Raw genomic sequence first — 127985 nt, 5'->3', positions numbered from 1 at the left:
ATCTCACACAATACAATATACACCATAATTTAACAATATTTGATTTTACAGTGACTGAAAAGGTACAGACTGAAGCATAATGCTTATATATGCCGGTCCTATATTCTTAACAAAAATTACAAAAATTAAGACTCCAAAACAGTATTCTAAAAGAAAACAGCAAAAAAAACAGTATTATTCACCCTTGTAGTTTTCAAAAATAGCTTTACAAACCATTTTCTTAAAAACCAAAAGCGAATTACTCATTCTTAACTGTATATCAGCATTGTTCCACAAGTTCTGTATCGTACAGCTCCGCTCGGCGTCACTACTGCACTGTACCTCGCTCGTGCACGCGCACTGAATAAAAAATTCCACAATGCACTAGGGCTGGGCGATATGACGATATTATATAAATATCGGGTACAGTTCATTAACGATACACTTTTTAAACGTATCGTGGATATCGTGATGTTTTGCCCAAGAGGATTGTGTCGCGTCAATCTGGTCCACACGTTCAAACTTTTGAACAACGCCGCCCCCACACACACACTACTGCATCAAAGTTACTACTTATGATTAACAAATGCATTCGTTTTGTGGCATTAACGTTATATAGTTACACGTTCAATAACATCAGCGTATTTACCCGAACATATTAGCAACGGCCGAGGTCGACCTAGATACAGTAGATAGCAAGCATTACTCGTTCATATCTCAGCCCGTGCGCCGCTGAGTTGTGCCCATTCTGCGGTCTGTTAATTAAGTTTTCAATCAGACAGATGTATGGAAAGGCTTTTATTATAACATTTGTTGCAGTAAAATCATTATGCCTCGTTTAGTCATCCTGCGGAGCTAAAAGCTAAACGTCGACCGCAGGGACGTTGTTGTTGTCGTTGAGCTCTCGTCAAAATCAATGGCGGATATAGCGGAAGTAAAAAATGCATACGCGCTTGCCGATTGGTGTTAAGAACAGCAGGGCGGGTGCAAGCGGTGTAACGTAATTGGCAGACTCGACTGTCAATCAAAATTATTCTGTTTGCCGTCTGAATGAATGAAAACTTTATTAACAGATTGCAGATTGGGTACAATACAGTACAGCTCAATACAATAACAGTGGACTGGAGGATGAAGACCAGAAAAAGACTTAGGCTTTTTTACATAAGGGTCCTCCATTTTCAATTCATCAAAACATTTAGAGACATACAAATATACAGTAGTTTCATAAAAATGCTAAAATGCTATTGATTGATTGATTGATTGATTTAAAACTTTATTAACATATTGCAGAATGGGTACAGTACAGCTCAATACATACAATTGTTAAGGGGATGCAGACCAGAGAAAGACTTTCGTCTTGTTTACATCAGGGTCCCCCATTTTCAATTCATCATATTTTATATCTAAATCATATAATATCTCATTGCTAAATATATGCAATATATAATCTAATAATCTAAATCTAATATATAATATAAAAATGCTAAATGCATGGGTATTTTATTTTGTCTTTAATGTTAGCTTGCAAACTCAAATACTGTCTTGGTAAGCCTCATAATGAATTGTTTGGGGGAAAAAAGAAAAACATTGTGATGTGTATCGTGTATCGCCGAAAGGTCAGAAAATATCGTGATATCATATTTAGGCCATATCGCCCAGCCCTACAATGCACCTTTACATCCCAACATCCGTCTGGCCACACCCCCATCAGCTTACCTACATAAGCAGGGGTGGGGCCACACACTCGCCTCCTTCTTCGCTTTCACCACAAGGAAGTGCCTTCGGTAGATCCCCACTTGACGAGGTTGCTAGTTGAAGAAAGTTGGAAAACAAGAGATACGTTGACATCATATCTTTATTTTCTCTCTCACTATTTTTCGAGAAAATACGGCGATATTGTCTTCGTTACTGGAGTGTCTGGGAGATGATGATCATTCTACACCTCCACCGGTTTTTTCGTATTAGGAGTTCACGCCGCTGACATGCCTCCCAACTACAATCCTCCTTGCTGCGGCTGGATGGGGTAAGACCCTCCAGCAACACAGCTGGACTGTAGGACGCACCGACTGTTGTGAGAAGCGGTGGGTTCCAGGTTTGGTGAGTAATGTTTGCTTGCGAGCACCACTTGTCTGTTAGTGCTATGGGGGCTAGCTGACAATGTTTACGAAAACCGGCCCCAGATTAGGGTCCTTCTGTTCAGCCTTTTAGGCGACGGCGGAGGATCTTGGTTTGAAGCCCATTATAGTCAACTAGTGGGCCACGACCAGTAACTGGTGATCCCAGGATTCTCTGGACGAGTGGATGCTTCTCTGTCACCGTGTAGGCCCCATCTTTCATATACAAATGAGAGTATACCCTCACAAGGAAATGTGGGCATGGATGTTCGTTATCGGGAGATCCATGTTCAAGTCGGCTACAGCCCAGATGGGACTTGTGCTGGCTCCGCCGGATGTCTGGTAAAATCACCGTTGTAAACTGTGTTGACATCTCTTTTTCTCTTCTCTCTTAAAAGGTGAGGAGGGTTTCAGAACGGCGGCCTGTCTGAAGTGTGGCTTGTTATATCGTTTGTGTACAAGTTCGGGTGGTAGCTGCTTAGCAGATAGCTGCTTAGCTTGCGTGCTAGTTGTGGCCTACTGTGTTAGCCAGTCAGCTGTTAGCTGCGTAGCTGTTAGCTGCGGTGTTAGCTCGCTGTGTTTACCAGGCTAGTACACGTTAGCTTGCTGCTATCAGCCGAACGGCTGTTAGCTTAATGCTACACTGTTGAACGTTTTCTGTGACTATAACATGCCTTAAACACTCTGACTACGACGTCATCTTTGACAGAGGATGTTAGTCGAACCTACCCGGAGCCGGCCGGCGAGGACTGCGTCAACAAGGAGAACCGTAGCGGTGGGATGGAGCAGCGACGCTGCCCGTGTCGTCAAACACAGGATGCTGTGTTTACTATCGGTGCCCTGTTAGAGACTGCAGTTCGCTTGATCTGCGCTCTCGGTAGGAAGGTCCTGACCAGACCTTAAAACGCGTCTTCTTCCTTCCCTTCTAAATGTTTTGTAAATAACGATGTTTTCCAAAACGAGTGTTGCTGCACTACATTTAGGATACAACGCGAGTTGTGTGTGAATTGTCTCGTCACTGGTATTAGCTTCTCCATGCAAATCGGGTTGTTTGTTACGGATGTAAAAATTATCTGGTTTGTTGTGTTGAGAAACATCATGTGTGTTCATGTACCATGTACTCACAACTAAGGGGGTTAAACTAACCTATAAAGCTATGCTTAGTGACATATGAGTGAAGAATGAATTCTTTTCTCAGCCTGTAATGACAATGAACAGTGTGTTCACATATTAACAGGTTTACCTGTTCAACTGGCCGTATTAAGGGTAAGGTAGGAGGGGCGTTCCCCCCGGTTCCCTGGGGACTTCCTCACCCTCCTCTCAGACATGTTGTTTACAATATATTGTGTCACTGTGTGGTGGGATACGATGTAACCCTTGGCTTGATTGCTGGGGTTGTGCTAAAACTGCTTGAGGAACTGTATTTTCCTAAAAGAAAAGATTGTTTGGTCACTTTTCGTGTGTGCTTAGCAAGGCCTGTGGCCGATACTAATCGAGAATTGTGTATTCTCTCATTATGAAAAACGGCGTTCCTCTGTAGAGTGTATTGCCATTTTTTGTGGTGGTAAAGGGTTGTGTGTATCTTGTGATCTACAACTGGGTTGGGTTGGCCACAGAAGCACATGTGTAAGTCTGGTACCAGGGCTCTTAAGGGGGCCCTCTCTATTCTGTGTTTTTTCCTTAGTAAAAATCAGATAGCAGGTTGGCACATGAGCTGTGTGAAGCTGTTAGACGCTTCATGTAGCTGACTATGACTGTGTCATACTCTTTTTTGTCGTTACATCGTATCATGGGTGTGGGGTCGTAAAGGGGTGAACTGGTAATCCTTTCCTCCCCTTCTTTGATGGGCAGGGGTTAAGACCTTCCTGTCCTTCAAGGTTCCTGTCACGTTGCTGTTCGGCACGTTACAGGGTAAGGGGGGGGGGGGGGGGGAGTTTCCTGGTCCCACGCCCTGGAATATTGGGCGTGTGCACCGCAGAAATTCCCCCGCCACAGAGTACGTCACTGTGCGCGTCTCTGTTGGTAAGACTTCCGTGAGCTGTTCAGGTCCATATGATGGATCTGTTTCAGGGAGGGGTCAGGGCTCCTCCTCACGAAGCTCATACTCGGGCCTTCTGTGAGTTAGGACTCTCCTTCCATGTGAGGGAGCCTCCTCAGAGTGCAGAGCCTCCTCCTCAGATTGTCAAGGTGAATAGAACTCCAAAAAGGAGTCCTGCTCTATTGTGTGTGTATTCGATTCAATTCGATTATTGAGTGTGTATGGGTTCAGTGCCTCCTCTTCTGAGAGCCCTAAAACCAACATTTTACATGGCTCAATGTTGCAATATATTCTTTTCAATCTATACAGCTCGCGTGGGAAGTCTCTCTGGGGATTTCCGCCTCCTCCCTATGGGAGGGTGGTGGGATGTAAAAATGTAAACAATTCTTACCCTCAGCCTAGGGCTGGGCGATATGGAAAAAAATCATATCGCGATAACGATATGATAATTTTATTTTATTTCTCGATATCGATAATTATCGAATTGTTATAAGTATAAAAAAAATTAAATTTTTTTTTTTTTTTTTAGCAGCAGATGTATGTTTATTTTGCAGCAATTCTTTGTCATTGCCGCCATCTTTAGTGTTACATCCCCTCACACTCCAGTTCTCAGGCTGCAGCTGGTTTAAAAGCTAAAGTAAACCGGCTTCTCTGCTGGCTGTGGCTCCAGAGGAGTTGAACAGTTCTGGCTCTGCTAGTTTATTTTCGATCTTTTGGCGCTTTTTTGGTGGACAAACCACCGCACATGTGCACTGTGACTCGTGACTGGAGTCTAGTTCTGCTAGCACACATAGCCTACTGTGTACAGACGGTTTCAAAATGTATTTTAAATTAGAAAGCAAACAAAATAAATGGACAAGAGAAAAATAAATCAGAATTTGGTCAGTATTGTCATTTGGACAAGCAAAGCCATTACTTTAAGTTGCAGGCAAGAAAGACAAGTCTGTCCACTGTCTCTGGTTTTAAAACTGCCCTGTTGCAGGTAAAAAAATAAAAATAAAAAAAAAATAAAAAAAAACGATTTTTCGATTTTTTTTTAATTTCGATATTCGATATCGATTATTAAAATATATCGCGATATTTATCGTTATCGTTATATCGCCCAGCCCTACCTCAGCCTGCGTCACGAGGGATTCATGTCAGTCTGTGTTCTTTCTTTTTTGAATAAAAAGAGGAAGGTACATGAAGCACGACGGCTCCGTGTCGTTCTCCCAGGCGACTTGGAGGAACAATGTTTGGTGTCTTGCTAGATCACACAGGGGCTAAGTGCGCCTTGGTTGCTTGTTAAAACAGCGTTTTTATAGGGCAACTGGGATGGGGTTTTGTCTCTTCCGAGCGCCAGTTTACTAGGTTGTCTCGATGAATTCTCGTTCATATCTGGGGGATGTTAACGGAATAGATTTGAACATAGGTAGAGGGGTCTCACGCCCTTGGGGTGGGCCACTGAGCACGGTCTAAATGAGGACCGTCTGGGTAGCGCCCTCTTTTCATGTTTTAGATCGACATGCATACCTACCCCCTCTCCTGGAGTGGGCATGTCGGCGTGGTTAGGACACAGGACTAGGGGTGGGAATCACCAGTTTCATCATGATACGATACGATATCGATTCTTTGGACAACGATACGATATTTGCCGATATCACAAAGTCTCTCACGATACAATACGATACGATTAGATTCAGGTGCCTGCGATCGATATGAGATGATATCATATGCCCATTTAACACAATCAGTAACATTTAGATCAACAAAAAAAAGGTAATGAAAATATCATTTGACATTTGTATTTTTGAGCTCTTCCAGACATTTAAAGGAAAATCAATCTATTGTTTTTAATACAAATAGACCTCCTGTTCACTGTAAAGTGCCACGTTTTTATATATTGAGCTTTAAACTTTAAGCTACATTTTTTGGAACTCAAAACTCACAACCTCCCTCTCCCAAACCGTTCCTACAACAATTTGTTGATGTTGCATGATCATGTATAGGCCTACATTTATTATGTATTATATTGTTTATGTTTAAATAACAGTTAAACATCAAACTCCTCTGACCTCATCTGGTCTTTCCAAAGACGCGCGCACACACACACACAGAAAGGGAGAATGCTATGCTGTAACGTCTACACACACGGAGCTACTGCTGTTGTTCTTGGGCGGATATGAGACTCGCCACAGGATTTTCAAAATAGTACCAGAATGTATCGATATGAATCGATCTTATTACATCGCATCGATCCGATTCGATTGTTGATAATTACATCGATGTATCGATCTGGATCGATGTATCGTCCCACCCCTACACAGGACTGGTCTGGTCACGCTGGTCCAGGTCAGTTAACCCATTGTCCGCCGGGGATGCAGATCTGCTGTTCTGGTACCCCGAGGGACTTGTGCTTTTTTCGGGGGGAAAGATGCCAGGTCGGTCCGGGTGTCACAGGGTTAGGCGCTATGGAGACCCTTGTTGGGTACATATTGTACTCTGCACTGTCGTAATGGCCTACGGCCATGCCAACCTGTACACGCCCGATCTCGTCCGATCTCGGCCGCTACGCAGGTTTGGTCCTGGTTAGTACTTGGTTGGGAGACCGCCTGGGAATACCAAGTGCGGTGTGCTTGGGGCTGGCTCCATTCTTTTCGCTCCTCTCTCACGCGTGGCGAAGAAGGGGCTGTTGGGGTGGTCTTGGACCTTCTCTGGCAACCCTGTGCTTCCCGTGCCGCCGGGCCCGGTCCGAAGTAATGTTTTGTCGACCCGTAGGCCTGGAATAACCCTTTTTTGAAAACTGAAACACTTGTACTGCGGTATAGCCAGTTATGCCCGCAGGTGTGTTTTGGAGTTTTTTCTTGAGGGGTTATAGGAACAACCACCGCATAGGGTAACGACAAGGTGGTTGATTCCCTGGTGTGTTGGAGCAGTGTCAACTCCCGGGTTACCCGGTTGAGTGTGCCCCTGCACGTTCATGACATCTGCCAATCATGTCGGCCTTCTCTGCCTCAACCCCTCTGGGTGGTTTCTTTTTAATGGAGGCTTGGTCATGCAACAACGCCAGCATACGCCCCTTCCGCCGGGGGGGCTGTTCTCAGCTAAACTCCTTTGGCGCCTGTCTCGTCCGCAGTGCTCCAGGCTCAGGTTACAGCCTGTTGCCTGGTTTCCCCGGTGCGCTGCCTGCTTCCGTTGGTTAACCTTTTTGTGTGCTTACGGCCATGCTGACTGCCTGTTCTGCAGGGTCAGTGTACCAGGCGGTGTGCTATTGGGGGGAAAGGGCCCGCTCTTGGAGGGGCCTTATCCGAATACGCTGGCGATGTGGGGGGCGGTGTCACTAAGTGACCGCCTGGTGGGGTCTTGATGCCTGGCGTCATTGACCTCTCCGGGCCCCCGTTTTCCAGGGGATCCAGTCCCTTCAGTGGGTCTGGGTCTTCCTTCGCGCTCCGCTGCTACGGCCTTGCCACGGGGTTGGGTTTGTTCTTGACCCTGTGATTCTGGGGGCAGTAACGAGGTTGTTCCTTCCGTTCGTTCCCGGGTGGCATGCGGGTTGTGCGTGTGTGTAGTCGTGGGGTCAGGCCACGGTCTGCTCACCCTGTGCGTTGAGTTGCTTGAGTGCCTCTTCGCACGGTCGGATCCGTCGCCCTCCCGTGATCCTCCAATAGGGGGGGTGCCCTCCATTAGGGGGGGTCGGGGGGGCTCGGTCCTCCCTGATCTGATGGTTGTGGGGGGCCTCAGCGGGGTACATTTGTCGGCCGATGGCTCTCGCTCGGCCTCCCTTGTGCAGTAGTGACGACGAGCGGAGCCATACGATACATAACGTTAGGTTATGGCTATAACCAAGTTCTGTGAGTATTGGTGACGCTCGGCGTCAGACGCCACTGCGGCCCTTGATCTCGCCTTGTGGTGAAAGCTTGAGAAGGAGGCGAGTGTGTGGCCCCACCCCTGCTTATGTAGGTAAGCTGATGGGGGTGTGGCCAGACGGATGTTGGGATGTAAAGGTGCATTGTGGAATTTTTTATTCAGTGCGCGTGCACGAGCGAGGTACAGTGCAGTAGTGACGCCGAGCGTCACCAATACTCACAGAACTTGGTTATAGCCATAACCTAACGTTAACCCCAATAATAGAAATACACCTCCTTTTAATCCCTTTCTTAGCTTTTTGAACAGTACATTTACAAATATCTCTCAAATCATATTTTCTTTCATGTATTGAAAAAAACCTTTGCACCCCGTCTGGGAGTAAAGTAGTGTTCAATTAATTTATCTATTCTAAAAACAACTGAAATTCTGAACCCACAAGGCAGCTTGATAAGTACAGTTTCACGCCCTGAGTATACCTCTGAGATGATCCATTGACATATCTTTGCCTTTTTTAAGGGGGGGGGGGGTCTAGGGGGACATAGCAGGTCAACAGTAGATGCCACATAGAAGTGGTATTCATAATCTGAAAACTGAGAACCTAAAGATTAATTTGAGATGCAGCTCAGTACTGTGTGTCAGTAGTGTGCCAGAATAGTCGTTTTCTAGTAATACATTTCTAATAAATGTAGTTTTTTGGTTAGGCGCCCATTAAAATGTTGAAGGTTTAGAGTGTATAAGGGCTGATTGTCCAGGTTGATTGTCTTGAGGTTGAGTGTGACACCGTGATTTGGTATAAAAAACGTTTGACATTTGAAGATTTTAATAGAATTTTTCAGCAATTGGATGACAAGTACTACTGTTCTGGAAATAGTTTGGAACCCCCTCGTATTGTCAATATAGTAATATACCCAAGGAAGCCATAGATCATCTGAATAGATCTCTAGTCTGTGGTTGTGACATTTCATGAGGTTGTGATTATCCTAGAAGTCACAATACATCATTTTATACAGTCCAGTAAAAAAAATAATAAAAAATCTCACTTCACTATGGGGACTAACATCACACATTAATACAATTGGGCTCTTTGGAGCCACAATAGCTTTCCAGCCAAACTCAAAACTTTTTAGGGACTATGCAGAAATAGTCAAATACACCATTTTTAGTTTTTATTTGTCACGTATAAGGTACATGTAAATTACAGTGAAATGCTTGGTTCTGTATGAGCCCCTGAGAATGTGCTTCATACAGTAAAAAAAAAGTAAGTAAAAAAAGAAAATGGGCAAAACACATTTGTACTGCATGCAAAACCAAAACTGCATGGGATTAGCATAATGTGGGAATGTCTGTAGACTATTACACTTTACTAATACATTTGCACTCTGGTTGGATGCCAAACAAATTTCCATTGTACTGTACTTGTGCTGTATAATGACAATACATTTGAATCTAATCTATTCTAATAACCTGTTTTCATTCAGATATCTTGAGGTGAGGGGTCCAGGGACTCCTTTGAAAATGGCCATTCCAGTTTTTCCCTCACCAAACCGTTACTAACTTTGGAGCATTATTTAGCCCAGACAAACTAGCATGACATGATTGGTACTTTTATTTTATTTTATCAAATGTTTTATTTTCTCTTTTTTTACAAGACAAACAATACAGTAACAGTAATAATCAACAATAACTCACAGGACAATAACAGAAATAATAATAACAATAATGACAGTCCGGTAATTAAATCAGAATGAAAATAGACTAAAAGACCCCAACGTGGGCTATACATCCACTACTTCATTCAACACCAGAAAACTACAAATTTATATGCGTTCCTTTATCTTATCCACCACAGCCATCCAGACTGCGATGCTGGCTTCATTAACACCTAAGACCCGCGCAGTAGATATCTCTAGATAAATCACATCGAGATAGGTGAGAATCCATACCTTCGGGCACATTTTATCCGGTTGAATCCAGCGTGACGCTATCAACTTTTTGGCAACTGTAGAACCCGCCAAAATTAGTCTCTTTACATGTACAGAGGTTGATAACTGAGAAACATCATTCAACAACAGTACAGAAGGCAGTGTCGGTATGGTCAGAGATAAAATCTCTGATAATTGAGTGGTAACATTTTCCCAGAAGGTCTCAACAGGAGGGCATTCCCAATACATATGCATATATGTACCAATAGCACCGTTTGAACACAAGGAGCATCGAGAGTCAGGTCTGAGACCCATTAGGTTCAATCGTCTAGGGCAGGGGTTCCCAAACTTTTCAGGCCGGGACCCAGAAAATAAGGCGTCAGAGAGCTGCGGCCCAATGCACATCGTCAGGCTTTTTTTTTTTTTTTTTGGCCAGGCGACTGATTTTTTAAGCCAAATATCACTTAAATCCTATTAAGTTAGTTATTCATTTATATGTGCTATTTATGAGAGGGCTAACTTGTTGCAAAATAATAATGATAATAATAACGACAACGGCACGACAACGCCTCTACTTCCTCAGGCGCCTAAGGAAGTTCCAAGTCAGCCAGAAGATCCTTAAGAACTTCTACTCATGTACAATAGAGAGCATCTTGACCGGCAACATCACCTCCTGGTTTGGGAATAGCACTGCAAAAGACAGAAGCAGACTACAAAGAGTGACACGTTCAGCCGAACGCACAATTGGAGGGGGGCTCCCCACCCTCCAGAACATTTACTACAAGCGTTGCAAGGGCAAGGCTAAGAGAATCATTAAAGACTCCAGTCACCCGAACAACTGCCTCTTTGAACTGCTGCGGTCAGGCAAGCGATACCGGAGTCTCAAGGCGAGCACAGAAAGACTCAGAAGTAGCTTCTATCCCCAGGCCATCAGGCTGCTAAACGAACAATGAATGAACACTACACAACAACAACCACCAAACGCACATAGCACACACATCCACACGCACACACTCACTTTAAACAAACACACTGTAGCACCCACTCCACACACTTTATAGCACACACCCACTTTAAACAAACACACTGTAGCACCCACTCCCCACACTTTATATTTATGGATGAAGGATTGCACTACAACTCGTACACCTTACTGTAAATTGTACCTAAAATTGTACCTCATCCCATTTCTGCTTTGCACTAGATAGTACTGTACATTAGTACACTGCATAGTATTGTGTATTGTATATTATATGGTAACTCAGAACATTGTACATATGTCTATACCGAACACTGTGACCTCATTTTCTTCTTCTAAATTCATGCTATATTATGTTATTATGTTATTTGATACTATCTTGTCTAGCACAGTCTCTGGAGCGTAACAGTAAGAAGCATTTTGTATGAAAGTATTCTGTACTTCTGTATGACAACTATTAAAGAACTTGAACTTGAATAGCCTCATTAAAATACTATTGTTGCTTCGGTTGTTTTCAGCGTTTTATGTGCATAGTCTGTTATTTAGTTTGAAATGTTCGTTGAAATAAGTAGATTTTTCGTTTTTGTTTATTTATTAATATAAAACCATATAGTCACATTTTAGAATACAATAGAATAGAATTTTAGAATACAACTAGAAACACTGTCCTGGCCTACTTTTTCTCTCGCGGCCCTCCCGTGGCTGCTCGCGGCCCACCTTTGGGTCACGACCCCGAATTTGGGAACCACTGGTCTAGGGGTCAGGTAAGTCCTATGAACAAAGTTAAGTTTAATCTGTTGGTGATCTGGGTTGCGTGATGATAGTCGAACATTTTACCAGACTGCATCCCAATCAAAATCTACCTCCAGCTCTGGGAAATACTTCCTCCAAACCGTGTCTAGGGGAAGGACCTTATATGAGGACATAAGTAAGTGGCGATAAAAGTCAGAGACGAAGCCTCTCGACGTCTCCTTGTCATAAAATAATGTGTGAAACCTGTGGTGCTCAAGTGGAGCATCCCATGGGACGCCGTGAGCCTTCAGAGCTGCTCTTATTTGTAAATAGAAGAAAAAGGATGATTTGGGGAGGTCAAATTTGTTGGATATATCTTGAAAACAGCGGAGACCAGAGTCATCGAAGATATCCCCCAATGTGTGTATGCCTTTCTTTTCCCAACCAGGGTGTCTGATAGGTTGTTGTCCAATAAGGAGTAAATTGTTATTAAATAGGAGAGAATGCATGTGCCATTTATGGTGATTAGTACACGTTTTCTGTGTGTCACGCCAAATCCGGATCACATGTGTAATAAGAGGGCCAAATCTTAAGTTGCATTGCTTAATTGATATGTTGGTGTATACTATATCCTGCAGTCTATGTGGGGCCACTATCTTCTCCTCCAATGGTCTCCAGGATACCGCTGCTTGAGAATCAAACCAGGTGATCAGTGGTCTTAAAGAGAACGCTTGAAAGTAATATTTGAAGTCTGGAAAGGCTAAACCCCCGTCGGATTTATTTCTCTGTGCAGTGGATCTTTTTAATCGTGGGCGTTTGTTGTTCCAAATGAATTTATATGCAGCAGAGTGCAGTTTTTGCCAGTAACCAGCAGGGGGGGGGGGGGGGGGTAACGGCAACATGGAGCTGATGAAGTTAATTCTGGGCAAAACATTCATCTTAACTATCGACGCTCGGGCCTGTAATGAGTTCTTTTAATTTTGACCACCTGCTGAAGTCATCTGTGATCCTGTCTCGCAAGCCGGAGTAATTATACTCCACCGTCTGGCCTATAGTGGGGAATATTTCAACTCCAAGACATTTAAAGTGTTCTACCATGAGTATATTACATGATTGGTACCTATGGATTCCCTAGGTTGTCTAGTTTGCTATACCAGTATCTTCTAGCTTTAAAACTGTTCCTGCTACAGCCTCTGAAAGACAGTCCCACTGGTGGGGGTCTCTGAGGGTTTTGTTCAGTGACAAACCTGAGATATGTGGGGACAAAGCTACAAGAGTAGAATTGAGGTTATCCTAATTTGCAACAAATCTGGACTGTTGAGTATGTGGCGTAATCCCCCGGCTCATAGTGTGAGGGTATAATCACAATCAAGGCACCAGCAGCTTTGTGTCAACTGAACTTTAAAGAACTGATTTTACAGGGACAATATGAATGAATGAATGAATAAATGAAAGATATAAAGTATATCAAGTATAAAAACAAAAATATATCTGTTCATTTGACATACAAAATACAACAAAAAGAGAAACAGATAAACAAATCATAGTTTACCCTGTTCGAAAAAGGAGTAGACTGGTGGTCAGACTACTACTTGACCTTACTCCTAGAACCCGCCTCACCCCTGCCCACTTTGACAACCTAGGATGGCTTAGAGTAGACGACAGAGGACAGCAACTTGCAATGGGCCTGGTCTACAAGATACACTACACCACTAAGGTACCCATGTACATGTCAAAATACTTCCCAAAGGTCAGTGAATACCTCCAATTTACAGTGTCGCACCCACCTACCAACCCCCCCACCACACCTACCCAACCTCCTCCAATGTACAGTTTCTTCCCCCTCAAATGTATACTCTCTTTCTAGACTCCTTTTGTACATGTCACCAGACCCCCATGGGAAGCATCCAGATCTAGGGTTAAAGTGTGCAAACGCACGGATACACTTCCCAAAGGGCTCAGCTGACCTACCACACATGAATTTCCCCAAGACCACAAACAGACACGGGAGAATGCTTAAGAAACAATAAGAAATACTTTATTACAGGAAATATATATATATAGCATACAAGTTTCAAGTTTCTTTATTAGTTGTCATACAGAAGTACAGAATACTTTTATACAAAATGCTTCTTTCTGTTACGCTCCAGAGACTGTGCTAGGCAAAATAGATAAGTATAAAATAAGTATAGCAAGTATAAAATAGAAGTCAAGTACGTAGACAAAAATGTTCAGTATATACATATATACAATGCTCAATGTAGAGTAGAAGTAACTGAGTTACCATACAATATACTATACAGTGCAAAGGATGAGGTACAATTTAGGTACAATTTACAGTAAGGTGTAATGAGGTATGGGTTGTAGTGCAAATTCTTTACCAATAAATATAAAGTGTGCTTAGGTGTTCTAAAGTGGTTAAAGTGGGTGCTGCAGTGAGTTGTATGTTTAAAGTGAGTGTGTGCGTGTGGATGTGTGTGCTGTGAGTGCATTTGATGGTTGTTACATATTGTTATTGTTCGTTGAGCATCCTGATGGCCTGGGGATAGAAGCTTCTTCTGAGTCTCTCTGTGCTTGCCATGAGACTCCGGTATCGCTTGCCTGACCGCAGCAGTTCAAAGAGGCAGTTGTTTGGGTGGCTTGAGTCTTTGATAATTCTCTTAGCCTTGCCCATGCACCGCTTGTTGTAAATGCCCTGGAGAGTGGGAAGCCCCCCTCCAATTGTGCGTTCGGCTGAACGGGCCGCGTCTATGCTTTTACCAAACGGTTCGTGTTTCCGCGTTCCCGCTTTGCGCTCTGATTGGCCACGCACGTTTCTGGTCATGTGACATGTGAGCCCAATCGCGCGACAAGCAGTGTCTTAGCCCATTTCCGTGTCGAACAGCCTGCAAAGACCTAACGCCTAGTTTATCACTGGTTAAGCTTAGGCGACTCCTTCGCAGTTGGTTAAGGTTAGAGTTTGGAATCAGGGCTGGCGTTCTATCGCCATGCTCTAAGACAAACTCTAACCTTAACCAACTTCGAAAGAGCGCCTAAGCTTAACCGTCAAAGAACTTGCCATCACACGATTGGGCGCACATGTCACATGACCAGAAACGTGCGTGGCCAATCAGAGCGCAAAGCGGGAACGCGAACAGTTTGGTAAAAGCAATCAGGCGAACGGCATACTCTCTGTAGTCTGCTACAGTCTTGTGCGGTCCTATTCCCAAACCAGGAGGTGATATTGCCAGTCAGGATGCTCTCTATTGTGCATGAGTAGAAGTTCTTAAGGATCTTCTGACTGACTTGGAACTTCCTTACGCGCTATACAAGTTCATAAACCTAGATAAATTACTACTAACTAACCTAATCTAAAAGACCAGTGCCCGTAGGCCTAGGGTGAATAAAAGAGGAAGCGCTTCTCTGCACTGTAGGCCAACCCCAAGCTGCTACTCCCACCCCCACTATCGGTTCTGCCCCTGAAGCACTGCACACGTGGGAAATGGTGCCGATACTGCACCCAGGTCTGAAAATGGTCACAAACTAATCCAGAATCACACTGCAGTGCACACTACACTACAAACATAGCCTGAGAATATAAATACCACACATCTGGTCTCAGGGAGTCACAGCACATAATCAAGTACTATTAGGAACAATACACACTGGTGGCACACAGCAAAGATAAGGGGGCATGTCTAGGGTAGTGGGTATGGGGTGCTATGAGGTTTAGGTCTGGGGCCAGAATGTTCCTCCCACATCCTAGCCTAGGTTGGGGCAGTGAAAAGCGCTGGTCATAGTTGGTAGACAATACGACAAAAAGGATATAACGCGGCCCGGAGGCACGTGGGCGGGGAGGGTCTCTCCCCCCCTCCCTCTCTCTCCCACGGCCCGGGCTGAAAAGTGTTCCGACTGGGACCGGGGAATAGGGTACTTCTTAGTAGAGAGCAGACCAGGGTAATGCGGTAGTGTCCTCCTGGCGGCAAGGAAATAGCACAGTTAATTACACACGTCGAGCTCCTACGTTCATTTGTTAGTCAAATGGCCGCCCCGTTGTACTGCTCTCCAACGAACGGGCCCATGTTAATAGTAGCAGCGTTTCAGCATGCGGTGCTCTCAATTCTGTTCAAATGTAATGTCAGTTTGTATTATCCAAAGTTCCTTATAGCACAGTTCATATATTCCTTTTACTGATAGCTCGGGAAACAGTACATTCATCCGGCGCAGATATACCGATACTTTGTGTTTACTCACGGCGTGTAGCGTGGCTACAATGTCTCTCTCTTGGTTTCGGCTCCACTCGTTCCCCAGAGAGAAAGTGAACACAGCAGGCTTGGAGCAGTAAGTGTCTTCCGTGGAACAAGGCACTAGAGAAGGGTAGCGTAACTCCGCAGTTCCGCGTTCCTGGTGTCGTCCGTGCGACTCTGTTCTGCCTACTGCCAAACACGAATCCTCCTTTCAACAGCGCCCCGTCCTTCCGGGCACCGCCCCTCCACGCCAGCCAATCCATCTCCTGCTCCCTCCAGCGGCACACATGTGTAGACTGTACGACTGCAAATAGGTTATCCCCCCCTGGTGGCCACGCACTCGCCTGCTGTCACTGGCCTCTGCACATATCACCATCCCCACAGGACGGCTCCCCACGCTCCCACCGGGGCTCCATGGACCTCATCTAAGAGGGAAGAAGGGACAGCATGGCGCAGTACTGCGATAGGAGAGTCTAATACACAACACAGTCTCAGGGTCCTGTAGGTACATCAACACACATACAGACACACACATACCCCCACCCACGACATACACATAAACAGTACTGTATATTTGTAGATCTGGTATGTCATAAATGTCTAGATGCAACAGTTAGTACTGTCTACCTATATGTCATATATGTTATGATGAATTGAAAATGGGGGACCCTGATGTAAACAAGACGAAAGTATTTCTCTGGTCTGCATCCCCTTAAAAACACTTTCAGCTTACCCCGAAAATCCGATCGTTAGAAAACGCTTGGTTTATGTCCGGTAAAGTAAGCCACTTTGATCGTTACAGAAACATGTTTCAGGTTCGGTAAAATAGACATAGGGGGTCCTTACCTTAGCCGGGAGGTACTCCAAAAAGAATAATTCCAATGATCCCATCGGCGATCGTGATTACTCGTTTATATGTAATTACATGTAGGAATGCGGTAATGATAGCGAAGACGGAGTCGTGTTCCGATGCAAAAACACTATTTTATTACGCACTCTACTGGCGCACAAACAACACTTCCATTCATCTTTCACTCATCTCTCTTTAACTACGTCATCCCCCGCTAAGGGTCACGGGAGATGTAGTAAACACCACAATAGGCTAGAATGCCGTGAATTATGTCCCAGTAGCCACTACACACGTCCCCCCAGAATTCACAAGAACTGGCCCCAAAAAACGTCCAGGGGCTCTGACGACCCGCCCAAAACGACTCCGGTACCCCTGGGCAGGCACAGGAGGCCGAGGCAGTGGTAAAGCAGTAGGCTGACACTTAACAGGCCTCGGACGGCAGGTCCGGGGATCCGCCGGAGCTAGAGTAGGCGTCGGGACTGCCCTACCAGGGGGGTGACCGCGGCGGGGCGGTTGGGCCAACTCAATGGGGCGGTCCAAATCCAGGTGAGCAGGCTTCAGGCGATCCACCGAGATCCGTTCTTCACTCCCCCCCCATGTCAATGACAAAGGTCTTATCGCCTGCCTTCACAACCCGGTAAGGACCATCGTAGGGTGGCTGTAGGGGGCCTCGATGGGCGTCGCAGCGGATAAACACGTACCCCGCTGCTTGCAGATCAGGCGGGACATGCACCTTCGGAACGCCGTGGCATGAGGTAGGGATGGGCAAGAAAAACTTGGCCTTGTCCAGCAGAGCATCCCGCTGTTCCAGTGCTGACCAGGAGGCCGTAACACAGGGAAGAAAATCCCCTGGGACACGGAGGGGTTGGCCGTATACCAGCTCAGCCGAAGATGAAAGAAGGTCCTCCTTAGGTGCAGTACGGAGTCCCAGCATCACCCAAGGAAGTCTGTCGACCCAGCTGTCACCCCGGAGATTGGCCTTAAGAGCAACTTTCATCGACTGGTGAAAGCATGGATGATAGGCCGTAGTGCGGTGGAGGGAGACACCCAACTGCTGGGTAATGGAAGTCCATAACGCCGAAGTGAATTGGGCCCCTCGGTCAGAGGAAAGATCAGAGGGAACACCGAACCGGGCGACCCAGGTACTGATGAATGCGCGGGCCACATCAGCTGTAGTAGTCACAGTGAGTGGGACAGCCAACGGGTGGCGCTGTCTACCATCGTCAGAAGGTGAGTGTACCCCCTGGAGGGAGGAAGGGGTCCCACCAGATCCATGTTGATGTGGTCAAAACGCTTCTCAGGGACATTGAACCGCTCCAACGGGGCCTTAACATGCCGATGGACCTTCGCGTGTTGGCATGCAATGCAGGTCTTGACCCAACCCCCAATGTCAACCTTCATCCTGGGCCAGATGAATTTCGCTGCCATTAGGCGCTGTGATGGTTTTCTGCCCGGGTGCGAAAACTTGTCGTCTCCATGCATGTGGAACCACTGGCCTTGGCTGCGCCATAGATATATCACATAGCAGCGTCGTGCCATCATCAATGAAGGGGACGGCCGCCAACCGGAGGCCAGTAACCGCCGTCCAGCATTCCTGGATGTCTGGGTCTGAAACCTGATCCATAGCCATACGGGCGTAATCAATGCCCAGGTGGACAGCACCGATGGCGGCACGAGAGAGGCAGTCAGCCACTTGTCCTTCCCAGCCACATGCCGGATGTCAGTGGTGAACTCAGAGATAAAAGCCAGATGGCATTGTTGCCTGGCAGACCACGGTTCTGACACCTTCGCCATAGCAAAAATCAATGGTTTGTGGTCTACAAAAACAGTGAAAGGGCGAGCCTCCAGCAGGAAACGGAAATGTCTGACTGCCAAGTACAGGGCGAGGAGCTCACGGTCAAAGGTGCTGTACTTCTGTTCGCTGGAACGGAGTTGTCGGCTGAAGAACGCCAGGGGTTGCCAAATGCCATTGACCAACTGCTCGTAAACGGCTCCAACGGCATAATCCGAAGCATCAGTTGTCAACGCCACGGGAGCCTCAGGCACGGGGTGCGTCAGCATGGTTGCGCTCGCAAGGGCCTCCTTGGTATCCGAGAACGCCTTTGACATGTCGTCGGACCAGGCAATGGCATGCTTGGGAGTCTTGCCCTTGAAAGCCCCATATAGGGGGCGCATTAGGTGGGCAGCCTGAGGGATGAACCGATGACCGCTGCAGCACCGCTTCCACCTTTACTGGCAATGGGACCGCCCCAGCAGTAGTGATGTGGTGGCCAAGGAAGTCCATGGCAGGCAGTCCAAACTGACACTTTGCTGGGTTGATGATTAATCCATGCTCTCTGAGGCGACTGAAGAGGAGACGGAGGTGTGTTAGGTGTTCTGCCTTGGATGTGCTGGCTACCAGGATATCGTCTAGGTAGACGAACACGATAGACAGGTTGCGCAGCATGGCGTCCATTAACCTCTGAAAGGTCTGAGCAGCATTTTTTAGGCCAAAAGGCATCGTCAGAAATTCAAAGAGTTGGGCGGCTAGGTGGCGCAGTGGGCAAGGCGCTCGCCACCAATGCAGGATATGCTGGGTTCGAGCCCAGCTCTCGGCGTTGCTACCAGCTTGGCTGGTCGTTCATACTAATACAATTGGCAGTATTAGGGGGTGGGAAGCTGGTCGGTGGGGATTGGACGTTGTGGACAGCGACTCCTACAGGTCGTTTGGTGCGCCTGCGCAGTAGAATCAGGAAGCGACGAGGGCGGCGTGTCCCTCCCACGCAGACCCTCGCCGCTGAGAGATCGCGCTGTGCAGGTGAAAAGATGCGACGGCTGCCTCCTTGAGTACCGGAGGGGACACGTGATGCAAGGCTTCGTCCACATTGCAGCCAGCTTGTGGGAGGCATGGCCTAACAACGTTCGAGACAGGGGAGGGTAGAATTGGACAATACGAAATTGGGGACGGGAGAAAAATAGAAAAATGGGGAGAAAAGGTAGATTAAAAAAAAAAATCAAAGAGTCGGAATGGGGTTATAACTGCCGTCTTGGGGATGTCCTGAGGGCTAACCGGCACCTGGTAGGGATGGGAATCGAGAATCGGAATCGATTGGGAACGGTTCCTAATTGTCAGATTCTTGGAATCGCATGCCTCCGTGACTATCGATTCCTCTTATCGATGCCATGTTTTTCTGACAGTTGCGCATTTAAAAACAATAACGTTAGCGCCACGCATGTTGCTAACGAATTCGCTTTTGCAATAACGACCTGTTGAATGCAACTGCAGTTCAATAGATTAAATTAGTTCTCAAATACATTATTTTATTTAAGTATATAGTTAATTTATTTTGTACAGTTTTTGTATTTTTCTGACTTGGGGGCTCAACAATAAATGATAAATGACAATCAGAAATGTCAAGTTGCATGTTGTTATTCTAACCAGCTTAGTTCTGTTGCATTTCCAATTTATTTCTTTAAATTATAAATGTAGCAGGAATCGATAAGGGAATCGATAAAGAATCGGACCGATAAGCAGAATCGATAATGGAATCGTATCGATAAAATCTGATCAATTCCCATCCCTAGCACCTGGTGGTATCCTCTCACCAGATCCACCTTCGAAAAAACAGACGCGCCAGCTAGGTGGGCTGAAAAATCTTGTATGTGTGGAACCGGGTAACGATCAAGTGTAGTGGCGTCATTAAGGCGCCGGTAGTCGCCACACGGACGCCAGCCGCCGTTAGCCTTTGGAATGAGATGGAGTGGCGAGGCCCAAGGACTGTCAGAACGACGAATGATGCCCAGTGCCTCCATGGAGGCAAACTCATTCTTAGCGATGGTGAGCTTGTGTGGGTCGAGCCGACGAGCCCTAGCATGTACTGGTGGGCCTTCCGTGGAGATGTAATGAACAACTCCATGCTTAGTGGCAGCGGACGAGAAGGTGGGTGTTGTGATGTCCGAGAACGCCAACAGGAGGCGGGAGAAATCATCAGCGGGCGCGACGGCGCTGGACAGTGTCATTGTGGCCGTGTCACTGCGCTCACATGCCAAGGAGCCGAACGTCTCAGCATTGACGAGCCGGCGATTCCCCATGTCTACCAAGAGACTGTTGGTGCAGAGAAAGTCAGCGCCTAGGAGGGGAGTGGACACCTTGGCCAAAACGAAATCCCAGGTGAAACGCTGGTCAGCAAAACATAATGCCACGGTGCGCTTGCCAAATGTAGGGATCGCACTGCCATTGGCAGCTTCAAGGGCGGGGCCCCGTCTCGCTGAGTGGAAGTCCTGAGTGGACGCCGGCAACACGCTCACCTGGGCACCCGTGTCACATAAAAAACGGCGGCCGGAGAGTGAGTCGGTGACGTACAGCAAGCCTGCAGGATGGCCAACACTCACGGCTGCTAATGAGTGGCAGCCAGTGCGTTTCCCGACCCACTGTAGTTACATGGTGGCAGACACTTCTTAGCTTTGTTCACAAACTTTGTGTGGTAAAAACACAACCCCGACGGGCATAGCCGCGGCAGAGATAGAGAGTGGTTGGAACCCCTGCTCATCAATGGTGTAGGCCGATGCTGACAAACCCCTCTTCCCAGCTGAGAAAAATACATCCGCTTCTCTAGCTAGCTGGCGAAAGTCAGTTTTGATGGAATTAGCCATAAGTAAACGAACATAGTCTGGCAGCTGTTGCAGGAAAAGTTCTTTAAATAGAAAACATGGCCCATGGTCACCCAGCAGAGCTAACATGTGGTCCATCAGTTCAGAGGGCTTTGAGTCACCCAGTCCAGGTAGAGAGAGAAGCTGGTGAGCACGGTCAGATTCAGACAGACCGAAAGCCTCTTTAAGGTGTGTTTTTATAGCAACATATTTGTCATGTGTAGGTGGGTTTTCCAGCAACTCACCACTCTCGCTGCAGTTGAGTTCGTGAGGGCTGCTACTAGGGATGCACGATAATTATCGGGCCGATATCAGCAATTATGACGTCATCCCGATAAACCCGATAACGTTATTAATAGCTCCGATAATATAATATATTTTTTGGTAAAAAAAAATGCGGTGTGGGTGAATTGGAATGAAGTGCGTTTGTTTCGACTGTAGGCTCCTCCCGTTGTGTCAGTACTGTGGTACGACTGACAGCGTGTGATTTAGGAACAGGGCGTTTTACACAAATCCAGCGCTCCCTTTCTTGGCTGTGACGTAGCCACGCAAGTTTCTGGAAGCAGCGCGGACGTTTTAACAACAAATATGGCCGCGTCGGTACTCGGATTTTCAGAGGAAAAAGTTTGCTTGCTATTTGTAATAAATGCAATGCAGAAGTTCCACAAGGAGGGAAAAGGGCAACAACTTGCAATACATCCAGCCTGACGGGTCATCTGCGGCATCACCACCACCACGACGGTGTGTTATTGTGTTAACTTAGAAGCCCACAACGACGCGAGGAGCTAAGCAAAGCTAGCCCCTTTCGTGGCTGTGATGCAACCCTTGGTTGAATACGCAGTCACTTATTGCTCCGTAGTAGCCAGGTTAATTTGCACCACCAAGGACTGCTTAAAAGCTAGCGGCTTGAGCCCTTGGGTCATTTCTGTCAAACTTCTTTAATTTAGCAAACGACTCGCCAATAGGTACAAGCGTGCTCGCGCCGTCGTCGCGGGCTCCCAACACCGTGGCGGTGGTGATGCCGCAGGTGACCCGTTGTTGTGGTGGTGATGTGAGGTGGTGATGTGTCCACTCAAAGCCTCTTTTTCAAGGCTCCGCTTTGAAAAAAGAAGAACAAAAAGCTTCGAGCGTCTTAGGTTGGATGCACCCACAAGCTGTTGACGGATTGTGAATTTTCATTTGGAAAAATAAATATGGTCACTTTATCAGTCAAAACTGTTGGCTTTTGTTTCTGTTGTCTGGTTAGGTCACATTTAAGTTGGTGTTAAGTTATTGTCCTGGGAAGTCTTTTTATGTATTATTATTGTATTGTGATATGTTTTGTTTCATGTTGAAAAAAAATGTTTTGATCAAAAAAAATATATACATAAAAATGTTTTTATAATACAATAAATATCGGATATCGGCTTGAGGAGCATAAAGTTATCGGTATCGGTGTCAAAAAAGCAATATCGTGCATCCCTAGCTGCTACCAGATAGTAGTACTTGGTGGCATCCGCGGTAATATCCTTGAGCTAATTGGGCTTCGGCTTGCGCAAACCAAGTGTTGGCACTCTGCTCCCAAAACTCGGGCAGCTTGAGTGAAACTGCGTGCAAAGATCTGCGATCTGCGTTCTGTTGTTCAGTTGACATGTTCGATATAATCTCCGAAATACGTCCAAGAGAAAATCAGGGTCACCAATGTAGGAATGCGGTAATGATAGCGAAGACGGAGTCGTGTTCCGATGCAAAAACACTATTTTATTACGCACTCTACTGTCGCACAAACAACACTTCCATTCATCTTTCACTCATCTCTCTTTAACTACGTCATCCCCCGCTAAGGGTCATGGGAGATCTAGTAAACACCACAATAGGCTAGGGGTGGGCGATATATCGAGTATACTCGATGTATCGCGGATTGTTCTACCCGAGATGTAGTACTGTACTATATCGCGAACATCGAGTATTTAGTTTATATGGCGCCGCCCGCGGCCGAGACACTCGCAGTGCTTTCCTCGAGAAGGGACGGCGGAGCTATAGGCTAACGTTAGTGTAGTCAGGGCTGTACAGTGCGATATAATGTTGCGGTTGTAATTTCATTAGACAGACCAGCGCGGACCTTTAATAACATGTAATTTAATTGACACGAGCAATGAACTAACGGTAGCTGCTAACCAAGGTATCCATTAGGATTATGCTAAGCTAACTAGCGATAGCTGCTAACCCTGGTAAACGGTCAAAGCGGACTCCACAAGACTAGTTCCATTCGTGAGGAAAGGAGGTGGGTTATATTGACAACGCTTGACAACAGCAGTTTAAACATAACTTCATATTTATTAGTTATTCATTTCTGTATATCATTCAATTTCCATCTCTGTGTGTCTCCATCTCCATCGCTTCCTGTTTACATTAGAGTGTGACGTCATCACCTACGGCAGCTTAGACGATCAAAACGCGAACCTAGAACAAACCCCGAGGGGGGGGGGGGCTGGCTCTCTTGTTCATTCTCGCCCCCTCTCTCTCTCTCTCTCTCTCTCTCTCTCTCTCTCTCTCTCTCTCTCTCTCTCTCTCGCTCTCTCTCTACATTCAATGATTTAAAGTAGCCAAACGTTACAGACAGTATAAATACTAACTGGATAGTTGATATAAACATTTAATTTCATTATCTGAAATATTCTAAAATCATTAAGTCTGCTATAAGCCATTATACCTTTGTGTGTGATTATTATTTTCTCACAGTAGGGTGTGTATATATATATATATTACATATATATGTGTGTGTGTGTTTGGCTAAAGTGGATAGAAAACACAGTACTGTGTAAAAGTCTTAGGCACCCAAGAGTTTTTATATAAATTGTCTTAGATGTAAATCATTTTTTTTATTAGTGTGTCAGTAGACTACTCTTAGCACATTTTCATTAAATTATTTTTTAAAGCATCTTCATGGTTTAATAATGCAAACATATGTTGCAGGGACTTATTATAATCATCATATTGGCGTGACTGTATGCATCAAAGGGTTAAATCAAGCATTTTTAAGTGATTTAGAGGAAATGTAAAAATATCGCGATATATATCGTGTATCGCGATCAGTGATGCCACAGATTACTTGTAAAAGTAATCCGATTACTGATTACTGATTACTCCTTTAAAAAGTAATCCAAGTTACTTTACTGATTACTTGATTATCAGAGTAACTTAGTTACTTTGAAAGTAACTAGGTTACGAAGTCGTCGTTGTTCCCCCAACAGGTTTTTTTAAACGCTTTATTGAAAGTGCATAAATTGTTTTTAACTTGTTTCTCTGCACATAACGTAAATTGTTAAACTAGTGCTTCAGCTTCTGTACCATCAAGTATGGTAAAGCAACAGTCTATGATGCTCACAGCATTAGAGCAGCCAGCCAGTGGTTTTACAAAACCAGTGTATCACATCTAACAAATGCAGGCTGAACTATTCAATTATATCAACTGTAACTATTAAATTGTTTTTATAAATGTCTCTCTATAAACATACAATCAGTCTCTCTTTAACATGTAAATTAACTGTAAATCTGGCAAATAAGAGCTTTTCTCTCTCTCTCTCTCTCTCTCTCTCTCACCCCTCTCTCTCTCTCTCTCTCTCTCTCTCACCCCCTCCCCATGCCTCTTTCTCTCCAACCCCACCCAGACAGCCTACATCTCTAATATAATAATAATAATAATAATAATAATAATAATAATAATAATAATAATAATAATAATAATAATTATTATTATTATTATTATAATATAATCCCTTCTCTCCCTCTCTCTGTGTGTGTGTGTGCGCGCGTGTGCGTGTGTGCGTGTGCTTGTGCTTGTGTGTGTGTGTGTGTGTGTGTGTGTGTGTGTGTGTGTGTATGTGTATGTGTGTATGTGTCTCTCTCCCCTCTCTCTGTCACTCGTGTTCTCCCACCTGGAGAACTGTGGGAGAGCATTAGAGCAGCCAGCCAGTGGTTTTACAAAACCAGTGTATCCATTCACATCTAACAAATGCAGGCTGAACTATTCAATTATATCAACTGTAACTATTAAATTGTTTTTATAAATGTCTCTCTAGTCTTCTTGCGGTTTCACTTAGTTTAGACAAGCGTTTTGGGGTGGAATTCTCAGACGAATGCAACGGAGCCCTGCTGTCACACGATTGGCGCATATGTCACATGACGTGCTGTGAAGACCCGCCCTACTCTGCCTCTGATTCGCAGACTGTGGATGGGGAATGTGATTGGGCCAAAGCAGAGTCACTCACAGACAGAGAGTCCAGTCACGCCGCGGGAGTCGGGACACATTCTTGTGTAACCCTTTCACTGCCACACCACGTCACTCCCAAATAAGAAAAACAGCTCAAAAATGTATTTTTGACTGTCGAAAACGAAATAAAATACTGCATTCCGCCTGCATTATGAATTTATGATGAGATAGTAACGAAATAGTAATGCACAGCCACTTGGACAAGTAACTGCAATCAGATTACTGGCTTTTAAAGATTAACGCGTTAGATTACTATTTTCGGGGGAAAGTAATCAGATTACAATAACGCGTTACTTAGTAACGCGTTACCGGCATCACTGATCGCGATATAGCCAAAATATATCGCGATATCATTTTTGGCCATATCGCCCAGCCCTACAATAGGCTAGAATGCCGTGAATTATGTCCCAGTAGCCACTACATACGTGTTTACGGGACACTATAGGTTTCAGGCATTTTGATTCAGAGTCTGACGGATTTCCCGTCAATTAGCTACCTGGTATAATATGATTTGTAGATGCATACAGATTGAAACTAAATTGAGCCAATCGGAGGCGTCAAATATCATGAAAAAGGCAATTTTTTTTCCTACCGCGGCTGCGCCAAGCAGAGTCATGGCGAGCAATAATGGCAGGACGCACGCAGCGACTCGAGATAAATGTATAATAATCGCAAGATACATTCAGACTGTTGGATCTAAATAAATGGATTTATGGACACATTTATGCCCGGACCACAAAGCTTATTGAAGGGTTAGCGGAGGTGCGACGGCTCTACCGGAGTCCGTCAGCCTGTTATATGAAAATGTAATAATACTTAATAGTAGAAACGCATGTCAGAAAACACGAGTCTTACAACAGTCGCCTTTTTTTCAGCCCTCGCGTGTCAATTCTCTCCTTGTTTACCGACGTCACATCCACCACCTGCTTGCACTAACGTTACGCACGCCTGCTATACCGATTAGCTAACGTTAGCATAATAACGTTAATGGAAGGAGTAAGACGGTCACTAAAAAGAAAACCCACCACGGTGTTCTCAGACGAAAAGGATGAGCGGCACCACCCAACAAAAGAAAGTTTCGAGAGGAATGGAAGTTTGAAGATAGCAGTGTTTCAAGAGACTGGCTAGGCTACAGTATGATGCGGGGGCTGTAGACAGTGGTGAGTTGTTAACTTGTTCCGTGTTCCGCAACTATGTCAAAAAGAAAAACAGAAACAACACATTTGTCATTGTCGTGTTACTTCACAGTACAAATACGTGAGTCCTCTGCTGTGGTTGTGACGAGTATCCTTTATTAGCTTAACTCCGTAGCAACATCACACAGGTGTATCTGTAGACAGTCACCTCCCCACCATATATTATCTCCCCACCGTATGTATCTTTTTTCTCCCACCCCCCCTAATGTACAGTCTCGTCCCCATCATAATGTATATAATCTCTGTTAGTAACAGTACTGTATATTTGCATATCGTATATGTCACAAATGTAACATTACTATATACCTGTAGTATGTCATGTATGTCCCTATACCATAAATGTTGTGTATGTCATAAATGTCACTATGAATTGAAAATGGGGGACCCTGATGTAAACAAGACAAACGTCTTTCTCTGGTCTGCATCCCCTTAACAATTGTGTGTATTGAGCCGTACTGTATTGTACCCATTCTGCAATCTGTTAAATATTGATTGATTGATTGTTATTAACAGATTGCAGAATGGGTACAATACAGTACAGCTCAATACACACAATTTTTAAGGGGATGCAGACCAGAGAAAGACTTTCCTCTTGTTTACATCAGGGTCCCCCATTTTCAATTCATCATAACATAAATATGACATACAGATAGACAATACTGCTACATCTATACATTTATGAGATTTACAAATACAGTATTGTTTGTGATACAATAAGAGTCTAAAAAAGAGAGTATAGGCGGTCGGGTGGCGTAGCGGAGATTGCGCTCATCACCAATGCAAGAGGCTGCAGTCTCGACTCCCGGAGTCAGCATTGCCCCACGGCTTGGGCCGGTCGTCATACTAACTCGTTTGGCTGAGTTAGGGGGAGGGAAGTCGTGGGTGGTAATCTGGCGTTGTGGACAGCGACGCCTACAGGTCAGGTCTGGGCGCCTGCTCGGCGAAAGGCAGGAAATGGTGAAGGCAGCGTGACTTCCCACGCGTTACGCTTCACCAATGAGAGTCCTCGCTGCCAGGTGAAAAAAGAGCCACTGGCTGTCTCCACATGTGTCGGAGGAAGCATGTGGTGGACTTCAGGGTTCCCTTGTACCGACCAGTAGGAGGAACATGCGCACAACAACCAGGTAGGGGAGGGGGGGAATTGGCATAACGACTAAATTGGGATGGGGAGAAAAATAGAAAAAATCTGGCGGGGAAAAAGAGGATTAAAAAAGAAAGAGAGTATATACATTTGATGAAGAAACTGTACATTGGAGGAGGTTGGGTGGAGGGGGGGCTGTACATTGGAGGTGGTTGGGTGGGTGGGGGACTGTACATTGGATTATAGACAAAACCGAAACAAGTAGGCTCCCTTAAAACGCTATTAAAAAAAAAATACAGTGGAGGTTAAAATAAGAATATGACTTGGCCTGAAAAAAAGTTCAGTCAGGAGATTTGTTTTGCTTTAATCCCTGAGGTTGAGGCGAGCAGATCTGCTAGCGATTGCTTTGCAGTAGCTCCTCCCCCTCAGAGCGAGTCTCGATAGTCTATTTCATTCATTGCCTCTCCTGTTCCCTTTCTATCAGAGTTCAAAAGGTAGGCGATACTGCCACCTGGTGATATTCGATCGTCATTGCAATTCCAACGTAGGTAGATGAATCATAGACACCTAGATGGCTCCGGCTGACCGTATAGAATGGGGATCAAAGGAAAATATCAAAGGATTCTGGCGCTCAACCGTTAGTGAGATAACCCGACTATAATCGGGTATGGCTGTGAAAGAGTTAAGAACGATTTTTTGTACATCTTTTTAAACTAATTTATGTTTGTACTCAGTTTTAGCTCTAACTCCACTCCACACTGTTCCACAAGTCCACCCCACAGATTGACATGCACATACTTTTCATTTTGGTTCTGACACTTGAGTATAAAAAAAGAAAATATGAAGTTTAGCTCTCCTCTCAGATTATAGTCACCTTCGCTTTCCCTGAACATCTTTTGTATATTTTTTGGCAACAGGTTATTTCTGGCTTTGTACATGATTTGTGTTGTTTTAAATGTGACCAGATCCATACATTTCAAGGTGTTTGATTTAAGAAACAGTGGGGTTGTGTGTTCTATATATCCTACCTTGTTTATTGTCCTTATTGCTCTTTTCTGTAATATGCATATTGGCTGTAGGGTGCACTTGTAGTTATTTCCCCAGACAGACAGTAAGACAGATACGGTAAAAACAGTGAACAGTATAAAGTGTGTAATGATTTATGATCAAATATGTGTTTAGTTTTCCCTAGAATTCCAGTGCATTTAGCCAGTTTAGCTTGGACATGGCTTACACAGGGTTTCCATCTTATTTTGTAGTCTATGATCACTCCAAGTGTATTCTCATAAACTCTTTCTATGTTTATTGTTTATCATCAGGTTTACCTGTACATTTGTGTTATGTTTTCCAAACAGCATGATCTTTGTTTTCTCCAGATTTAGTGATTTGTTTTTGTCGAACCACAATTTTAATTTATTCACTTCTGTAGTGATCATCCCCAAAATCTCCTGCTAATTTCCCCCAGAACAAAAGATATTTGTATCGTCTGCAAACAAGACCAATTTCTGTATTTTTGATACATTACATATATCGTTTATGTATAATATAAACCGTTTGGGACCTAATACTGACCCTTGTGGTACCCCACAAGTAATATCCATATAGTTTGATTTATGTTAAACTATTTGCACAAATTGTTTCCCGTTTATTAGATAGCCCCTCATCCAGCTCAACCCAATCCCCCTAATACCATACTTTTCTAATTTATTGAATAATATATCATGATCAATGGTGTCGAAAGCTTTTTTAAAGTACTGTAGGTACAATACTGACCTGGTCTGGATGCCTCTCCTACTGAATATAATAACAATAATAAAACAACTGTATTTATAGAGCGCTTTTCAAAACACATTTACAAAGTGATTATTTAGCATTTTCTAACATATTAACATGGGGGGATATCTGTAAAAGTATTCGGTCCACAAATCAGTGCCAGAGTGCAGAATTTGACCACCGCATGAAGCACCCTGCTGCTCAGCAGAGGAATCAGATGAAGCCAGTTGTCATATGGGAGGGGAGTGTTAATTATTACTTCTCCCACATAGATTTTTCCAGCCAAACCAGGGATATGAATCTGCAACATCTTGGAATACCGTATTTAGGCTCCCACCTCATGCACTCTAGAATCTGTGTTTTTTCTGTATATCACTCTGACCTCAGATTTATCACTAATGATAGATACGACACTCATCACTGTGTCCTTTATGAAGTTGGTTGGTCCTTGCTGATGGAGAGGTGAAACAAACACTAGCATTTGTTCATTTTTAAGGCCATTATTGGTAAGCTATCTCCTTATACTACATCATTATTGGAATGGAACTTTGGTACCTATGGAACCCGTTCTAGTGACTGGCGGGTCCTTAAGGTCCCTCAAGTTTGCTCGGAACAGGGTAAATCAGAATTTTGCTATGATGCCCCTAGCTCATGGAATGAACTCCAACAGTCCTTAACTCATTGACGGCCAAAAACGTAATATCTCGTGTTTTCGCCGCCAACGCTTGACGTCCAAAGATTTAATATCTCCTTTTTAAATCCTTTGATCTTCTTCCTTTGATCCCTGTTCTATACAGTCAGCCGGAGCCCTCTAGGTGTCCCTGGCTCATCTGCCTACGTTGGAATTGCAATAACGATCAAATCTCACCAGGTGGCAGTATCGCCTACCTTTTGAACTGGAATGGCTTGGTGTGGATACACCTATTCTCTTTTTTTTTTGCAAGGGCTCCTCCTCCTCTGAGACAGACACAGCGATCGCCTCAAGATTTTTTTGCCTGAAGCCTATTTCTCGTATAGATGAGTATAGACATATACACAGGTAATCGCGATGGCGATGCGATCACTGGGAATTATTCTTTTTGGAATACCTTCTGGCTAAGGTAAGGTATTCTATGTCTATTTTACCGAACCTGAAACATGTTTTTGTAACGATCACAGTGTCGTGCTCGACAAACACGATGGCAGTTTCTAGTTGAAACGACCCCCCCCCCTTGATGATTTTGTGAAGGCACATATGTACATGGTATATACCTTTGATTTGGGAGTAGTTGGGGTTTCAGGCGATCAACCAGAACGATTTGGGCTTATAGAGAGGTGTAGTGGTTACGTCATTTTCGTTTTTTCCTGTTCCACCCTCTGTGGAATGCAATATATTTCCCCATTGACCATTTCTAAATCGGCTAGTTTTAGATAAATAAAGCATTAACGTTGGCATGGTGTACCTTTCTGTGCCTATTTATCCACAATCTATAGCTCAACATGAAAATATTCGCAATTAATCGTAAAGGTAGCAAAATAACATTTGTTTTCGTTCGCTGGGAAACTACACTGCTATTTTGGCGCTGCTGACTGATGTCACCACAGTGTAGCCTCCTGCCTGTAGTCAGTCACAGACCTAGGATCAGATTTTCCTTACATTCCATAAGCTTAACAATTCGTACAATGGGAAAATAACTGACCATGAATCTGTGGCTAGTATCTGTATCACCCAACACTGGTGCTCCGTGATCATAGCCATTTATCTCTAAAGCTAACCACTATTTGTAAAAGCCACAACCACGTTACCATATTTGTATTTATAATTTAAATCATATAACGTTATTTCGCTGCATATTAAATCACTGTAAATACTAATGTAAATCATTGTGTCATTGTACATATTGTGTATAGTTTATAACGTTAGTAGCTAGCTAGCTTGCTAGTCGGCATTCCCAAAACTCCTAATATGCCCCGATTTAAAATGGTTCTCTCCTCTTTGTATACCTTTGTCCTCACAAACAAAGTATTCTGCCAGGGAACTTATGGACACGACAGTAGTAGTAGTTATAAGGTGTTTGAGCTTGTAACGTTAACGTTAGTTAGCTATCGTGGTAGCCCCTTTCGTGACCGAGTGCATCACAGTCACGAAAGGGGCTACTATCGTGCTATCAACATGCCGTGACGTGTAGCTAGCTAGCTTGCTAGCCGGCATGATGCGTGCAGTGCTTTGCCCCACAGGTCTGAGAAGAGGACCTGCACATTTTACTTGTTCCCAAAACTCCTCTACATGCCCCGATTTAAAATGGTTCACGACAGTAGACATGCTACGTAATAGCATTTAGCGGGGTAACGTTAACGTTAGCTAGCTAGCTTGGTACTATGACCCGTGATGGGGATAAGGCGACAGCCTAACAGACCAATAGCGCTGTGTACTGAACAGGCTGCCTAGTGGTAATTGTAGTTCTTTTTTTACGACAAATTAAAAACCTTATAACTACCTTTGTTTCAACCAAAAATGCTTAAACAATCATGTTAGTGGTAGAAGGGAACTCATTTTGTGCAAAAATGGAAAGCTTGCCAATGTTCATGCGGCAGAATTGTTACAATAGCCGATAATCACTCCTACAGTTCGGTCGGGGCGCCTGCTAAGCGCGGATAGGATCTAAGTGGGATAGTGTGATCCTTCCACACGCTACGCCCTCTCAGTGAGAATCCGCGCTGCCAGGTGAAAAGAAGCGGTTGATTGGCTGGACGTGTGTCGGAGGAAGCACGTGGTAGCCTCCACTCTCCCAGACCGACTGTGGGGGGTAAGTGCGCAGCGACCAGGAAGGGGATTGGGAATTGGCATAACGACTAACATTGGGATGGGAGAAAATCGGAGGAAAAAGGAGGGGGAAAAAGATAAAAAAAAAAAAAAAAAAAACAATAGCCGATAATCCATTTTCCCAATGATAAATCCCTATACGGGTGGAACAACCAGTGACGTCAGACTACACCTCCCTAATAGCGCGTCATATCTTGCGATCTATGGAAAAAGACTGGATTATTTTGGAAATGGGCGATGTTTAGCGTGTAATAAACTACAAACTACAGTGTGTAGAAATTAACTGATTAGTCAGTAATGGACTATGAACAATGTCAAATGAGCCATACTATTGTCTCCATAGCTATAATACAGAACACACGATGGGTCTGCAAACATCGCTAAAATGGTCAATAACGCTGGTGCCATTGAGTACAGATGGGGAAAGGACGTGGCCACCAAAGAGTTAAAGCTTGAGATTCTCCCCTCCGTTTCAGTTTAAAACCTTGATCTCCAACCATTGCCAATCAAGTTGTTTTAATTGATTGTAATCCTTACTCGTCTTATTGTTGTGATTTTATATGCCTTTACATTTTTTGCTTAATTCTGTATGTACACTAAACGTGACTGTAAATGAGGGAAACCTGTTGCCTTTCGAGTTTAAATAAATGTTTGAAATGAAATTAGGTGCGAGTGTAACGGAGGTACCGCATGTCTATCCACAGTCACGAGGGACTTGTATAGTGAAGTGACTGTGGACGTTAAGCGGTACTGTAAGTAAACTCACTCCCCAGAGGCATCCAGACCCAGTACTTAGAAGTGAATTCACCTCTTGGTACAGTGGTCTGTGATGCCGCCCGCGGCGTGGGAGACCGGGGTTCAACTCCCACTCAGGGCGATCCCTTAACACATTCCCTGCCACGCTTCTATCCATCAATGTATGATCACTGCCACCAGTCTAAGCCTATGGAGATGTTCACCTTCTTTGCAGGGCTATAACCTTTTAAATTGTATTGCTAAATTGACATTACTATGGCCCATTCAACATCGATTATCTATCATTCAGGATGTAGGAACGTTATACTTTTTCATTCATAGATTCATACGAAAATACCGTCTAGAATATAAATGTTATCGTTTTCTGCAGTAATTCCTAGAACGTGAGTTATAGGCATAAACGCATATATAGATTATCAACTGCCGTTTGTTGCCGATACACGTTATATTAAAAATTTCAACTGTACATGATCCTAAACGTTATGACTGATCATGCACGGATGAACGGGGGGGGGGGGGGGGGGTGTTGCTTATAATTCCGTGAGTCAGTAAATGCTTTATGTAGTATGGGTGACATATTGATCAGAGCAGTTTGCATTATTAATAAATAAACACTCACGCTGAAAATGACGTCAGCGTCCTCTTACCGTTCGCCGATGAGACTGGAGGAAAATGATCCCAATTATTTGACGGTGATCTACTCAATCCATTTCCGGTTTGTATAATAATAATAAACGCCCAAATCATATCGATTATTGAGTTATGGCAGCGATCCATATACACGACGTGGCACTCACATATTGTCCCGCAACAATATGTGAGTGCCGGACGCATTTGCCCGGTGCACCGAGATCACCAGAGATCCATTTCCGGTTGTAACTCGCCGATCATCCACCAGGCGGCAGTATTGAAGCGTTGCAGAGTTGTGCAGGCTCCCACTGCATCAGACCAGGCTCCGTGAGGGCATTCTGAATACCATGGCGAAAAAATGAAATATGATCTCAATAACGTCGTACGCCGTGGAATGGCAGAATTAGCATGACCTTGAAACACGTTGTATGACGTTTATGGCGCAGGATGTGTTAACAGGGGTCGAATCGAAACAAACACAATGCAGAGCGAGATCACACCGGCTACATGAGCATAACCGACCTGGATTCTAACCTGGGTCCCTGCAAAGGAAACCAAGCCAAGGAAGATATTAGGCTACTAGGCTTCAGGCCATGGGAGATATTACTTATATGCTTCAGGCCAAGGGAGCTATTAGGCTTATAGGCTTCAGGCCGAGATATATTAGGTTTACAAGGCTTCAGGCCAAGGGAGACATTGCACTTACTAGGCTTGCTTCAGGCAGAGGGAGATATTAGGCTCACTAGGCTTCAGGCCAAGGGACACACAGTATTATTAGGCTTACTAGGCTTCAGGCAGAGGGAGATATTAGGCTACTAGGCTTCAGGCCAAGGGACATACAGTATTAGGCAGAGGGCAGAGGGAGATATTAGGCTACTAGGCTTCAGGCAGGGCTACTCTGCTACACAAACATTTTTTTTTGATCAACTTTTTCTCCCATTTTCTATATTTTTCTCCCATCCCAATTTCGTAACATCCAATTCAACCCTCCCCTGTCACGAACACTGTTTCTTGCCTCCCACAAGCCGGCTGCAATGTGGACTAAGTCATACATAGCACAAGTCCCCTCCGGTACTTGAGGTAACAGCAGTCGCATCTTTTCACCTGCGCAGCTCGATCTCTCAGTGGCGAGGAGTAACGCGTGGGAGGCTCACGCTGCCCCCGACACTTCCTGATTCTACTGCGCAGGCGCACCAACCGACCTGTAGGAGTCGCTGTCGACAACGCCCAATCCCCACCCATCAGTTTCCCACCCCCTAATACGGCCAATGTGTATTAGTACGGACGACCAGCTAAACTGAAAGCAAATGTGGAGTGCTGGGCTCGAACAGGCAAGCCCAGCGTCTCCAGATTTCGTGGCGAGCGCCTTGCCCACTACGCCACGTAGCCGCCCTCTGCTACACAAACATAACATGTCGGTGTCTAATACAACACAGGGTCGTCCTAGAGGCCCACCAAGCTAAGACACATACAGGGGTGTAAAAAGTACCCAGAAATGGGGGCGCTCCAGTAGCACACCATATAGCGCGCTAAGTCGCAAAGCGGTCATCCCGGGTTCGCTTCCCACACCCGGTGACCATTTGCCGCATGTCTTCCCTACTTCTCCTACCGTTCTCCCTCTCTCGGTCCTGCGTGGCCAGAAAAATTTAAATAATCGTAATTTTTTTTAAAAAAAGTACCCCGAAATTATATGGGTACCGTCTCAAAATCTTACTCAAGTAAAAGTCAGAGTATCCAGCTAAAAACACACTTGAGTAAAAGTAAAAAAGTTTCTACTTTTAAATGTACTTAAGTACTAAAAAGTTAAAACAAAAACTTTTTTTTTATTCCGGGGCAATGAAATGTTCCGTTTCATCCTCTTCATCACTCATACTATCATTTGTGGCCATCTTCTGTAGCTCGTCACTCTGACTGTCTATTCTTCTGATAGCAGGTGTTTAATCAAAGATCCCCACTTTCTAGTCTTGCACAAGGACCAATCAGCATGGGTATGGGCGGGTTAATTTTCCATTGATGGGGATTTGATTGGCTGTTTGTAAATAAAGTGCGGACGCAGGATTAATAAAGTTAACGTTAGTTCGGCCAGAGAAACAAATATACTAATTAAAATTGTTGGACTTGCGAGATTTGTACTTCCAAAACAGTACTTAAGTATACAATTACTCAAGTACTTTACACCCCTGGACACATACCATCCTAGAGGCCCACCAAGCTAAGACACATGCCATCCTAGAGGCCCACCAAGCTAAGACACATGCCATCCTAGAGGCCCACCAAGCTAAGACACATACCATCCTAGAGGCCCACCAAGCTAAGACACATGCCAGTAGTCAGTTATCTGCCTGGTAAAGTAGAAATACCTTAAAATATGTGTATTTTACAAAAAACAACAACAAATGCAATTAGTATAAATACTAGATTCTTTATTTAAATATTTTACATCTTTCAAAACATATTTACAGAAATCAGACCTGCATTTGGTACACACAGTACACACTAGTGTATCTCTCAAACACACAAACAGTTTGCTGGAAGTAAGACAATCATACCTTGTATTGACAGCAGAAGCACCTTTTGAAAAATGACCTCAGAGGAAGAGGACAAGGAGAACGTGATGTTTCCATACATGGATTTATTTGTGGCAGCCCACCACAATATCAGACAGGCCCACCGCAAATAAGATCCCCAAACTCGCACATCAACATTGACAGTACAGTCTTTAAAAAAAATGTCACTGCTGAATGCATGTCTTACACACTGCAGATAACCAGTAGGAAACACTGGAGCGATAGGGATAAATATCAACATTAAACACCGAGCGACAGGACCGAGACGATACAAGCAAGAGGTGCCAGGGAAGACCTCTGGCTCCGACAGGTCTGAGCCCCACACCATGCCTCCACATCACAGGTCTACTCCCCCACAATTTAAATCCTTTGAGGTGCTCCATCAAACCCATGGGATTAGAATTATGAGAACTCTACATGATTCTAATGATGACGGAACAGTGGCTGCTGGTCACCGAAACGAGTTCTAGAAATTCCAAAATAGAATGCTGTGGAAATGTTTGTAAAAAGCCTCACACCTCAAAAGGGATATCCTGGCTCGCCAGTGATCTATTCTCTCAATAGTAAATGGGACACCAACACCTTTTTAAGTTTTGTTGGTTGTTTCTTTACCAGACAGGAAACATGTTTGTAGAATCTATCCCACATTTCCCCTAAAATGACTTGTTAGCATTGTAAGCAGTGAACTAAGAGGTGCCACTAGCCACTACCAAGGGTTGGATATGGAATACCAACAAGCAATTGTATGGAACTGAAGGATAAAAGTATAATCTCCCACCCTACAATATTACAAGTAACTACCAAGGGTTGGATGTGGAATGCCAACAAGCAATTTTATGGAACTGAAGGATATAAAAGTATAATCTCCCACCCTACAATATTACAAGTATCAGGTGAAGATGAATATCTAAATAAACTTAAAAGTCCTAAGTATCCCTTTAATCCTCGTCTACACATGAAATTAGTTTATCCTCTATGCACCAAACATTCCTTCTTACTCAGGGAGAAAACATTTGCATATAAGAGTCACCATTGTATTTTTGAGCATTTGCCTTTCAGCGACCATATAAATAGCTATTAGGGGTTCCTCAATGAGGAATTCTAAGACAGGACATGTTATGTGTCTGGTGAAGAAGAAAAACGTTGCTTATAAAATGACATTTTCATACAGAAGTGCAGTGTGGTTGAGCAGACGGTGATCTAGTGGAGGCTGTGGCTGGTGACAACTCAGAATGAACACACATCTGCTAACAGCTGAACACATTGTGCATACAGTAGGCCAGATAGCATCCAGGAAACGGTCTCAATGAACAACACAAGGAATAAACCATTACAATTACTTCATGTACAGAGGTACTAGGAGCCGTTGTAGAACTCCCAACACTATATTTACTGCCGTGTTGCTCCAGCCCCCGGATGGAGAGGAATGATTTGAAAGACCCTGCAGGAGAGGTGCCGGGTGAGGAGTGGTTGGAATTCAACGACTGCTACCCGCTGTGCGATTTCAGTATCTTAACATTTTAACCATAGATATAGAATGTATTCATATATGTAATAATTATATATCTAAAATATTCAATTTCTATGGTTTTGAAAAAATATATATTTTTGAAGATCAAACTACAGTGACAGTATTGGTCTCCAACGACACCCGACAATACTGGCAGGACAACAGCAGTGCCCTAGCGACATGGCCTGTGTGCACAGGGCAGGAAATTAACCTCACCATCCATCAGACACAGTGGACAGTCATGGTGCCTTCCAGTGTACATGGTATTCTGGTCAATTACAAGTACAGTAAATTGCACCCACATGACCGACCTACCAGTTTACCAACTGTAAAGTAAGTGTTACCCTCAACTTCCTTCATGTTAGAATGGCAAAACAAGCTAAACCACCTCAGATTATCTTCTTCACTGTGACTAGAAAGGATCATGAAGCAGCTATTCATCTCATTGGTGTACAAATTATGACATCACCTAGTACAAAAGAAGTTGGGTCACGTAATAACTTAACCAATCATTACGTTTACCAAAATCACCCAAATGTACTATCAATTCCAAAAATCACCAGGAACTTCCAATAATTTACGAGCTGAACTACTTTTTAGAATAGAAACAAAAGACCAAATTATGGTTGTTCACCTGCCAAAGAGAGTAGATAAACTTAGCAGCCACAGCTGGAATTTACCAGCATTTAGATGGTTAGTGTTAATTTCCCCACCCTGGACATATGGCTTTCCATCTTTGGTTTTCTAAACCTGCCTTGCAGCTTCTCACAGATAAGTCACAACCATCAAACAACCACTGTTCTAAGAACTTTAGGCACACAAGAGACATCTTCATGAGTCTCTGAGCAAGTGCGCCCCCTATAGACCACCTCAGTCACTACATGGCTGAAAATTAATGGCGTTCGTCTTTCCCAGTTATAAAGGCCTGCATTTGTTCAGCATTTACAACTGAATTAAACAGGAATAGACAGGGATCCACATCCAACCACCATGACTTCAGAATACTATAGAGGAAACACTGCTCTGAAGGTCGGGACAGAAACAGCTTAGAAAGTATATGTATGACACATGGTATATGTATGAACATACCGAACGTAGGACAGTTTTGCTTGGGGGCACAATAATGATCTTGTACCTCGCAACTAATGAGGAACAATATGTTGACCCTGGAATAACCATCAGCTGCTCAAGTCTCAGACCTGATGTCTCAGGGGGATCCTTCCAGAACGGCTCCTACTTCACTTCCAACGACACCTTCAATAAACTATCCATCTGACTCTCAAATCGCCATGTTCTACCTGATTACCTCTAAAAGTGAACTACCAGTTAAATAATATTTGTTCCTATGCTTCATTAACATGCAGTATAGTTCCTCAATAGTTCTTAGGTACTTATTATTATTTGTGCTTACAATATTGCTGATTGTTACCAGGATTCGGGTAAATTCATCCTCACTTCAAATCAGGAATTACAGTTCAGGAAACAGACTTTATTCAAATTTCACAAACATTTTAAATCTCGTGGCATGAGAAGGTTGTCCTAACCAGCGAATGTAAGGCCCAATCCGGAATCCAGAAGTAAACAAATAGGTAGCCCCACCACCAAAAACAGGAATGGATACTCTATTTCTCTTGATATAAGAGGTAATACTAAGCTCCAGATACTTTTTATTTAATTGTATTTTGCAGGTGAAAAAGGTTTGTTTAACAACATTGTTTGTAACCACTGGAGTAAAACAGACCTATATTTGGATTTAATAAAGTTCCAAAAAGCTTATTTTCCATCTACAAATCAAGCTAATCAAGAATATACAGTTATGAATACCCCCCCCCCAAAGGAAATCCTGATTGGGGCTTTAAATAATCTAGAATGAATGATCCGTTGTTAGCAAATAAGGTCCGACTTCCATTTACAGTTTGACCTAGTTGAATTGAACATGAACTGACCCCAATCCTGGTTCTAACAGAGAAAGATAACAGACCTAAAAGTTGAGTGTCATCTTTGGTGCGCGTTCTTTGTAACTAAAGTAAAGTAGTGGTATCGGTATGATCAGGACAGACGGAGCGGGACTCTAACAGCACCAGGGCAGAACCGTCCGGGTCTTTGATCGATGTGAATGAATACAAATCCAGCAACACACATTTAAATACACACATTTACAATCGTGATAACCGAGGTGACATAACATACACAAGTTTGAATTACAAAACAGAAGCAGCGAGTAAAAATGGAGGGAGAGAGAACTGAAAAACATCAACACGAGATCACACACTCCGATCACACACGCAGATACTATAAATCTGGGGGGAGGGGTCTTAAACAAGCACAATGTCTCAGTTAAAACTAAAAGTGTTCATATTACAGCCTCTCAAGTGTCATTCATAATCACAGAACATCAACTGGTATGGCTGAGAGAAATCCATAACAACCAAAGTCCCAAGTTTAATTTGAGGAATTCTTCAGAACATCAAGAATGACCATATTTCACTATGACGCTGCTCTGTAAACAGACCCGCCTGGTGGAGGATGAGAAGTTACTGGTCATAATGAATTATTTATGTTTGGTAAATTACGAGACAAGGCTTAGATGTGATGTCTATCAGGTGGTTTCACAACAACGACTACAACTGAAAATGAAGAGGATTTTTTATAATGTGTCAATAAAGTCATTTCACTACAGTTCCAGTTACTATGGCTTGTTTACATAGTAATATCATAGTGAAATAGGGCAATTCCATTACACCTGGCTGGGACACAGAATGGTGCATGGGAAAACAGCCTAGGCTGGATCCCATTCAGGCATTCTTTGTGCCTAGCCAGTGCACTACAGTACACCCTCAACCCCCGAGGGAGCAGGTAGTGATAAAATCCTTTCACTTCATACCCAAATATGTCCCACAATGTAATGCACTGTGTTGCCTTTTGTTGTTATTTTTTTTTAAGACTGAGGCAACAATGGAACATACTTACTAAACAAAATTAAACACATTGAGAAAATAACGTGATAATCGAAATGTGCTTTTATGTTGAGTAAACGTACAATGCACTGCAGCCTGAGGTGTAAATGTGAGTTTTAAATTCATGGCGATCTCTCACAAGGACTCTTTCAAATAAATGCTTATTACACGTAATTCGCACGGCAGTTTGTCGCAGCAGCCTCTGCTCCGTCGCACAAAGTGACCCTCGTAACGATCCGAGGGTTTGAATGAGAAGCGAACGAGATCCAGCCCTATTCCGTTTCAGGATGACCCCCCCCCCCCCCCCCCCCGACTGTCTAGTTTGTCCTGAAACTCAGACGCAAGAAGACACTTCAAACCTTAACTCTTCTAAAACAAAAATGACAAGTTATAAAAATAAATCTTCTTTACACTTCATACCTGACCTATCATAGCGGTTGTAAGCATTCCCAGACGCTAGCCTTTAGCTTTGCGAGATAGATAACACGTATCAATGTTAAATATGACATGCATTCAAACAACAGCTTGCTCTTTCACACACTCAACACACACTTCTCTAAACGTGTGACGGTCTGATTCGTGGTTCAAACTGAAGTCAAGGGTTGGAGACACCGTTTGTTTTCTCACTATTTCATGGTTGGGTGAATTTGACAGCAGTCTACAAGATGTGTGAATAGGGGACTGTATTAAGTATGGCTGCCCCATTAAAGATGTCACTCGGTCCTCCTAATGCAAAATATTTAGCACATCCTCTTTTCCTGTTGGCTAGCATTAGCGCTACCATTAGCTACCAAAGACCATCTAGCGTTAGCTGTATATATTTGGTAGCACAGCAGCTCTAATGTTTGGTAGAAAATGTTATCTCTAACAGCCAAAGAGGATGCTAGACGCTTTGCATTGTGGGATAGATGGACAATTTTGAATGGCTTCAAACATTGGCAGTCGGAGCAGGTGGAGCTCCAGAATAGAATGAGCTGATTGAACGTGCTGTAGATGGTAAATTCCTCTACAGTACTCGCATGGATGCGAATGGTAAGTGTCCAATGACCCATCGTCCAAAACAATGGCTGCTGGGAGGATGATCATTAAAGTAAAAAATATATATATATAAAAAAAAAAAAGCTTTGAGCAGTTTTAATACAACTACTCACAAATACACCATGTGACCAGAAAGCTGTAGTAGACATTCTTTGCCCCCAAATATCCCCTCTTTTTGAGCCATGAACCAGACAGAACACACACCCAAGGACCTTCTGCGGACATGATGCACAACTACCATACTACTGAATATACACACGGCAAGCCTCTACCTCCTCCGAGCCAGTGGAAGAACATCCACTCAGCAAACCTCTACCTTCTCTGAGCCAGTGGAAGAACATCCACTCAGCAAACCTCTACCTTCTCTGAGCCAGTGGAAGAACATGCACTCAGCAAGCCTATACCTTCTCTGAACCAGTGGAAGAGAGGGATTGATAAAGCTTGCTTTAAGATTCAGTAAAGTATTCTGTGTGCATTGTCCACAATAGCAACATAATGAAACTTCTACATTAACAACCTCAGCAAAGACCATGTGAAGGCCACTACATACCCCCTGAAATCACAAGGAACAATATTTACAACTTAAGAGGACGTGTGCACTGAGTGACCATTGCTTTACCCTCAGCCGTGTGACTCAACATTAAACCCGAGCTTCACAGACACTTTATTCAGAGGCTGAATTAGGGGATTGATTAGGATTCGTTTTTTTAAGAGCACTTCTATCACCAAACACTCAATGTAATTAGGAATTAATTTCTTGGCATATCGATATCTAGAGCCATGATCGAAATCAAATCAACTCCTAACTCACTCAGTCATCAGTAACTCACTCATGGTTAGCCACTCTGCCCCTAATGGCAGCTCACTCTGTGCCCAAATTTCTTAACCTCGTTTTATTTTCTTTATTTAAAATTTGTATTATTATCATTATGTTAGATCTCCCTTTCGGAGAAAAGTGGACAATGTCTGTCATTTATCTCCAATGACCACGATCTGAGCCTATCTAGTTTATAAAAGTAATGGATCAAATTGGTACCCAGTACAGAATTTCGTTGTCTCTGGCGGCCATTCGGTGTCCCTCCTATTCCCTTCAGTTAAATTTGAGACCCAAAATGGTGCCTGTGATAACAACCTATTGGAATTTGGCAGTGAAGCAGTGGCATCGGTGCCTCGCTACTAGACGGCTGCAACCAAAGATTTCCTTCAGGTTAGTTGGTAAACGGCAGCGAGCACTTCCAACATTCCCAGGCCCAGACACTGAGCCCCCTCTTCCTCACCCAGCCCAGTAAGCCCACCACCACCACCAACAACTTAACATCCATACCTCCATTTTCACACAACTGGTTATAGACATAAAACAGGTAAGCCAACAGCTAACACACTTAACAACACAAACACTACCTCTACCCTCCAGAAACCCAGAATAACCTATAGAATACCAGTCTTTCTTAACAGGACTGCACAGTTAGCCCTCAGCAGTCAGTCACAGTATCTTCCGGGTACATTTGACAATTAAGGATGAAGCCATCCTGGCGCTGGTGCTATAAGGCTCATACCAACCTAAAGAAGGGAATATATTGGTATAAGAGACTTTCCCACTAAAACCTGATACTAAGAGCTGTGATTATCAGCAATCAAAGCAAAAGTAACGAGGATGTGACTCTAGTAGATCAATAATAGTGGATAGTGCATCTCTGGCAGACGTCATGCAGTGGAATATAAGAGTCTGAAGGATTTGTGACGACTGACCATGATTGACTTGACACAAACATAAAATCAAAACAAGGGAAATATAGCCAGCACTCTCAAAACAAGAAAATGTGAATGAACTGTGTCTTTAGTGAGCAGACAACATGAAAATGCTATTGGCTGCTGAATAAAGAGACTAGGGCTGTCCCCTCATAGTCCACTGGTCGGTGGCTTTGGTCTTACTTGACCATAACTTTGTTAGTCGATGCTTAAGCTTTCTTCCATGCTGAATAAGTTATTTCATGAAAAATGATAAGTACAAGTCTGGTAAGCTCTAGATTTTAAAGGGTCCTTCTGCATTATTGCATAATTTTACAGATTTGTCAATTAATCAACAAATTCTATGACTATTAGTCGACTAATAATAATGTATTTAGTGCTGGGTATTTCCCCGGTTTTTGCAGGTTCTTCTCATCTGTATAGTGAGTTGAGCAGCACCAGCCTGTACAACATAACAGCATCCCCTCAACATGCCTGCTCTCAGGAACAATATGGAGGAAGGTAAGCGGGACTTGTCTGGCAGAGGAGTGTATGTCGTTGGGGGGCGGGGGCGGGAGCGACGCTGCCTCGGTCAGCTGGCAAGAAGCAGGAAGTCTGAGAGCAATGAGGGTGGAAGACTGAAGGGAAGGACGGGAGCTGGAAACACGCAGGCACACACACATACATACACACACACTCATACGTACATACATACATACACTCATACACACATTTAGTCTGTGTATTCAGCCACTATGGACAGCAGTACAGTGATGTCATCAGGCTTCCCTCCTGTAAAAAACAGAGAGAATAGAAGAGTCAGCTGGTTGAGTCCAGAGGTTCCCCAGTCAGCCTACTGAGTCCAGAGGTTCCCCTGCTGTGCCCAGAGGTTCCCCAGTCAGCCTACGGAGTCCAGAGGTTCCCCTGCTGTGCCCAGAGGTTCCCCAGTCAGCCTACTGAGTCCAGAGGTTCCCCAGTCAGCCTACTGAGTCCAGAGGTTCCCCAGTCAGCCTACTGAGTCCAGAGGTTCCCCCGTCAGCCTACTGAGTCCAGAGGTTCCCCAGTCAGCCTACTGAGTCCAGAGGTTCCCCAGTCAGCCTACTGAGTCCAGAGGTTCCCCAGTCAGCCTACTGAGTCCAGAGGTTCCCTTGCTGTGCCCAGAGGTTCCCCAGTCAGCCTACTGAGTCCAGAGGCTCCCCTGCTGTGCCCAGAGGTTCCCCAGTCAGCCTACTGAGTCCAGAGGTTCCCCTGCTGTGCCCAGAGGTTCCCCAGTCAGCCTACTGAGTCCAGAGGTTCCCCTGCTGACCCCAAAGGTTCCCCTGTGGACTCGCTAGCATGGAGCAAGGGATGCATTGAATCATATCCTGGGTGTTGGTAGGTGCAGCTCAAGGACACTGCTGAAGGTGCAACCTACCTGGACATCTTACAAATATATTAGCACCGTTTTCCCACAATAGATGGCTATTGGTGGTGGAGGAGACAAGCTACCCTCTACATTGTAAAGATCTAATATATGAAACTGTTGCTGCCATCTTGACCAGCAATGCCTGGAAGCGATATTGTATCTAAAAAGGGAATAAGGATAAATGAATCAGCATCCTTACCTCTTACATTCAGGCCATTGGCACAGGCGAACTGTGCGAAAGGAGACATGTAATTGGGGTCATAGGCAAGATCATGAGCCTGCTTGGCAATGCTCTGAGCCGTCTGCTGGATGCTGTCATAGTTGGCACTCTGGAAGACAAAACAACAGTCATTCCAACATAAGAGAGGTAACAGGTGAGTTTAGGTTTCTAAAGATCCACACACCTTCCTTAAAGGCTAGATGAAAGAGTGAAGGTCTGTATGAATGGATGATTTGATTACAGATCCCCATTAGCTGGTGCCATAGCAACCAGCTAGTTTTCCTGGGGTCCACAAAAAAAATAAAAATACAAAAAAATACAAAAACAATTATTATTGCAAAACAAAATTATTAAAAGTCAGTACTCAACACACAATACATAATGAAACTAACAATTAAGATGGCTAAAATTACATGCAAGCAAAGAAACAGAAAACAAACAAAAAACATACTTTACAGTGTTATACAATTTATGATTATATTTTTTAAAGTGAATCTACTGTAAATGCAGCAGAGGTTTTGAGGCCGGTTATTCCAAAGAGTTAATGCTCTAAAAATAAAAGATCTCCTTAAAGCGTTGGTTTTTGGACCTGGCAATTCAAGCTGCCCACTACTGGAACCTCTAGTGTAATGATCATGCACAGTATTACTATACACAATCTGTATAAAAACAGGAGTTTTACTGCTCATGACCAACTTGAACAGCACAAGTCAGCTGCGCCGCTGCCAGTGAATTCCCCTACCAAAGAGCCCTGGGCCCTCATTTATCAATGGTGCGTACGCACAGATATGTGCGTAACACGTGCGTACGATCATTTCTAAGCAAAGTGTAGGACTTATCAATTTGAACGTGTGCTTGACTTTGCGCGTATATATACGCACAGGTCAGACCGTGCGTACCTGGCACCCAGCGGTAGAATAGGAAGACTGCAGGGTCTGCAGCACGGAAATAAGCTTTCGTGCATTACACTGGCGTGTTCGGTATGACCCGTAATTCATTATAGTTAATTGTAAAATATGACAGTAGCGTAATTATTGTCAAACCCTATAAATAGCATTTGGAATAAGTCTTTCTTTCCGAATGAAGCAGCATGGTTTATATATAGCGTTATCGGAATACTACGGAGTGCACTGACTGCGCTCTGCGGAGAACTGTTTTCAGAGATAGGGCAGTCTATTTGCAGAGAGAACATAATATTATAGAGTCCGCTATACCCGAGACACATTCTCCTTGATTTGTAGAGCAATTTGGGACACAACTTAAGTGTGGAACAAAAGGCACATGCCATCCCCATGCACACATTCAAGTCCTCTCCACCCTCGGGTCTTTGGCCACCGGCACAGTCGATCGTGATATATTGGAGATGGCTCGAGCAATGGACTGTTACTGTACCACCCATAGCTGTCAAAGCTCCATCACAAATTATGTGAATAGACAGGGATTCCACTCAGTCAATGTTGCGATGTGCATTTGGCTGATACATGTCGTTGCTGGTGACCGGGAGGAGGCACGCATTGTATTGAATTAAATTGTAATACTGGGGTATCTGTAATTAAAATATCAATGATCGGGGTTATCCACTGAAGCCATAGTTAATGACTGACCAACCCAACGAACGACCCAACAGGAGTGCAATTAGAACGGGCTCACGCGCGAACAAGAGCCCTTTAGAGTGCAGTTGGCCTGCTTGTTTGGTACAGGGGGGCAGACGCAGAACACCCACCTCCAAACACGTTTAAATATTGTTTAACACTATGGTCGCCAAAAACGCCTTACCACGTCATTCCCCGCCATGCTCATTCTGCCAAAGACGCCGTACCACGTCTTTGATATCAATATTTCAAAAATCTGTGATCGCAATCATATTTCTCCCCCGGAGACTTGAGATCTACTGTTGATCCCCTCTCAACTCTCCAACGGTTCAAGAGCGCCATCTGGTGGCCGATCGGCGGATCGCCCAAACCGGAAACAGGAAACGGAAGCTGGTGCTCATTCCAATTCGGTCCGATCACTCGCTAATAGTCCCAGGACTCAAGCTAGACACAATGGATAGCAATCCGTTACCAATAACTCGATAAACAACATGATTTGGACATATATACTATTATACAACCTGGAGATGGATCGCATATTTCTACATCCCATAATAGGAATATTTCTGCTCCACGCTCATCGCCCAACGCTACGAGGAAGCTACGGTAAGTTTCAGCGTTATTTTTTAACGTGTTCGATACAAACTGCTCTAATGATCATATCACCCACACTAGATGAATCATCTAACGTTGGCCACGGAATTATAAACGACCCCCCCCCCCATCCGGTCAACATCAGATGATAAGTAGTAACTTCTAGAAGCACGTCCATTTGAAATTTTGTATTACGTTCTGGAGAATGCTGCAGAAAACGATAAAAACATACTTAGACTTTAGACCGTATTTTAGTATGAATATGTGAATGAAAAAGTATAACGTTGCTACACCCTGAACAATAGATACTTGACGTTGAATGGGCCATAGTAATGTCAATTTAGCAATACAATTTAAAAAGTTATAGCCCTGCAAAGAAGGGGAACTTCTCCATAGACAAATAGAGCTGGCGTGGGATGGTTTATTGTGAATATAAGCCTGGCGACCAAAGTGTTAAAATGAAAAGCGAAATACTATTATTTTGTGTGTCATGTTTCCAAATAAGATTGGTCACAACGAAATGCTTTCTACTTCAATTTGTTGGTTAGAATAGATGACCTCCGTTGAAACTTCCCTGAGACTAACAGTCTATTTGTGCACAGACGTGATGGAATTCAAGTTCGCGTTTTTATTGATCACATAGGCAGGCTACACATGGCGTATATGCAGGCTATACATGGCAGTGAGATTCATTGTTATTGTATGCTCTCGTATTATTGTTATAGTATATGCTATTGTCAAGAAAGGAAGTACATTATTTTCAATCGTGGCTTTAATTCGTATAGCCGAGAAGCAGTCTCCTATCAGCTTCATTAATCCCGACCCGTCTCAGCCACATGCATAACTGAGACCGGCTATGGAAACAAATCATAAATAGACTACTGTAAATAAAATAGCCTATAATATTATAAAGGATAGGCTATATAGCAGGGGTAGAGGGGTTCCCAACCTTTCTTCCCCAGAGCCCCACGATTCCTTGGAGACATAGGAATATGATATAAGGTATACTGGTCGTCAGCGAGATAGCCCACAGCGGATAACCATTAAATGCCATTTGAGAATATAGGCTATTAAGGCTAAATGAAATGCCATTTGAGAATATAGGCTATTAAGGCAAAACGACGGCCTATAGCCTATACATATTATTTAATGTTTTCATAAGCGTAAAGATACAAGGACAACAGTTATATTAACGATCAAGTTAGTTTACTGTATGCAGGCTTCGCAGGGCTGTGCCATGCGTTATATATGCGCAAGTTACTGTTGCTTATTATATGGTGTTTTTAACATTCGCCAAAATGCTTGATTGTGATTGGTCAATAGTGCTCGGTTGCCCCTAACAGCGGTAAATTATTTCTCGATAATTCACCGCTGTCAGGGGCAACGCGCAATAATGACCGCTGTTAGGGGCAACAGAGCGCTATTGACCAATTACAATCAAGCATTTTGATCGCAGTCACGAAAGCTAAGCTCTACCATATGCACAGCTGCACTATATCAGGTGCAATCAGACCACACACCTGCCGGCGATGACAGAGGAGCAAAAGAACAACTGCGTCTAATTTATATAGGCTACCTAATACCGACAACAAAATAGATTGTATGCCTCTACAAATCATATTATACCCGGTCGCCAATCGAACAAAACGAATAAAGGCATTCATAATCCAGCATGGTTATAATGGCACACCAACGCCAAACAGTGGTTAACGGTCTTTATTACATGGCGTTTTAACATTCGCCAAAATGCTTGATTGCGATTGGTCAATAGCGCTCTGTTACCCCTAGCAGCGGTCAATTATTTCTTGATAATTGACCGCTGCTATGGGTAACGTGCAATAATGGCCGCTGTTAGGGGCAACAGAGCGCTATTGACCAATCACAATCAAGCATTTTGATTGCAGTCACGAAAGCTATAACCTCGTTCCCAGCTTTATCTCGCACAGCTGCACTACATCAGGTGCAATCACGTCCACACCTGCCGGCGATGACAGAGGAGCCACAGAACAACTGCGTCTGCATTTGATCTCGTCTCGTCGATGGTGTAAAATGAATTAGGTATATTGTTAGTAAGTTAGCCATGTAATAAGCGGGATAATGTATAGCTATACTCTGTCATTGTCGCAAAATAATTGACCTTCACTGCGTTTAGGACACCTCGGCTGCGCCTCGGTGTTCCAGAACGCAGTGTCGGTCAATTATTTTGCGACAATGACCTCGTAGCTATACATTATTCCTCACTTATTAGTATTTTGAGCTGTCCAGGCAGAATTGCAGCAATGGTCTTAGGGAGTCGTTGATATCCGACATCACCGTGTACAAGTCCGCCAGCCTGTCGCGTATTTATCCCATAACACGCGTTGTGTCTTCTTGGTTCGACAGCGTGTTAAATTAGTTGCTTAGACCTCTGTGAACAATCTCGCTCGTGAAGTTTCTCAGAGTTCGCTCGGGTTAGTCCATTATTTCACATCCCATGGGGGTGTTTCATTACCATATATGGATAATTATGCACGAGCATTGACGGTAAGAACAAATGGTATTTATCAACACGGAGTGTGTGTACGACCCGTGTACGCACGTGTGATAAATCCCGATTTTTCTGTACGTACACACATTCTAAATTCTGTGCTTAAGAACGAAAATAGAACACGTTCTAAGAATTGTTGATAAATGAGGGCCCTGGAGCTTTTCTTTCAAAAGCCCATGAAAATGAAATGCTCTAAGGCAGAATGTAGCCTATGTCACTGAGACTTCTTAGGTGTAAATTGCTGTTGTTGTAGTGTCATGATTTGTGTATGTTAGACAGTTAGTATGTTAGTATTTATATTATCTATTAAATCATCTATATCTATGTTCAATACAAATAGTGTACAAGTGTTGAGGCATGTCATTAATCTTGACATTTACTTTAATAATAATAATAATACATCTATTTTATATAGCGCTTTTCCAGGTGCTCAAAGACGCTTTACATGGGCAGGAGAGACAAACTATGGCAAAACAAAAAACAGAAAACAGAACAAAAATAATACATGACAAAAATAAAATAAAATAACACCGACAGAATTAGAGGTCAAAAGCAAGATTGAAAAGGTGAGTTTTGAGGGCTGATTTAAAAGATGTCAGGGTGTTTGCATCACGGATATGGCTGGGGAGGGCATTCCAGAGGGAGGGGGCAGCAGCAGCGAAAATTTTTTATCTTATCAAGTGAACATATCTTGTATTTGGTACAATAAGTCTATATCGAGTAGAATTATCTTGAATTATCTTATCCCACTGGCAGATAATTTAGCTTTTTTCTGATTTTGGTCAATTTAATCTTGTTTTAAACAAGATTAAAAAAAAATTAAAACAAGATTAAATTGACCAAAATCAAGAACAAAATAAGCAAAATTATCTGTGGAATAAGATAATTCAACTCAATATTAGACTTATTGTACCAAAAAATACAAGATATTTTCACTTGATAAGATTTCTTTTTATGCAGTGTACAAATATGCAGCTACCTGGGCCTCCAGAGCACTTCTAGTGTCAGTGGACTGGACACACCAAAAACATCCTAGCAAATTCACACGCACATGACTCCATGAACATGAACATGAATAACCTATCTCGAACAATTCTAAGGTAGTTATTTCTCCGGCAGCGTGCGCTAATATGAATTCCGGCGGCACGTGCGCACGCACAAATATGGATTCCGGCAGAGTGTGCGCAGCACAGCACAGCTGTTGATTTTTTTTTCAGTTGAAACACTTAAGACAATCTATTTTCAACGTTAAGCCAAGAGAGGGTCTGTATGAATAGATGAGGCTCACCTTGAGTTTCTTCAGAATGGATGAATGGATGAGACTCACCTTGAGTTTCTTCAGCTCCTGCAGGATCATGTAGTCTGGCATGTTGTCAAACAGACCATCTGTCGCTGTTAGGATGATGTCACCAAGCTGGACATCAAACGACGAGCTGTCAGCCGCCTCAGGACTAGAGACAGAGGGAGAAAGAGGGACAGACAGCAAGGTCAGACAACAGTCACACAGGACCAATCACTTAGTAGCAGTGGGGTAGGTGTAGGCGGAGGGGTAATAGAGGGGGGGTGGGGGGTTACCACCATCACTTTCAGAGTGTCAGATTCCTGGTCTGTGAGAGGCTTCTGACCTGCACAGGGAGAGCCAGCCAGATTGTATAACAGCAAGGCTTCAAATGACCACTAACCATCTGCCAGATGCTGTGGCCTCTAGTCCGTTTTCTCTCTGTTCATGTCAGTTTTGTTTAATGTTTTTCTTTCTTTTCTACTTACTTACAGCTACTTTGGAAGGTAACCAACATGTCTTTTCTACTCTACAAACTACATTGTCTGCTAAAAACTTTAATTGGCGCATGAGATCCTGCCCCTGTGGCTGGTTGACGGGTTAGTTTCATGCCCCGGGGAGTGACCTCCAAAAAGGCCCAAAAGATCACAGGTTCGTGTGGTTATCAAACTAATGATGTGCAAGGATATCCGGTTAGTCAGTTAACCAGTCCTTTTAAATGGTTTAAATGGTTAATAAAAAAAAATTGTACAAATCTTAAATACAGTGTCTCTTATACTTAGACATCTTCAATTTAGAGCAAAGTAAAATTATTTCTGCCCCAGAAAAGATTTCCATCTACAAGACCTTTCACTACACTGTGGCCTGCGTGTGCCTCTGTTGAGTAGTTGAGTTGTAAGCCCCACAGCTAGTGGGCATAGTGGGCATCTCGTTATTGCTGCTACCATGCGCTTTAAGATGCGTTCTAAAAATGTATTTCCCTAAACAATTACTTGAGTACTACTGGAGTAATTCATGCAAGTACTCAATCTGGGAAAACATTACTCATGCCATCCCTAATCAGAATATTGACATGTCAGAATACTGACATGTCAGAATACTGACCAGTCAAATTACTGACTGACCTGTCAAACTAATGACCAGTCAAGCCACTGACTGACCAATGAAACCACTCACTGACCAATGAAACCACTGACTGACCAGTCAAACTACTGACCTACAAACAGTAATTTACATTGTAGGCATTCAGCATAAAGAAGAACGCAACGTGCCATCAGTCCAACAGTAGAATGAAACAAAGATAATTTCCATGACAACATCATCATCACAATTCTACAGCAGTCATCTTACAGTAGGTGTACTAAAGGAAATCACCATTGTACACTAGGGAGTGTCCTTTCGATCAACCATCATTAACACTTTGAATGCCATCCACAAGTTCTCGTGTTTACCCCGCGCAGGTTGAATGCCCACTCACGAGCATATTCGTTTTATTCGTTTTTTTTTTAAATTAGCGATCTGAAATCATATTTCATCAAGCGAGTCTACCGTTGGAGATCCAGTCACCCCAGGCGCTCAGATGTGAAAAAAGCGCCCCCTATCGTCTCCCAGATGGTAAATCACCCTTTTGGATTGGACTCAATGAAAATGAAGGGGAAAAAAACCCTGCACTCCACATTTTACTTCTCACTCATGTAACCGGGGTCTAACAGAGTTCACTCTGGAGTCTCGGAGCCACGGGGAATATGTGTTTTACTGTATACACGATGGATCAATCAAATTAGCAATTTTTTCGAATGGCGATCAGGAATTGGAATAAACCATTTGGATACAATCTGATCTCAGGTAAGTTATCTATGTTATCAGTATTAGGATAATCAGACTCGTTTTCACAGAGATATAAGCTTTTATGTGATTGTGTGTTATCGCTGTTTGACTGTGCGCGCCGTCAGGAAATAGGAGACTCGATTTTCGACTCGCCGCAAGAGCGTGCGTGCGTACACATATACTATCGATAATCTAGCATTTATTTGAAAACGATTCATGACATGGCCGAACAATGACAACGTTCTAGAATATTCCAGTAAAAGGCGATTATCATGGAATGTGTTGTTTTTTCCGTGAAATAGAGTGATTTTCAAAATGCTAGAAAACGGAAATGAAGCGATAAAAAAACAATCTGCCATGACAATGTTGACTGGAAAATGAGTCTTTGATAAGCGACGGGCAGATTAGACACATAATTTAAAACATAGATTAGGCGATATTAACGTTAACATTGGAGTGGATGTGGACTGGGCATTCAAGGGACTAATAAGAAATTACACTTGGGCAGTCAAAGTAGGGCTGGGCGATATGACCAAAAACGTTATCGCGATAAAATTATAAAATTATTTTCATATAATTCGATATCGATAATTATCGTCGATATAATGTCTGTCAAGTTTAATTAACTTCTTATGCTGCTGCGAATGTCTCGAGTCGAGTTGATGTCGTCATCAGTCCGCGCACGTTAGCAGTTAGCCGACAAGCGGAGTATCTCATGAGACAATGTAATAAATATGACACTAAAATACTCTCTTCCGCCACAATATATTGAAACGACGTCCACTGTATACCCCACACTACTATAAACGTGGCCTCAGAATTCACGCCACACATACTCGGCACGTAAATATATAAAACAGCGCCGTGCAAGCTAATTAGCCTAGCAAGCCTGGTTGTTGAGTGAGTCCTACCTCTGGGTCTCCTTCCGGGTCTCCTTCGCTCTCGGCCATCTCCTTCACTGATTGGTTGTTAGTGCGTGCTCATATCCAAGCTTGGAAAATCGATATATCGAAACTTTGCGACCACGTTTCATGTTTATTTCAAGGAAATAATTTATCGCGATAGTTATCGTTATCGTTTTATCGCCCAGCCCTAAGTCAAAGTGTTAATACAAGTATGAATAAAAAACATTCCTGTGATAAAGGTAATATGTATGAACCATCAACACAGCGGGTAAACAGTAACTATGGATAGAAACAGCCGTGCACAAGTATATTTTATTATCCAGGCAGCCTGCCTGCTGGGCCTGAGGAGCTGTAGAAAGGTCCCGTTTAAATATAGACTCACATCAACAGATCACCTGACCTCTTCACAGTCTACTGAAGGCAAAGTAGAGTATAGAATGCCTTTTACTCAGTGTGTATTTATTTGTGCGTGTGTGTGTGTGTGTGTGTGTGTGTGTGTGTGTGTGTGTGCTGATTATCAGGTTAAGCTTAAGGTCAGAGTAAGGGGCTAGGGAATGAACATAAGTCATTACAATGTCCCCACAAGTATAGTAAAACTGTGCATGTGTATATTGGTCTATATGTTTAGTATGTGTGCGAGTGTGTATGCATGCATGTATGGGGGGGGCGACAGGTAGTTAATCCGGAGGTTCCTGGTTCGATTCCCACTCCTCCCGGGCAGCGTGTAGAAGTGTCCTTAACCCCTAATTGCTCCTGGTGAGCACGTTGGCACCTTGCATGGTTGCCTCCGCCGTCGGTGTGTGAGTGAATGGGTAAGATGTGAGGAACAAATTGTAAAGTGCTTTGGATAAAAGCGCGATATAAATGCAGCCATATGTGCGCATGTGTGGTAAAAAAGAACATACATGTTTATCTATACTAATGAGGACTGTCCGTTGTCGTGTGTGTTCAATGGAAAAATCTTCCACCATCCAGGAGCCGCCCTGAGTGTCCCAGCCAGTGTTCCTAGAGCCCCATGAACACAGATATGTTGGCAGGGAGACCAGACCCCTACTGTGCCTCTGTGGCATGCAGCACCGTCTTGTGGTCACATGGTGGTCTTCTCTCCCTGGATGGGGGTCAGCAGGTCGGCAGGGAAAGAAGATCCCAAGTTATTTTTGTGAGGACCAGTCAAAAGGTCCTCACAACCTAACATTTTCCTCAAAAGAATGGTGGGCTGTCAAGGGTTGGTTCTCACAAGTATAGAAAAACCAACGCATAAATGTGTTTATGTATATGTTGCACCACGTGCTGCTGGCCTGGCAGGTGCAGTGAGGGAATGTCGTCAGATGATGGGGTCAGTCACATTAAGTCACCAACACTCACGACATAATAAGCACACACACAAACTGTTAAGAGTGCAGGCTTAGACGAGGTGTTTGAGATATTTAGGCCACAGTCACACTCTACTGATAATAATAACTAGCAAGGTGCACTCAGTAGAGCACAGCATTGGTCGTGCCGGACCAGAAGAGCTCATATGGGGAATCTCACTGTTTCAGGATCACCGTTTCAGCATCACTGTTTCAGGATCACCGTTTCAGGATCAAGAAATAATAATAATAATAATAATAATAATAATAATAATAATAATAATAAATAATAATAATAATAATAATAATAATAATAATAATAATAATAATAATAATAATAATAATAATAATAATAATAATAATAATAAGACATTTTAGCAGCTTGTCACTCTGACACACCCAAACCCAGACCATTTTAACATTAGCCTGAATTGACCAGATGAAAAAGTTCCATAGTGCAGAATACTGACCTGTCACTGAGCACTACGCCTTCAGCCCCCGGGGGGGCGATGGAGAGCTGGAAGGGGGTGTTGAAGTAGTGCTGCTGCTCGTCTGAGCGGTGAACCACCTCGCCCCCCCGCACCACCAGGAAGCCAGAGTCACCAAGGTTACAGGTGTGGAGCTGGTGACTCAGCCTGTCCAGAATCACGATACAGGCCGTACTGCTACCTGAGAGAGTGAGAGTGAGAGTGAGTGTGAGAGTGAGAGAGAACATTTTATTGTTATGACCAAGCTATGCATTATTTACTCTGATGCCCTGTTCCACTATTGTCTCATGTCCCAGCTGTGTGCTTTATCCTCCTCCTTGTTGCAGGGTTGATGGAGACAAAGGAGAGTCAGGTATCATCATATCAGCGCCTCACAAATCAAACAGGGCTTCAGAATAACTCACCCACCAGAACCTCCCTCACTGGAAGCTAGAGAGAGAGAACTTCTTACTTTAGACCAGTCTCTGCTCTGGTTGTGTAGACTGACAGTCCAGACTAGTCTCTGGTTGTGTAGGCTGACAGACTAGTCTCTGGTTGTGTAGGCTGACAGACTAGTCTCTGGTTGTGTAGGCTGACAGACTAGTCTCTGGTTGTGTAGGCTGACAAGACTAGTCTCTGGTTGTGTAGGCTGACACATAAACACAAAAAAGGCCAGGGGCTGTGTCCTTTTCCTGTTCCTGGAGGTCCGACCAACAGGCCCTGTCACCTTGAGCAGGGGGCACACACACACACACAAAACCCTGCTTCCTAAAATACAAGCAGACCTTCTGACAGACCAGCACGTTCACATGAGCAGTAGTGTTCAGTGTCAGCACTGGCCCCGTCCCAGAGAGACATGGGGTCTAAGTCATTTGCGTTCCATGAAGGGTATTGCATTTGAGCAAGTTAATGATGCTCAGCCTTTGGGTGTCATCCTAGATGAACGTCTAGCCTGGACAAATCCTATAAATAAGATTGTAGCTCAAATTGGTAGAGCTCTGTCTGTTACCAGGAGATGTTCCTACTTCCTGAATGATCACTCTATCAAACACATACAATCACTAGTTTCGTCTGATCTTGACTATTGCTCGGTAGTTTGGTCAAGTGCTACTAAAGAAATATCTGTACAAACTGAAAATTGTGCAGAACAGCGCTGCACGTCTGACTCTTTCACGGTCCATCCAGGGCAAGCGTTGATGGCATCAGACTCTGTCACGGCTAAAAGTCCATGACAGATTACTAAGTAATCTCCTGGGCCCTCATTCATCAACGTGACGTAGAAAATGTTCTATTTCCATACTTAAGCACAGAATTTAGAATACGTGCACGCACAAAAAAAACGGGATTTATCACACGTGCGTACACAGGTCCTACGCACACCGGTCTTGATAAATATGACTTTGATCCTACGTTTGAGCTTGTGCACTGTTTTAAGTATTTGCATACCAGAACCGCCCCGATTAACCATATACGGTAATGGCACACCCCCATGGAATGTGGAAAAATGGACTAAGCCGAGGGAAGCGTGTTATGTGACAGGCTGACAGACGTGTACACGTACGGTGATGTCGGATACGATATCTATTAACCATTGCTGCCTGGGCAGCGCAAACACTAATAAAGACCGTGCTGGAATATGACTGCCTTTTCCCGTTTCGTTTGATTAATACCCAGGGATTAAAGTTCTCCTCAATTTTATTCCAGATCGTGACGGATTTTTCGTCAATTTTCTACCTGCTGCATATGATTTCTAGAGGCATACAATCTATTTTGATGTCAGTATTGGGTAGCCTATATAAACAATAATACGAGAGCATATACAAGAACAATGAATCTCACTGCCATGTATGATGTAGCAGATACGCCATGTGTAGCCTGCCTATATGTGAAAAATACAAACTTGAACTTGAATTCCATCATGTCTGTGTGCGGGTCACTGCGGGAACTCACAAGGCTGTTGTCACAATGTAAATAAGATAAGAACGTGCACTGAAAAGTTACAGTATGTAGTTGGTTGATTATTTGTATGACAGTCAGTAAACCCTTGCAAAAAGTATCCGTTTTATTTAATGAATTGAAAACATGCAGCATGCCTTTCCTCCCGGCATGCAGCAACAACATGTATCAGGCAAATGCGCATCGCAACATTGACTGAGTGGAATCCCTTTCTATTCACATAACTGCATTTGTGATGGAGCTTTGACAGCTACAGTAACAGTCTATTGCTCGATCCATCTCCAATATCACGATGGACCGTGCCGGTGGCAAAGACCCGAGGGTGGAGAGGACTTGAATGAATTCCATCATCATATTTATATGTTGTGTCTGTCCACTATGTTTGTTACTTTGTTATCCCCCCCCCCTATCTATGTAAAGCGACCTTGGGTCTCTTGAAAGGCGCTATATAAAATGAAGCTATTATCATTATTATTATTATTGTTGTGAAGGATCAGATTAAACCGAATATGTATATTTATTTATATATATATATTTAATTGTATTTGTATATCGTTTGATATCCCCTGTATATTCCTTGTACAATATGCATTGAATATCCCCGTTTCTACTAAACAGCCCATAATAGTTTCATTCTACCATTGGACTAGAACCTGGCGCCAGGTTGCCATACCCCTAGGTTCAAGTTCAATCGTGCCGCCTAACATGTCGAGGCAGCCCCCGGTTCCGCGCAGTAATATGCCGGGCGAAATACGTGTGGTACTATTTGTTCATAGCGCATATATATATGACGCTCGTAAAGTAGAACTTTCTTTTAGTCCAGTTCTTTACCCTCCAACAGAGTGACAGACGCAAAAGCCTCCCCACGAAGCACGTGCGGTGTAGTAGGGCCTACTTGGCCCAGAATAGGCATTGAGATATCGTGTAGATTAATAGTTGAATGGTCATAGTTTGGCACCATACCGTCGAGTTGGACGTATTCTATTAAGCTAATAATAGTCTATTTATGTATTGTTGGGGAAAATGTGTATGAGGTGGACTAGTTTAATATAGGTCAACTAGCAGTGCTGAAAGACGTCTGGCTGACGTTCTTAAAACAACTTGGACAGAGGGACATTTCAGTACGGCACATTGTGTGCTGGTAATCTTATCTTGTTCTTTTCTCTCTTTCATACATACACAGCACACACACACAGACACAGGCACAGCACACACACACAGACACACGGACACGCACATACACAATACACACATACAATACACATACGTCTGTACGCAGACACACACACACATACACACACACACACACACATCTCACTCTCTACATCATATCGTGTGTGGATATCATATCTTGCTTATCTCTCTTCATGTTCTCTCTCTCCGATGTTAAATCTACGTATCATCTTAATGTACGTCATGTCAGATCTGACATGATGTGATACGTCATCATATCTGTCATGGGGGGGCAGGACTGAGAGGGGATTTAGGGACAGGCAAAGGGATCCAGGGGAGAGTGTTTTTTGTTCAAGCCGTGGTGATCCTCTTTGACCCATAGCTCTTGCTGTTAAAGAACTTCTTTTCTTCTCCTTCAATTCATTCACAGCCATCTCTCTCTCTCTCTCTCTCTCTCTCTCTCTCTCTCTCTCTCTCTCTCTCTCTCTCTCTCTCTCTCTCTCTCTCTCTCTCTCTCTCTCTCTCTCTCTCTCTCTCTCTCTCTCTCTCTCTCTCTCTCTCTCTCTCTCTCTCTCTCTCTCTCTCTCTCTCTCTCTCTCTCTCTCTCTCTCTCTCTCTCTCTCTCTCTCTCTCTCTCTCTCTCTCTCTCTCTCTCTCTCTCTCTCTCTCTCTCTCTCTCTCTCTCTCTCTCTCTCTCTCTCTCTCTCTCTCTCTCTCTCTCTCTCTCTCTCTCTCTCTCTCTCTCTCTCTCTCTCTCTCTCTCTCTCTCTCTCTCTCTCTCTCTCTCTCTCTCTCTCACACACAGTCACACACACAATCACACACACAATCACACACACAATCACACACACACACACACACACACACACACACACACACACACACACACACACACACACACACACACACACACACACACACACACACACACACACACACACACACACACACACACACACACACACACACACACACACACACACACACACACACACACACAGACACACACACACACAAACACACACACACACCGACACCGACACAGACACACACACATACAATACACACACACACACACACACACAAACACACACACACACCGACACACACAGTCACACACATACACACACACCGAGTTGTAGTAGCGTTGTAGTAGTAGAGAGAGTAGTAGTTGTAGATCTAGGTTAACTGTTGTTCCTGGAGTGGTAGTTGTAGAGAGAGTAGTAGTTGTAGATCTAAGTTAACTGTTGTTCCTGGAGTGGTAGTTGTAGAGAGTAGTTGTAGAGAGATCTAGGTTAACTGTTGTTCCTGGAGTGGTAGTTGTAGAGTAGGAGAGTAGTAGTTGTAGATCTAGGTTAACTGTTGTTCCTGGAGTGGTAGTTGTAGAGAGAGTAGTGGTAGAGTAGGAGAGTAGTAGTTGTAGATCTAGGTTAACTGTTGTTCCTGGAGTGGTAGTTGTAAAGAGTAGATCTAGGTTAACTGTTGTTCCTGGAGTGGTAGTTGTAGAGTAGTAGGTAGTTGTAGAGTAGTAGTAGCTGAAGTACAACCACACACACACAACACAATAAACACATATACACACTAAACAACGATGCATACAGCAGAGGACATACTGTTGGACACCAACCCGTTGATAAAGAACCTAATTCTCAAGGTTGGTGTCCGTTGGCAGAGGCGTACAAAGGCCGGGGACACAAAATGGCCTTCCGGAGGTACTTTTGATCTCGACATATGCGAAGAGATGAATGTAATGATTCGTAACCATAAGCCAGGCGACAGCAGCAAAAAGAGGTTGAAAAAGAGGACAGAAGAGTTGGGGGTAATGAAGCTCTACGCCCAGAAGGGGAGAGCATACAGGCAGGAAGCTTTAGCGCTAAATCAGAGAGAGACGGATATAGGGAAACCAACATCCCCACCTTATGTCACGCAATTGCCGGTGAACATGTGCTATGTGAACAAAATACTGAAGGAGTGGAGAGGTGAGCTAGGACACAACCCAGAAATTGACCCGTTGCAGAGAGCGATGTTTAGAGAAAGTGTGATGAGAGGGCTTCCAGAGGTGGTTAAGAATAGACTGGAAGACGTGGTGGGGTTAATGGACATGACTTATCCTTTGTTCTGTGCACATGTAACACATAGTGTGGAGAAGCAAAGGGCTCAGGAGCAGAAACTCAGGGATCAGGATAGAAATGACTCAAGGAAGTTAACTCAGCAACAACTGCAGCCCCAAAGGAGGTTGCAGGCAGTAATGGTGTCATCTGCGACCTCTCCACCCATGCAGGACCAGGGACCCCCGCCTGCACCTCAGGTAGTGAGAAGCTATGGCTATAGTTCACAGAACCAGGCGTTCAGGCGGCAGGCAGGGAATGGGCAATCAGGCCCACGGTTTACACAGGGACCGGGGAACGAACAACAGTTTCCCCGTTTCCACTGTTGGAACTGCGGCATGCAGGGACACAGGGAAATGAGATGTAGGCAACCATACCGTCCCGGCTCGGAGTATGGAAGACCCGTGCGCCAGGGGGAGTCACAAGGGCCCCACGACCAGGGGGAGACAGGAGGGCCCCGAAACCAGGGGGGTAATCACTAGGGGTGCCCAGAGAATGCGACGGGGGGAAATCAAATGATTGTGGTTTCCAAGGGAGCTGAGCAAGAACCTATTCTGCAGGTCCTAGTGGAGGGCAAATTAACAGAGATGATGGCAGACACTGGAGCAGGTTTTTCCTGCATAAAGCAAAAATACGCCGCTCACTTACCCCAGTCTGGACAGTATGTTCGGACGGTCGGATTCTCGGGAAAAACACAATTAATACCCACATCAGATCCAATCTCTATGACGTATAACAACAAGACCATAACAATACCTGTATTAATTTCGGACAGCACCCCGCGCAATCTCTTGGGACGAGATGCAATGTGTAAACTAGGCTGTAAAATCCTATGTACGCCTGAGGGGATTCAAATTGAACAAGACGTGTACCAAATGATGCTACAAGGGACGGGGGAGAAAGAGGCCACTGTGTTCTGGCTGGGCAACATAGATGCAGAGCTGCAAAGGGTCTGTGCCCCCTGGGAGCCATTTCTGAAAACCCAACTGCCTCAGTCTAGACAAACAAACATGGAGGCACATTGCACACTACAATATTTGACGAATAGTGACCTAGTTAGGAACAAGGCATGGTTGCAGGGACAGCCCGAGCAGGTGCAGATTGACTCATCTGCGATAATTGTAGGGAGACAGGGCGCGGCGTTGAGGGTTAACACGGGTAAGTATCTACGGGAACAACATAGACTAAGAGACGCCGCCCCACACATCACTCTGAGAATAAATCCTGGTTACGAATCCGAACATCTAGGTTCAATGATACAGGAATCCGAGACTCAAAGGTGGGTCTCCACGGAATCTCCGCTAATTTGGAACAGCGCAGATGGGAGTTTCATAAAAATAATGATTTCCTTTTCAGTTTTGGCAAAACCGCAAGTAATCAGATTACCAGGAGACCCTTGCGTTATTCCAGAGGCGGATGCTTTGCTGGAACAGGACATGTTGGCGCGCACCCCGGAACGGTTGTGGTCAAAACACGACACAGATGTGGGTCTAATATTGTCGGCACAGCCAGTGAAGGTCAGGTTAAAGAAGGGTTGTAGACCACCCTTTATCAGACAGTATACAATGAAGCCAGAGTCGGATGAAGCTATATCACATCAGATTGAGGGACTGTTAAAGGGGGGAGTGCTCGTCCCTTTCAAATCCAGATGTAATACACCTATCCACCCAGTGCTAAAGGCGGACAGGGCTAGGTACAGACTGGTACACGATTTGAGGGCGGTGAACGACGTGGTGTCTGGACCAGAGGCGGAAGTCGCTAATCCACACACCCTCCTGACAAACATCCCGAGTAGCTCGCAGTACTATACGGTCATTGATCTCACGCAGGCATTCTTCAGTGTTCCATTGGAAAAAGAGTCTCAGTATCTGTTTGCTTTTACCCACAGGGGGAAACAATACTCTTACACCCGGTTGCCACAAGGGTTCGCGCACTCGCCGCATTACTTCTCGAAGGCGCTCAAGGAAGACTTGCAAGGAGTGTGCGACACACTACTCAGCACGGTTTTACTGTATGCAGATGACATTCTAATCTGCTCGGATACACGTCAGCAGTGCCATGAGGACTCCATCAAAGTTTTGAGTGGATTAGCCGTGGGAGGCCACAAGGCATCCCGTTCAAAACTGCAGTACTGCCAGCCAAAAGTTGAGTACTTGTCTCGCGTCATTCAAAAGGGCATAAAAAGCATCTCACCCACGCAGCTCGAAGCTGTATCCAAGGCACCTAGGCCATTGACGGTCCGACAGATGATGACGTTTTTAGGGATGACTGGGTACAGCTCTGAGTGGGTGGAGGACTATACGATAGCGACAGCGCCGTTGAGGATGATGATAAAAGAGGCGGGTACAGACAAGCTTCGCGCTCCCTTGACATGGACCGAGGAGGGGGAGGACGCGTTCATAAACATTAAGCGTCTGTTGTTACAGGCCCCTGCCCTGGCGCTGCCGGATTATGAGAAGTGTTTCCACCTATTCGTCTCACATAGAGCGCAGCATGCGACAGCTGTCCTGACTCAAACACAGGGGGGGAGTGGGAAAAAACAACCGATAGCATATTACTCTAGAGCTCTTTCGCCGGTAGAGCAGGGTCTGCCACCTTGTTATCAGGCCCTGGCCGCAGCACATTTGATGTATGAGAAGGCAACGGCCGTGACAATGGGATATGACATTTGCATTTGGACACATCACAAATTGGCAAACTTGATTGAAAGAGGCAAATTTGTTCTGACCAGCCAACGGCAACAGGCTTACATGAGGCTCCTGCAGTACTCGGACGTTACGATAAAAACATGCCACGGCAGTAACCCGGCGGATCTGGTACCACTCCCGAGCGAGGGTCAACCGCATGAGTGTGAGGTGGAGGTACAGGCTTTCGTGAAACTCTGTCCTGATTTGGGAGTCGACCCGCTCGCGATAGCAGAACTCTCACTTTTTGTGGATGGGTCCTGCTATCGGGAGGGGGAAAATTTAAGGTCAGGATACGCCGTCGTACAGTGCAAACCTAACGGAGAAACACTAACAAGAAAGGCCGGACAATGCATGCAACCATGTTCGGCCCAGCTTGCAGAACTAATAGCACTAATAGAAGCATGCATAATAGCTAAAGATCGCACGGTTAACATCTTTACAGACTCTGCGTATGCGCATGGCGTATGCCACCTATTCGCGGCCATTTGGAAGGCAAGAGGCTTTAAGAAATCGGACGGCTCACCGATCCTTCACCACAAGCAGGTTGTGGCGCTTATTCAGGCTGTAAAGTTGCCCAAAAGCATTGCTATCGTAAAGTGCCAGGCACACAGAAAATACCTGTCCTTTGTGACGACGGGAAACAACGCGGCGGACGAGGCCGCGAAGGCGGCGGCTGCGGTGCCGTCCACGGCTGTTCTGATGTTTGCGGCCGAACTGACGACTGAGGTAACTGAGGATAATTTGAGTGATCTTCAGGACTCAGCCACGCAGGCCGAGAAACAGTCGTGGACGGAGAGGGGGGCTGTAAGGGGGGCAGATGGTCTGTGGAGGAGTCATAACGGTTTGATAGTCGCCTCCATCGATCTTCTGTCCTTAGTGATACCTGAGGCTCATGGTGTTGATCACTGTGGAAGAGCAGAGACCCTGAAACGAATCACGAAAATGGGATTTTGGTCCCCAAAGCTTCAGGCACAAATTGACGTTACACTAGCCAGGTGTTTAACATGCTTACAGGGCAATGTGCGCAAAGGAGTACCGACAGTGGCGGCTTACACACCCCTCCCTGAGGGACCATTCAGACATCTGATTATGGACTATACAGACATGATAACGCCAGTGCAGGGCAAACGATACCTCCTGGTAGTAGAGGACTGCTTTAGTCGCTGGATTGAGGCCATTCCATCTAAACACAAGAACGCGGACACAGTGATCAAGTTCCTGTGTCGCGAGGTCATTCCGAGATTTGGAATTCCCACGATATTACAAAGCGATAATGGCCGCGAGTTCATCGACAAGGTGGTTAAAGGGCTGATGCAGAAATTAGGTATAAGACAGCGCCTTTCCTGTGTCTATAGTCCCGGGTCGCAGGGGAAGGTGGAAAGGGCCAATCTGGTCATTAAAAACAAACTGTTGAAAATCTGTATGCAAACTAAGCTTAACTGGATTGATGCTTTGCCACTTGCTCTGATGGCTATTAGAAGCAGCGTAAACCGCCAAACACAGCTAACACCGCATGAAATGCTTACAGGCCGCAGCATGCCAGCACCGCCATTTAGACACCTGGCTAGGGGCCCGGCATTAGATATTTTTGAGCAAGATCTGAAAAAATATCTTCAGCAAGTGACTAAAATACATGAAGCTGTGTTTCGACAGGAGCAGAGAAAGGAGAGAAAGGGGGAGAAGGAGGCGGAGAAGGAAGCCACCAAACCGAGACTGATCCCTGGGGACTTGGTCTTCGTAAAGGTCCACAAGAGAAAGTGGTCATCACCCCGGAGAGAGGGCCCGTACGAGGTGATCCGATCGACTGGAACGGCAGTCCAAGTCAAGGGATCAGCGACCTGGTTCCACTTCAATCACTGCATAAAGGCCAGCGGCGATCTCTTGGGGGATACAATCGATCGCAGTTATGCAGAACCCGACATGGAGGGTCCGAGACGGCAACTGGAAGGTGCAGTGCCTGCTGATGCTCCCGCAGATGTTGGCAGCAGTGTGCGGACGGTCGGCCGGGCACAACGACGTCATTAAGAACCGTCACGGTCGACCCGTCCTTGAGGATGACGGGTTTGAGTGGGTAGGAGTCCCACGGGGTCCCGCTCAGGCTCAAGTACCAGCAGACTTTCATGACCAGGCTCAGAATCAGGCGCCCCCTTTTCCCTCCATCGAGGAAGGGGGGGAGAAGATAAGACTACAACCAAACGGGGTGTTTCCCGTAGGACCGCAAGGGCATGTTTTTGATTTTGACCATTCCCCCGTTACAGGCGGGGATACTTACCATTATACTAACGAGCATCGGGTTGTGGGGGTAGATAGGAGAGTTGAGCCTGTCCCGAACCAATCACAGGGGACAGGGGTGAGGGGAAAAAGGGAGGTCAAGGACACTGAGTCGGAAGAGGTGGGGGGACAGGATATGTTCCAGAGGACAGCCGGAACGTTGAGGGACTCAGTGGGCTCACTCTGGGCCAGGTTGAGGGGTTTGCTTCCTTCCGGGGAACAAGATGGGGGCGACTATGACTATGACGAGGAAGACCCGGAGGCTGACCCGATGTATAGGGCGGCTTTAGGGAATGAGTGGTTTAAGTGGGTCCAGTACACGAGCGCGCAGAATCAGATAGAGGATTGTTATGTCTGCTCCAAGGCACGTCCGGATAGGCTGCTGGTGAAGGGCACGAAGTTCAGTTGGGCTCAGTGTGACAGGGACGCAGAGGCATGGGAGGGGCCCCATAATAGTCGCCCTTGGTGCGAGGCAGAGTGTTTGGGGTTTCTCGGCTCTAGTCGTTTCAAGGCGGCAGGAAACGTCACGGATTTCAAGGATGTCACTATGCGGGAACGGTGTAGGAAATTGGATGTACGTGTGCAGGGGGTAGCGACGGGGTTGCCAATACCCAGAGGTGTCAAACTATGGCTGACCAAGGATTTCGAGTGCTTGCAAAAGGAGGGGACCCGGGATGTAGGGGAGGTGGCAGAGGGGCGGTGCACTACTATTTGGAGCATCACGACTAACTGTACGAAAGAAGGAAAGTGTGGACACGGGGTCGTGTTAAAGGGAGTGGATACCAACCCACGGCCTGTAGCTTGCCCTTTTCATGTCCAGGATATGGCACTGGCGGACCAATACTGGCTCTGCGGCGGTAGGAGGTTGAGGAATACACTTCCTTTAGATTGGTCAGGTAGATGTGCCCGGGTTCAGGCGATCATGCCAATGGTGGTCCTACCATTATCAGTGACGGAAGGACCTTCTGAGTCTCCTATCTCTCGAACGAAGCGTAGCTACAAGGCAGACCCAAGGGTGTATCTGGACAGCATAGGACAGCCAAGGGGCATTCCAGCCGAGTTCATGGCTAAGAATGAGATTGCGGCAGGGTTTGAGTCTATTCTGCCATGGATATCGGTCAATAAGAACACCGGGTGGATCAACTATTTGTTTTACAATCAGCAGCGGTATCTCAATTACACCGAGGAGGCGTTGGATGCAATGGGGGACCAGATGCACGCGACCAGTACGGTGGCGTGGCAGAATAGACAGGCTCTGAACTGGTTAATGGCGGAGAAGGGTGGAGTCTGTTCCATGTTTGGACAGTACTGCTGCACATTCATTCCGACGAATGTGGGGCCAGGGGGAAAGTTCTCCGAGGCCATGGCTAAGCTGAAGGATTTGAGGGGGGAGTTGAGGGGGAATTCTGGCCGGAATGAAGAATGGTGGGGGAGTGGGGTGTTGGAAAGATTGGGACAGTGGGGAAGCATAGTGATGCAGACGGGGATATCCATCGGGGTGGCAGGGTTGATATTGGTTCTCCTTTTCTGTTGTGGTATGCCTCTCTTGGGTAGGCTGGTAACTTCACACGTAACGAGCCAAATGCTGATGGTGGGACAGAAAGAGATTGAGCCACAAATCGGGCCATATCCTCAGCTTTATGCTGCCTTAGAGGGAGACGAGGGGATAGAGGATTAGGGGTATGGTGAGGTAGGGACATTTTCTTTTTGTTGGTTCTTTCCTTTAAGAGTGACGGGGGATGGTCTGAGTGCAGTTTTGTTGGTTTATTCCTTTAACTAGGAATTTTAGTCTGATTTTCTAATGATCCTTTGGGTGCTGCCTCTCTGCCGTGGTCCAGACGTTAGCCACTGTATAGGCTAGCGCTAGCTACGTTGGCGTGGTCCAGACGTTAGCCACTGTATAGGCTAGCGCTAGCTACCTTGGCGTGGTCCAGACGTTAGCCACTGTATAGGCTAGCGCTAGCTACGTTGGCGTGGTCCAGACGTTAGCCACTGTATAGGCTAGCGCTAGCTACGTTGCCGTGGTCCAGACGTTAGCCACTGTATAGGCTAGCGCTAGCTACGTTGGCGTGGTCCCGAGTGTGGCAGAGAGGCAGCACTTAGTTTCCCCCAATGATGAAACAAGTTGTGATATTTAACTAGCTATGTATGTGCATTCACATTCACTAACGTTAAAATAGTGTCATATTAATGTTAAATGTTCGCTCAAATAACGTTAGTTTTAGTAAGGAGACACACAACGCAATGCTTGCTCTTAAAGGAGCAGGCAACACCCTACTACTTTTATCACATTGCAGAACGTTGAGGGACAAATTGATACATTATCAAACATGTTTAAAATAGTTTCGGGACTCCTATGGCCTTAGAATTTTTTTCTAATCACGATCGCGAGTAAACTCTCATGTCTTAATAATAAAAAATATATATACAGGTATAAAAATATATATATATTTATTTTTTTAACACTTTGATTGCCTAAGGCTAAATTCATGATATACCATCCGTTGCCATCTCTATTTGTCTATGGAGAAGTTCCCCTTCTTTGCAGAGCTATAACTTTTTAAATTCTATTGCTAGATTGCCATTATTAGGGCCCATTCAAGGTCCTATATGTATTGTTCATTGTGTAGCAACGTTAAACTTTTTCATTCACATATCCATAGTAAAATATGGTCTAAAGTATAAGTATGTTTTCATCTCTTTCTGCAGCTTTCTCCAGAACGTGATTTATAGCCCCAAATGCATTATATTGATGATGAAATACAGTTTGGTAGGAATCTGTGCGAGATCAAATATTTCAATTGGACGTACTTCTAGAAGTTTCTACGTATCATCTGATGATGAACGGATGGGCGGGGGATCGTTTATAATTCCGTGGGCAGCGTTATATCATTAATCTAGTGTGGGTGATATGATCATCAGAGCAGTTTATATCGAACACGTTCAAAAATAACGCTGAATCTTACCGTATCTTCCTCGCGCCGTTGGACGATGAGCGTGGAACTGAAATATTCCTATTATGGGATGTAGAAATACGCGATCTATTTCCAGGTTGTATAATAGTATATACGTCCAAATCATGTTGTTTATAGAGTTATTGGCAACGGATCGCTATGTATTGTGTCGAGATCGAGTCCCGGGACCTATAGAGAGTGCCCGGAAGTAATATGGACGATCAGCACTTCATCCATATGACTTCCTGTTTGGCGCTTCTGCCGATCGGCCACCAGATGGCGCTCTTGAACCGCTAGAGGGTTGAGAGGAGGCCAGCACTGTGTCTCAGGGCTGCGGAGGAAAAATATGATTTCGATCACAGATTTTTGAAATATTGATATTAAAGACGAGTTAGGGCGTCCTCGGCAACTTTAGCATGGCTAGGAAAGATGCCTAAACACGTTTTCGGCAGTTAAAGTGTTAATAGAAGTGCGGTACCACCGCATCCCGCGGTGATTAGCCACACACACAACCGCGGTGAGAAAATGTCATACCAGCATACTAATACTAATGCATACTAATGTTAGGTGCAGACAGTATTAACCTGTGTTCAGGGGAGGAAATTAGGCCACTTTACTCGCCAAATGAGAGTATTTTCTATGTTTGGCGAGTGATTCATGAAGAGCACTCGCCAGTCTGGCGAGTACTAGTAAACAAAACAAAACAAAAAAATCATTCTGCAATCTGCTGATTCGCTCACTGGCACAAGCCGAACTCTGACTCCCCCCTTATGATTCCTCCCATTTGCGCCTCATAATAATCCGACCATAACCAATGAACATCATCGTTGTACAGATGCGCTCTAAGCTCCTCCAATGAACACTTGTTTTCTAGAAGATGTCGCGCATCTAGGGGAAGTGGACAGACCAGTGACCACTGCGCGCAGACCTACAGACTCCTGTCACCGGCTTGACAATGTAGACAAATTTAGACAAAAACACATCGTGGATGAAAATAATTGCATGTAGAGTCGTCGCTTTCGGATATCAGTGCGGTCTGACAGGGGGGCGAACAACAGCACACGACGTTCTCCTTCGAGTCGGATGAGAATGACAAGTGGGCGTGAGGCTAACCAGCATTAGCCGGCTAGCTACCTAGCATGTAACAAGCTACCATAATGCGCATTCAACATAGTGGACTATACTGAGCGGCTTTGCTTAAATGCAGCCGAGTGACATTTTATTATTACCGGGTTTCCCCCCATATCACCACTCCAGGGCTGTACGCTAAGCTTTTTCACGAGGGGCACACTTGCCCCTAAATTAGAAATTTAGGGGCATAAAATATGTTTTAGGGGCAAATTTTTAAATAACAATTTTACCATTATAGTGCAAAAAAATATGTTCCTCCTGCCTCATTACTGTGGTCCTTTTATTTAACATTTAAGTGCTTTTGTTGTCAGGTTTGTATCTTTTATAATGAACCAACTAGGGCTGGGCGATATGGCCTAAATATGATATCACGATATTTTCTGACCTTTCGGCGATACACGATACACATAGGGCTGGGCGATATGGCCAAAAATGATATTGCGATATATTTTGGCTATATCGCGATACACGATATATATCGCGATATTTTTACATTTCCTCTAAATCACTTAAAAATGCTTGATTTAACCCTTTGATGCATACAGTCACGCCAATATGATGATTATAATAAGTCCCTGCAACATATGTTTGCATTATTAAACCATGAAGATGCTTTAAAAAATAATGTAATGAAAATGTACTAAGAGTAGTCTACTGACACAATAATAAAAAAAATTATTTACATCTAAGACAACTCTTGGGTGCCTAAGACTTTTACACAGTACTGTGTTTTCTATCCACTTTAGCCAAACACACACACACACATATATATATGTATATATATACACACCCTACTGTGAGAAAATAATAATCACACACAAAGGTATAATGGCTTATAGCAGACTTAATGATTTTAGAATATTTCAGATAATGAAATTAAATGTTTATATCATCAACTATCCAGTTAGTATTTATACTGTCTGTAACGTTTGGCTACTTTAAATCATTGAATGTAGAGAGAGAGCGAGAGAGAGAGAGAGAGGGGGCGAGAATGAACAAGAGAGCCAGCCCCCGCCCCCCCCCCCCCCCCCCCTCGGGGTTTGTTCTAGGTTCGCGTTTTGATCGTCTAAGCTGCCGTAGGTGATAACGTCACACTCGAATGTAAACAGGAAGAGATGGAGATGGAGACACACGGAGATGGAAATTGAATGATATACAGAAACGAATAACTAATAAATATGAAGTTATGTTTAAACTGCTGTTGTCAAGCGTTGTCAATATAACCCACCCCATTTCCTCACGAATGGAACTAGTCTTGTGGAGTCCGCTTTGACCGTTTACCAGGGTTAGCAGCTATCGCTAGTTAGCTTAGCATAATCCTAATGGATACCTTGGTTAGCAGCTACCGTTAGCTCATTGCTCGTGTCAATTAAATTACATGTTATTAAAGGTCCGCGCTGGTCTGTCTAATGAAATTACAACCGCAACATTATATCGCAATGTACAGCCCTGACTACACTAACGTTAGCCTATAGCTCCGCCGTCCCTTCTCGAGGAAAGCACTGCGAGTGTCTCTCGGCCGCGGGCGGCGCCATATAAACTAAATACTCGATGTTCGCGATATAGTACAGTACTACATCTCGGGTAGAACAATCCACGATACATCGAGTATACTCGATATATCGCCCACCCCTAGATACACATCACAATGTTTTTCTTTTTTTACCCCAAACAATTCATTGAGGCTTACCAAGACAGTATTTGAGTTTGCAAGCTAACATTAAAGACAAAATAAAATACCCATGCATTTAGCATTTTTATATTATATATTAGATTTAGATTATTGGATTATTAGATTATATATTGCATATATTTAGCAATGAGATATTATATGATTTAGATATGAAATATGATGAATTGAAAATGGGGGACCCTGATGTAAACAAGACAAAAGTCTTTCTCTGGTCTGCATCCCCTTAACAATTGTATGTATTGAGCTGTACTGTACCCATTCTGCAATATGTTAATAAAGTTTTAAATCAATCAATCAATCAATAAATAGCATTTTAGCATTTTTATGAAACTACTGTATATTTGTATGTCTCTAAATGTTTTGATGAATTGAAAATGGAGGACCCTTATGTAAAAAAGCCGAAAGTCTTTTTCTGGTCTTCATCCTCCTGTACTGTATTGTACCCATTATGCAATCTGTTAATAAAGTTCTCATTCATTCATTCTGACGGAAAACAGAATAATTTTGATTGACAGTCGAGTCTGCCAATTACGTCACACCGCTTGCACCCGCCCTGCTGTTCTTAGCACCAATCGGCAAGCGCTATTCGTTTTTGACTTCCTGAATGTCCTGTGTGCTGACAACAAAGCTACTAACATTAGCTCCCCGCGGCCGACGAGTAGGAGACCAGTGCTCCGCAGGATGACTAAATGAGGCATAATGATTTTACCTCAACGAATGTTATAATAAAAGCCTTTCCATATATCTGTCTGATTGAAAACTTTATTAACAGACCACGGAATGGGCATATCTCAGCACGGGCTGAGATATGAACGAGTAACGTGTGGACCAGATTGACGCGACACAAGGTTTACACAACAGCCCCCACCCCTTGTTTTATTGTATTTGTACCTGTACTACCTGCTGTCAGCTGTTTATCTCTCTCTGTGAGCTTGATTAGCTCACGTTAGCTAGCATTAGCTCCGCTGCTAACCCTGAACTAAATCAATGACTAGGTTCTAAAGCATTTTGAGTAGTTTTCACTGCACATAGAAGCAACCAAACAGCGGGAGAATTTCGGGAGCATATGACCAAAACCCAGTTAGGAACCATCGATTCCCATCCCTACTACTAACTTTACATTTCTTCATAGCTAAATCAGACAGTCTATCAGAGTGAGTAGTGCTCAGTTGATTTTCCCCGCTGATCATACCTGAGTGCTCAGCGTCATCACACGCCTTGGATAATTTAGGAGTGAAATGCGAATGCAAGGCTTGAAATCACTACTCGCAAGCCCGCCCCCAAATATTATTTACCAATCGCAACGGCCAATTAAAGGGGCAATTTGCGATAATCTCGTCGCAGTGTACAGCCCTGCACTCGCCCATATGCCCTTCACAACGGTAATGTTGTCATACTTGTCATTCAGAATACACCTGCTGAACCCCTAGCGTTGACATGAGATTCGATTCCAATGTATTGTCACCATACAGCACAAGTACAGTACAACCAGAATACATTTGGCATCCAACCAGAGTGCAAATGTAACAAGTCAAGTTCAAGTTGTTTTATTTAGCCATTACATTACAGTGAAATGCTTGGTTCTTTCACTGCCCAGCCCAGTCCAACCTAGACCAGCCCAACTTTCCCTGCCCAACCCAGCATCTTTCACTGCCCAGTTCAGCCCAACCCAGTCCAGAATAGTTCCCTCTTTCATGTTAATACTGTATGTGATATCCTAATATTTTGAAGAGTAGAGACAGTGTGATTAATACATGTTGTATGCTAATATTGTGGAGAGTAGAGACACTTATTAATGTTTTATGCTAATAAATATTTTAAATAGTGTGATTATTACTATGATTGAAAATCAATTTAGATGAAGACATACAAAGAAGTAATTATCACAATTAGCGATTTATTTTTGGCTGGTAAAAAAAATCATCTACTCGCCAGTTGGCTGGTAAGCCAACAAGTTAGTTTCCTCCCCTGCCTGTGTTCTTGATCATCTACATGTTGGGTGCAAACAGTATTCACCTGTGTTCTTGATCATCTACATTTTAGGTGCAGACAGTATTCACCTGTGTTCTTCAAGAGTTTGACAACTCAAAACACATGTCTGTTCTATTCCATTGGTTATGTAAATGTAAACAAACCTTTCACAGGCTCAACGTCATGGAAAACGCATTTTAACTGTCACATGGCTCAGACAATACCTTTCAAGAGTGACACAAATATCTTCAATCCAATAAAACCATGAATGTAGATCTAGGCAGTAGTGTTCCCATAGTGACCATGGATCGGTCCTTTGAGGAGCATGAAACAAGCCGATCTGAGTAATGTTTTGGCGTGACCAGAGAGAACAGAATGAGGATTGTATGCAGCTGTGTGGGCGGGGCCAGTGGTGGCAGTCTGTGACTCATCCTGTAGGTATGTTCTTGGCTCCTCTCAGTGTTTACATGGTGCTGCATGACTCACCCACTCTGCCGGAGACCTTGTGTGACACTGTGGGGTGTGTGTGCATGGATGTACATGCAATACTATACTTCTGAGGACCCAGAACTTTGGATACATTGAGACATAAACTTTGAGTTCTAGAAAATTGCTATATTATTATTATTATTATTATTATTATTATTATTATTATTATTATTATTATTATTATTAATAATAATAATAATAATAATAATAATAATAATAATAATAATAATAATAATAATAATAATAATAATAATAATAATAATAATAATAATAATTATAATAATAATAATAATAATAATAATAATAATAATAATAATAATAATAATAATAATAAATAATAATAATAATAATAAGACATTTTAGCAGCTTTTCACTCTGACACAGACCCAAACACAGACCATTTTAAGATTAGCCTGAATTGACCAGATGTGACAAACCCCACCCATCGGGCACTCCAAGCAGAGTATTAGGGATGTTGCAATATCAGGATTTGGTATTTGATAACTGCATTATTATTTCTGTTCTGCAATTGTGATTACTAGTGGTTGTGGCGTGTGTGTATGTATGTGTATGTATACACTCACCCAGCAGTGGTACTTTGTTCTGAAGTAGTTCGAAGTACCCGGAGGTGAGGATGCCTACAGGGCTGCTGGGTGTGAAGCGTCCCTCCTTCACAAGGCGCTCGCACGTCTTCATCAGAGTGGTGGAGAACTGGGAGGGGTCCACACCGTAGTCACGCCAACCACCCACGCCGTCCGCAACACCTGGGAGGAGGAGGAGACAGTGGGTCATTTGGTCAGTCCAGTCGCATCAGTGTTTCCCTTATATGCACTGCTGCTAAATCATGAGCGCCGCTGCTATGAACTAGATTACCCCCAGAATAAAAATAAATAAATAAAAATGTATTATTATTATTTTCTTTTTATCATTCCATTTGGGCTGTGGGGGGTGCTTAACTCATTGGCTGCCAGCTATTAGCATTGGCCCTGTGGTCGCACTGCCACACTTTAAAAGATAGGAGTGAGTCACCTTGTTTGTAGAGCTATAACTATATTCTATATTATAGCTATGGATACAATACTATGGCCCATTTGACATCGAGTATCTATCGTTCAATATGTGAAAAAGAAATAATTTTTTTCATACATACATTCCCGTTTTATACCGTGGTGAATATGAGTATGGTTTGATTGGTCTGGGGTAATTCCTGAAATGCTGAGGAATAGCCTTATGCGTGTATTATACTATAACCGTTGCCGTTTCTTGCCTGGACCCACTATTATTCTCAAATCAAATCTATATCATATAGGTATTATGTTTCATCATGAATGCATGAAAGGGAGGGGGGGTCGTTTTTTGATGCTTTGATCGTCACCAACGGCATGTTGTGGAGTAACGTTACACACACACGTTCGGATCAATATGAAGACATGGTTGGATCAATGTAAGATTGATATCAAATAGCCCTTACCTTGACTAGGATGTACCCCGAAAAGAACATTTCTATTATCTGATCACAATTCCAAGTATTGATGTCCATCGTCCAACATAATCCACCACACATCATGCATCGGGAGCATTTGATCCTTCTCACTCCGACCGTTATAACCGATCAGCTTGGCCGAAGAAACAAAAGCCGACCCGGAGACATTTGATCGACGCACAGGCCAAGATACAAAGTTACAAAGGGTGCTCGATACCACCACCTGGGAGGATCTGGCCAGTACACGTGTATGCTTTCTACAACGCAGTTGTGTTTCCGGGTTCCTCTGATTGGCCACTGACCTATGCTATTACGCCCCCCTTTACACAGATCGCCTGAGCGCCGGCTTGTCTCACATGACTCGGTCCAGCTCCAGCAGCAGCGGCCGTCTTCCGCCTGCGGTATCCTCCCTCCGAGGCGGCTCGTTCTTATTATTCTCCCCCATTGTTCAGGTCGACATGGTCGCACAAACACCCGTTGGAGGAGTAGTGGGGGAGAAGAAGAGGAATATTTTTAAATAGCAAGAATTATCGACTGGCAACTCTGTGCTCATCAGACCTGCAGCTGCTGGTACTGTATGGAGAGAGGCGGGGGGTCTCATCTCCATGTACAGTAGCCGATTAGAAGACACACAACAACAGCGGGGGGTCTCATGGGGAAACACAACCAACACTCGTCTTTATTAAATGTTGTTTTGGGTTTCCCCCCGCCTCTCTCTCCATACAGTACCAGCAGCTGCAGGTCTGACGAGCACAGAGTTGCCAGTCGATAATTCTTGCTATTTAAAAATATTCCTCTTCTTCTCCCCCACTACTCCTCCAACGGGTGTTTGTACGACCATGTCGACCTGAACAATGGGGGATAATAATAAGAACGAGCCGCCTCGGAGGGAGGATACCGCAGGCGGAAGACGGCCGCTGCTGCTGGAGCTGGACCGAGTCATGTGAGACAAGCCGGCGCTCAGGCAAGAGTGTAAAGGGGGGCGTAATAGCATAGGTCAGTGGCCAATCAGAGGAACCCGGAAACACAACTGCGTTGTAGAAAGCATACACGCGGCCGGTACTGCACCCTCTGCGTCGCAGTATGCCTTCTACCGGCAACATACAGGTCCCTGACATTGAATAGGATATTAACACTTTGGATGCCAGCGGCGCGTTTTGTCGTTAGTTCATGCCGCCAGTTGAGTGCCTGCAACGCTATATAGCGTTTGTTTGTCGTATTTTTTATTATTGGCGATTTGAATTCATATTTCATCAATCGAGCCTCACGCTAGTGTTGCAGAGTCTCTCTGAGCTCAATTGGGAATATACCGCCGCCTATCATCTCACCCTGTGTAACTGCACCCCATTAGTTTAGACTGATGAAGGGGGGGGGCAGTTTCCTCATTTTACTTTTCCGTCAAGCCAACTGAAGAGACCAAGTGATCTCCGGCCCTCAGAACAGCGTGGATTATGTATTTCCAGCACCCAACGCTGAATCAATAAACGCAATCGATATTTGATTGGCGATCAGGAATTGGAATAATATTTTTGGATAACATCTGATCTGAGGTAAGGAATCTATTTTACCAGTCTTGGGGTAATCAGAGCTTTTTTCACAGATATATCAACGTGTCCCATATGTGTGTGTGTGTGTGTGCAATCAGGAAATGAGAATACACTTTTCAGATCGCTTCTATAGCGTGCATAAGTACACATATACTATCGATAATCTAGCGTTTATTTGAAAACGATTCATAAATAGGCCGAAAAATGACAACGTTTTTGTGTATGCCAGAATATTCCAGTAAATGCTGTTTATCACGGAATCCATATATTTTCCTGAAAAACGAGGGCTTTTCAAAATGCTATAAAACGGAAATTAACCGATTAAAAAACAATCCGTTTCGACAATGTTGACTGCAAACAAGTCATTGATAAGCGACGGGCAGATTAGACACATAGCCATAATTTAAGACAGAGATTATGCGTTCACAACGCTATCATTGAAGTGGGTGCTGGCATTTAAACACGTTTTACCATGTTCACCAGTGGTAATCAAAGTGTTAAAATCGAAAAAAAGGAAAAACGATCAAATAACGTGTATATATATACGCAGGGTACAAAATAGTTACACGCCCAGCGCCACAGGCGTGTAGATTTAATGTTTGGCCGTCATAAATTAAGGCCTGGGCGCCATCTGGCGGCCAACAAAATCCACTGCATGAGTCGGCATTAATATGATGCAGGGAGTAGCCTCCAGCTGAGCGAGAGAAATGTCGTGGGAGCGGGTGGAAGTTGCCCAATCTGGAACAATCTCCGGGGCTGCAGCTGGACCCTATTGGATGCGGGCGTGGTGAGTTGAAACGAAAGTGAAACTGTGTGTGTGTGTGTGAGATGCGCTCTGCTCACGAGATCAAGTTTGTAACATGAGACGCACATGAGATCTGTCTTCATCCGTTCTTTAGCCTACAAAAAAAAACCTGCAATCGCGTTTTTGATTGTGCTCTGATATTTAATTTTGCATTTGATTTGACCAAATATGTGGAGGCATATTCCCGGAGTAGCTCCCCCGGGTCCCCCCTCAAAATTAAGAAAAACAGGCGACAACATTAACGTTGACGAGTCCGTTGCTACCACCAGCTTGGCTTAAATTTGAGGGGGGGGGTAATGTTTTGTATACCATGTCGTGCCAAAGCAACGGATAAAAGAAAACGAATTTCATTTGTCATCGGGACGTCGGTGATGAAACTGGAAGCCATCAAAAGCCACGAGACGTCACGCTGTCACAGGGACTGCTCTGTTAGATACAAATCACAGTCTACTCCGCTCCTGGCTGCTCCGACTGTACGACTGTTGACCAAGCTGTCAAGAGTCGACTCTGGCTAAAATGCGGATACTATTCCGTAACGCCCACGCTATAGCGAAAAAAATCAAGACCATACAGGGACTTCGCCTGGATGTGCGAGTACGTTTATTGTGTTTTTTTTATAACGTTAGTCCAGCATGTTCATATAGGTGTGTCGGCTTTCACTTTCAGCTAATTATTTATGGTTGTAAAGCCTACCCAGTGGAATGCATGATCACCAAGACAAAAACATTTCTCAATTAAATTATGTTGTTTATGATATTAATTGAAAATAGCATACGAGAGTATTATATAGTAATAATAACACATGGCGATATACTAAAAAGCTATTTATAATTTTTGGCTGGTAAAAAATCTGGATGGCTAGTAGTTTTTAAAATCTACCAGCCAAATGGCTGGTAAGTCAAAAAGTTAAGTTTGTTCCCTGTATATACGTGGTGAACATGAATAACCTATCTCAAACAATTCTAAGGTCGTTTTAAGTTAATTCTCTCTTTCACTAATATAGATTCCGGCGGCACGTGCACACGCACATAATGGATTCCGGCAGCGTGCATGCAGCACAGCACCGCTGTTGAATTATTTTTCAGGGGAGACACTGCACATCAATGTGTTTTATTGAGACAGTAGGGAAGACTAGAGTAGTCAAGTATTTCTATTCTATTTAGTAAGGCTGAATTTCGGCCGCACTCATTATCCAATTTGATTTAGATTCACAAGGTCCTGATTAAATTTGATTTCAATTCAATATAGATTACATTACGCTGGTTTAGGGGGCGTGCCCGTGGTGTCAAAAGATGTAATTTGGTCAACCAAGTTTCCATAGTAGTTCAGAAACTCTGCAGGGCAAACTAGAGACATCTGCAAGACGGGAGGGAGGCATTCTGGAGATAAGGTCACACATCCACTGAAAATATATAGATTAAAAGATCCATCTTGGGAGTTTAACAATTCAATATATATTTTTTCACATCCCATTCCCTACTATTAGGCCAATATTTGGGCTCAGAGGGAGACAGAGTAGGAGACATATGATATGACTCTCATCTCCTCTGACAGTCTTTGTCTGCATGGTGAGTATTGTCACGTAAACTGCAGCTGCTCCTAGTAGCATGGTGAGTAGAGACAAAGGCAAAGCCAGATCAGGTCACCAGAGAAGCTAATTATCACCAGGACAGCTGGCAGTTTATATTTTTAAATTGGAACTAAAAAGGATACAACTCCATCCCTCCTGGACTTTTTCTACAAATATGCTACTTAGACATCTGTGATGTGTATGGTTCTTCAACCATTATCTGAAATGAAAAAAATTATTCTAACCGTTACCCTAACTAACCTTACTGTCATGCACTTGTCCTAATATACTAACCTACACTGTAGCACTCGTGCATGATTTGGTGAAAGAGTGCGATTGTGATTATTGTGGAAATAGTGGAAATATTGCAATATAATAAATAAATTGTGTCAGTCTACTTGCTTGTCATAAAACCATAGCAGTGACTTGTATTCCTGCTATGTAATGTAGCCTAATGATGTTCCTAGCTGATGACATAGAGCTAGCATGGCTTTGACCCTCTGTGTCAGTGAGTGATTTTAGGCTTAATGAAGGAAAACTGGTTTGACAGAGGATCTTTTTATACATAATCCATCCTCCTAACAAGGTTTGCCTGTCGGATGGATGGGCCGGTATTTTACTGGAAATAACAGATTCCTTGACCGGTGGAAAGTGGAAACGGGGAAGTCCCCAGTCTGTATCTGTGGTCCTTTCGCTTTCAGTGTCTTTAGGGAGGGAGAGAGAAAAAAAAAGAGAGAGAGACAGACAGACACACAGTCAGCACACACAGCTTACCCACAAAGCTGTGGGAAAACATGCAGGAAAAAAAGTTATATCGCTGCTTAGCCCTTGAATACATCAAGATACATACATAGACAGTTCAAATAAAAAAGACAAAGGGGAAAAAAAGAAACAGGAAAATCCCACAGACTCATCAGTGCTCCACACACAAAAACAGGTCAAACAGTAGCGCCTTTAAAGCTAAAACTGGACGAACATGAAGTAAAGGACCTGTTGATTTAGAGCCTTGTGACAGGGCTTACGGCAACAAGCCCTTCTGAAAGTAGGCCTATGCCGCCCGACTGGTACAACGCAGCCCAACTGGTAAAACGCAGCATGGCGGTAAAACGCAGCCCGACTGGTATATAATGCAGCCTGACTGGTACAACGCAGCCAGACTGGTATATAATGCAGCCTGACTGGTACAACGCAGCCCGACTGGGCTGGCAGGTCACTGCCAGAGACACCATGAGCTGCCAACCAGCAAACTTGTGCTGTGGGAGCCAACACACGGACATCGATCACGAGGACGTCCCACATTAACCTACGTGGACGTACTCAGGAGATGCGGGAACAGAAAGCACCGGCGAGCTAGCCAGATGGCATGCATGGAGGATCGGGATGACTGGAAGCACCGATGGAGGGCCCGTCCAAGGACGACCTAGATAGATATGACTGGTACAACACAGCCCGACTGGTATATAATGCAGCCCGACTGGTACAACGCAGCCCGACTGGTTTCCCCTAGTAGGCATTAGTGGGCCGCCCACTAATCAATGAAATTAATCCTATTCAAGGTTTACATGGAGTAAAGGTTTACATTTGATTCAGTGTGATCCTTTCTTTGAGACCTATTAAAGTGTCTACCGCAGTCTGAGTAATGTCATCCCAGATCGAGTACTCGCATGAATTACTTGAGTAGTGCTCAAGTCATTGTTAAAGGAAATCCATTTTTAGAACACATCTTAAAAGTGCATGGTAGCAGCAATAACGAGATATTGCGCCGCGGCCTCACACCATTCACTGATATCGAGTCTCAGATATACACAGCCGATTTTATTATGTCTCGCTCCGTGGACATAGCCATTATACCCGATGCTTAATGCATATTGTCAGTCACCATTGGTAATAATTACATTACCTCCACTGTCTGCAACAGGTATCTCCACTAATGGAATGGCATGTCCATATCGATATTAGTCCATGAACGCTATGCAAAGTGGGCGACATGTGGTTGGCAAAATGTGGAAATGCAAACATAAGCTAACTTTCAACGCAACAACATTTTCAAAGAACACGCTCACAAACAAGCACTTTGTGATAGCATGTTTTTTTAACCGAGCACCCTCAAAAACCACTCTAGTTCACGCCCATCCCGACCTCAGTCAAATGGGAAAAGTAACTCAAAACGGTCATCTGAATCGAAACCGAAACGCAAGATTCCCAAATTGCTGCACCTCTGATTGACGTCATATACCGTAGATGCACTTTGCATCTAAAAATATAAAAACGACTAACTAATATTGATTGACTAAGACCGACCAATCGATTTAATGGACTAAGAGCAGGCAGCCCTTCCTGATATTAGTATCTGTTCCTTGGCTTGGACTGGAGTCAACATTACTGCTACAGGCTGGGATGGTGGTGACGTGAAGCATCACCTTGAGTTCCCAACTGTTTCAGTCCATATAAATTCCCAGCACCACCCTCAAGTCTCTCCCATGATTGATCACACAACTCCACTGACAATGAGTGCAATTTCCCACAATGCTCTGCGTTTACATTAGCGTGAAATCAGAGTGACAGAGAGAGAATGATCAACAGCAGACACTAGTTAAAAACCACCTCTGCTTTGTAAGTTTGTATTACAACTCTCCTCAATGACTGCAGAATTACAACCAGAAGGCTGCTGCTGTCTCTCTCTCTCTGAAGACAGTTTTTGTGTGTGAAGCGCTGATGAGTCAGTGGGATTTTCCCGTTTCTGTTTTGAAGTTTATTTTTTCTTTGGTGTCTTTTTTTATTTTAACTGTGTCCTATGTATCTTGATGTATTCAACTCAAGGGCTATTTTCCCACAGCTTTGTGGGTAAGCTGTGTGTGCTGCTGACTGTGTGTGTGTCTGTCTCTTTCTTTCTCTCCCTCCCTGAAGACACTGAAAGAGAAAGGACCACAGATACAGACTGGGGACTTTCCCGTTTCCACCAGTCAAGGAATCTGTTATTTCCAGTAAAATACTGGTCCATCCATCAGACAGGCAAACCTCGTTAGGAGGATGGATTATGTATAAAAATCTCCTCTATCAAACCAGTGTTCCTTCATTAAGCCTAAAAACACTCAGTGACACAGAGAGGGTCAAAGCCATGCTCGCTCTATGTAATCAGCTAGGAACATCAGTAGGCTACATAGCAGGGATACAAGTCACTGCTATGGTTTTATGAAAAGCAAGTAGACTACCGATACCATTTATTTATTATATTGCAATATTGTCCACAATAATCACAATCGCACTCTTTCACCAAATCATACAGTCCTACCGTACAATTTCTAGGTTCCATGGTGGTTAGCAGAAGGGGAGGGACATTGTCTCGATGAGGTGTAGGGATGCTGCCAAGCCATTTTCAGCAGTTTATTGAACATTTTTGGTGGTAAAACCATACCAAACAATTTGTTATTCAATACACAAAAATGCCAAATCTACTATCGGTCATCAACTGTAAAAATACAATCCCAGTCCCATATTGTCCAATAATCTTCTCTGTGGATAATATTGGTGCATGTCTCTACTACTACTACACAGAAATGTACAGCATACTGGATGTAAACAGAATACAACAAAGCCTAATATATAGGCCTAATGGGAACAGGCAGTGAAAATATGAACCCCTCAAAAAACTGAAATCTGAGCAAAAGGGGAATACGGTATATTGTCCATTTCAATTGTATAGCCTGGCAACAGAGGCAGGTCTGGCACAGATCACTCATGTATATAGCATGTGAGCTCTTAACACTTTGACTGCCATGAAACGTGTTTTGACGTCATTGCGGGCCATGCTCAAGTTGCCGGAGGACGCTGTACAGCGTCCTTATATCAATATTTCAAAAATCTGCGATCGGATTCATATGTCCCCTCCGCTGGCCTGAGATCCACCAGCAGGACCCACTGAGCTCTCTGGCGGTTCAGGAGCGCCATCTGGTGGCCGATCGGCGCAATCGCTTTAACAGGAAGTGGCATAGAGGTTGTGCTAGACGTCCGTAGTACTTCCGGGTGCTCGCTATAGGTCCCGGGACTCTGGCTCGTCACGCTACACAGTGATCGATTGCCAATAACTCGATAAACAACATGATTTGGACGTATATACCATTATACAAGCTGGAGATGGACCGGGTAAATTTACATCCCATAATGATAAGATTTCAACTCTACGATGATCGCCCAACGGTGCGCGGAGACTGGGGTGAGTTTCAGCGTGTAACGTTACCGTCTTCGATACTAACTGCTATTATCAACATTTGACCCACATTAGATGATTGGTATAACGCTGCCCACGGAATTATAAACGCCCCCTAGCCCATCCGGTCAACATCAGATGACGTGTAGTAACTTCTAGAAGTAAGTCTAGTTGGAATTTTTTATATCGCGCTGATTGCCATAAAACTGTATTGCATCATCAATATAATGCATTTGGGGCTATATATCACGTTCTGGAGAAAGCTGCAGAAAGAGATGAAAACATACTTATACATTAGACCATACTTTACTATGAATATGTGAATGAAAAAGTTTAACGTTGCTACACAATGAACAATACATATAGGACTTTGAATGGGCCCTAATAATGGCAATGTAGCAATAGAATTTAAAAAGTTATAGCCCTGCAAAGAAGGGGTACTTCTCCATAGACAAATAGAGCTGGCAATCTATGGTATATCATGAATTTAACCCAAGGCAACCAAAGTGTTAAGGTCTCTGCATAAGGGAAACTTTTAAGATCTACTTAAAGTATATTGCCAGATTCCATATTATTTAGAACACATAATAATATCATAATATGTAGGATTGTAAAACATGCCGTCGGTGATAAGTTGACGACAGGGTCTATGGTCCCTCCTGTATTCAGTTGTGTTTACATTACATTCTTTTGTATAAAAAAAAAAAAAAAACGGACAAAGCATTTATTACTAGCAACTAGCTAGCTAACATTGTTAGCAACATGGCCGCCTCCATGCTCAACCATTCTGACCTTTCTCAACACCGAAAGGTTTCCTTTTAAGTGGCAGCTTCTGGGCAGAAACCGAGAGTTGTGTCACCTTGAATAAATCATATTTGACCACGGCTGTTGGAATTCTCTCTCTTTGGGGTATCCGCCAGCACCAGCTACCACTGCCGCTTGTACTCGCACGGATCTCTTCTAGGTGAAAGGTCATTCAGTGTTTAACCTCAAAATAAAGAGTTATCCTTGAAAATAACCACAAAATTTGCTTCCACATCATTCCTACGATGATTCAAAGTGTCATAATTGGCATGAATTCACCAGACGTGCATATATAAACGCCAACTATGCGTGATGTAAAGGTTGTAGGTTAGAGGGGGGGGTCTGTGTTGTGATCCAGGGAGACACGTGCTAGCTAACTGACTGAAGGTCAACCGGTCACTGTACGGTACTGTAACGTTTTTATCGTATTCCCCATGTTCACATTGGGAGGTTAGTTGACTATTGGTAATAGTATATCCCCTGCAGTGTGTTCTGTATGTAAACATCGTCTGCGTTGAACACGGAACTACCAGTAATATAATTGAACACAGTATCAGACAAAGTCTTACCCAACACGTCTGAGTTCTTGTGTCGTGCGATAAAGCAGGCATCGTCTCCATAACACATTCCTTTTTTAAAAATCCCCTTCCTGAAGTCCTTGCCGAAGCCATAGCTGGCTGTCACCAGGCTGTATTCCCGCCCGTCGCCTTGGGACAGCCCGCCGAGTACAGCCCTCGCGACCAGCCTTCCATAGGACAGCACGGAGAACATCCCCCAGCACAAGCCCGGTATCCCCGCTGCACGAGCCCCGGTCTCCCTCCAACCCCCAAACTCCTCTACAGAGCTAGTCCGATTGTCTTATCCGCCCATCAGCCCGGGCTGCTTCAGTTCCGACGAAATACGGACGACTAGTACGAACTATGTTTGTGTCAATGATAAAGTCACAGAAACGTCGGTGTATCTTGAAATATTCGCTGCAGTTTTATATTTCTGTTAGTTTTGGTTAGGTAGAGCCTGTTCCTCCAGTGTGTGCCATCCTGACCGACATGGTTCCACTCCACGCACAGACAGAGCTGCGTTACATCCGGGTCCTCTGTGCTTGTAGTCCGTCGCAGAAAACTGCGCATGCAAGGGGGTGTGTTTCATTAGCCTTACCAGAGGCGCCGTTTAACCGCTTTGCCATTCGACTATCTTTGGTTGGGTTTTAGCAAGCTCTACTGACGAGCTTATGTAATGCATACAAAGCTCGTCAATATAGCTAGGCTTTAGCCTACTTTGTAATCCATTTGCTGCATTCAATTACATCACCCCACACACAAACCTAAAACGTGGCCCATGTATCATGGTCTAGTGGTGATAAATGGCAACTGTTTGGAGATGCTTCCAGCTGCATGGAAAAAATAGTATACGAACAGATCGAAAAGTACCTCGCGAAAAAAAATCTAATCTACGAATTCCAATCTGGCTTCAGAACATCCCACTCCACTGACACATGCCTTCTCTACTTGAAAGACCACATCAAACAAGAGGTGGACGCGGGCAAATACTGCGGCATGGTCATGCTGGACCTACAAAAGGCCTTCGACACTGTCAATCACACCATTCTGATTGACAAGCTAAAAGCAATTGGTTTTGATAGTTTATCAGTGAGCTGGATACAATCCTACCTGGAGGGGAGGGAACAGATGGTGGAAGTAAACGGTACACTATCCCCCCCCCTCACAGTGAGCTGTGGTGTTCCACAAGGAAGCATACTAGGACCGCTACTATTCCTAATTTATGCAAATGACATGTCGTCAGCTTGTGACTGCAACTTGTTCCTGTTTGCGGACGACTCAGCCCTGCTGGTCTCTGACAAGAACAAGTTACAGGTTGAAAAAGCCCTCAGCTCGGAACTAGGCAAAATCTGCATATGGCTCGCCGACAACAAACTATCATTACACATGGGCAAAACAGAGTCCATTCTCTTCGGTTCAAATAACAAACTCAGCAAGACCGACGGCTTCTCGGTTACAGTGGGTGACAATATTATCACAAGGAAAGATGAAATTACCTACCTGGGTTCCATCCTAGAGGCTAATCTTTCCTGTGACAAAATGGCATCCAATGTAATAAAAAAAGTCAACCAACGAACGCGATTCTTGTACCGGATCTCCTCTCTGGTAAACAAGAATACCCTGAAGACTCTAGCAGGAGCACTCATTCAAGGGTACTACGACTATGCTTGCACCTCATGGTACCAAAGCACCTCAAAGGCACTAAAAAACAAATTACAAACATCTCAAAACAAGCTAGTCAGACTACTACTTGACCTGACTCCTAGAACCCACCTCACCCCTGCCCACTTTGACAACCTAGGATGGCTTAGAGTAGACGACAGAGTACAGCAACTTGCAATGGGCCTGGTCTACAAGATACACTACGCGACCAAGGTACCCATGTACATGTCAAAATACTTCCCAAAGGTCAGTGAATACCACGATCACAACACCAGAGGGAGCTCCACAAATCATGTAAAACCCAGATTCGGATCAAACAAGGGACTAAACACGTTTCGCAATTATGCCACATCAATGTGGAACGCCCTGCCTAAAGCTGTAAAGGAATGTGAATCACTACCCACCTTCAAAAACACTCTCAAAAAACACCTACGTGAGACTGCAATTCGAAACTGGCCCCTACAAATGTCCTAACCTAGTTGTACAGTAAAGGACCAAGTAAGGCTTTGTCAATATTCCAATGTACAGTGTAAAATGTGTGTGTGTCCCCTTCCCAACCCCCCCCCCCCCCCCCCCCACCTCCAATGTACAGCCCTCACCCAACCCACCCAACCCCACCCCACCCAACCAACCTCCTCCAATGTACAGTTTCTATGCCAAATGTATATACACTCCTTTTCTGGACACTTTTGTATCACAAACAGTACTGTATTTGCAAATCTGATATGTCATAAATGTATAGATGTAGCAGTACTGTCTATCTGTATGTCATGTATGTCATATATGTTATGATGAATTGAAAATGGGGGACCCTGATGTAAACAAGACGAAAGTCTTTCTCTGGTCTGCATCCCCTTAACAATTGTATGTATTGAGCTGTACTGTACTGTACCCATTCTGCAATCTGTTAATAAACTTTTCAATCAATCAATCAATGCAGAACCCCAGAACCACCACAGTAGCGGCGCTTAGAGGCCCCGGCGGTTAGAGACATGGTTAGAGACCCCGGCGGTTACAGACCCCTCGCTTCCATTGGCTGATTTGGGTCACGTGACCGTCCCACCCAATGGCTGAATTGGAGTGTTGCACTGCGGGCATTAGCTGATTTGGGTCACGTTGCACTGCGGGATTGATTGATTGATTGAAAACTTTATTAACAGATTGCAGAATGGGTACATGTGACCATAGATATCTATATAGAACACTAGATAGCTTAAGGCGGAGTCACCAGCGTCACTGAACCGCCGCCATCTTGCCAGGGGCAGCCTTGAGTGAGAGTGAGTGAGCTGCACAGACAAAAATACTCATAACTTGCTGAAATATTGACGGATTTACAAACGGGTTGGTTTGCTATAAACATCAAAGATGTAGTTATGATACTGCATACTTATAAAAAAAAATATTTTTAAAGATGTTTTTTTTTACAAACCGCTTGAATCATAGCCACGCTAATAATGCTTGTAATAAACCAAACCGTTTGTAAATCCGTCAATATTTCAGCGAGTTATGAGTATTTTTGTCTGTGCAGCTCACTCACTCTCACTCAAGGCTGCCCCTGGCAAGATGGCGGCGGTTCAGTGACGTCGCTCTCCATTGGCCGGCAGCGCGGGCAAGCTATCTAGTGTTCTATATAGATATCTATGCATGTGACCGCCACAGGCCCTGATTGATTGATTGAAAACTTTATTAACAGATTGTATAATGGGTACAGTGACCGATTGATTGATTGATTGATTGATTGATTGATTGATTGATTGATTGAAAACTTTATTAACAGATTGCAGAATGGGTACAGTGACCGATTGATTAATTGATTGATTGAAAACTTTATTAACAGATTGCAGAATGGGTACACGTGACCGCCACAGGCCCTGATTGATTGATTGAAAACTTTATTAACAGATTCTAGAATGGGTACAGTGACCGATTGATTGATTGATTGATTGATTGATTGATTGATTGAAAACTTTATTAACAGATTGCAGAATGGGTACAGTGACCGATTGATTGATTGATTGATTGAAAACTTTATTAACAGATTGCAGAATGGGTACAGTGACCGATTGATTGATTGATTGATTGATTAATTGATTGATTGAAAACTTTATTAACAGATTGTAGAATGGGTACAGTGACCGATTGATTGATTGATTGATTGATTGATTGAAAACTTTATTAACAGATTGTAGAATGGGTACAGTGACCGATTGATTGATTGATTGATTGATTGAAAACTTTATTAACAGATTGCAGAATGGGTACAGTGATGTCACATGCCCGGATTGATTGATTGATTGATTGATTGATTGAAAACTTTATTAACAGATTGCAGAATGGGTATAGAGGTGTGATAGGTGTGATAGGTGTGATAGGTGGGATCGGTGTGATAGGTGGGATAGGTGGGATCGGTGTGATAGGTGTGATAGGTGTGATAGGTGGGATCGGTGTGATAGGTGTGATAGGTGGGATCGGTGTGATAGGTGTGATAGGTGGGATTGGTGTGATAGGTGGGATCGGTGTGATAGGTGTGATAGGTGTGATAGGTGGGAGCGGTGTGATAGGTGTGATAGGTGTGATAGGTGTGATACAGTGACCGTCACAGGCCCGGATTGATTGATTGATTGATTGATTGATTTGTGCACTATAACAACTTTAAAATAAAAACAACGATATTCTGAGTGCGGTCCCTACCTCCTTTTTTGCAACTTAATTAATGTTGGACTACGCACCTGTCTGAGCACAGTGGTTAACCCCTTTTTCTACTAAAAGTGAATTATTTTCACCATCAAGTGTGTCCAAAGCTGGCAGCAGGCTCAATAAAAAATGTTCATTGCTGTTGACCGGGACTGGGACATTCCTGATTACCCCCATCAGTTCCTGCTGGTAGGTAGTCAGGCGGGTGGTGGTGGTGGAGGAGGAGCCCTGCCCTGCGGTTATGTGCCTGTGTGCAGCAGGTGGTGGAGCAGCTATCTCCGCTGGTGGTGCAGAGCTGTTATGTCCCCGTGTGCAGCAGGTGGTGGAGCAGCTATCTCCGCTGGTGGTGCAGAGCTGTTATGTCCCCGACGGACGATGGAGGTGCCAGGGACCTCCCTCTGTGGAGCAGGTGGTGGAGCAGCTATCTCCGCTGGTGGTGCAGAGCTGTTATGTCCCCGACGGACGATGGAGGTGCCAGGGACCTCCCTCTGTGGAGCAGGTGGTGGAGCAGCTATCTCCGCTGGTGGTGCAGAGCTGTTATGTCCCCGACGGACGATGGAGGTGCCAGGGACCTCCCTCTGTGCAGCAGGTGGTGGAGCAGCTATCTCCGCTGGTGGTGCAGAGCGGGGCAGTGTTGTGGATGGACCAGGGCCCTCCTCCTCCTCCTCCTCACTGCTCAAACCTTGGGTCGTCTGGGTGACAGACGACAGAATATTTCAGTTTTGGAGATAAATGACTGAATGAATAATTCAATTAAGTTTCCACTTTTTCCAGTTTTCCACAAAATGCCAAAGCTATATATATATATAGTTTGCCATTTATGTAAACAAACCTGATTACATCAGTGGTATCTCACACACATATTGAGAATGTTTAACAATAAAAACCTTGTGACTGGAAATGTTATCTATGTCCATCTGTGTTAAATCTCTGTACAGCTTTTGACTAGTTAATATATGATCAACTAGTATACTAGGCAAAGACACTAGGTTACAGTCTGACGGCGTTCTTATAAACAACAGCCAAGGTTGAGGAGATATGACATTCTGGTCAGACGCTGGTGTGTCTCTGATGATGAACTGAGCACTTTTCTGTGGGCATGGAAACAGAAATAAACTATGTTCTATATTTTTATACAAATTGACTCGATCTGAATTCCTACAGCTTCACTGTTTGGCTCATTGGAATATTCCACAGCAACCTTCATCTCCTACTCCCTGCTTGCACTGAAGTGATCAGGCCCTAAAGTCAATTATTACCTCTTTGACATATATGATGGAGACATGGAGGTGAGCAAGGAGTCCACAGTCTGCTGGCTCTCCATCTCCCTGAAATTGCTGCTGGTCTCCCTGTCTTGCAAGTGTGGCTCTAAAAAACTGAGGATGCTCAAATATTTCCATCTTTTTCTTTCTCCAGCTTCTGCTCCACTCTTCTTCTCGTTGTCAGCCTTTCTATCTTTTCTATATTAGGTCTGGAGTTGCCCTCATTAAAAACTGATTTGGAGTCTTTGGGTAAAGGAGTAACCTTAGCCTCCTTCCATCTCTTTGGACATAGTCCCACTTGTATACTTCTATTAATAATATGACACACTGGACTTGCTATGATCGTAGCAGTAATTCTCAATAATTTACTATCCAAGTTGTCTGTGCCAGCTAACTTGCTGTCAGGTAGAGCCTGGAGTAACCTTTCAATATCACTAACCTCAACCTGTTTAAAATCAAATTTACACCCTTTATCTTTCATTATGATATTCTTAATTATGTCATTTGATTTTGTATTGTTTGAGATGTGCATTCCCTGCCTGAGCTGAGATATCTTACTTACATAAAAATCATTAAAATGGTTGGCAATATCACATGGTTTGGTTAGGACAATTCCATATGACTCAACAAAAGGTGTACAGACATTGGATTTTCTACCCATAATTTGATTTAAAACATTCCATAGATTTGTACCATCATTTCTCACATCATATAACCATTGTTTAAAATATTCCCTTTTTCTCACCTTATTTAACTTTGTGACTTGATTACGTAAGGAACAGTACTTTTGTCTGTCATCTGCAGAACTGGAACACACTGATGCTTTTTTGGCTATGTCTCTCTCATTCATTAAAATTCATTAAAAGCTACTATCTATCCATGGGGCTGATTTGTTTCTGACTGTGAACTTTTTTAAAGGAGCATGTTTATCTGCTACACTCATGTACCTCAACATAAATAAGTCCAGTGCAACCTCTGGGTCATCCTCACAACATACCTCCTCCCAGTTTATACCCAACATTTCATTAATAAAACCATCTACATTAAAACTCTTATATGACCGTGAGTGAAATTTCAGGGGAGCTCCCACAGACCGTAGTACAATATATACATACATGAACAACACATATAACACTGTACATAACAGAATATTTTAAATAAAGTGCATGATGAGTGGTAACAGTGATTATCAAGTCCAGGTAAGTGCATGGTGCACGTGAGGGGACAGTCAATGAGCGTTTAACAGTCTGACTGCTTGGGGGAAAAAGCTGTTCTTAAATCTTGAACTCTTGGCATGTATGGACCGGTATCTCCTCCCTGAGAGAAGGAGCTGAAAGAGGTGATGTGCTGGGTGAGACTGGTCCTTGATGATACACTTGGAGCGGTGGAGGCAGCGGGAGGTGAAGACGGAGGTGATGTTTGATAGAGGAGTCCCGACAATCCTGCCTGCCGCCTTCACCACCCTCTGTAGAGCCTCTTGCTCTGCCTTTGTGCAGCTGGAGAACCACACAGACTTCACACAGACTGTCTGTACAATACTGCTGTAGGCCTATAATACTTATGTAAATAAGTAAGGTAATTGAAATATATCTGCAGTACAGCTCAATACACACAATTGTTAAGGGGATGCAGACCAGAGAAAGACTTCCATCTTGTTTACATCAGGGTCCCCCATTTTCAATTCATCATAAATGTACAGTTCCCTCCCCCTTGTATATATTTATTGTATGTCACAAATGTAACAGTACTGCATGGTCTGCATCCCCTTAACAATTGTGTGTATTGAGCTGTACTGCATTCTGCAATCTGTTAATAAAGTTTTCAATCAATCAATCAATCAATCAATCAATCAATCGGTCACTGTACCCATTCTACAATCTGTTAATAAAGTTTTCAATCAATCAATCAGGGCCTGTGGCGGTCACGTGTACCCATTCTGCAATCTGTTAATAAAGTTTTCAATCAATCAATCAATCAATCAATCGGTCACTGTACCCATTCTGCAATCTGTTAATAAAGTTTTCAATCAATCAATCAATCAATCAATCGGTCACTGTACCCATTCTACAATCTGTTAATAAAGTTTTCAATCAATCAATCAGGGCCTGTGGCGGTCACGTGTACCCATTCTGCAATCTGTTAATAAAGTTTTCAATCAATCAATCAATCAATCAATCAATCCCGCAGTGCAACGTGACCCAAATCAGCCAATGCCCGCAGTGCAACACTCCAATTCAGCCATTGGGTGGGACGGTCACGTGACCCAAATCAGCCAATGGAAGCAAGGGGTCTGTAACCGCCGGAGTCTCTAACCGCCGGGGCCTCTAAGCGCCGCTACTGTGGTGGTTCTGGGGTTCTGCAGCTGGATACTATTGACTGTTTGAGCAATGTTGCTACGTGGGGCAGCCTGAATATATACTTTCGACAACAAATGTTTGTTTCCGCGTCTCTGATTGGCCCGCGCGTTTCTGGTCATGTGCGCCAATCGTGGGACCGCAAGTTTCTACACTGGTTAAGCTTAGGCGCTCTTTCGAAGTTGGTTAAGGTTAGAGTTTGTCTTAGAGCATGGCGATAGAACGCCTGCCGCACAGGGGTGCAGTCGTGCACACACGCGGTTACATGGCGTGTTATTAGTAGGTCACTCAGGGCAGAAGTGCGCGCAATGATAAGTACCCGGCCGTTGTAGAAAGCTACCCGGCCGGCGGCCGACACTTCTCACCTAGACTTTGCATAATAATAGGAACCTACGAGAAGGTGGGGGGCTGCTAGATCTCCATTGTTATGCATAATAATCATCTGTTCTGTGCGCAACTGAGGGAACATGTATGCGCGTGCGCGAGAGCGGGAGCGCGCGTGCACGTGGCGTGTAACCAGTTCCCATATTACGACTGCACCACTGCGCCTGCCCTTATTTCGACAGTTAAGCTTAGGCACTCTTTCGAAGTTGGTTAAGGTTAGAGTTTGTCTTAGACAGGGGTGTAAAACTCATTTTTACAGAGGGCCACATCAGCATTATGGTTGCCCTCAAAGGGCCAAAGACCGTATAAATGTTAATGTAATGTAAAATAAATGTAGCTACTCATTTACATATTGTTAAACATGTTGTTTCTGTATTTATTACTTATTCAAGTTATACATATTGCATATGCATTTGCATAGATGTAAAAATATATGTTAGCTTATGTTATTTTAACAAATCATTTTAGTTTATCAGAACCCCATATTACTCCATCAATCAATGATCAAACCATTCAAGTAAATAACAAAGAAGAATATCATCAAATACAAGCTATGACATTAAGTTTGTTCAAAACCTTTTTGTCACAGTCAAGAGGGGCAGAACTAACAACTGTGAGCTGCAAAGAACACGTGGGACAGATGTAGCAGATGTTACAAAAACAAATGGCTGCACACAACCTTGCAGAGGCCATACATCCAACTAATGGAAGATAGTTTAATTAACTTTAATTAACAGATTGCAGAATGGGTACAGTACAGTACAGCTCAATACACACAATTGTTAAGGGGATGCAGACCAGAGAAAGACTTTCGACTTGTTTACATCAGGGTCCCCCATTTTCAATTCGTAATGAAATTGCTATTATGTGTCTGCATGAACACACAACTGTAACTGTACTAAAAAATAACAAAATAAGGGTTGTCTCAGTTCACAACTATATTGGTCAAGTTTTGGGTGGGACTTGTTTGCGTCCCTACAGCTTCTTATTCAATTGAGCGAGATGCTCGGTTATGTCACACCAGTTTGCATCTGACTGTTCAGACAATATTTCTTCAACCCTTTGTTACCTATTCTGCCTGGATCTTTTTTGTATTTTGGGCTGTAAAATTGTCAAAGAATGTCTGAGGAGTAAGTGCTTTTGGCTTTTTTCCTTTGTTACTTCATCAATACCTCAGATGTTCAACATACATGTATGTGTAAGAATGTGTAATAACTAAGGCTGTCAAAGTTAAAGCTTTATTAACGCATTAACCCACAATTATTTTAACACTGCTATTTTTTAACCCAATATTAATGTAAATTTTTTTTTTTTTTTTTTTTTTTTACCTGAGCTCTTGGGGGGCCACATCAAATGACGTGGCGGGCCACATTTGGCCCGCGGGCCGTGAGTTTGACACCTATGTCTTAGAGCATGGCGATAGAACGCCAGGTAGTTTGCAGGCTGTTAGACCCGGAAATAGGCGCAGAACTTGCTGTCCCACGATTGGCGCACATGTCACATGACCTGGCCAATCAGAGCACAAAACTCGAACGCGGAAACAAACATGTTGTCGAAAGTATTCACGCAGATGGGCATCACTCCCAGTAATAGGCGAGCCCAAGGTCAAAATACATAAATGTTTATGGAAACCAGGCAATGATTTTGGCAACATGCCTCTGTGTCTTTACTGGCTGTGTGCTGGGACTGGGAGTGTTGTCCATGCATTGCCTCAAACATTGTTTAATGTAGGCAGTATCACCAAAGGGTATCACCACCCACTGGCGATCGCCCCCCCTGGTGCCCCCACGGTTGAAAAACACGCCCTTTTGAGTGGCGAAAAATGAGAGGGTGTGCCCTATTGGTGCTCTTCCAATGGTCTAAACTTGACTATGTGCCCCACGGTAAAATAATGTCACACAAAAGTGCCCTTTTGAGTGGAAAGAATTAGAGGATGTGCCCTATTGGTGCCCCTCTAATGGTTAAACGTGACAATGCCCCACAGTTGAAAACATTGCGCTAAACCTAAAGTGCCCTTTTGAGTGGAAAAAACTAGAGGATGTGCCCATTGGTGCCCTTCCAATGGTCTAAATTTTACCATGTGCCCCCACAGTTTAAAACATCACACTAAAATTCCCTTTTGAGTTGCGAAAATTAGAGGACGTGCCCATTGGTGCCCTTCCAATGGTCTAAATTTTACCATGTGCCCCCACAGTTGAAAACATTGCGCTGAAGAAGTGCCCCTTTGAGTGGCGAAAATGAGAGGACGTGCCCATTGGTGCCCCTCCAATGGTCTAAACTTGACCATGTGCCCCCACAGTTGAAAAACATCACGCTAAAGTGCCCTATTGAGTCGTGAAAACATAACAAGAAAATTAAATAACGTGTCTTAATGACTTCTCTGTTAGTGGATAAAATGTGATGCAGCTTACCAGGGCAGGCTTTCCCAAAGTGGGTGCCATGATGAAGACAGTCTAGGGGTGTTGCAAAATAGTTAAACCCTGCTTATATTCTAAACACATTATATGGCCATTAGCAAATGTTTTTTTGAGAGTTTTTGCAAGGAACTGATGGGCTAATATCTAGCTAACATTTGGATGTTTCTCGATCTGCACTGGTTAGGTTAGAGTAAGTTAGTTTAACTGAGCCACAAAGCATGCTGTGAACTTGAGGCACAACTCTGAGCAGCCCCGTCACTACAATATTCCATCCATTTAAGTTTTTAGTTTTAGACACATCCCCTCTTGAATGTTCAGATGCCAGAGGACTTAATGCAGTCTGAGCTGTAACCCTGCATCCTACTGCTGTGTGTGAGGTAATATAGCAAGCTTTCTTTGAAGTTGCAAAGATTGAGTTTGTTTGACCAATTATGCATTACTAAATACTAATGTATGTACACTGCAAGTGCTTTTATTGATGGCAGTAATATGCTTTAGCCTAGGCTACTGTAGCTATAACTAAACAGGTACCTTGCTTAGCTGATTCTATGCTAACCTGTTCTCAATTTAGAAATAAAGTGTACAAATTATTTTAGGATCATTTGCACAAAATATACCCATAGCACTAGTTCAGTGTGAATTGCTTTTTAAAGATAACTTAAGAGTGGTAAACTTAAAAGTGGGTTTAGCATTGGCCTATATTCTATGATTACAGAATGCCAAGGAGAGAAAGAAATCAGAATATTAAAAAAAAACAGCTGCTGAAAAATAAATTCAAAAGCAACAATAGTAAGGGAGGAGATAAGGATACATGTATGTATTTGTAAATCCTAAATCACTACTAGCTATGTGTACAAGCTTGTCTCACAGAGCCATAGTTTGGATTATAACTGAGAATCTGGTACTAACATGGTCAATAATGCTTATTTTGGACAGAAAAATGTGTCTTAAACATATAAATTGACCAACCATAGACCCTTTTTATTCCAATCAAGGCAAGGTAGTGCTTGCTATATGACATATTGTTTTATAATACAATTATAATATTTATGAGGGTCAACGTTCCACTCTACTGGTTAAAGTTGCTTACTCGTGAGTAGTACGTTCATTGATAAAGAAAATTAATGTCCACAGCCGCTCCAGTGTAAAACAAAGATATTCAAATGGTTTATTTCTCTTCCACAGCGAAGTCTTCCTTTACAGAAGTGACCCTAAAGCTATTTTCGTAATTATTCACGTCACTACTACACTACAAGGTAAGAAAACTGTATTTTCCCAGTCTCCAAAATCACTGCCGGCTCTTTCCACAGCAAACCGGTACTAGAAATGCAGGCTTCAATCTATGTTGTTTACTCTATCTGTTCAGTACTGCTTAGCACTTTAGAGAATTGTTGAATATATATAGATACACAAATGTTCTAGAATGTTTGGTTATGACATCATACTGTGACATCACAAATGTTCTAGAATGTTTGATTTATGACATCATACTGTGACATCACAAATGTTCTAGAATGTTTGAGTATGACATCATACTGTGACATCACAAATGTTCTAGAATGTTCTATTATGACAAATAAGACGGTTCAATGACTTTATCTAAATCCAATCAATATTCCTAATGCCGTTTCAATGTAAGGTTATAAAAATAAACATATAAACATTCATATAATACAATAACCCAAATATATAGCTTTGGCTCATCTACAACATTGTAGGCTACAGTATGAATATTATATACAGTACAATATTATTACTATTATAAAACAAATATTATTTGCTCCACCTTAGATAAAGACAGTACAGACAATGAAGTGGGAGATATTCAAGAGGGAAATGATGATATCAGGAAGAGAGATGGTGAAGAAGTGGAGGAAAGAGAAAATGCAGACGATTCTATGGAGAGAAATTATGAAGAAGTGGAGGAAAGAGAGAATGCAGATGATGCTATGGAGAGAAATGAGGATGAAGATGGTCATGGAGATGCTAAAGAAAGCGAGGATAAAAAGGATGATAGGGAGAAATTATTCAAACGACACAACAACAAATAACTTGAATGCTCTCCTGTTGCCATTAAAATATCCCACTGATCCAGCCAGTATTCAGGTACAATATATTAAGTTTAATGGAGAGAATGGGGAAGATAGAGAGGGGGGAGAGAGAGAGGGAGAGATAGAGGCGAGAAGGAGAGGACAGGACGAGCGAAGGAGAGGAGAGGACATGAGGAGAGAAGGGGAGGACAGGAGGAGAGAAGGGGAGTACAGGAGGAGAGAAGGAGAGGACAGGAGGAGAGAAGGGAGTATAGGAGGACAGAAGGAGAGGGCAGGAGGAGAGAAGGAGAGGACATGAGGAGAGAAGGGGAGGAGAGAAGGAGAGTTAGGAGAGAGAAAGGAAGAAGCTCAACGGCACTCAAATTAACTTTAACTGTTAAATGATCAATGACATCCCCATAGCTAGGGTGTGTTCTACACGATTCCTTGGTGTTCTGCTTGATGAATCCCTATCATGGAAACCTCATATCACAGCCATAACTACAAAAATGGCCAAGACTGAGTATTGGTATTCTTGGAAAAACATGTCACTTGCTGAGCACCGAGGTTGCCACAATGTTATATTACTCTATGGTTTACCCATATATCAATTACTGTAATTTAGTTTGGGGTAGTACTCATCAGACCAAACTTGAGCCCATATACCGTCTGCAGAAACGAGCTCTAAAAATAATCAGCTGTGTTCAACGAAGTCATTCTTCTCAGCCGCTATTCCATAAGTTAGGTATACTCAGTGTTTATCAAGTGAATCATCTTCAGACTGGTTTATTTGTGCATAGTTCTTTAAACAGAGCCCTTCCCCCTTTTTTCATGACATGTTTGCCCACAATCACCAAATTCATAATTACCCCACACGTAGTTCCTGTTTGCTTAGACCACCCTTTTCCCGCACTTCCCAATCTCAGTTTTGTTTGCTCTACCGAGGGTCAAAGTTGTGGAACTCTTTGCCTCCACATATTTTGGAATTTTCTTTTCTGAAATTCAAAAGAGCACTGAAATCTCATCTCTAGATCACCAATATTTCCCATATGGACTTCCTTTACAAACTGTGGTCTGATGGCTTGTTGTATTTTGTTATTGTATTTTCGTTTTATTATATATTCTTCCCGTCATTAATTGTTTTCTCTATACCAGAAATCGTATGGCATGGGTGCCTGCTTCGGTGTCTATGTAGGCCTGCTTGTGTGTGTTTGTTTGTTTGGGGGGGGGGGGGGGGGGGGGATTTTATATTTTATCTTGATATAATGAATGCCACATGCAAGCCCCTAGAGGGTTTTTAGGCAATTATCCTACACATCCCTTGTGGATTATATTGTATTATATATGTAATTGTTTTTATATGTGTAAATAAACAAACAAACAAACAAATGGTTTAGGCCTTCAAGCACCATGATAATCTACTTTTCAAACACCATGATAAATCTAAGTTTCAAACACTATGATAAATCCACTTTTCAAACATCATGATAATTTACTTTTCAAATACCATGATAATTAACTTTTCAAACACCATGATAATTAATTTTTCAAACACCATGATAAATCTACTTTTCAAACACCATGACAATGAGGTGAAATACACATTTTAAAGGTCTGCATATGGCTCGCTGATAACAAACTATCATTACACATGGGCAAAACAGAGTCCATTCTCTTCGGTTCAAATAACAAACTCAGCAAGACCGACGGCTTCTCAGTTACAGTGGGTGACAATATTGTCACAAGGAAAGATGAAATTACCTACCTGGGTTCCATCCTAGAGGCTAATCTCTCCTGTGACAAAATGGCATCCAATGTAATAAAAAAAGTCAACCAACGAACTCGATTCTTGTACCGGATCTCCTCTGGTAAACAAGAATACCCTGAAGACTCTGGCAGGAGCACTCATTCAGGGGTACTACGACTATGCTTGCACCTCATGGTACCAAAGCACCTCAAAGGCGCTAAAAACAAAATTACAAACATCTCAAAACAAACTGGTCAGACTACTGCTTGACCTTACTCCTAGAACCCACCTCACCCCTGCCCACTTTGACAACCTAGGATGGCTTAGAGTAGACGACAGAGTACAGCAACTTGCAATGGGCCTGGTCTATAAGATACACTACACGACCAAGGTACCCATGTACATGTCAAAATACTTCCCAAAGGTCAGTGAATACCACGATCACAACACCAGAGGGAGCTCCACAAATCATGTTAAACCCAGATTCGGCTCAAATAAGGGACTAAACACGTTTCGCAATTATGCCACATCAATGTGGAACGCCCTACCCAAAGCTGTAAAGGAATGTGGATCACTACCCACTTTCAAAACCTCTCTCAAGGGACACCTACGGGAGACTGCAATTCAAAACTGGCCCCTGTAAATATCCTAACCCAACCCCCTCCAATGTACAGTCATTTACCTAGTATGGTTTTGTCAATAGTCCAATGTACAATTTTGTTTGTTTGTACAGTGTCTCCTCCCCCCCCCCCTCAATGTACAGTTTTGCTTGTTTATACAGTGTGTCTCCCCCCCCCCCCCCCAACCACCTCCAATGTAAATTACCCAGTATGGTTGTCAATATCCCAATGCACCCAACCCCCCCCACCCAACCTCCTCCAATGTACAGTTTCTACGTCAAATGTATATACTCCCTTTTCTTGACTCCTTCTGTATCACAAACAGTACTGTATTTGCAAATCTGGTATGTCATAAATGTATAGATGTAGCAGTACTGACTATCTGTATGTCATGTATGTCATATATGTCCTGATGAATTGAAAATGGGGGACCCTGATGTAAACAAGACGAAAGTCTTTCTCTGGTCTGCATCCCCTTAACAATTGTGTGTATTGAGCTGTACTGTATTGTACCCATTCTGTAATCTGTTAATAAAGTTTTCAATCAATCAATCAATTCAATCAATCAATCAATCAATCAATCAATCAATCAATCAATCAATCAATCACAATTAGCAGATGGGCTTTAAATGAAATAATAAATGAGTGCATATGTATTGCACGTGTGGGCTTTAAGAGAAATAATAATAAATGCCTGCGTTAATGCTGCCCATACACTCAACTTCTACCCAGTAGGGTTGAGGATTTTACAGTGGTGGGTAAAATAACAGAGGATGCCAAAAAGAAAAGTTAAAAAAACGTATAAATTTTTTTTATTAATATATATTGTAACTGAGGGGTTACAAAACCCTGACTGTATTAAAGATTGTGATAGATTAAACCACTGCTAGTTATGTACTTTAATTACTGGCCAGACAGTACATCAAATATAGATGGTGAACACCCACAAGAACACGGCATTGACACAGAAATAGTATTTGAGGGTAATTTATTATTATTAGGCAACGTTAAGTTACAGAATGAGAATTAGGGTCGCGCTTGTATGGCGAAGAATATACGTAAAGTCAGTCAAGAGCATGAGTCACTAAGAATAGCAGGAATCCTACGATGGGTCTAAGTTGACGCCACCTGTTGTATAGTAGCAATTATATAGGGCAACACTGGTACCGACTGGAGACAATGGGTTCCCTCCGGGGTGTAAGGCCTGGAGGGTAGAGGAATGTTCGGGTACTCCGTCTGATTCAATGAGGAATAAAGAGACTCCAGGTACAGGAGTCGGTCCTTGTAAACTCCCTTGATCAGCAGCCAAAGCAATAATTGTAATCCAAATGCCCGACAGCATTGATGACAGTTAGCCAGCCCCGTCCACGAGGCAGGCCCGAGTAGTAATCCTCACGAGGTTAAATCCCAAACGATAGTGGAAATCAACGATGCTCTTCTCCGGGTGCCACGTTCCAAATCAATATAATCCAACCAGGAATGGTTCTGCAATCGCCGACGCCGATTCTCCTGTGTACATGTCCAACGGTTCTCTGCCTAGGACTCCTTGGGTGTGGGCGACGTATTTAGGCCACACAGCCTGGTTAAGTACACTAGCTAAAGACACGACGAACCGCTGGGTAATGTTACACACGAAAGAACTGTGGCCGCACGATATACAATAAATGATCGACTATTTACTTCATATTAGATTAAGTCGAACTCAACGTTACTTCATTAAACTCTGACACTTTTATCATTCTATTCGCACGCGGTTCTCAATGCTCTGTTTAGACGCAAGGTTGCTCACTTCACTGTTTTACCGAACTTGATGAACAGCTACTTAGACGAACTGCTGCTGTTCACACCTGCGCCGTATTTATACTTAAGTGAATATCTAGTCCCAACCTCAGTCCTTGTCTCGTATTACTACGCTGACTCCGGGCATGTTCTGACATGCCTGCAGTTGTCTTTGAACTTGCCGTTGGGGGCTTGCGCGCTGGCGCCTGGGGGCGCTGTCCAATAGGAGAGCGAATATTACTCTAGTCTGAACGCAGGTAAAGGGATATTCCGTGTATATATATAAATAATATACGAAGTATATCAAACAATAAAGGGATATTCTCAGTTTAATCTGGCCCTTCACAACATATATACATTTTATTTTATATTTTTTTTATATTTAAGCCAAGCAGTCACCATGTACAGTATGGCTCGGCGGCCAGTCAAACCAAGCAGTCACCATGTACAGTATGGCTCGGCGGCCAGTCAAACCAAGCAGTCAACATATGTACAGTATGGCTCGGCGGCCAGTCAAACCAAGCAGTCACCTAGCCCCTTTTGTGACTGCGATGCACTGTAATCATAACAACTACTACCTTACACTGTAATCATAACTACTACTACCTTACACTGTAATCATAACTACTACTACCTTACACTGTAATCATAACTACTACTACATTACACTGTAATCATAACTACTACTACCTTACACTGTAATCATAACTACTACTACCTTACACTGTAATAATAACTACTACTACCTTACACTGTAATCATAACTTGCATTTGGCGTTGCGTGCATGGGGTCATCCCTATGTTCCCCGGGTCCTATGTTCCCCGGGTTCTATGTTCCCCGCTTTTTTATTTATTTTTTTGAAAACAGGTTCTATGTTCCCCCATCCGCAAAAGGGTTCTATGTTCCCCGGGTCCTATGTTCCCCGGGTCCTATGTTCCCCGGTAGCCGCAAAAGGGTTCTATGTTCCCCGGTAGCGATAAAGGTAGCGATAAAGGCTCGCCCCAGGCTCGCCACAGCAGTGGATTTCAAAGATAGCCACTTTTATAGATAATTCATTTGTATCGCAACAGAGTCACGGATCTAGTCGGGCCATGTAGCATTATGTCTAAATCAAATACAATAAACAAGTGTAAAATAAAGAATTTAAAACGAAGTTTAGCCTATTAAATAGTTTTATAAGCGTGCGTTCTTATTTGCGGTCTGTGTGTGTGTGTGTGTCTGTGTGTGTGTGTGTGTGTGTGTCCTAATAAACTAACCTACACTGTAACACGCAACACTTTGATGAACATTGTTACTCAGCTGATAGAGTTATACCCTTCTTGCTGTCTTGTCGCACAGAACTTGTAAGTCGCTTTGGATAAAAGCGTCAGCTAAATGACTAAATGTAAATGTAAATGTAAATGTGTGTGTGTGTGTGTGTGTGCCTTTCACCGAGGAGAGGACTTAACCCTTTCACTGCAGTACACAGCTGTAACGTCATATCAAATCGCATTCCTATTCTGCAATTACATACATAAATGTGTGTGTGTGTGTGTGTGCCTTTCACCGAGGAGAGGACTTAACCCTTTCACTGAGTACACAGCTGTAACGTCATATCAAATCGCATTCCTATTCTGCAATTACATACATAAATGTGTGTGTGTGTGTGTGTGTCTGTGTGTGTGTGTGTGCCTTTCACAGAGGAGAGGACTTAACCCTTTCACTGCAGTACACAGCTGTAACAGCATATCAAATCGCATTCCTATTCTGCAATTACATAAATAAATGTGTGTGTGTGTGTGTGTGTGTGTGTGTGTGTGCCTTTCACAGATGAGATGACTTAACCCTTTCACTGCAGTACACAGCTGTAACGGCATATCAAATCGCATTCCTATTCTGCAATTACATAAATAAATGTGTTTTAGGATATTTTAAGAACTACACCTTGCAATGCACAGCAGACAAAGCTAATAGTTGCTGTTGTATATACATACACAAAGTAACATACACAAAGTATATACTGTCATGAACCAAACTCACAAAGGAGAGGACTTAACCCTTTCACTGCAGTACACAGCTGTAATGTCATATTAAGATCAAATCGCATTCCTATTCTGCAATTACATAAATAAATGTGTTTTAGGATATTTTAAGAACTACACCTTGCAATGCACAGCAGACAAAGCTAATAGTTGCTGTTGTATATATTATATACTACAGTACATACACAAAGTAACGTATATACTGTCATGAACCAAACTCACAGAGGAGATGACTTAACCCTTTCACTGCAGTACACAGCTGTAACGTCATATTAAGATCAAATCGCATTCCTATTCTGCAATTACATAAATAAATGTGTTTTAGAATATTTTAAGAACTACACCTTGCAATGCACAGCAGACAAAGCTAATAGTTGCTGTTGTATATATACTACATACACAAAGTAACGTATATACTGTCATGAACCAAACTCACCGAACACACACACACACACACACACACACACACACACACACACACACACACACACACACACACACACACACACACACACATTTATTTATGTAATTGCAGAATAGGAATGCGATTTGATATGACGTTACAGCTGTGTACTGCAGTGAAAGGGTTAAGTCCTCTCCTCTGTGAAAGGCACACACACACACACACATTTATTTATGTAATTGCAGAATAGGAATGTGATTTGATATGACGTTCCAGCTGTGTACTGCAGTGAAAGGGTTAAGTCCTCTCCTCGGTGAAAGGCACACACACACACACACACACACACACACACACACACACACACACACACACACACACACACACACACAGACCGCAAATAAGAACGAACGCTTATAAAACGATTTAATATGCTAAACTTAGTTTTAAATTCTTTATTTTACACTTGTTTATTGTATTTGATTTTTCTCGACAGAATGCTACGTGGCCCGACTGCCTGTTACTGTTCCGCAACTGTAAGTTACTTCCTGGGTAGGCCTGATTGGCCCCGACAGGCACGTGACAGGCGCGGCCACGCCCCGCGGCAGCCTCAGGACGCGCAACGAGGCTGCTGAGAGCTGTCGCGCGGAAATAGGCTGTCTATTGCCTCGCGCTACAACGCGTAAATAGGCTGTCTATTGCCATTCTCTAAGACAAACTCTAACCTTAACCAGCTCCTTAACAGCGCCTAAACTTAACCCTTTAACCTTAAGCAACTCCGAAACTATGCCTAACCTTAACCTTAACCTTAACCATGCCTAACCTTAACCATAAGGCATAACCAACTCCGAAAGAATATTGCCATTCTCTAAGACAAACTCTAACCTTAACCAGCTCCTTAACAGCGCCTAAACTTAACCCTTTAACCTTAAGCAACTCCGAAACTATGCCTAACCTTAACCTTAACCTTAACCATGCTTAACCTTAACCATAAGGCATAACCAACTCCGAAAGAATATTGCCATTCTCTAAGACAAACTCTAACCTTAACCAGCTCCTTAACAGCGCCTAAACTTAACCTTTCTAACCATAACCAACTCCGAAACAATGCCTAACCTTAACCAACTCCGAAACCATGCTTAAAGTTAACATGCCTAAACTTAACGGCGAACGAATGCACGTAAAAAAAAAAAAAAAAAAAAATTGAAGGGAATCAAACTTGCCAGCAACAGACGGTAGGATCCACACCAATGCAGCGCTGCCAATTGAGCTATTTCTGGATAGTGAAAAAGGGCGTATTACTGCTACATAATCTACATAATGCTGCTGCGGAGCGTGCCGCGCGGCAGAGAAAGTTGCGCGTCCTGAGGCTGCCGCGGGGTGTGGTCGCGCCTGTCACGTGCCTGTCGGGGCCAATCAGGCCTACCCCGGAAGTAACTTACAGTTGCGGAACAGTAACAGGCGGCCCGACTAGATCCGTGACTCCGTTGCGATACAAATTAATTATCTATAAAAGTGGCTATCTTTTAAATCCACTGCTGTGGCAAGCCTGGGGCGAGCCTTTATCACTACCGGGGAAACATAGGGGGAACATAGGACCCGGGGAACATAGAACCCTTTTGCGGCTACCGGGGAACATAGGACCCGGGGTACATAGACATGTTCCCGGGTGCATGATGCGCATGCGCTGTGATGGCGCAGCAGGTAGCCAAATATGGAAATACAGCCGTTTTGAGCAGTGTTGACCAGTTTATAAAAATTATTTAAAATGTGTATTAGCAACGCCGAGCTTTCAAGCCCCGCCGCGTGTGTGTGTGAAACCCTAATGGAACGCTGGGTACCTTTGAAATTTATATCTGATATATTTTGGACCCACCGCTAGCTTTTAAGCAGTGCTTGGTGGTGCAAATTAACCTGGCTATACGGAGGAATAAGTGACTGCGTATTCGAGCCCCTGGCTTGAATCGCAGTCACGAAAGGGGCCCTACAACCAAGCTAGCTTGGTTACATTAGTTATCAACCAAGCTAGCCTGATAACGTTAGTTAGAAACCAAGCTAGCCTGATAACGTTAGTAGTTAGCAACCAAGCTAGCCTGATAACGTTAGTAGTTAGCAACCAAGCTAGCCTGATAACGTTAGTAGTTAGCAACCAAGCTAGCCTGATAACGTTAGTAGTTAGCAACCAAGCTAGCCTGATAACGTTAGTAGTTAGCAACCAAGCTAGCCTGATAACGTTAGTAATTAGCAACCAAGCTAGCCTGATAACGTTAGTAGTTAGCAACCAAGCTAGCCTATGCAGGCTGCTTACCTGGCCAATGTGGTCCTCCTCCTGGACAGATAGATTTGTTAAATCATAATATCCACAGTGGTGTGCTGTGCTGGTCCCCAGTAAAGGTCCCGCCGGCGAAAAATAAGTTGCTGCTCAATGAATGAATCCGAGAGAGGAATCCGAATTTCCCCTCTAACTAGTGCTATATGCTTCATTGCGTATTCAAAAGTGCCCGCGAGGCGAAGACGTTTGGTCACGTTTAGCTTTTAATGTGATTTGATTGGCCAGAAGCAAAATTAGAATATATTCCCCTACCTAGAACCAAGCTGGGCCGTGTTAAGGCTTAGGCGCTAAGCCCAACCCAGCTCGAATCTTATTGGCTAATAATTAAGCAATAGGACGAATAAACAAAACAAAAACGGCCTAGCGCAGGCACGTTGGAACAGGGGGTGCGGTGGGTGCGGCAGCACCCCCGAGTGGCAGCTTCAGTTACTGCACAAAAGTAAAAACGGTATTTTTATATACTGTAACATAAGTTATAAGTGTATCCTGCTCAAAGCACTTGACTTCACCATTACACCGACACACTTATAAATACGTTAATTCTTGTTAGATTGCCCGACTGTATTATTTTCCTCGCTGTGTGAAATACTACAGTTGCGTCTGAGGGGAGTGGCCACTGTGACTGGCTGACAGTGCTCCCGGCCCCTCTCGGGTGTCGGAGAGGAGATGCACAGATGAGAGAGGAGATGAGAATGAATGGATGAAAACTTTATTTAACAGATTGCAGAATGGGTACAGTACAGTACGGCTCAATACACACAATTAAGGGGATGCAGACCAGAGAAAGACGTTTGTCTTGTTTACATCAGGGTCCCCCATTTTCAATTCATAGTGTTATATACAATATATATTCCAATATCTTTGGAACTGTTTGTGTTCAATTGTATCTGAATCGGGAGATGATCTTCTCTCGTCACAATTGAAATTGTATTTCTCTGTCGAGCAAGAGCTGGCTGGCAGTCTCATTGAATAATATACGCACTCCGAAAGTCTATAAACTTGTGCATAACGGAGCAGAGGTCCCCAACCATCGGGTCGCGGACCGATGTAATATAAAACACTTAATTAGCCGTGCATTGATAATACAATTGGTATCAGCTGTGTAACATCTTAATTTTGGCGCGACAGAGTCGTTGTAGGAGATGCATTCAATCTAACATTGAAGCTAACCCATATATAGAAATTTGTCATACAGACTTGGAGATGGAGCCAAGTGAGGTATTCAGAAGTTCAAGTGAGGTTTGTTTGTTTTTATTTCTTCAGGCTTGAAAAGTCAAAATAAAACAATTATTATGTTCTTCTCGTTTGCCTCACGTCTCACGTCATTTTCAGTTAAAGGGTCATTAGAAATCACTTATTTCAAAGCCATTCTAAACAACGAACGTTCCTCTCACGGCGTTCTGAAAAAAAACTCAGATAGGCCGCACCCCCTGCCGATTTAAAGTTCCAACGTGCCTGGCCTAGCGTCCAAAAGCCTCCAAATGTCAATCAAAATAATGGTACCAGGCTGGCAGACTGTCAGTCAGTCAGACTATGGGCTGCCTCAGTCAGTGACTGTGTTAGAGAGAGTGGGCGCAGTTTTTCGCTCGTTCGGTTAATTATTCGTTCGGAAAATTATTATAACACAGAGATAAAAAATAATGATTTTTTTTATTATTGTAAACTAACATTTTTTTTTACTGTTTATATTTTTGGGGAAGCTTGGCCTCCCTTGGCTTCCATGAATATTCGCCACTGGTTTACCAGATGCATCAGCGCTGTTTCAACTTTCATCCTTTTAGAAATTTAGAATATGAGAGTATACCCCAACTTTTGACATTGGATCTTCTTGCAACGTGTAGCCTACACTTGAGCGCAGCAACAATGATGCTCTTGTCATCTTGACACAATCAATAATGCAGTAATGGAGTTTAATTGAACCTTTATGTAACCAGGCAGGTCAATTAAGAACAAACTCTTATTTACCACTTATTTGACCACTATGAGTAGCATAGATGTTTGGCAAGGGGATTGAGTTTCTTCATTGAGTGCTTATTCTTATCATTAGGGCACAAGTCACTTTTTATTTTATTTCATTTTATACACCCTTTATTTAATTTATTTTATTATAAATACAATGATTTACAGACGAAAAGTAGAGAGGGGGATACATTTTGATGGGGTAACTGTAATATTATTATTGAAATGCAGATTGTCATTCGTTACTATAGTTACTGGGAAAGGTAATATGCTAGCCAACACTGACTGTGGTAGGTGGTTTCTGTTATTTTCCTCATTCTTGATACTGTGTTCTGGAAATGGGTTTATTGTTTGATCACGTGGTTTAAACGGGGAGGTCTGGGTAGCTAAACGAGCGTACCCATGAGATGAAAACACCCTAGGAGCCTGAACGTAGCGGTCGCCGGACAGAGCGAACAACGACAGATTGGTCCAAATCCTTCGATTAATTCCGTAAAATTCTCGGTAAGGGAAAACAAATCAATGCTATAATAACATAACGGGTTCCATGTATGATATTTATTTATTTATTTTTGTTTGCCGATTGCAACATATTTAGCCTACCACCACACCCAGGCCACAATGATGCGTTGATAATGATGTTATGATCTAACGAATACGGTGTAAGTAATGGATGCGTTTCATTCTGTTGGAGAAAAGGTTTTCAGTGGCCCTCCACAATAATACTCTTAATACTCATTCTAACCACAGTGTAACCAGACAATACGCTGTGACTGCGTGGTCTCCATGAATGACTTTGATTTAGCATCTATTACCCTTAATATTTGATGTTCCATTGTTCTGCATGTTGATTTACAATATACTTCAGATTAACGTCTTAACGATAGCCTACCCGTCAAATAATTTATTTCACAGCCTGATCAAATAAGCTGTTATGGAAATTATTATATGTTTCATCCTATTATATTATTTGTACAGCTTACTGGGCCTATTAGTTCATAGCTCTGTTTAAATACATATTCCCTGTACAGCCTTGAATAGTTAATATAGTTAACTAAACTAGTATACAGCTCAGACACTATGGCGACAGTCCTTAACCCTTTCACTACCACACTACAGAAGGTTAACTTTTCACTACCACACTACAGATTGTTAACCGTCTGTAGTGTGGTTGTGAAAGGGTTGAATTGATTGATTGATTGAAAACTTTATTAACAGATTGCAGAATGGGTACAATATACAGTACGGCTCACAATTGTTAAGGGGATGCAGACCAGGTCCCCCATTTTCAATTCATAATGACATTTATGACATACGCAACATACAGATATATATATATATCATGACATTTCTTACATACAGGTTAACCCTCTGTAGTGTGGTTGTGAAAGGGTTAACCCGTTGTCGTGTGGTAGTGAAAAGGTTAACCTTCTGTATTGATGCAGTGAAAGTGTTTCCCTTTGGTAGCGTGGTAGTCAGTGATGCGTTGCTCATGGGACGAGATTGCACTCCGTGCAACCAAAGTTTTGTGAGCAGAAGCGTGTGCACGCACACGCACGGATGTGCACGCGCGTGCACACAGGAATGCGTTGCACTCGACTGATGCGCCAACTCGCAGACCGCAGTACCCACCTGGCTACTTTGCATATCAATAGCGCCGGTCATCAGGTGTTATATTCCATTCGTAGAGGCAATTAGGTAGGCATTGTTTTTAGTCTGTCCTTATGCGAGGGAACATTTATGCGCATGCGCGGGAGCGCGCGTGCACGTGGCGTCATTAGCGTGCGTGCAGCCAGTGTTGATATGAGCATCGCAACACTGGTGGTAGTGAAAGGGTTAAACAGTGTTCTTAAAACAACGGCCAAGGCCCAGGACGCCTGAATACTTTTACCAACGAATTTCCAGTTCCGCGTTCGCGTTCTGCGCTCTGATTGGCCACTGAAGTTTCTGGTCGTGCCAATCGTGTGACGGCAAGTTCTGCCACCGGTTAAGCTTAGGCACTCTTTCGAAGTTGGTTAAGGTTACAGTTTGTCTTAGAGCAGGGCGATAGAACACCAGCCCTGATTCCAAACTCTAACCTTAACCAACTTCGAAAGAGTCGCCTAAGCTTAATCAGTGATAAACTAGGCGTTAGGTAGTTTGCTGCTGTTCGAGGCGGAAATGGGCGCGTCACGCGATTGGGTGCACATGTCACATGACCAGAAACGTCAGTGGCCAATCAGATCGCACCAGAAACGTCAGTGGCCAATCAGATCGCAGAACGCGAACGCGGAACTGGAAATCCATTGGTAAAAGAATAGACGCGCCCAGGACAGCTTGACTTAGATAATGACATTTGGTCGTGAGACACGACAAAATCCCTAAACCCATCTTTTGTTTACATTTTTTCATCTTTGTTTTCATTTGTCATTCCCAGCTGGTATTTAATTGTAAGTCTGACCAGAGCTCTTTCTCACTTTCTGGTCAGACGCTTGTGCTTGTGTACACTTGTCTCTGATTGTAAACTGAGGATACTTTTTTGTGGCCACAGAAATAATGTTCTTTTTATACAATTGGACTCATCTGAATTTCTACAGTTCATTGTCTTGGCTCATTTAAAATATTCCACAACATAGCCTAAAAAGAAAAAAACAGACAGAATATATATATATATTTCCCCCCTCTATTTCCAGGGCCAGGATGGGGCGTCTGTATGAGCTGACTGTGGTATGTCTCCTGATCATTGGCCTCCTGCACACTAACTCCACCTGGGCCAAGAAGAAAACCAGCAGTAGTGGTAAAAGCAGTAGTAGTAGCAGCACCAGCACCAACAGCAAACCCTCTTCTGGTAACAGGGGTGGGTCTTCATCCTCGCCTGCAAAGCCTTCGAAAACGACCCACACCCAGGCTGGAAACTATCCCCGGCAGCCACAAAATCCCAACCCCTACCCAGCAGGGGGAAGCTACCCAGGGAGAGGCACCAACACAGGGGGCTCTCCCAACCAGAACCCAGGAGCTGGCAGTTACCCAGGTAGAACCAACCAAGGATCCCCCAACCAGAACCCAGCCGGAGGTTATCCAGGAGGTGGAAGGTAGACATCTGTAAATGTGATTTGAATAAACAATCTGGAAGGATGTTTTATTGTGCTTTGTGTCTACTCTTATTGTTCTTTTATATTTATCTTAACTGTTATTACATTGCTGTATGATTGTTGGAGTTGTGTTGTTTGAGTGCTGTTTGTGTTCTGCTGCATACCCCTCCCCAGGGTTTAACAAGTCATTTTAATCTGATTTTATCTTAAGTTATCCTGGAGGCGGCAGCTACCCAGGCAGAACCAACCAAGGAGGGTACCCCCCCAACCAGAATCCTGCAGGTGGCTATCCAGCCGCTGGTGGCTATCCTGCTGCAGGCGGGAACCCAGCTGGAGGCTATCCCAACCAGTACCCAGGCCGAACCAACCCAGGGGGCTATCCCAACCAGAACCCTGCCGGAGGCTACCCTGCTGCAGGCGGGTACCCAGCTGGAGGCTACCCTAACCAGAACCCAGGTAGGGGAGGCTATCCCAACCAGTACCCTGCCGCAGGGGGCTACCCAGCAGCCGGAGGCTACCCCGCTGCAGGGGGCTACCCAGCAGCCGGAGGCTACCCTGTTCGAGGGGGGAATACAGGCCAAGGCTGGGGTCAGCCTGGGGGCTACCCAGGTGGAGGAATGGGAGGGAACCCCAACTGGAACCCCAACAGTAGGATCCTCAGCCCCCGGTATGGTGGAGGGGGGTATGGGCACGGGGGCTATGGCCAGGGAGGCTATGGCCAGGGAGGCTATGGCCAGGGAGGCTCTCCTTTCTCCCAGAGAGTCCAAGGCATGGGATACAACCCCTCTTCCCAGTCCAGGGGCTTTGCCAAGAAGGCCATCATGGCAGCAGGCGTAGGGGCTGTGGCAGGGATGGCTATAGGCTACGGACTGGGTCGCTTCCCACGGCCGAATTTCAACTTCCGTAACCCTCAGGAAGAGCAGCAGTATAACAACTACATGTACAACCGCTACGGCTCCCAGTCCACAGACGAGAATGACTTCGGACGTGATTACACCTACAAAACCCCGCCACGGGCCAAGTCCTACGACAGCTTCATGGGCGACTGTATTAACGGGACGAAGGTCCTCAAGGAGCAGGCCAGCGCCCCACAGGTTCCCGGCCAGGCTGAGGAGGACGACGACACAGTGAGCATCGAGGAGATCGGCTACCCGGCGCTGATAGCGCAGCAGAGGTCACGGCGCTGTGTGGAACAGTATATGGAGTACTCGGCACAATTCCTGCAGAAGGAGACGGCAGAACAGCGGAGCGGCGTCTCCCAGAAGAGCCGTAGCGACTCGCTGAGCCAGCGCCTGGTTCAGCTACTCACCACTGGCTTCATGCTACTGAGCAGCACACTGCTGCTGCACTGAGGGGACTGCATAGTAAATACCACTGTTGTAGGGCGAAAACCTTCTATCTATAAGGCCATTTTCATGTTTTTACATTGCGAGTCATTCATGTATTTATACAGGCCGATATCAGAATACACGTGTCATCGGGCTTTACAAGCCCACAATAAAACAACCACCCGACTGTAACCCTCAAAGATGGAAAAACTTTAATAGGAAAAAAAGGGAAGAAACAATTCAGTGAGAGATCCCCCCCAACAAGCCAGGTCAGGCGTGCAATGGGTGTTTGTTGGGGTAAGTTTCACAAAACTAAGGTCCATGAAACCTATTCAAAAACCAACATTTAACATCAAAATTACATGGGTGTCAATCTAAAAAAAATGAATTATTGATAATGATTCATGAAAAGTTGACCCTGTTGGAGCTCTGAGGTTTTCGCCCACAGCAGCACCTGCGTGCAGTTTTCCATTAGAACATCATCATGCACTACACTACTGGCACCACGCTACTGCTGATGTTTCAGCTCCACACTGTAGACCAAGCCATGAGGCTATTCTAGAAATTGTTCAGGACAAATATACTTAAGGCAGTGATTATAAAGGTTAAATCGATAATGTGGATTTGTAGTGCCTTCTGGCTGCAAGCGGTACTGTCTCTGTGGTACCTGTGTTCTGTGCACAAAGAACCTATCACGAGTAACATGAGAAGGCTGACCAACTTGGTCACACCAGACCATTTGAGGCTAGAGCAGTGAAATTGAGTGGTGTGTTGAAGCGCTGGTGGTCTCAATATGTCCTGCACTCGCTCCAAAAGCTGATTAATTCATAGAAAAAATACACATTGTCGCTTAAAATTTGGGTACCATCGACACTCACTGATGGGTGACAGTACATTGTTGCATTGTCTCCTGATTGTAGAGGAGAGGAGCGTCTTATTACCAGGAAACTCTGGAACAGATGATTGACCGTTTGTTACTCTTTGTTTTAAACCAAGTATCACAACCCCCTGTCGCCGGATTCCCATCTTGGTTACTAAAATCTATTAGGAGGAATCTAGCAAACGTAAGAGAATTAGGTCTAGAAGGAAATTACACTACATCTGTACATACACACAACGCAGCTCCTCCTGCTGTTCAACAGCTGAATTGCTGAGCTTGTTCTATTAATGTAACTGTGTCCATCATAACATCATCAACACACACTGATGACTGCAAAGATATACTTTCACGAGGATATTCGTACAAGTTCCCAGGTGGTTGTGGTCCAAACTACGTTAAGAAGACAAATGCTGGAGTAGAACTAGCAAACACAAGGGTATGAAACCTGTCAGTAAAGACAATGAAAGCAGTATTTCCCATACATACATTGATTTATTTATGGTGGGCTACTCATACCAGGCAGGCCCACCATAAATCATTCTCCCAAATTGACACAGTAACATCCTGTGTAAAGTCATCTCCGCTGCCTGGCTACAGTATGTAGTGTGTAACATTGAGCAGGTCATATATATGTTCCCTCAGGCATGTTTCTGTAATATTGTTCTCCTTTCATCATCCTCACGCTGCTGCCGTAGATCCATCAGGTACACATACACCAAGCTGCAAGGATATCCTTCTGTAGTCCAAACGTAGACATATGGGAATATAACTAACATATAACATAAAAAGGATTCACATTTCAAACTTTACAGATGGCTTGTCTACTTTGCACTAATGCCTTGTTGCTTTTCCTACTGCATTTTTTATTTATTTTTTATTTTGGAATGATTCGATAGTGTTGCATATTGTTGATTGCTGTAGGTATTTAAAAAGTCAATATAGATTAATGTGAGTGCACAAAGCTTCAGTAGTTAGTTTGTTGAATCTGTTACAGAGTCTTTATCTGTGTATAATAACAATATAGTAACACTAAATTACTTTTTATGTTTATGTACAGTCTGAACTGCAAAGCTAACCTGTTTCTGTTTTTACACACAGTTATTATCACACCATGTAACAATCAGTCATTTGAGTTATGCTATTGTTCACTTTTAGTTTATTTATTTATTTTCCCTTAGTTAGGGATATTCATTATGACTTCTGTACCTGACCGTTTGATAGCAATGGCTGTTTACCATAAAACGTCTATGCTTAAACAACTACAACAACAATACAAACACCCTTACGTAGTTTGTAAATAAAGACCAGTCAATAAACTGTCTCTAGCTCCACTCTACCGATTAGACGACTCTCTCTGTTCATTCCATCTCTCTGTCAATGTCTTTCCATCCTTCACTGTCCAGCAGGGTTGGGTATAGTATTTCATCTGTAATGTTTAATACCAGTGGTGGTCGGGCCATTTTGGTTTTGATTCCACAGCTCTTGATCCAAGTGCAGGTTGTAGTATGTAGGCCTGAACATAAACACTGACCCTGTAATTGTTTGTGCTTTGGGAGGAAGTCAGGGTAAATTATTATTATTACTATTATTTCTCTATATGAGGTAGTGATGTCCTTACTATGGTGACTCACTACTGGGAACAGAGGAAAGCAACCCTGGATTGTTAGTCTTCAGTTCCACATTCAATATTGGTTACCCCTATTGATGTGGTTCCTAGACAATAGACATTTCTCTTATTGGTGGTTTTACTACTGAAATACATTTTCAGATTTTTTTTTTGTAGAAAAATGATGTGATATGAGTTATTAGACTACATAAAGCTCTTTCTATGATTACTCTAATCTGCTATATGTTTTATCACATAAAATGATGTTCTCTCACTACACCGAGCAGCAGAATGGCCGAAATGATTCCGCTTATTGGTTGTGGCCGCTGTCCATTCTGAATTGGAATAAAGCCATGATACATAAGAGGGCATGTTGTACTGGATGATCTGCCTGCAGGCATGAAGCCATGAGGCAGAGTAGACCAGCACAGCACTGCCAAAATCACACTAAGCCTCGACCCTGATGTGTATTATAATCACAGCTATTTGTTATTATTGATGTATTTTGTGCTTTTACAGTAACATATTGTATCTTCCCTCAAGTGGCTTGTGACGCTTGCCAGGCTCCCATTGTAAATAATAATTTGTTCTTAATGATTTGCCCAGTGAAATAATGGTGAAATTAAAATAAATAACAATTTGATCAACAGAATTGCAATAATTTGGCAGTTCTTGGAATGTATTTCACAACGCAAGGTCATAATTAGCTATTTTACTCAGAACCCTTTAGTTCTGATTTGTATTTGATACCCAACCCTGCTGTTGAGGCTGTAGAATACTTGTTAAGTGCACTTACCCCTCTCTGTGGATATTCAGTGAGTTACTGCCGTCACTCTCAAACATCACGCATGTAGACGTCTTCATAGGCCTGTTGGCCCCGTGACACATGTATTGAAACGTTTCTGGTTACTCACTCATCAAACAATGTACAGTAACTAACATGTCAGTGTAATAGTATACTTAATCTGCTTATTAAAACTACTGATGATTTCCCTCCCCGAATTATAATGGACCAAAAATAAACTTGTCATGTATTATTTTCTGTGCTGTTTTACCATGATTTGATGATTTGATTTTTATTTAGTACATACAATTTATACAAAAGTATAAAAACAAGGGGTAGAAGTGTTATGTACTAGAGGCTGGTCACTCCTGTGTCACCAGGGCATGCAGGTGAGGGCTGCCAATTAGCCAATTAGTGCTGATTGGTTACCTGCTGGGAGCTGTAAAGACAGACCTAGGAACACACATGCAGAGTCGGTGTTTGGAGAAAGAGCTATTAGGTTCTTCAGTCCTTGTCCGTTGGTTTACCTTAGCACTTTAGTTTACATTTACATTAATAGTTCCTTGGTTTAGTAGCAGTTTTGAGTTAGAGCACAGGGTTTTGGTGTTGGTTACACATAGGTTGCGTACCCATGAGCCAGGGTCGTAACAATTGGGCGCTCGTCCGGGATCTTTTACCCCTAGAACTTTGTTTGTTGATTTTTTTTTTTTGTGTTGCACGGGGTGTCATCGTATTATGGTTTGGGTGGTGTTCGTTACATATGGTGTAACGTGGGGGCTGAGCCATTTCATCAAACAGGTGAGTATGCCGTATTTGTTTGTAATTTGATGTGACTACTTATGCTGTTAAAATATATAGTTTAGTAGGCACCACATGTAGATAGGGATATTATTTTCTGGTTGTTGGTTAGCGTCCGGTGCACCACGTACTCCTGGGGCGGTCAATGAAATTATTGGTATATGATCTTTGACTGGTAGCAGGTGTGGTTGAAGAAAGTTAGGTCTACAGGGCATTAGTTTAAGGGTAGGTAGATTAGGGCGGCCAGGAAACACAGGTAGTGTGGTAGGGCTTGATTTAGTGTTTCTTAGAGTAGACATGTGGTGGGCCGGTTTTTTCTGCAGTTTAGACGTAGAAGCATATGTGGTCACATCAGGTTAGAAGGCGCACCTGTTTGGAATATTTTGTTGGATTTATTTTGTTTGTTTTAAGTGTTTGGTGAGCATACCTGGTAGCACCTAACACCCTGAGTGTATGACACGTCTATTTGGGGTGGGTGTTGTTTTTTGCGTCCTTGAAATGTGCGCTCCGTAGCACACATTGCCACCGCGTCCCTTTATGATTATTATTAGTGGCTTTGGCATTCTGTATGGTTCTTCAGTGGTTCGTCGTGGTTCTTTAGTCATTCTTCAGTGGTTCTTTAGTGTTTCTTTAGTGGCTCTTTAGGTGGGTTGTGTGTGTGCTAGGGTGCTTTTGGCAGCTTTTGTGACTCTAAAGTGAACGGGTTGTGTCTGGTTCAGTGATAATGGCTTCCATCAGGGACTTTGTTGATCGCCCGTCTCATGACTTGTTAGACAAGTTTTCCAAAGAACAACTGCTGGAACTTGCTGTACACTACAGGGTAGAGCTTTCTGCAGGGGAGAAACGTTTGAAGCCGTCTGCCTTGAGTGCTTTAAGGGTGTTACTCATTAGAGAGCAGGTGCTTGAGGAGAGGGTGGAGGAGCCTCCTTCGTCTGGCGCGTCTCCGCTATTACCTGGTGTAGAGGGTGAGTGGAGGATTAGGGAGTTGGAGTTTAAAGAAAGGCAGCTAGAGCGAGAGCGTGAGGAGAGGAGAGAGGAGCGTGAGCTTAAGGAGAGAGAGAGTAAAGAGGAGCGTGAGCTTAAGGAGAGAGAGAGGAAAGAGGAGCGTGATCGTGAGATTAAGGAGCGTGAGTTTAAGGAGAGACAAATGTTGCTGGAGCACGAGCGTGCGCAGAAGGAGCTTGAGTATAAGCATGCTGCCTTACAGGCGGGTGCTCTGCATCCAGAGTCACGTTCCGGGTTTGATGTAGGCAGGAATATTAGGATGGTGCCACCATTTTTTGAGAAAGACGTGGAAAGATATTTTCCCCTTTTCGAACGGGTGGCAACCACATTGAAGTGGCCTGATACCGCCTGGACACTGCTGCTGCAATGTGTTTTAGTTGGTAGGGCACAAGAAGCCTACACTGCTCTGTCCCTTGAACAAAGCGCTGATTATGAGCTGGTTAAAGCTTCCATATTGAGGGCTTATGAGTTGGTCCCTGAGGCCTATCGTCAGCATTTTAGAGGTTATCGTAGGTCCGAGGGGCAGTCTTATGTTGAGTTTGGAAGGGAGAAGGAGAACCTGTTTGACAGGTGGTGCACTTCTCAGAAGGCAGAGTCAAGAGAGCAGCTTAGGCAGTTGATTCTCCTAGAGGAATTTAAAAGATGTGTTCCTGATACCGTTTCCACACATCTAAATGAGCGTGGGGTATCGAAGATAGGCGACGCCGCTGTCTTCGCCGATGAGTTTGTGTTGACACACAAGTCCGTGTTTTTGGAGGACTACCGTGTTGAGTCCGGGGATAGGCGTCCTGTTCAGGGGGGCCGTTTCCCAAAACCTGTGTCTGCTGGTCAATTAACTTCACCTCCTAGGCGGGGTGGTTCTGCTGGTGCATTCCCAGAAGGGATTATCTGTTTTTACTGTAAGGAACCTGGTCATATCGTTGCTGGATGCCCGGTGCTTGAGCAGAAAAATGTCAGAACCGTGGCTCTGGTAGAAACCATATGCAGGACGCCTATGCCAACGTTAGATGGGGATGGGGAAGGTATCAAATGTGTGGACAAAGAGCTCGAGGGTTCCTCAAGGTTTATGATGAATGGATTTGTTTCCCTGACTAATGCACTAGAGTCCAAACAGGCTATAACAATTTGGAGAGATACCGGTGCTTTTCAGTCCCTCATTCTGGAGGGGGTTTTGCCGTTTTCAGAAAACTCTTCTTTGCATTCCGATGTCGTTGTTCGGGGCTTTGGGGGTGGATTTGTGGATGCACCTTTGCATGGGGTCACGCTCAATTCTCCCTTAGTATCAGGCAATGTTGTTGTGGGGGTATGTTCTCACATTCCCATAAAGGGGGTGTCCTTCATTCTAGGGAATGATTTGGCTGGTGACAAAGTGTTGGCTACTCCGGTTGTAACTCCCATTCCTGTGGTTTCTGAGGTCTCTAATGAGCTGGCACAGAAACATCCAGGAGTGTTTCCTGTGTGTGCTGTGGCACGAGAAATGTCAAAGGACAAAAGTGATGTTGTTGATACTTCGACTTGGGACATTACACTTAGTGACACATTCTTTGTTGAATTAAAAGGTGCACCTGTTGAGAATTTTGGAAAGCACACTGTGGATGTACCTCTGCATAATGATTCTCTTGATTGTGGTTTTGTGTTAGGTTTTGTGTTAGCATGTGACAGGAGATGATATGGCAGCGCAGTGTCTCAAGGTCTTCCCAGCCTCTACGGTGGCTGAGGCCACGAACGAATTGGAGGAGGAGTGTGGGAAGGATGCTATGAGAGGTGCTGTTTTTTCATGTGACACCGTTCTAGTTTTTGGAGCGGCTACTAAGCTTGATTTAGGCTGCCAGCCTTCCCACAATAGCTCTATTGTCCCTAATGTTTCACTTGTGGGCAGGGATGGTCCCAGTACGTCAGTTGATGATTCTGACATTGATCCACATGTCCACACTGATTCTCTGCCATGCACTAGGTGTGATGGTCAACCTAGTTACCTGTGTCCTGTGGAGCAGGAGCCGCCTTCGCGACCTGGTCTGTTGAGTGGCAGCCATTTTGATTTTGATCAGGACAAAGTTATTTTGGGTGACGCCATTTTAGATGGTGTTCCAGACGTTATTGTGACTGTCGTACTGCCAGGTTCCCGGTACACTGGGGCTGTACCTGAGGCGGTACAGCCTACTCTGGATGTTCACGGTGTGCAGTATCCTGAACTGCCAGTGCCAGGTGGGATGGATATGGGTGCGGTGGTGGTATCAGTGATTTATGGTTTTGTTGTGCTGTGTTCTGTTCTGTTAAGCGCAGTTCTCAGGTTGATTTTGGTTTGCAGTATAATTTTGACAGATCGGTATCGGTGGTCGTGTTCGACAGGGGCCGACCCGGTTCTTGCCTTGAACCATTTTTATGTTTACGTTGGATCCTCCAGTTTACCCCTTGTTGTGTATACAGACCATAACCCTTTGGTTTTTATTCGCAGCATGGTGAATTCGAGCCATCGTTTGATGCGATGGAGTTTGTTCCTCCAGGCGTATAACTTGGATATTCGCCACATTCGTGGGAGGGACAACGTGCTAGCAGACGCCCTCTCACGATCATAGTACCGGTGTTTGTGGTACCCGTTATCGCTGTTGTAGTAGAGGCCCTGACACCTAAGGGGTCACAGTTGTTTTTTGTTTTGTTTATGGGTTGTTGTGTAGTGGTTGCCTCTTGGGCAACCAGTTTGGTGGGGGAGGTGTTATGTACTAGAGGCTGGTCACTCCTGTGTCACCAGGGCATGCAGGTGAGGGCTGCCAATTAGCCAATTAGTGCTGATTGGTTACCTGCTGGGAGCTGTAAAGACAGACCTAGGAACACACATGCAGAGTCGGTGTTTGGAGAAAGAGCTATTAGGTTCTTCAGTCCTTGTCCGTTGGTTTACCTTAGCACTTTAGTTTACATTTACATTAATAGTTCCTTGGTTTAGTAGCAGTTTTGAGTTAGAGCACAGGGTTTTGGTGTTGGTTACACATAGGTTGCGTACCCATGAGCCAGGGTCGTAACAGAAGGATAACATGTGAAAGTCTGTCGACTTGTTTCCAACATGGTCCCATCTCTCTTGTAAACCCATGGAGTCGGTGAAACTTTCAAAGACATCCGTTTCTAGGAAACCAGTAGACTAGAGCCTTCAGGGGAATTGAAGAGCGGACATTAACACGGTTCTTACATGACGAATGTTTGGTCACAGATGCAGAAGTAAACAACCACTGGAGTGCTGTGCTGACTGGGACCAGTGTTCTAAGCGTTTGATTCACTTTAGTGTACGCTCTCGTGTATGAGATTAGAATTAGAGAATTGAACATTCCAATGAAGATGTCACAATGGGGGACCCTGATGTAAACAAGACAAACGTCTTTCTCTGGTCTGCATCCCCTTAACAATTGTGTGTATTGAGCCGTACTGTATTGTACCCATTCTGCAATCTGTTAAATAAAGTTTTCATTCATTCATTCATTCATTCATTCATTCATTCATTCATTCATTCATTCATTCATTCATTCATTCATTCATTCATTCATTCATTCATTCATTCATGTTTACTGGCCCACTGAAAGTTATAGGGTGGTAGAATTTAGAATTCTGAGAAAACATTCCAAACCTACACCTGAGATTTCTATATCATTGTCAAAGTAGATTTTTGTATTTATTATTAGTTTTTATTTATTTATTTGTATACCTTGGACATTACTAGGAAGTTCATCTTGTACATTAACGATATGACCGAGTCCAGGGTTTGTGACTACATGCCCCCTTTTTTCATTTTCCAGATTTTTCCAGATTGTAAAAGTACAGAATGTAAGCTTTCAAATGACATACTTTGAAATATGAGAATGTTTTGAATATCATATATTCATTTAAATCTTGTAACTCAGTCTGTTGTCTAAAACACTCAAGGGGAGAAAACGCCTCTCAAAGATGTTCACACTTCAGCTAGTTTGGGGGGGGGGGGGGGGGCGTGGACAACTACCCTCACCTGAATGCGTCCATCGTTAACGTTAATGACTCTCTCTGTGTGAATGCCTTTACCTGGCTCAGTGAATCTGAATCCCAACACGCAGCTCTATTCAGATGCAAAAATAAACCCAGCCCCCACCTCTCCTCTGTGGAGAGCACACACTGTGTTTCAAAATGGCCTTTTTTAAACACAGAATTCTTACAATTAGAGTTATTATATCTGTTCGCTGTTGTACTAAATATGTTCTTCAACTCTCGAACTGTAGTTATATATTAAAAAAAAAAATCTTTTTTTATTGTGTCTATCGGTCATTTCACCCTGGCGACTTGTAGGCTACATCACCAGACTGGGTCAATGTAAAGTATCCAATATATTTAAATGTATTTTATTTGCGGATGACACTAATCTTTTTTTTTCTGGTGAGAATATCCAGCAGCTTTTAGAGGTCATCACATCTGAAATTAAGACATTTAAAAAATGGTTTGATAGAAACAAATTATCATCAAACTTGAGCAAAACTAAAAGTATGTTATTTGGAAACTTAAATACTCAAGTACAAGTTAAAATAAATGATGTGATTATTGAAAGAGTTTATGAAAATAAATTCCTAGGTGTAATAATAGACCATAAGATCTGTTGGAAACCTCACATAAAACATGTCCAATCTAAACTGTCAAGAAGCATTTCAGTCATGAGTAAAGTAAAGCACATTCTGGATAGAAAATCACTCTACATTCTCTACTGTTCACTAGTTTTACCATATTTAAATTACTGTGCTGAAGTCTGGGGAAACACTTATAATTCTACACTACAACCACTTTTTATACTCCAAACAAGGGCCATCGTGATCACACAAACATATTAATTTTAAAGTCAAAAACATTAAAATTAAATGATCTTGTGGAATTTAAAATGGCACAATTAATGTATGAAGCAAAAGGTCATGTACTTCCAGGAAACATTCAAGAACTGTTCTTTGATAGGGAGGGGGGTTATAATTTGAGGGGAGAACTCAATTTAAAAATGTACGCACTACCATGAGAAGACACTGCATCTCAATATGTGGAGTGAAACTGTGGAACAGTCTAAATGTGGTGCTAAAGCAATGTCCAAACATGAGACAATTCAAACTGATGTATAAGGAAATTATGTTCACGAGGTACAGGGATGAGGAAGGGACTTGATATTTACGGGTGGTTACATTTTCATTTTATTTATTTCATGTTTTACATATATATATATATATTTTCTTTTGCATATATATATATATAATTTTTTTTTAATGTTTTAAATTAGTACACTCATTTGAGTAGTGGAAAAGGGGTAGGATTAAATAAGTGTATACTTCTTCCTACTCCTTTTCAAACATGTAAATTGAGTTATGTTTTGCTTTTGTTTAGTTATTATTTCGTTTGAGTTATGTTTTGATTTTGTTTAGTTATTTATTTTGTTTGTATTCATTTACAAAAAAAGAGTACCTATTGTTGATTATATAACATTTTAACAGTTATCTACATTTATTTAACACCTTTAAAGAGACCTATAGATGGGTGGTTGTATTTGTTTTGTATTGTATTGTATTTGTCTCAGACTCTTAACTCATTCAGCGCCAATCACGGAAAAAGTCGGGTTAACTCGCCATGCGTTGAGCGCCAATCACGAGAAATCTCTGGTTTTAATCGTTATTTATTTTATTAGCTATAGCATCCATTCATTTTTCATCCATCGAGCCTGATGTTATCATTGGGAATGGGTCTGAGCTCGCAAAGGGCAAATACCGCCGCCTACGCCTTCCAGCCGGTATTGCACATCATTGAAATCCCTCCCCCTTGGGCTGTGCAGTGATCTAAGAAGTCCGGTCCAGGTTTGCCTACTCCGGCATGACTAACGTTATAACACAGAGTTTGGGGAGACTCAGAGCAGCGTGGATTATGCCTTTTGGACATATAACATTCGATCAATAAACGCGATCAATATTTATAATGGCGATCAGGAATTGGATTAATCTTTTTGCATTACATCAGAGACAAGGTAAGAACACTATATATCCAATCTTGCGTTGATCGGATATATTTTTCTCCCGCGATCAAAGCTGTCTGTGTGTATGTGCTGTTTACCGTTGGTGGCAGGAGGGGGGGGGGGGGCACGCCGGTCCAAGCCCCATTTAATGGGTGCATGATGAAGGATAATAACGATAATCTAGCATTGATTTCAGGAAGATTCGATAATCAGGCAAAAAATGACAACGTTATAACTGGATTTCACTAAAGGGCTATTATCGCGTCTTTTCCTGGGATTACTAAGAATCACCCAAACTATACTCATATTCAAAGCGGTATAAAACGGAAATGTACGGATGAAAAAACAATCTGTTTTTTTTGCATGTTGACCAGAAGCAACTCACTGACAATCGACGGTGTTATTAGATCCATAGCTATAATATTTCATATATTTTAAGCACTCGCAAGTTTCACAGTCTCCCCATTGACTTACAGCGATGACGTTCTACTCAGAAGGTAAACAGCGACCCCTGGCGCTGAATGAGTTTTAAATGGTGTATTTATATAGCGCTTTTATCCAAATCGCTTTACAATTTGTTTCTCACATTTTACCCATTCACTCACACATTCACACACAGACGGCGGAGGCAACCATGCAAGGTGCCAACCTGCTCATCTGGAGCAGTTAGGGGTTAAGTGTCTTGCTCAAGGACACTTCGACACACTGCCCAGGAGGAGCGGGAATGTAACTGGGCACCTCCGGATTACTAGACACTGTCGCCTGTCACCATGTTTACCAGGCAGGAAAAACCCAGATCTTTCATTTAAATGAAACAAAATTTGTTATGCCTGTCTGTCTTATCAATAGTTTAGTTAATTCTGTCACTGACCCTGGTTAATGTTTCAGAGGCACATGGACCATGTTATCATGATCATAATCATCGTCATCATCATTATTATCATCATCATCATTATCATCATCATATTAATCATCTATAATTATCTGTATCTACAAGACAATACTAACTCGGTGCAAGATCCCAGAATATTATGGATGTCGGTAAAGAATATGATCAAGGATTTCTCGGATAGATTTACCTCCATATTGCGCAAAAATCAAAACACAAAACTGTCTGAAATGGAAACGCTTTACTCAACGCTTTTTAATTCTTTAAAATACAACAACTCTACCAGACTAGATAACCAAGTTAACATTCTAAAGACAGAGATCAAAGCAATGTACAGACAAAAATCGGAATTGCAAATACGCAGCACTAGACAACAGCAGTACTTCCAAGGTTCTAAACCTAGTCACCTATTAGCCATGCGACTAAGAATTAATGCAAAATTTGCAGATATAACTGCCATTAGGAAACAACAAGCTCTAGTAACAGAACCCAAAATAATAAACGATACATTCAAAGAATTCTACTCCGATTTATATAACTCAGAAACGACCTTTGATCAAGACAAATTAGACACATATCTTAATCAAATTACTCTCCCTAAACTTACGGAGGAAGACGCTAAACAGTTAGAAGTACCGATCACATTAGAAGAACTCAAGAAGGCCATATCCGGAATGAAAAACGGCAAAGCTCCGGGAATTGACGGTATCCCATCAGAAATGTACATTTCTTGCTGGGACATATTTGGACCCTTATTACTAAATATGATCTTATACTCAGTCAAAGAGGGAAGCTTCATAGAACACCAAAATACCGCACTCATTTCAGTTCTTCACAAAAAAGACAAAGACCCCACTGAGTGCGGTAGTTACCGTCCTTTAAGCCTCCTCGGAACCGATGTCAAACTGTACTCTAAGATATTAGCCATCAGATTGCAAAAGCATATGACGTCTTTAGTTCATCCGGACCAAACAGGCTTCATAAAAGGTCGCCTGATCAATGATAACATAAGGCGAATACTGCACGTACTAGATACAGACAAAGAGGACATCACACCTAAGGCGATACTATCCCTGGATGCTATGAAAGCATTTGACAGGTTGGAATGGTCGTTTCTATGGGCAGTATTGGAAAGGATGGGGTTAGGAAAAGGTTTCATTGATATGATTAAAGTACTATACAAGGACCCATCGGCCAGGATTACAACAGGCACATTCATCTCCGATATCTTTCCGGTATCACGCTCAGCCAGACAAGGTTGCCCTCTTAGTCCCGGACTATTCGATCTATCATTAGAACCTTTAGCACAATTTATAAGACAATCCCAACACATAGAACCAATAGTAATCAAGGGCACACATCATAAAATTAGTTTATATGCGGACGACGTAATATTGTTCATGCAAAACCCCAACAACACATTGCCGCTTATACTCAAGTTGATAGAGAACTTTGGTGATTTATCGGGATTTAAAATAAATTGGCCTAAGTCGGCTTTTCTTCCTCTTAACACCAGTGCAAAAAAAGAGACAACCCTCCCAGGTGCGATACCCATGGTCAAACATTTCAGATGCTTGGGTGTGGAAATATTTCCCACCATAAGACAAACGGTGAAGCACAATTACACAAAAATACAGAACAAAATCAAAGACGACCTGGACAGGTGGGCAAAACTTAAAAACTCAGTACAGGCAAGGGTATCAATAGTTAAGATGGATGTATTACCAAGAATCAATTTCTTCAGCTCAATGCTTCCGTTACCTCCTCCAGAGGGCTACTGGAAAAGATTACAAACCTCCACATACAAATTTATTTGGAATAACAAACCACCTCGCATAAAAAGATCCACCGCACAGAGAAATAAAGCAGACGGTGGCATGGCAGTCCCAGATTTTTTACAATATTTTAATGCCTTCACATTAAGACCATTGAAGAAGATATGGTTTGACCCCGAGGCTTTGGTATCTTGGAGAAAATTAGAAGAAAACATAGTAGCCCCACAGAGATTGAAAGACATAGCATACACTAAACTTTCAATCAAGCATTGTGAGCGAGAATTTGGCCCAATAATTACCCATGCAATCAGGACATGGCGGGAAACACAAAGGAAATTTCCTAACCCTCAAGTATGGCATAATCACACTCCCATATTCAATAACAATGCTCTCTTAATGGGAAAACGACCTATAAGATTCCCTATATGGGAAGAGAGAGGCATACACTCATTAGGGGATATTTTTAATAACAAGGGCCTCTGTAGTTATGTCGAAATATGCATAAAGTTTAACCTCACCGAGTCCACATGGCTTTTTTACATACAGTTACGACTTTGTATGAGATCTCACGGTGTTCCATTACACATACCAATTGAACACCACAGATACCACAAATTTTTCTATGAAAGAGATACATTGGGAGGTTTTGTATCAGGTTTTTATTATCAATTACTAACGTCCTCGTATGAAACCCTTCAACTAGACAATGTCTGGAGGAGGGATATACCAGACCTGGAAAATGACTTTGATTGGCAAGGAGCCTGGGCAAATGTCCGACTTACATCAAGGAACCCGGATCATCAACAAATCAATCTGAACTATATTCACAGGACATACTTGACTCCTATAAGGCTGTGCAAAATGGGGCTTATACAAGACTCCAAATGCTCCCAATGTACAAATGGGGACGAAGGAACATTTATGCACATGTATTGGGACTGCCCACCAGTTAAGGCATTCTGGAAAGATGTGTCCCAACAATTATCAATACTCGTATTTTGGAATATACCTGTACACC

At 43.5% G+C, this 127985-nt stretch overlaps 2 protein-coding genes across 2 annotated transcripts; one reads left to right on the top strand and one right to left on the bottom strand.

Annotated features, from left to right (window-relative positions):
• Positions 1-41136: 41136 nt before the first annotated feature.
• LOC311236390 (protein phosphatase PTC7 homolog) lies at positions 41137-85676 on the bottom strand. Its single transcript, XM_084324058.1, has 6 exons — positions 85193-85676; positions 74792-74971; positions 55778-55976; positions 51272-51395; positions 45211-45340; positions 41137-44398 (listed from the first exon to the last, which is right to left on the bottom strand). Exons 1-6 carry the CDS (start codon positions 85392-85394, stop codon positions 44340-44342), a joined length of 894 nt encoding a protein of 297 aa, XP_084180184.1. The 5' UTR covers positions 85395-85676; the 3' UTR covers positions 41137-44339.
• A 23580-nt stretch (positions 85677-109256) lies between these two features.
• prnpb (prion protein b) lies at positions 109257-115457 on the top strand. Its single transcript, XM_084324083.1, has 3 exons — positions 109257-109346; positions 111515-111913; positions 112125-115457. The coding sequence occupies exons 2-3, from the start codon at positions 111522-111524 to the stop codon at positions 113263-113265; spliced, it is 1533 nt and encodes a 510-aa protein (XP_084180209.1). The 5' UTR covers positions 109257-109346; positions 111515-111521; the 3' UTR covers positions 113266-115457.
• Positions 115458-127985: the final 12528 nt, after the last annotated feature.

This window comes from Notolepis coatsorum, assembly GCF_963971535.1.
Source record: "Notolepis coatsorum genome assembly, chromosome: 11".
NCBI classification, from domain to species: Eukaryota; Metazoa; Chordata; class Actinopteri; order Aulopiformes; family Paralepididae; genus Notolepis; species Notolepis coatsorum.
Note: the sequence above shows the minus strand (reverse complement) of the source record. Positions and strands in the feature narration are given on the sequence as shown.

Bases quoted from the DNA above. Each gene is read 5' to 3' on its own strand.
- prnpb (XM_084324083.1), top strand. From the start codon at position 111,522: ATGGGGCGTCTGTATGAGCTGACTGTGGTATGTCTCCTGATCATTGGC. The intron at 111,914-112,124 runs GTAGACATCTGT...TTTTATCTTAAG, and splicing joins GGTTATCCAGGAGGTGGAAG to TTATCCTGGAGGCGGCAGCT.
- LOC311236390 (XM_084324058.1), bottom strand. From the start codon at position 85,394: ATGTTCTCCGTGCTGTCCTATGGAAGGCTGGTCGCGAGGGCTGTACTC. The intron at 74,972-85,192 runs GTAAGACTTTGT...TCCTCCTCCCAG, and splicing joins CAAGAACTCAGACGTGTTGG to GTGTTGCGGACGGCGTGGGT. The intron at 44,399-45,210 runs GTAAGGATGCTG...TGTTTTTTACAG, and splicing joins CAATGGCCTGAATGTAAGAG to GAGGGAAGCCTGATGACATC.